This window comes from Telopea speciosissima, chromosome 3 (genome assembly GCF_018873765.1).
Source record: "Telopea speciosissima isolate NSW1024214 ecotype Mountain lineage chromosome 3, Tspe_v1, whole genome shotgun sequence".
NCBI lineage: Eukaryota > Viridiplantae > Streptophyta > Magnoliopsida > Proteales > Proteaceae > Telopea > Telopea speciosissima.
The window spans coordinates 10,299,898-10,444,076 of NC_057918.1; the positions used below are offsets into that span (position 1 = coordinate 10,299,898).

Consider the following 144,179-nt stretch of genomic DNA (forward strand, 5'->3'; position numbering starts at 1 on the left):
TGAGTTTAAGATCCAATGACTTAGAGCGCAGGCCTAGGCTAACCCAACCGGGCCTTTTTGTTTTTAATAGCCCAGCTTGAACCTGACCTGAGCAAAATTTCCCAGGTATGCTGTTAGGCTTCGGTTTCTCGTGTTTGGTTGAGGTGGGGGAGGGGGACGGGGGCGCAGATTAATGATCCTTCACCATGGTGAAAGAAACTTCTTCCTAAAACAAAGTTGGATTACAGATTTCTAGAAAAAAATTTCTTCCTCACTCTTTTATGTGGTTTTTACTCGGAAACATATGGAGCATTAAAACCTACAAGACTTTAATGGGGCTTCGCCTCTCGCCATAAATTGTCCTGTATAACAATTTGATTGAGGACCCCAATGCCATTAAGTCAGTCAAGTTTCAGGTTTGTAGGAGAGAGAGAGAGAGAGAGAATCACTTTAAAAGCGAGTTCAAGGTGAAGAAGTTGCATATATAGGTGTCACTAGGTTCCTTACATTGACATAACACATTTTTTTTTTAATAATTGGGTAAGAGTTCTCCGAGGGGGAGCGTAGCCCTGCACATGCATAGGGCCAATGAGAATATGCATGGCGGCATCAGTAGGATGGTCATTACCGTCTTTCATGGGTTGGAGCGATCATTTTGCCCCCCATATGTCGAGGGGCAGGGGTACATTCACCCACAGAAAACATTTATCCCTTATAATTTTATGGAAGAAAAATATTGTTGTAACCATACTTGATATTTTTAAAAAAAATCTCAACTTTACATTTTTTATTCGAAAAGCATGCAAGATAGCAAAAGTACTTAAGAGTGACATAATGGTAAGTCGTTTTTAAATTATTTTAGAATCTCTTCTCCAACTCATTGAGTTAAAGAAATTTTTAAAATAAAATAAAAACAATTAAAAAATAATATAATTTCTCAATTCAAAGAAGCACCCATGACACCAACCTGACCTACGTGTAATGTAAGGTTCTGGGATTAAGCTCATGCTTTTTGAGATAATGCCAGTAACCCAACATGAGAGTATGAGACCAACCTGAGAATCTGACTTCGGCTTTGATTTTAATGCCCCTTACTGACTCAAAAGTAGTTGAAACCTGAAAGTCCATCCAACTCGAGCAGATTAATTTATTCTCATGATTTAGCTCCGGGAGGTTCATATACAATATTAGTTAAATTACACCAGATGTATCTCCATCTCACGTTCATTGTACCTATGGTTATGGTTCCTAATGTATAAAAATTAATAGTTGATGCTTGACGACTCTAAACATTATTTTGACGCGAGTAATCTCAGGCGTAATTTACCTTTTTAAGGTTCAAGTTTTAAGATTTAAAAACGAGAGTTGTAGGCCCGTAGCTCTGATACATGATAAATTATGAGAAAATCATTTGAGCTGCCATGATCATGTTCAATAGAGGCCTTTGAATGATGCAGTGTAAAAGACTGATTTGATCCCAATTGAAAGAACTAAAGAGGCAAAGATAAACCTAAAATGAGCCACTGGTCAGCCTCAGACCAGTGGTGAGGAAAGACATGGATAATTTAAGATGTATATCAAATATGACTTTGAATAGAGTTGATTGGAGGGCAATGATCCATGTAATCAACCCCATTTAATTGGGTTAAGGTTGAGTTGTTATTGTTGTAGTTGTCGTGACTCCCGTGTGTGTCAGAGAAGAATTTTTGCTGCTACGTAGGTTGCATGGAGTTCAGTTCCTCTATACGTATGTTGCGTGTGAAAATCTCCGATGCTTGGTTCGCCCACGGATGAGCCTGCAAAGACCAAGTGATGAGCACCAGAGAGCCAGTGTGGCTCCGGCCTAGGACTCTCCGATGCTAAAGTTAGATCACCAATGCAACAGCGTAACTGTTAGTAAAAGTGAGATGATGAATGGTGCTCCATACCTGGGTATTTATAGAGTGAGGATGAGATGAGGCGGTTGGGAGAGTCCTAGTATGGTAGGAGTCCTTCTTTTGGAAGGCTCTCTCGCGTAGAGCGGTGTGGAGAGCTATTTTCGGGGTCGGACTCTTATTAAGGTAAGAGTCCATGTAAATTGTGATTTCGTATTGCGTTGGGATCGTGGCTCGATCCTTATCCCGTGATTCTCGGGATGTGCTGACGTGGCCCCGCGATCCCCGGTGGGGCCCTATGGTAGCCTCTGTGGAGGAGGGCTCGGCCTAGGAGGTCGGCCTGGGAGGTCGGTTTGAGAGGTCGGCCTGTTAGGTCGGTCTCGGCAGTCAGCTCGGCCTAGGATGTCCTGTGTATGCTCAGTCAGGAGTTTATGGCTGACTTGTGTGAGCTCGGCCTCAGCCCCGGCTGACTTGTGTGAGCTCGGCCTCAGCTTCGGCTTCAGTGCTTGGCCTCGGCTTTAGTGCTCGGTCTCGGCCTCGGCTTCAATGTTTGGCCTCGGCTTCAGTGTTCGGCCTCGGCCCCGGCTGACTTGTGCGAGCTCGACCTCGGCCTCGGCTTCAGTGCTCGGCCTCGACTTTAGTGCTCGGTCTCGGCCTAGGTTTCAATGCTCGGCCTCGGCTTCAGTGCTCGGCCTCATCTTCCGCTTCAGTGCTCGGCCTCCGCTTCGGTCTTGGCTTCAGTGCTCGGCCTCGACTTCGGTCTCAGTGCTCGGCCTCGGCCCCGGCTGACTTATGCGAGCTCGGCCTCGGCTTCAGTTCCAGTACGTTTACGTGGTAGCTTTTGGTTGATTGGGGGATTTTATGACACATCAACGTACCAATAGGTGAACGTACATGTGAGAGCCAATCACCTATCCTTTTTTTGTCATTTACAAGGGGAGGAGGGATTTTTATGAAAACAAAATAAAACTGTGATTAGCTCTAAGATGTACGTTTACCTGTTGGTATGTGCAGATGATCCATTCTCGGTTACATGAATGTTGTTATTACCTGAGTTTGCAGCCAAAGAAATGGAATAATTCACTTCACCTTGGGGTTCGCAAATATCCTCCTATGATTAAGTTTCCCTTCATCCATAGAGAAAGGTTCACCCACCATCATAGGGTTCACAAACCTCTCCTAGGGTTTTGGTATGTTCCAAAATATCCTCTCGATACCCTTTCCTGCCTTCTCCCCACACCATGATAAACGGGATCCTATTCACCATGGGTGGACAAAAACTTGATCCTTTTTAGATTCTATTTTTTTGGATGTGAACCAAGTAACAGTAACATTCCTACAACTCGGATAACAGCAAATTTTGTCGGTTTACTATGGAGGGGGAGAATCCAGACCACAAAAGGCTGGAATCCTCTCAGTAGTCGGTGCACCACAAAACGGCATCACAATTCACGTGATAGAAATGATGATAAGAAAATGAGTGAAGAGAGTTTGGTTGATGGTTACGTTATTACTTCGAGCCAAGGCTGCCAAGCCATCAAGGTGGAACGGGGGCAATGAGGGTGACGTGTACCAGATCACTTTTTAAGCTTGTAGACTTGTAGTCGGCACTCGGGGCGGCATAAAGAATTAAAAGATGTTCGTTTTTTCGGTACTCTGTTTCCTGGAAGCTCCCGTTGTTGCTTCAAAGTTCAAGCCGAGTTGTCCGAGTCCGACGCTTGACATGGTTAATTGCGATATCATTTCAACCATAAATAACGACCAATAATTATTATAAAGACATTCCTACTAATAACCCAAAAACACAAAAAAAAGGAAGGAAAATGATGGCCATGTTCTTGAGTTCCGATCACCAGCACATATGTGTACGTCTCACGCATGAATAGGATATGACCTTTTTTTCATGAAGTCTTAATGGTCGTACGTGAGATGTGCCATCATGTGATCATTAATTGGGTCTCCACATGGGGGGAAATTTTTCCTCTTTAATTCCTTAAATGTGGTAGTATGGCAGTGCGACAGCGTTAGGTGGACATGTTGATACTTGACAGTTGTTGCATCCAACGGTATGATCTCATTGATATGAACCGTTGGATGCAGCAACTGTCAGGTATCAACATCTTCACCTAACACTGCTGCACTACCACATTTTAAGGAATTGGGGGATAATAATCCCCACATGGGGACGTGTGGGTCAAGTCCGGACTCAGTGGCATCGGCAATTCAGCCATGTTGCCAATGTCAAATATCGTTTCACATTTTTTCCCTCATTCATGACATGTGGGCTAAAACAAAGTATTTGTTGAAAAAATTGAGAAATCTTTTTTTTCTTTTTTTATGATAAGAGAATCAATAAAACTTCTGAATAAAAAAGGGAGGTCGAATTCCAAACCTTTTCTCTTTGACTACATCCATTACCAAAAAGTGCACGTCACTTTGGAAGACATGCAGATACCTGCCCCGTTGTAGCTAAAATTAAGCCAAGAGAACTCAAACTCTTTTTTGGGTTTAGTACCATTGTAGAAAAAAAAGTCTTATAAACCATCCTACAAGGGAAGTCCTTGGGTCGAGTCTTTGTGAGTTCATCACAAAATCTTCATAGCATAATAGTATATGAATATTTTCATAAAAAAAAAAAATAACATATGAATATTCTGTGCTTGTTATCTCCTCATCTTCCTATTTATAAGCAACACCTCACTTTGACCTTTCTAATACGGTGTTATGTGCCTAATGGGGTCCACTCTATTGTATGGGCGCTAGATTAGACTAACTTAGTATAAGATAAGTTAAAAGACTTAATTTAACACGTTCTATCAGTTTCGGAGCTTTTGACGTATCGATTAAGTACTTAACATATGGGGTGATAAAAGAAAATTGAATTCTATATCAACAACTAACTCCAAAAACATGCTAGTACACCAAAACAAAGATCTTGTATACAAGCCATGCAACGCCTTCTCCCATGCTTCCATTCGTTTGATATGAAATCTAACAGTATAAGCAAGTGATCTGGCCTCCATGTGGTCAGAGTCAAATATCATTTTCGTTTCAACATTCATGACATTTTGGTCCTTCTATACACAAACCATGTGATGCCCTCTCCCATGCTCCTATTTGATTGATATGGATCCTGATGGTATGTGCAGGTGATCCAGTGCCTATGTTGCCAACCTTATGTATTCATTTACATTTTCTCTCTTTCCTGACATGAGTCGTCTTACATTCAAATCGTGTGACGCTCTCTCCTATTCATTTGATATGAAAGATTATATTTTACGCAACCCCTAAAATAAATATGGGAGGATATTCTCTGTGCCGCAATGCAGGCTATGCCTAGGCACATGGGTCTGCCACTCAGGGGGACAGGGTGGTCATTACGCCCACTCCATATGCCTAGGAGAAGTCTGCGCTACGGCATAGAAAACAATGCCCCAATAAATATATATAAAAAAGATATATCATGAGACATTTTTTTTTGGTAAACAAAATTTGGTGAGTTACTGCAACAGAATAAGAAAATTCAAACGACTTGGTCTTTACTAGCTTATTATTGGTGGAATATCTTTCATGCTCTGTAAAGCTACTGCTTCAAAAGTTTAGTTCATATAACGACGTTTACCCCCCAAAAACAATAATATAACGACAACCTAATTTCTTATCCGTCTTGGATTCCTTTGAAACTTTTGCATTGCCGTCTTTCTTTACTTCCTTTTTCTCTTTAAGGACCACCAAACTGCCCCTTATCTTTTTTTTTTTTATAATAATTTCTCAGGTGATTGGTTGGCCACTCACAATCCCTTTTTCAGTTTTTCATTTTAGTGGTCTTCCTTACGTAAAATATTGCTTTTACATTCTTTTGAATAATATATAGTGTAAGTGCTTTTCCTTTTATGATACTTTCGTTTCAACTCAACCCTTTCATAATGATACTTTCGTTTCAACTCAACCCTTTCATAATGTTGTTTGCTTTTCCAGACCTCATCACACAAACGGAATGCTGACCTCGCTTTATGTGACCTCACGAGCCTTATAGTCCACTCGCATATTGGATAAAAATTGTTAATTTTTTTTTCTTTCAAAAATTCCTATTTAATTTATGGGTTTTTTATACTCAAGATTCCATGAGACTTGTTTGGATAGGGCACTGAATTAATTATATGGTCATTTTTTGTTGTGATTTAGTAAAATCCTATCAAGTTATTTATTTATTTATTTTGATAAAGTAGGTACAAGGCCTGCATTTGGAATGAAACTCTTACAATCCAAACTAATGAGTTGGAAGAAGATACAATATAGTGGTTAGGTGTCAATTTGAGGGCCCTAATTCACATGTGGCTCACTTTTAATTTTACATTTTTTATTTTATCTTCTTACATTATTTTGACAATTGGCATTATTAAATTGAGCTTAAATTTGACATAAGTAGGGGAGAATTACTTTTTGTTAAAATAAATGCCCATCCTTCTTCATGCACCGGCTCATCCTTATCTTTTTTTTTGGTTGAGATAAACTAATAAAGTTTGGCTAACAGTTTAAATAGGGCTGTAAACGGATCGGATTCGATTCGGATAGTGTCATATCTGCATCTGATTAGCTATTGGATGAATTCGGATAGTGCTAAACGGATACGGATACGGATATGGATCGGATATTTTATTCGTTTACATGTAAATATAGTTTTTCGGATAGCCATAGTCTATCCGTATCCGCATCCGTTTAGCTTTCGGATGGATTCAGATAGTGCTAAACGAATACAGACACGGATACAGAAACAGATTTCGGTTATTCATTTACACCCCTAGTTTTAAAGTGTGGAATCGAGATCCGGATTGGGGCCGATTGATTATGATCCAATGAGAATTTGGACAAGTCGGGATCAATTAGAAATTAGTTGGTATAAGATGAAATATGCCCCTAACCCTAATTTTTTTGGAAGGGGATCCACTTTGACCAATTGGAATCTGAATCAACTGATTTGGCTAATCTCATCGGATTCTTGAATCCTTAATTAACATGGAGAAAAAAGCCAAAGAGGGGAAAAGGAAGCAAAATAATTTGTAGATGAGCTAGTCTAGAAAGTAACTTTGGGCAAACATATCATTCACCATCCATTCAACAAGCTGAGTTTTGTGAACATCCATTTCAACTTGGACAACATGACTCTATACATCAAATGTTTAAACAAACAATTTCCTTCATTTGGTATACACACAATTAAGGAGAAAGTTTTCATTCACCTTCACTACATCATCCTAGGATTCATAAACCCCTATAGGGTTTTAATATATTCCTCAAAATACCCTTTTGATACCCTCCCACGCATATCTGAAACGTCATGGTGAGAAGGAAAACTTGGTCCTACAATTAAAGTCCTTGTTTTGGGAGTAATTATATTCATTATAGAATCTAATGGCCACCTAGTTTTACCATTTGATAAGTTAGATGGAGTTAAAATTTTGTGAACAAGCAAAGCTCAAGGTACCCTGCTAGTATGCTGAGTTACAACTTACATATAATTGATAATTCCAACACAATTGAGAGGGTGCATGCAATTCTTGTAGTACCTAGACAATGTATGCCAATACATGAAGGATATATGACTGAATTTGAATATAAAATTTTAAATCATTCCCTAAATATCACTCTTTAATGTGGCACAACTAGTATAATTTTATACATGTTTTGTGTGTGGTACTCCATTGTGAACTTTGTCTTTGTCACTAGGTCATCATGTTCTCTTTCCATGTGACAGATAAGACAGAAGATCATGGGTCCATAAGATGGAGGTCCTTACCTACATCATGTGGGTGAGATTTCAGTTTGAAACAAACTTGAGAAATGGTTAAAAAGTGACTCTAAAGTGGACAACAATGGAATTTAATGAGATGGATTCTATTTTGTATTTTCTCACCTTAATTAGCCTGATTTTTTTTTAAGCCAGTTCCTACTTCCTAACATGTAAATGATTAAAATTTGACTGGTTACATGGGTCTACGGTCATCTCTTTCCATGGACACACCTATGTAGCAAATGTAACTTTTGATGGTCCAAAGTGATAAAGCCTATGAAAATGGGCAATGGAAAGGGGTAATTTTGTAATTCTCCACTAAAAAAAGATTAAGATTTTCCACACCTTATAATGGGTGGGAGAGAAACTATGTTATTAAATATTTAAATACAAGTTGGGTTCGTGAAAGACACTGTCGGGCTGAGAGCGTGCACGAAAATATCAACAATGATTAGATTTTTGTCTTTCATTAAGGGTGGAGCAATTAAATCGTCCCTTTCTATGTTTGGCACGGGACCAAAGGTTTCTTTTTATGAGTGCCGATTCTGTCTTTGTACAAATATTGTTCAAGGTCGTCCAGGGCACTCACATGGAATCCACAGGAGGAGTAGATTTCATATGAATTTTTATCACTTTCAATTCGCTGTTCGTTCTTATTCTCTCCAATTCCTCACATATGAGCAGAAATGACCACCCTACCCCATCTTGGGCAGTGTGTTCGGACAGGGAGTAAGGTGGTCATTTCCACTCCTATGTGAGGAATTGGAGGGAATTGGAGGTGATAATGATTCGATTCCATATATGTGCGTAGCCTTGAGGACCTTGGACGGTACTTGTACAAGGACAAGATCCGGTCTCTCTTTTTACCTTAAATAAAATAAGGGAAAATGAGCGCTACTTAGTCGCGTGCAGTCTGTGTCCATACAAAGCCCTTTGAAATGACCACCCCACCCTCACAAAATGGAAATCCCCCTAATCGATGCCCTTGTGTGTCCCCTTATTAGCCGCATGTAGGGTGTCAAAACCTAACTTGAACCGATGAAACTGAGTTGAACCAACCGAAACTGAATTGAATTGAAACCAATATTAGCTTTCGGATCATGATTCCCAAATTGACATTTTGTGACACTGAAACCAAACTAGACTACACAGAAGCTAATAACACACCGAATCGAACTTACAAATCGGACCAAATTATTAAAAACACATTTTTCTTCACACTTTTAAATATATGTACAATGTAAACCGAAACCAACCCGATATAAATCGATACGAAATTGAAACCAAACACCTTATCAGATCATGTTTTGATCTCACTCATTCTCACACCGAAGGTCTTAAATCAATCCAAACCGACCGATTGACACCGCTGGCCTTCGTCACCGGGAAGCGTTCTTCTTCTCAAAAATTAATTTTCAATTGTTCACGTGAATATAAAATGTTGAAAAATTCTTCACCAGTATCTTATTTGTACGTTTCGTATTATTTTGACTTTTTACCAACTAAATTGCATCATTTTCGGATTTGAGAGTGGAGTGGGTTTACACAGTGGGCCAAGATCCGATTTAGAATTTTCTTGATTGCGATGTCGGTGGAATCATCCTTAGTTTTCGAAGATACTAACGACTATCGCCAATATTATCAATATATCTATCACATCTATGCACTCCCTCTATAAAAACTGCTCCTTTGTTTATTATTTATTAGGCAAAAAGGTCGCGGTACATCCTTAAGAATTAGTTTGGGAAACGTTCTTCTCTCATTATCGTCGATTTCACCAAAAAAATCTGAACCCGTAAAAATGTTAGTTAGTGTTAGACTTGCTGTGACCCTGACAGCCGGTGGAAATCTCCCTCCCTGCAGTCCCTTGTCTGTGCGCTCTCTCTCTCTCTGTCTCCATCTGATCGGCGATGGTATTGCAGAGATATATCATTTCAATTCCTCTGTCTTCTCTCCTCTTCCGTAACCCTCTCAATCTCTCCCTCATTCTGCCAGATCCTCGATTGGAATTTGCATCACAAGGTGGAGTGCCACTCAATCTCTCTCTCATTCTGCCAGGTCCTCGATTGGAAGTTGCCTCACAAGGTGGAGCGCGACCCTTTCATTCTATTTTGGACATTCGATTTTGCATTAGCTAATTAGGAAAGGATGGAACATGGAAGGAATGAATTTTTAGGCCTTGTACTAGTAAAATCAAGCAGCAGCAGTAGATGAGCAGCCATGGCCTGTCCGTCAAAGTTTTTTTTTTTTTTTTTTTTTGATAAGTTTGTCCGTCAAAGTCCTTACCCTAGATTTATCTGGTTCATTCTTCAAAGTAGGAGGTGGTGAAGAACCACAGGCCCTCAACTTGTGGTGTCATCAGGTATTTTAATTCACTCATCTTCTGTGCTCTTCAGCTGTTCAATTCTGACTTATCCTAATATTAATATTGTCGTGTAGCTCGGTCAAAAAGTAAAATCATCATGTAAGAATGGCACTGTTGCTGTGTACGTAATATCAAAACTGAGAATTGATTGAAGTCCAATATTAACAACACCTTAGCATCCCAAATTATCTTGGATGATCTAATTATTTAGTATGGGTATCTCAAGAAATTTATTCTTGACAACCCAATGTTATGAATTTTTCTCTTTATGTTCATGCGGTGTCTAACATATGTAATGTAAACATTGCAATACTCAGCTTGATGATATTGCAATTTCACCGGCAGGGTTTGCAATCAAGGTTGAGAAAATAGGGAAGTTCCCTAATCCACCCAAGCAAAAATTCAATTTTAATTTCTTGAATTTTATTCTCACATTAACTCTTGCACACATAGCTCTAGTTATGGACCTTGAATCATGAAACCAGGCACCCTCTTTTACAAATCCCAGAAACCCAATGCAGTTGGAGAACTCTGTGTTGGTTGTGACAACGCTTAAACAGCAAAAGCAGACATACTTAAAGACTTCAACTTCTGATGCTCTTAACTGTTCTTGGAACTTATTTTCTTCCCTTTTTTTTTTTCCCTCTTCATCATCCTCACACGAACTTTCAAAATCATCAGAAAAAGAGAGCACTCCAGACAGATCTTGCTGCACTGTTCACATCAAAACTAGGTTTAATAAGCTATTGTGCATTCGTTTCAGACCACCATCCAATTTTAAATATTGATTAGTGAAAACTAGAGACTTCTCAATCCAATCAAAGCCAATTCTTACTGAGTTGGTGAAAGCCAAGATGAAACCAACAATAAAAGCGGAAGAGGAAGATGGATGGAAAAGCCCAGGGAGACAGGGTAAAAGCGGAAGAGGAAGATAGATGGGTACGCCCAAGAGAGAGAGAGAGATTTACCTTGTTCGTATAAGCAATAACAGATGCAGAGAGAAAGAAAGAGATCCCCAAAAGAAAGTTTTACCTGGTTTGTCATGCTCAAGTCTCCCACTCTCTCCCTTTGATTCCAGAAAAACATAGTCTTCGCGAGATTAATCCGTTGGGTTGGGATTGGGTTTTCAAACAATTACCGGCTGTCACGGTTTTGGGTGAACTGAGGGAGAAGCGGTTCAACGACTTAGATTCTACTTGGTGAAATCAATGGTTAGCAGAAAACAACGTTCTGTAAACAAATTCTCACGTACGTACCGCGACCATTCACCCTATTTATTATATTAAATGAAAAGAAAGAGAAACATTCTCGAGCAGCCAAGTGGACCCTGAAAACAAAAGCAGCCAAGAAGATTCATGTCCCCTACTTAATAATACAAAAAAAATATATATCTATTAAAGAAAACTGCAGTTATAAATTATAATAGCTGACGACTAACTTTGGAACACACCGACCATTAACTATAAGTCCTTTCTAATCATAAAACTAATTAAATCAGTAAATATAACATTAATAAAATGGGAGATGCAATTTTGTGGTCTAGTGTAGATGCACTTTTTAACACGGTCATAATTTTTGTCTCATTCTAGGTTAATTGGCGCCAAAAGTTCATAGACATGTTGTTAACATAAGTTTAGATTTTTGAAAACTATTAATTGATTGTAAAGGAAGGGTCCATTTTTTCTTCACTTGCGATGAAATCTATTCGTCTAATCCATGTAATCGTCTTATTAGATTGAAAATACGGTATTTTGGACCATGAACAATAGGGGGTGAGAGTTAATTATAATGCCATATTTGGTCAACCTTGGTGATTGATACTTTGAGCTGATTCGAAAACTAAGAAATACTAGGTTGGCCTTCTACATGATTTAAAAAAATGGGAAAAAGGAACGTTACCCAGTCCTGTGGTACTTGCATATTGACATAAGAATATATAAAATTATCGCTCGTTTTATGAAATAAAAAGAATCTATATATGTTGATGCCCTTTTACATGCTCTCTCATTGGCTCCAAGGTTGGGGTAGGGGTTATATGATTAGCCAGGGAGATGTCTTGCCCTTCAAATATATAGATTGTATAGAGTAGGCTCATCCCAATATTGTTCAAGGAAGCATTATTACATTATGATGACATAATGTAATTGATAACGGCGTACGAATGCTATAAATTGATAACATACATGAGCAAAAATGATGACATACATAAATTATATTAATACAATTTTCTCCTTCTTTCTCACACTGTTTCCGGTCTCATAGATTAATCCATTCTCTCTCTTTCAGTGACTGTCTTCCCACGCCACCATCAACCCAGAAATCACTCTCCCTATATACAATTAGAGGATATAGATTATAGAAAGATCTTGGTCGTGGTCGTGGCCACCGAGCCAGGTCCGTGAGTTTTTGGAATTCGGATACCTGGTTCAGGGTCAACCGTCAACCCGTCCCCACACATCAGGAAACCTACCTATCTCGATTTTTTTCCAACCTGAACCTGGTATCATTCCTGAATCAAGTGGTCCTGGTATCACTCCGAGTCAAGTGGTCCGTACCATCGTGAAAAGACTAAACAATCCTCCTTTAACAAACGAAAAGAAAGGCGCACTTTTGTAAAGCTGGTTTAACCTTTTCGGGATTTCAATTTTAAAGCGCATATTCACTTCGAATGGCAGAACTCCAAAAGTAGAACCTTTCCACGTCCGTCTCAGATGCTGGTATCCATAAATTCCATAAAAGGCAAATACTTTCTGTGTATATGCAACAAAAAAAAAAAAAAAAAAAACCCCCCAAAAAAAAAAACCCCACCCCCCCCCCCCCCCCCCCCCCCCCCCCCGCCCCCCCCCCCCCCCCCCCCCCCCCCCCCCCCCCCCCCCCCCCCCCCCCCCCCCCCCCCCCCCCCTCTAGAATTTTATATTTGTCCTCTAACAAAATATTATTATTATTTTAAAAAAGAAAATAAAAAAATCCCATAAAAATGAAAATGGACTAACATGTAACAACCAAATTTTAACTATTTTATCAATTCGCGGCTTCAGGGTTCAGTGCTTCACTTCGTTACCACTCTCTTTCTCTCTCTCTCTTCAGTCACACTCAATAGAAATTTATATATATCGTATCTGCAGACGAAATTTATAAACCAAGCCAAAAAAAATAGAAAAAAAAAAGGGACGAACGGATGTGTTTCATTCATCATCTTCTGATTACGATTTCCGCCGACTAAGATTCATCATTCATTTATCTTTATCTTTCGGTTCTTGTTTCTTCTCGGTTAAGAATCGAGAGTCTTAGAAGAGAAGAAGAGTTCTCAGTGGTCGTTCATGGCGGCGACCTTTTGATTTCGTTTTTTTTCTTCTTTTCTTTTCTTTTTATCGTATTTCTTTGACTCGAACAGAGAAGAAACTCTTGATAAGGACTGTTTTGATTCAGAATCTTTAGTGTCTTATAACATAGAAAAAAAATTAAAAAAATAAATAAAGAAACAGAGGAGGTTTGCAGCTAGAACATAGAAGGAGAGGAAATGGCGGATTCGGATGGAAATGTTGGTACAAAGATAAAGATTGGTGTCTGCGTCATGGAAAAGAAGGTGAAATGCGGGACGGAGGTTCTTTTCCTTTTTCCCAAACCTAGATATATACTTGCTTTATCGCATCGTTTCCTCTTCCTGTTCACCTTCGATATGGCGGCAGGGGAGGTGCTCTGTTTCATGTTGTTACAGAAAGTTTTGTTCATTTTAACTTATTCATTTTATTATATCAGGTATTCTCCGCTCCCATGGGACAGATCCTTGAGAGACTACAGTCATTTGGTGAATTTGAGGTATCCAATCGGTTGTGGAATTCAATGCCGTGGGAGTTTGTTGCTAATAGTCTTCCTCTGCTTTCAATTCTTTCTGGATGCTAATCTCTTGTGCTGCATGTTGCAGATCATATTTTTTGGAGACAAGGTTATTCTTGAGGATCCAATAGAGAGGTAAGCCTTCGTAGATTGTACAAACAATGGAGGCAAATATGTGCATTGTTTGCTGAATGTCTTTTGAAGTAAGAGACAATGGCTTTCATTCCAGACAGGCTTTTTACCGATTTCAAATAGATTATTATGATGTTTGCCACTTCAAATCCTGATTTTTGAATCCCTGATAGATGATTCCAACCGAGGAACAAATGTTGGACATCATATAGGCAGAAGACCAATATGTAATGTCAATTGATCCTGCCATTGAAGTTGTGATAACCAAATTCTAGGGGAAAGATGATTATTTGAATCTCATTGAGATCTTGGCATTGATCATATTCAGAGGCCTGAACTTCCAGATTCTATTCTATTTGTATGAAGTCTGTTGATAAGAACTTCCGATTTTTCTTATCTCTCTCTTAGGGCAGCTATTATCCTGGACAGTTTTCACCTATATTTTCCCATTGAGTGTGACTTCCTGTGCAACCTTTCCTTGTTCCTTTTTGTACTATGTTGATGTTTATGCGTCTCTATCAACCTATTTGTGTGAAGTCTGTTGATAAGAACTTCCGATTTATTGTCCTACACAATCCTTTGCTGTTACTGTTAAGTGCTATTTTTAATTTGATTATTATATCTTAACTCTCTGGGCATCATTATGTCAAGATAAATGCAACTTTGTTATTTAATCAGTTGGTAATTAATGAATGACCAGTTTGTTCATTGACTACTGCTTGTTTCAGCTGGCCAATTTGTGATTGCTTGATTGCCTTCTACTCCACTGGTTATCCCCTGGAAAAGGCAGAAGCGTATGCCGCTTTACGAAAGTGAGTTCTGTAGTGTATAGGTGTGTGTGTTTTCTTCTTTGATTAATTATAGTTGTTCAGAAAATTTATGCTTTTTATCACAATTTAAAAGACTTCATAATTTGTGATTGCTTGATTGCCTTCTACTCCACTGGTTATCCCCTGGAAAAGGCAGAAGCGTATGCCGCTTTACGAAAGTGAGTTCTGTAGTGTATAGGTGTGTGTGTTTTCTTCTTTGATTAATTATAGTTGTTCAGAAAATTTATGCTTTTTATCATAATTTAAAAGACTTCATAATTTGGAAGAAGTAGAGAGAAAAGATATGAATAGCCTCTGCTTGACAATTAACATGACTTAAATAGAGTTGAATGGCGAACAGAATTCATGTAACCGACCCCATTTGGTTGGGGAAAAAGCTTGATGAGTTGAGTTATTGTCTTTCTTGATTCATAATTCCCTTATTTTTTTATATGACTGTGTTGTATCCTTTTAGGTACATTATTTACTTCTTATAGTTTTAATGACCTCTGCAAGCTTTAATTTTCAGTTATATATTTAAGGGTTTTCTCCCCGTCACTATGCCTAGTGAAGTATACCTCTTCACTATTTGCCACTTGGCAGTACATTGGTTAGTCCATGTGATAGAGGGTCTCACATACATCTAAATTGCCAAATTTTAGTCCAAAGTAAGAAAGGAAAGTGGCTCATTCTCTGATTCAAAATTTTAGTAAAATTACCAAAATGCCAATAATTAGAGATGAATATAAAATACAAAATGGCATCTTTTGTAATTTTAGTTAATTCCTCTACTCATTTTAAGATGAAATTGTACCAATGAGATGTTTGCCTGGTTCTCTATCACATGGACTAACTCATATGGCCATCCACTTCCTCTACTCATTTTAAGCTGAAATTGTACCAATGAGATGCGTGCCTGGTCCTCTATCACATGGGCTAACTCATGTGGCCATGTAATGCCAAGTGGCAAATAGTGAAGCGTTATACTTCACTAGGCATTGTAACGCCTAGAAGGACCCATTTAATGTAATGGCCTTGTTAGTATAAAATTTAGTTCTTTCAGAGAGGGAAGAAGATTACAATGCATCTAGAGAAAAACAGCTAACCATATGGGGACCAATTTCAACACTAGCATTCCTACTTTCTACAAGATATTATATTATTTTCAGAGCAGCTCCACATACTGGTGGCAGACACATACGTTTTTTGGTATAGCTATTAGCTATTATAAATATTGAAAAGGAAGGTCTTGATGTTTGGTGCTACTCTGCTGTGCGCTGCATAATGCATTCTGTTGATGCATTTAGGCCCTTTCTGGTTAATGAGTTGGAACCACAGCATCTTCTTCATGACCGAAGGAAGGTATACGAGGTATGTGTTTAACCTTTTAGCTTATTACCCTTATCGGCAGCGTTTTGATTTGTATTCTATTGCATTTTCTTCCTGTAGACAGATTTTCTATTACATGATGTAGGAATATTTAAAACCTTGGTGGCATACTGGCATCAACTAGAACTAAAAGTGGAGGGAACAAACTGCAAGAGTAGAAACTATGTCAACAACAGAACTTCAATTCAGTAAAGCAACTAACAATTCAACCCCTGAGCTTTCACCCATTGCCTTTATTCAGGCTTCAATTCTTCTGTAAAAAGGAACACGTGTTAACTCTCCCTTTCAACAAGCTAGAAACCTTCTTGATCCTGTACATATAAACCAAAACTTAGACCACCACCTAATTTTTTGACCCATTACTCCAACTTACTAGTCACTAAAATTTTTAGAAATTACAAATAAAAACAACCATGGAATTTATTTTATCACAAAATGGAAAAATATTATTGTCCCAAGGGTAGTTACTTTTCCATAGCTAACAAGACACTTATTCTGCCACAAGATGATGTTTACATTCCGACAGTGGGATAGAGAGGACATGGTACAGATTAGACATTTCTCAAATTTCAGAGTCTAATTCAATCAAAGACTCCTTTTATTGGTATGCATTACATGTATGTCCATGATGCATGGACCATGCATGTGTACCAGAACTCTAGCCATTACTGTGCACTCTCCCAACACTGAGGAAAAAAAGACAGTTTAGATAGGAAAAACCATGAAAATGGATGGCTCTGATCTGTCTGTTTACTGTTGGAAACGTCACAAACAATTGTGATACCAATATCTAACTGTTGAGAGGGAGAATATCTCTCTCGGGATTAGCGTCAGAATTCTGGAGCTAATACCGAGAGGATCTCCTCTCTTTAATTAATACCTTTTTCCCTTTTTTCCCCTGTAATCCCTAACCCTCTTTATATGAAAAATATATCGCAGCCCTCTCTCTTTAACTAGAGAGCTGCTCTTTGGCCCTCTTCTCGTCTTCCTTCTTCATCTTTCTCTGTTTATTTACACTAACTGATGCAGATCCTAGCCTCCTCGAATTGAAGAAGCCACCCTAAACCTAGGGTTTTAGTAGAAGCCTTAGTTTAGTTTAGTTTATTTCCATACTTAGTTTTTATTTTGTGTTTTTAATTGAACCGGGTTAAATTGGTTCAATTGGTCTAATGTAAGTGAAGTGATCCTATTGGCTAAGAGGTTCTTATATCCTATTGGCTAGTAGGGAATCTTTTTTATTTTAAGTAGTTTAAGTTGTTTTTAAGTCATTAGGGGTAGATGAGTCTTTTATTTTAAGTTTTTAATTTGTTTTTAAATTGGTCCACCTCTTCACGATTTAAGTGAGAGATTTAAATTGTAATAGATTTAGGAATAGGCCTTTTGGCCTCTTATTTAATAAGAAAGGTGGGAGAGGCTCCCCCACCAGTTTTATGTTTAAAAAAATTTTCGTTTCCTGTTGTGAGCCTTTGCTGCTGCTGCTGCTGCTCTCTTCAGTGACTATCTTGTGTGTCATATCAAGACCCCTTGCGAGTCATATCAAGGGTTAGGGCTGGTGGACTCCGGCGACTCCTTGCATCTTGTAGATCGGGAGGTCCTTCTTCTTCTTCAATCAAGTTTCTCCAAGCTGCCATTGAAGAACCTGCAATTCAGTAAGTTAATTTACTGTTTATTATTTCCCCCCCTCCTCCTAACCTTCCAACCTAACCCTAATCGATCCACAATCCCTTCCTCCATTAAAACCCTAATCGATCCCATAAACCCTAGCTTCATCCATAATCACTACAGCCTTATTCCCTCATCAGTTTACACTCAAATTTCAACCACAGTTCCTGCTCAGTAACCCTCCCACTCGATCTCAGTTGCAGCCTCAACTGTCCATTAAAAACCCTAATTCCCTCCATCACCATTAAGACCTAAAACCCTAAAACCTGTCTAGACCTAACCAGCCATCAAAATCCAATCAAACTTCAGTCGAACCACCCTCTCACTGCCAGTAAAACTCGACCTGAAGTCCAGCCCTGAAATCCCATCCTAAACCCTAGTTTCAGCCTAGATTCCAAAACCTAAAACCCGAAACCCTAAACCTAAATTTCTGGAATTTTAAAACTTATTCAAACCTAATCAAATCTAGTTTATTAAGACCCTTAAAACCTGCATATTAAAACCCTATAAACACTATTACCATTAGTTAACCCTAACCCTAATTTTTGCCCTATTTAGCCTAAGCTGTCCCAACCAACAGCCTTGTTAAGTGATCTTAGTACCCTGGCTCCTAGTGGGACTATTCCTACCTAGGACTACATCACTAACCTTACAAAATCCCCTTAACAACAGGAGAATACCAAAATACCCTGCCTTCAAATGACCCAAATACCCTTGGTGCTGGTAACTTCAATATGGCTCTTCATTCTTCCATGGTGTAGATATGTTCCTCCTTTTGATAGAATTTCTATAACCATGTCAGAATTGTCTTCTAATTCTCGTAGGTCATAAGAAAATCGAGTATTGGTTGACCCAAATGCTCCCACGTTGTTCTACCAATACTGTCTGTCCTTCCATGAACAACATTGATAAGTCTCCTCAGCAATATAAAGTAAGTAGCTTGGTGATGAATTTACTCTTTCTCTCTCTCTTGGTGAATCAACCGCCTAACATTCCCTGGCCTGGAAAGGCTTCATGTTACTGCCACTGTGTCACTAAGAGATGTAAGTTATGGTAACTTGTAAATTTAGCACACAGTGTTCATGTTGGTGAAGGTTTGTCAAGTTGCATATGTGTAGCTGTTGGATTGCTAACTCGCTATGGCCTGGAAGGCTCTTTAGCCTCCATATCTTATATCAATATCAACAGATTTGTTTAGATCATCCATTTTTTTGTTGTATCATCTTAACCTGACAGTCCAAATACTGTTTGGTCTGTGTTGTGTGGGAGGGCCACTTACCAAACTGTTTTTTTTGGATTTGTTTTAGAAAAAAGGAAACAGAAATGGTTAAGTTTATCAATAAATAATTAGACCTTGATTGATGGAAGTCCTTATCATGACAGAATCTCAAAGGTTTAAAAAGCTACCTTAGAATGACTAGCAGTTTGAAAATTTGGAAATTTGAACCTTTTATTTGTAAACTAAGTGCACATTTAATAAGAAAGATTATTATTGACCGATTATATGTAATATCTTGTTGTATTACTTACCTAAAAGGAAAGATGAGTTCGAATTAGCTTCCCAATAATAACAAAATCTCATACCACCTATGCACTGACATCATTGAGCTGACCATTTTGATGGAACAATCAAACCAGGTTGGTTTGGCCCAGGACTCTTTCCAGTTTTTTTTTCTTTCTCTGGGTAAGGTCTGAAACCTTTTGAAGGTTCTCAATTCCTACCATAGTGCTAATGAGCCCATCCAGAAGGAACTTCAGTTTTATGTGTCAGATGTGCAAAACTTGGTTGCCATTGTAAATATATTCATATTATGTTTACAATCTTTACATGCATAAATAAAATGTAATCACGTTAAACTAATCCTTGCCACGCGATATGCTGCATGTAACTCCTTATGTGATTTTTTTAACCAATTTAATGTTGGAAATTAATAAACCAGGTTAAGAGAGTGTTTGTTACGCAACACTGGATTCTCAATCTTGGATCACAACATAGGGTTTAGTATGCAAGATGCAAATTGCATTTGGACACACTATGTGTTGGTTTAGTATTCAGGATCCAAATTGCATTTGGATCAATGTTAGTGGTTTGTAGAACAGTTAGCGAAAGAGAGATAAACTGGGAGGGGGAGGGGGAGAGGTGGATAAACCCAAATTGCACTCTGTCCCTGAATTCAGTGGTGTTAGTGGCTTTGTCTATCTCAAATGAAGTCCTCAAATGGCTGATATTAGAGGAGGTTTCCCTGTGCATGTTAACCCAATGAACCATTAGTTGAAAGTAATGCGAGGATTAAGGTGAGTGGAGAAGAGGAGACAAGAGGTGAGAAGAGGAGAGGAGAGGATGGGATGAAAAAGAGAGGAGAAGAAGAGAAAGAGTGCGTACAATGTCTTGGGGAGAATCGATTTCTCTCCCCCTATATTCGCTTACTTCTTATGTTATGAGGAATTATGTACATGCCCCACATGCTAACATAAGGTAGCCTAGGGAGGTAAAAGGGAAAGAAACACAATACATGATAATAACACAAAGTTCCCTTATTACATAAACTCTAACACCATTACAAGTGGTGTCTGAGTTGTGCAATTGGATTGGGGACTTAGGGTGCAAATGACTGATTGGTAGCGAGATAGATGAATAAGATTTTGGGGAGATACCAAAACCCCCTTTTCCGGTCTCTTATATCCTTCATCTGCAGTAGCGGGAGCCTCGTGCACTGGGACACTCTTTTTATTATTGAAATAACCTTCAAAATCTCCCCTAAATGCAAGTTTACTTAAGTGATTTAGGCACACTTTGACAGATACCAATCCAGCATTCTCAATCTAGTAGTCCAGGTTGAGCTAATAACCTCAATCCTAATCCAGGCCATTTTGCAATATCAATCCTTGATTCTCTATCATGGATTGCATACCAATCATGTCCTCCTGGATCTGGATTGCAATCCAAGTTAGGGTTGTTATCATGGATGCCGTACCAAATGCCCCCTAATTTAATTTGTTTTAGCAATTAGCAACCATCTGTTTTCAGGGTAATCATGTATCATTTTCCTTGAAAGAGAATGGATTTTAATGTGTATTTAATGATGATGTGGCATACGTATGTGATTGATTTCTTTCTATCATTTTAACAATTCAATATTGGAGACTAACACACATCTTTTTTGGACTCTAGTGTCTTGAAATGTATGCAATTCCTGTTCCAAGATATGCCCTAGTAAATAGGGAATACCCTTACCAAGAGCTGAATTATTTTATTGAACAAGATGATTATGTTGAGGTTCATGGAGAGCGCTTCTGGAAGCCCTTTGTGGAGAAACCTATTGATGGTGAGTTCTTTGCCTCTATCTTTATCTTTTTGTTTAGAGAAAGGTGTCAACTTTCTCATGATGAACTTTGTTTCTCTGGAGTCAAACAGTCATGTTTTAGTGAAAACCAAACCATGGTGGATTAGTGTTCTCAGTTGTTTGATATTACTGGGTAAAGAAAACCAATCTATGGTGCTTGTCTTGTTGCAGAAATGCTGTTTTTAGGTTGAATTACAAACATGTGGTGTTGATGGGTCAATTAGAGGATTTTTTTATGGTGAAAACGACTTTGTAGATATCTTTGTTCCTAATGGTTCAAATTTCAAATGATCATATATGCTACATTTTTTTATTTACATTCATTTGGCTTTTACTCTTTTAATATGCATATGCAATAATGGCTCACCAGCTGTGCTGTTGTGAAGGGGATGATCACCGTATAATGATATACTATCCCAGTTCAGCAGGTGGGGGTATGAAGGAGTTATTTCGAAAGGTGAATCATTTTCTTTACAATATGATTGTTTTTTACATTAAAATAGTCATATATTGTCTCAACACTTGCATTAGGATTGTTGAATAAGCCAGGCTACATGATAAAAGAGTTTGAAACATTAAAAGTATTTTCTGAACCCATTGAGGATCAGAATTACTGGATGGTTTATTTGAAGCTTACTTCTGTTGAGAGTTAATTTGAGCCATATGGTAATGCAGACCATTGATGGCCCATTGAATGTCATTTTGAAGTTTTGGGTCCTTTTGGGCATCATGTTAAAAAAAAGAGCGTCCGAGACTCCCAGTGCACGAGGCTCCCACTACTGCAGGGTCTGGGAGAGGCTGTTTTCATGTTTTGAACTTGCAACCTTTTGGGCATCATGCTAACTTTCCAAATTCCAACCTGATGTTTTTAACTCAACTCAACTAAGCCTGTTTGGCTGATTGGGTCTTGTTTGCCATTCAGTTCTATTTAAAGCTTTTCAAATTCCAACCTGATGTTTACTGTATGGAATCTGTATGTAGGCCCATTTCCTTCTTGGCATTGTGACAATGCTGATCTCTTCAATTAGCTTTTTGATGCATTTAATAATTAGAAGAATCTGTGGTCTATGTTATGAGGGGAGAAATGAATGGATTTCATTCATAGGCAATGTTCATGATTCAGTTTATTGTGGAGCTCTGTTGTTGGATTAGAAATCTTTCTTTCTTCATTAGTTAGAATAATTATATGCATTTATTGAATGATGTCATAGAAAGCTCTAAGTATTTTTATTTTAAACTTGGGATTTTTTTTAATCAAAATGTCATTTATGTTTTGGAGTGACTTTCATGCTCATGCTAATCATAGTGACACTTCCATGTTTATGACCATGGCATGCTGTGATTTTTGATTGCAGGTTGGTAACCGTTCAAGTGAATTTCATCAAGAGGTTCGACGAGTGAGACGTGAAGGCTCTTACATATACGAGGAGTTCATGCCAACAGGAGGAACGGATGTCAAGGTTATCTAATATAAGCCTTTGTTTTCTTTTGGTGAATGGATTTTTTAGCCTACTGGTATTGCAAGTACACAAATATATGGGGAAAAATGCGTTTCTCTTCATCGAAACCCTTAATTAATGTAGAAAGTCACAGATGTATCAGAGAGGACAGATGTATCAGAGAGGGGATAGGAGAAGGGCATTGGTGCAGGGGTGGTGAAGGGCAGGAGTCTCAAACCTTTGTCTCCTGGGACCCTGCATCCTGCAACTACCTGCAGGGATTCCAACCAACTGCTCTACCTGCTGCCTATGAGACACAGATATCACTTTTATATAATTTTCCCCAACTACACAGTATTGAAATTTTCATTTTTTGCTGGTAGAAAGGGAGTTGGGAAAGCTCTCCTTGTGGAACCTCCACACAAGAGCTGGATTGGAAAAAGTGCGCAGATGTAGGCTGGGCAATACAAGACGACTTCAATTTCTGCACATGAGTACATGACACTTCTTTTTAAAGGATCTTGGATATGCATCTTGAAGGGGCTGCATTAATTGGAAAAATGCCATTACATGAATATTCAGTTTAGGGAAATTCTTATTTGGTTTTCAGCATCTATTTCATTCTGTTGCTTTCAAGCTTGAAATTATAGAAAATTTTGTTTTGGCTATTCTAGAGGTCAGAATGCTGTTCCATATGGAATGTCTGGTGAATTAGAGCCCAGCTTCTACTGTTTTCGGGTAAAGATGTGTGCTTGGCCATAATCAGATTGGTGTTCTCAAATTACAAGTTAATCAAGAATTTAAGATGGTCTTAAATGTTGAAGAAGAATCTGACATACAAATGGGCTGAAAGTTCAAAAGTTAATTAAGATGCCTCTCTTTGCAAATGGATACATTCCCATTTATTAGGTATCTTATGTTCTTAGAGCTTCAATGGCTTCTGGCAGAGGAATATGTCATCCCTAATTTGACATTATTGGGTGGCCTTCTAGATTCACTATTCAAGAATTATATCATCCAATAATTAAGTCCTTAGGAAACTTTCCTCCTAAGTAGTCTGTTTGTAGGACAGGATAGCTGGTTTGGAGGTTGCAGTCCCTTCTATTTATGTACTTATGAAGGTGGTTCAAATATGAACTTTTACACTTGGCTGAGAGATTGTATGGAACTGCAGCTACTCCAGCTTATGTTGTTGTTGCTGTTAGCTGAAACTGTGTATATGGATCTTGTAATCTGTTTTTAACTACAACTATACCTTTCCCAAGTCATAGCTTTATGGCCTGTGTTGCTACTGCTGCATGAATATTCTGTGATGGTTGCATATCCACAAGGGGCATTGTTGTTGAGCATGCTAATTTCAAGTAGGTAGCTACCGTAAATGGTTTAACTTACTTAACATCTGTTTGGGAAGGTATCACTTTTGCTGTCACTGTAATCAGTTCATGCAGTCTCCTCATGTACCATATGGAATGTTATTATACACATCTAATATCTCAACAGGAAGTCCAGGCCAAGGAATCTTGTAGAGTTTAATGAACATCTAGCCATGGAAAGGTACATAGATACTAATTGGGATGATTTTCCTTTAGATATAATGTCTAACACAGCTAGTGTACCTTTGTTGGAGGAACCCTTGTTAATGGAACAGCAAGAGGCAACATGTAGTAGCAATCAATTGCAGGAGCAGAATACAGCGTCATGGCATTATGTTTTTGAGTTAATGTGATCAAATTGGCTTCTTAGAATAATTTAGTTCTAAAGTTGAAGCCACACTAGAGTTAATTTGTGATGATCAAGCAGTCATTCATATTGCAGAAAGCCCATTTTTTCATTACTGGTTGATGAAGTGGTTGACATGGAAGTAAGTATGTACCCATTTGTTTGTTCACTGCCGAATGGCATATTTTGAGGCACTAAACTTAAGTTGATTCTTGTGATTTCTATTCTCCATCTGAAGGGAAGATTCAAAGATGTTATTTGTTATATTTGATGCCTTCACTTTCATCACATGACTACTTCTAGGGTAATGGTTGTAGAAATTGAGGGCTTGTGTTCCTTAAAAACTTCATTATGGTTGACCATCACATTTTGAGGAAGAAACTATCAAAATGTGTCAGTAGCTGGTTAATATCAAAATTTTCAGGTTTTTCGTATTTTAAGTTTACTCTCTCTCTCTCTCATCTCTTGCATGTCAGGTTCCTGCTTGTTCTTATGATTAATATGTTACTTGCTTCTTGAGGGCATAGATAGATACCATTTATTCTGCTGTCTCTTCCAAAAATTGAGTCCCAATCAACTATATGTTGACAATCACACTAGAATGCTTAGTCTAGATTCCATAGAAACTTCTTATATTTCGGTGAAGGAAATTTTGTATTTTACACATTAATTTTTTCTCCTTTTGGTCAAGTAGAACTGTTTATGTACCCCTATTGAATCCTTTAGTTATATTCCTGAAAATTTATGGTCAGAACCGTGAAAATACTGTTCTTGTTTTTATCCATTTTGTTATATTCTGCAATATGTTATGTTTCCTTCATTTCTGATTTAATAAGTGTACACGAGCTTAGACTTGTTGTGATGCTATTACAGGTGTATACAGTTGGTCCAGAGTATGCACATGCTGAGGCAAGGAAGTCTCCTGTTGTTGATGGTGTAGTCATGAGGAATCATGATGGAAAAGAAGTAAGTAACATGTGTAACATCTTATTTTACATGCCAAACTGAGTGTTCTTCTTGCATTTTCAGTTTTTAGTATATATGGTTTCAGTATCTTACTTTGTTGTGTATGTTACATGTTATCCCTATGATTGTATCGAGCATTGTGGATTTGTTTTTAATGCATACTGTTACAAAGAACCATCACAGTCTATTCGAGTTTAGTACATTTTAGTCTCCTTCTAGTTCACATGGTAGAAATTAAAATTTTCCTGATGGATAAGAATTTTGTTTGAGCAAGTGAAGTGTGAACTGTACATGAGGGGAGCCATAAGACAATGAATATCGTACAAAGTAAAAGAGAAAATCAAGATTTGTATCAAACTTGAATACTGGGATCATTTTGGATGGTGGAAATCCAATAATAGTGGCTTCTACATACTCCCTGTTTGGTATGATAATGTGTCAGAAATTGGCTAGTATACGCCTTCAGCTGAAAATATTCCGAAAATATACTAATTGCCAGCGTTTTTGATGAAATGCTGTGTCTTCGTGAGATGGGATCATTAGAATTTAGACGAGAGGCATCCCATGAATACAGTGCATCTCCCTTCCACTATAACCTATCAAGGAGACTTTGCCAATTTCAAAGCAAAGAAAGCTGGTTTGTGTTCTGCCATTTCCAACGAAGTATTATAGGTTGAGTGTAGCTGTACCCTAGTCCCAAACATAGCTTCCAGTACCTGAAGGCCCTGGATCCCTGAGAGAACAACCTTGAAAATTATGAAATCTATAAGAGGGAACCATTGGTAGACCACTTAAAGGCATGAGACCCTGAGGATTGGTGGGTGGATAAAATGAAAATCTAGGGCTATGCCATTTGGGAAGAGATGGTGGGAAAAGGGGTGGATTTATTACATTTAGGGGTGTTTTAATTGGTGATGGCTGTGGTTTTTCAATCTAAGGTCTATTGGAGGTTAAGAAATAAAGTAGAAAATGGAAAAGGGCATAGGGTCTTGGGAAATTTATAGGTTAATAGAACCCCAGATCTAATAGAATCGGAGAATATAGATTAGAATTAAGAATTATAAAGAAAAAATAGTGAGGTTAAAGACCAAATTGATGAATAAAAATTAATAAATAATAACATAAGAGAGAATAAGAGTGCATAAGAGCCTCTTCGTTTAGGCTCTCTTGTTGACTCTCCTAGAAATGGGCACATTGCTTCATTTTGGAGCTTAGATGTTTCTATTATTCAGACTCCTAGCCCGGCCCTTTAGGGCTTGGGTCTTTGTATAGCTTCCCCCCCCCCCCCCTTCCTTTCTGTCCCATTTTTGGTAATGCATTTTTATTCACCAAAAAAAAATTAAAAAAAAAGAGATTTCACAAATGAGCATTGCTTGAAATAGAATTTGATTTATCTTTAATCATTTCTACTTTTGTGGCTGACATGTCGTCTGCTTGTTCTGTATATCAATTTCTAGTGGGATTGAAGCGTGGAATTTGTTTTATATCTTAAGGTTCTTAATCCCTTTTGCAGGTGAGATATCCTGTACTACTGACTCCAGCTGAGAAGCAAATGGCAAGAGATGTTTGCATTGCATTTAGGCAAGCGGTATGGTCATCATTATCTTCTCACATTTTACTGTTATAGTTTCTTATAAATGCTTTTCAGCATTAGTACACAAAAAAGAAAAAGCTTTTGTGCAATTCCTCCTTTTTCATTTAATTATAGTTTTTCTAACAAGTGCAATGGTTCAAGCGAACCTAATCTTGAAAATGGTCTTATTGTGTACTAGTGTTGCTTCATGTTTTATCAAATGACCACCTGTTTGGTCATTCATTAAAGAGATGCCTGGATCATTAAGGATGATCTGCCTCAGTAGTGTATTTTCTACTTACTACCTTCATGATTTTTGGGAATATAATTTTTTTTCGAGGAGCTGATTGTTTCTTCTATCATATGAACTCTTTGTGCATATTTTGCTATTTGCATTGCTGAGTATATTGTGTAAATGTTACTCACAGGTTTGTGGATTTGATCTCTTACGCTCTGAGGGAAGGTCATATGTTTGTGATGTTAATGGATGGAGTTTTGTGAAGAACTCTCACAAGTAGGTTTCTCATTTGATTGATTGTCACTTCAATCCACAATTTTTTTCCCACACCAGGCATCCCTACAGAAACAACCCCTACCCACAACCTACCAGTCCCAAAAGTATAACCAAGTGAGAACAGGAAATAAAAGAAAGATATTTGACGTAAATAGATACTGGGAAACAAAACAAAGATGCGAGAAATGGGAACTGGGAACCCTGCTTAAATCAGATTGCTAACATTGATAGGGAGCATCCACCCATTAAAAGGGGAAAATAAAAGGAAAGAAAAACAAATTGAAAGAGGAGGCACTATGAAATATTTTTCCTAGGAAAGGCCTGATGGATTTCCGTGTAACAGTGTTTGAACCCACTTAGTTGATTTGTTTGTATTGGTGCAATATGAATTGTTTCTTGATCTGAGACTCTAATTGATATCTTCATGTAAATGATTATTTGATGGTTTAAAGCCTGGTCAACTCTTTTGCCCTCTCTTGTCCCTTGTTTCCTCGTGCATCTTAGCCTTTTCTTATGAAGTTTTTAAAGAATTACTATTTATAATTTGTTGGCCTAAAGCTCTCTTCTTAAAAATGTTAATTGAAGGATATCCTAGTGCGTTTTTTTGCCACTTTGTCTACTCCATTTGGACTGAAACTTGACATTTGAGTAGAGGACCTTGGGGTCTACCTGTCCATAATATTTGGGCCATCCTAGCTGCCAAATGGTGAGCTGAAACTAATGATGTAGGGAAGGGAATTTTTGGGCCTATTAGATAAGTTTATCAGGTAGGATAATATGTAATTACAAGCATAGTTGTCACGGCGGTTAGGTGACCCAAGGTGTTGGAGAGGGTAAAAAACCAAGGCGACACCAAGTAGGCGACCAAGGCACCCAAGTCGACCACAACGCCTGGACGCCTAGGCGGCGCCTTGACAACTATGCGTAAATACAGTGTATCATACACCTTTTCCCTATTTAATTTAGTTTTTGATTAATGGTTCATTGTAACTGCGCTTAGATTTTGGATCTTAATTATTTGAGGTCTTTTATTGCTTAATGAAAGCCCGTACTGTTGTTTTTATTTAATTAAATGAAGCCTATCGCAAAGTAGAATTGGATTTATCATTGCTTGTTATCTAAATACATAGGAACCTAATTAAATGGATCGTTGAGATTGTTTTAGTTAGTAGGGTATCGTTGGTTTGTTTTGAATCTCTTTAATTGTCTTTAGAAACTTGGTTTTGTCGGTTTGATTTTATGAAATTTGAAGGAAGTTCTGCATTGTTGAAACCTTGGAGAGTTTCAATCTTTTCCAAGCTTAGAAGAGCTTTGAGACAAGCCTGGAAGAGCTTGTAATTGCACTTAGAAGAGCACATTTTTCTCGCCTTCTGTCATTCCTAGAAGTGTTCGATAATTGTTCGTGTTTTTCATTGCATCAATATCTATAAAAAATAGATCATATTACCATCTTATGGGTGCAATAAATGCAGTTATTTTAGTTCAGTTTGTAGATTGAAATAGCTAAGGATTCAAATTCGATCTTCATTGTGTAAACTTTTGCCTCTTTTATGCTATATATTAATTCTTAAAAATTGGTTGCATTTATGGGGAAACTTGAGTAATTATCCTTTTAAATATTTGCTTTCCTTTCAAATATTTGATTGATTGATATTCATGCAGATAGTATTATGTGCAAATCCTTCAAGATAACACTATACTAGCTGTTGAGATATGTAAACCTGATAAGGGTATTTTGGGTATTTTCTATATTTTCTTTCCTCTATTTCTCTCTCTAGCTATCATAGTCGGCTACAGAGGGTTATATTTGTAATTCTGCCCTATTAATGAAATCTATAAGTAAAGGGGCTGAGTGAAGACATAACTCACTCAAGCATTTCAGCTCTCAATCATTCTTTCTCATCTTCTAACATGGTATCAGAGCATGTCTGATCTAGGGTTAGAACCAGCCTTTAACCCCATCGTTTCTCTCCCTCTCTAACAGCCCTCTCTTCACCTTTGATCTTCTTTACCTTCCCCACCTTCTTCTTCTTCTTCTTCTTCTCCCTTTCTTCTTGGTCTGAAATCTGCACTAAGGGCAGCACATATGAGGTGATCGATTGATCTTGTGCTGTCCTCTACCTACCTCAATCAGATTATGTTTTAGAAGATTGTTCGCGGATTGATACTTGATAGCTGCTGCCACTTTCTGCGATTTTGGAGTCTTTATCTCTTGAAGATCGAATCTGCCCAACTATTGGAGATCGAGTCTTCCATCCTTGAAGATCCACCTCAGCACCCTTGGACAGCTTCTATCAATCTTCTTTTTGCACACATTGGCACCCTTCAACAGCAGCCTCAGCCCTTCAGCTATCGATTTCAGCATACAAGGGTGCTCACCAGGTGTTTGATGATTTGCCTCTTATAGTTCTCCTTCTCAGATTGGTGTGAAATTTTGAGGACTTCTTTCATCATCATTGAAGAGTACTTGATCAATTTTTCAGCCTATTTTATTGGAGATTTCTTGGGGATATTGCTGTTTCCATTTTCAGTAGTTACTTTTTTGTGTTGCTGTTGTTTGTTGGAGCATTTCTTTGAATCATCTTGATAGGTTCCGACTCCTCTTCTGCAACTTCTGGGCTTGATGGACAGTCCCTAACAGAGTTGCTTCCTCTTGCTGCTCCTATCAAGCTCGATGGGACAAATTACCTCAAATGGTCTCGGACTACTTACTTGACCATTGCTGGTCGTGGTCTTACAGGCGATATCCTTGGGACTAACACTATGCCGGCTGAACAAGGTTCTCCGCAAGAGAAGTGGATGTCACATGATGCTATGGTGATGTCTTACTTGCTCCACTCCATGCAACCAGATCTGTCTGAAAATTTCTTGCTTCTAGAGACAGCCCATCAGATCTGGAGTGCCGCCAAGGAGACTTCTGGACGTGTTGGAAATGCTGCTCAGGTTTATGAGATTTGCAAGAAGTCCCATGACCTCACTCAGAAGGAGTTGTCTGTCTCTGCATACTATAAAGGCCGTACCTAGTGCACAAGGCTCCCTTGTTTAGCTGGGTCTGTGGAAGGTCAAATGTACGCAGCCTTACCCCTGTTTCCAGAGAGGCTGTTTCCAGGACTTGAACCCGTGACCAAGCGTTCAGTAAGTGAGCACTTGACCAACGTGCCAAGCACGACCTTCAAAAGCTTATGGCAGCAATTGGATCATTACTCCACCTATCAGCCCTCTACACCTACTAATATTGCTGCCTACCATAAACACATTGATAGTATCCGTGTGTACGACTTCTTTGTAGGTCTGAATGTAGAGTATGACCCTATTAGAATGCAAGTGTTGAACCAGTCTCCCTTTCCTACACTATAGCAGTCCCTTGCCATGGTTCATACAGAGGAGACTCGTCGGGCCACGATGTTACATGCTCTTCTGTTGCTAGGTCTGCCCTACAGACTACTTCCAGCCTCACTCCCATTTCCATTACTGATTGTGATAATGCTGCCTCCAAGGAGCCTGTCAAGTGTGAACACTGCAACAAACCTTATCACACCAAGGCTCAGTATTAGAAGTGACATGGGAAGACTGCTGATTTTGAGGCGAAACGAGGGCGTGGGAAGCTCAAACCGAAGGCAAGTCTGACTAAAGCTGCTGCTCCTACTGCTACAGTCCCTTCTACTGATACTGGTTTTTCTCCGGATGAGCTACTAGCCCTTCGTTGCATGCTCCAGACACCTTCGGTTGCACCTTCTACGACGTCTGCACCTGCTGCCTCTTCTGGTTCTTACTTTACCTCAGGTCTTCCGGTCGGTAGTCATTGTGCATCAGCTGTATCCAGTCCTTGGATAATAGACTCCGGTGCCACTGACCACATGACTGGTTCCTCCCATGTCTTTCATCATTATTCTCCTTATTTTGGAAAAGATACTGTTTGAGCGGCTAATGGTTCCCTTTCTCCCATACATGGAATTGGTTCCATTCAATGTTCTCTTACCCTTGCACTAAATTCTATTTTGCATGTTCCTTCTTTTCCTACTAATCTTCTTTCCATTAGTAGTCTAACCAAAGATTTGAACTGCAAAATAACTTTCTTTCCCTCTTATTGTCTCATACAAGATCTGGTGAAGGGGCACATGATTGGGGGTGGTAAGGTACATGGTGGTCTCTACATACTCGACACGGGTCAGACTTGTTCACCATCAACTTCATCCTCAGCTCATCATTTACATTCAGTCACATCTCCAAATCTCCATCTGTGGCATTGTAGGTTTGGTCAGCATCCACTTCGAACTTTAGCTTTTTTATTTCCTCATCTTATCAAGGATTGTAGACCGGATGAGTTATTATACGAGGCTTGTGTTTTGGCTAAGCAGGCTCGTTCAACCTATTCTTTATTAAATAAAGGGAAAATATCATCCCCCTCCCCTCTAAGTGTCCATAATATCAACCCAGTACCCAAGTTTTGAATAATGATAATGCCCTCCCCTACTTTTGAAAGATTCTATCAACCGTACCCTAATGGTTAAAAAACGTCATTAAGTGATGATGTGGATATTTCCAATTTTTCTAAAACCCCAGATTACCCTTAAGTATTTTATTCTAATTTTGCCGTCTTCCCATCTTGTTCTTCTTCTTCTCCTGCAACCAATGACCTAACCCATCTGCCCACCATGAATCCGGCCGGTTTTGATCTCCATTACTCGCAGTTCAGCTTAGAAAGTAAGCAATCGGAAATCGGATCTCTTGTGTGCTTCAGATCTAAAATTTTTCTTCTTTCTTTGTTTTTGCTTTGAAGCAATGGCAATGGTTTCGCTCGTTGCAGAGAAGACCTCATCAAGTTGGATGAGAATTCTGATTTTAAGAAAAGAAATAACTTGATAGCTTAAAGAGGAGGTTTCCATGACCAAATGAATCAGAATCCTTTAATTGTAGCTTCCTTCACCTTCGAAACCGGAGATTTATCAGCCATGGAGAGGCCGTAATCGGCAATTTCCCTAAATTTGGTACACTTCTAAGGTGCACCTTCGTCCCATCTTTCTTTCAAAGTAATAACAATATCACTTCATTCTCCAATAAAACGTGGCACCACTTTAACATCCTTGATTACTTTGTAAGAAAAATCATTCCGGTCTTGGCCCATTAGACCTGAAATAATTGTGACTCTCAAATTGGTGAAGCTGTATCTCAGAAGAAAGCTCTTGAAACAGCCGCTAATGTTAGAGGCAACCAGAGAAGAGTGAAACCAGGAGGAGGTTAGCGACGAGATCTCCATAGTGAGCGTAGAACATGCTTCAAACTTAATCCCCTTCTTAAGAACCGATTTCGGTCGCCTTGAGATCGAGCTCGCCGAGGTCGAGATGCTTGGTTTGGCACCACTTTAACATCCTTGATCACTGGTTCTCTTCACATGACCATTCAAATTGCCGTTCTCATCGAAACCCTAACTGCTCTGGGTGCTGAGGTTTGCTGGTGCTCCTGCAACATTTTCTCTACATAGGACCATGCCGTTGCCGCCATCGTTTGTGACAGTGCTGTCGTTTTCGCGTGGAAGGGTGAGACCCTTCAGGAGTATTGATGGTGCACTGAGAGGGCTCTTGATTGAGGCCCTAATGGTGGTCCAGATCTCATCGTTTTCACTACTCAGGTCATTTGTTTTTACGATCCAGATCTAAGGTTTATCTAATCTATTTTGTCTTTCAGCGGTGGTGGTGCTAGCGGTGGAAGAGGATCGGCGGCGGCAGTGGTGGCGATGATGGTGGTGCTGGAGGAAGAAGAAGAGGAAGAAACGCAGAGAGGAAGAAGAGGAGATCTGTGTTGAAAGAAAAAAAAAAAAAGTTAAAAAACCAGACGAAGAAGAAGAAAAAAAAGTATGAGGTTAATATCATCATTTGAACTGCTGATTTAACACCGTTAGCCACTTAGGGTACGGTTGATAGAATCTTTCAAAAGTAGGGGAGGGCATTATCATTATTCAAAACTTGGGTACTGGGTTGATATTATGGATACTTAGAGGGGAGGGGGATGATATTTTCCCTTAAATAAAAGAAGTATTTCTCCATTTGCTTTAGTTCATACTGATGTGTGGGGCCTTGCCCATTGTGTCTCCATTTCTAGCCATCAGTAGTTTGTTTCCTTTATTGACTGCTTTACTCGGATCACTTGGGTTTACATGATGTAACACAAAAGTGAAGTCTTGCGCTGTTTTCAGCACTTTCATCGCATTATTCAGACCCAGTATGGTGCCACATTAAAAATTCTGAGTGATAATGGCAGAGAATACATGGAGGGACAATTCCAAATGTATTTGGCTGAAAATGGAATCATTAGTCAAACCAGTTGTGTTGACACTCCTGCCCAGAATGGTGTGGCTTAGAGAAAAAAAAGACAGCTTCTTGAAGTAGCACGGGCCATTATGTTTGCTCGTCTTGTTCCTCCCCAATATTGGAGCGATGACATCCTCTTGACTGCCTACCTCCTCAACAGAATGCCTACTCGTGTCCTTGACGGTCGTGCACCTATTGGCCTTCTCCAAGATTCTTTCTCTTTTGTGGTGCCTCCCAAAATTTTTGGTTGTGTCTGTTATGCTCGCAACCACCATCCTCATGGCAAGTTGGATCCTAGGAGCATTCGGTGTATATTTTTAGGTTACTCCGCCACCCAGAAAGGATACTAGTGTTATTACCCACCTACTCGGCATACCTTAGTTATTATGGATATAGTCTTCTATGAGTCCCTGACATATTATTCTCTGCTACCTCATAAGGGGGAGCATGATCTAGGCTTTGAAGACGTGTCTGCTATTCTTCCGGCTCCTATTTAGGAGGAGCCTTCCTCTCCAGAGCTTCCACCTTCTGCTCCTATTCAAGGGAAGCGTAGACCTGTGAGTCAGATTCCTGTTGAAAAAATCTATGCCCGGAAGCACAAAGAGCAAATTGAGACCACCACTACCGTACCTCTTCTTCAATGGTTAGATCCTAATCCAGATCCAGACTCTGCTTCATTACTTGGTAAGGATCCTTCTCTTGATTTACCTATTGCTGCCCGTAAAGGTATTAGGTCTTGCACCCAACATCCCATCTCCAATTTTGTTTCCTATAATGCTTTATCTCCTTTCTATTGTGGATTCATGTCCTCTCTTTCCTCTGTTTCTATTCCTCAGAAATGGCAGGAGGCGATTGCAGATTCAAAGGGGAAAGCAGCCATGATGGAAGAGATGAGTGCATTATCAAAAAATGAGACTTGGGAGCTAGTGGATCTTCCTTCAGGCTATAAACTAGTTGGCTGTAAGTGAGTATTTGTTATCAAGCAGAAGGTGGATGGATCAGTAGACAGGTACAAGGCCAGACTTGTGGCAAAGGGTTTAACCCAGATTTATGGGATTGACTATCAGGAGACATTGCCCCAGTTACAAAGTTAAAATTGTTCGGGTCCTATTATCATATGATGTCAATCTAGGCTGGGAATTGCAACAATTGGATGTAAAAAATGCATTCCTTTACAGAGAACTGGAAGAGGAGGTATATATGGAGGTCCCTCCTAGCTTTTCTTGTGACAAGACTCATGGGAAGGTTTGTAGGCTGAATAAGGCATTATATGGGCTAAAGCAATCTCCTCAGGCTTGGTTTAGCTGGTTTTATAAGGCAATGATTTCTGTAGGATACAAACAGAGCAATGCTGATCACACCTTGTTCATCAAGCGAAATGGAGATATGGTCACTCTTCTTATAGTCTGTGTTAATGATATAGTTGTGACTGGTAATGATGCAGATGAAGTCTCTCACTTGAAGAATTTCTTGGGATGAGAATTTGAGATAAAAGACCTAGGACAACTTAAAGACTTTCTTGGGATTGAAGTTGCCCATTCTACCAAAGACATTTTTCTCTCCCAAAGGAAGTATGTTCTAGACCTACTCACAGAAACTGGTTTGTTAGGGTGTCATCCATGTGACACTCTGTGAGACTCACCTCTAAAATCCGATCTCACTGAACTTGTATACTTTTAGGTTCAGGTTCAGCAATCATGTATGCCTCAATGTTGTGGGCTTTAGCGGTTACGGATTCGGACCAATCCTTCGATTCACCAATGGAGGATTCCGAAGAGCCAACCTAATTGGCCATTATTGAATCTGAGGAACCTGGCGGGACCCCGCACATAAGTTTTGCATGCGAGGTATGCTGGGTGGAGCATATGCAAAACCTGTCAATCTCTTAAGCCGGATCATAGGTAAGAATCCGTTAGTAATGTTGTATTAAGCTAAAGTCTTAATTGTGTAGTTTTGGCTGAAATGTAAATTTTCCCCGGTGGGACCCACATACCCCGTCTGGGTTGAGCTACTCACATACCATCACAGTCGGGCTCTCACTTATGTCACAGAACATTATTCTCGGGACTTAATTATAGGTCTTCCTTAAGTTAATTATCATTTAAGTAGTTTAGAGAATCTAATTCCTAAAACTAATTATATTTTGGCTCAAACCAAACAGACCCTAGTATGACTAACTATATAAACAAGACTGAGTTTTATTAATTCATTTCCTATCCAAATCAGAATCCATTTCTGCTCTGGAGAAAGGAAAGAAAGGAAAGAAGCGAAAGCTTGGAAGTTTTGGGTATTAGAGAGAGAAACTTTGGGGAAGGACTGATCGATTGGGTTGCTGCCAGCTCTTCCATTGTATATCTCAGGTAGGCTGTTTAACCCATTCTGATCTGCCCAATTCCTCTTCTTTCTTTGATTTCAGGTGAGCTCGTAAACTCATCTCAGCCCAAGCCTAGAAAATTTGGCAAAATGGTTTTAAGGCCTTAAACTGTATATGCATTTGGGTTGAATTCTTGATCTCCCTTAAAATAATTTATTATTTTGAAGCTGTGCATGGCAAGATCTATGAAAGAGCACCCCCAAACCCCTACACTGTAGCAGCCACCGGATGGAGGTACTGCCATCCAACTGGTCAACTGGTCCCTGGGTTGGCATGCATCCAGTCCCCCTCTGCTAACTCTGATTTTGCCTTAAATGGTTGGGGCTTTGCCTTGGGTTTATTCCATGATCTAATTCATGTTATGTACTATTAAAATAGGTTGTATTCTTCTATCTTGGGTGAGGTTTATCAAGAGTTGGATCTTCTTTTAGTTTGGATAGTCATTCAACTCAAGGTGAATGGGGTTTTACCTTAATTGGAGAATGCTTGTTGTTATTCTTTTATTTATGCTTGTTGCACCTATACATACTTCATATCAGAATTATGTTCATATAGATTATAGTTTTTCTTTTGCATTAGTTATATGCATGATATTAGGATAGATTTCATAATGCATTGCATATTCTTATTTGTGATTTATGAATGATGGGTTGAGATACAATGATGTATGGGGTTGAGAGATGATGATGGAACTGATTTGATATTCTATTTACTATGGAACTACATAACATACATATTAGAAAGTACATATGGTTGGGATAGCATAAACCCTATGCTACGGCTCTTGCCAACAGGGGGGAGGTGTTGGATAACCCGTGGTAGGTCCGAAGGGATGATTCCAAAATGCCATTTGCTGTCTCCTAGGTCCGATTTATGCTTCCGGAATGGGATGTACAATAGGGTTAACTTTAGGGGTTTGTTGGGGACCGATTGTTATTGCGGTATTGGCAGGTCTCCACCGTAGCAGAGTGATATTCTTGGGGTCCGATGTGTGATTCCGGAACTAGGAATATTATACCTGTTACAGTAGTATTTAACCTCATGAGACCTAGATCTGTTGTTAGTTGCATGCTTAGACTTGAGACATGCATCATGGACTATTTGCATTTATTTGCATGTTTTCCCTCATTGGGCACAGTGGAGCTCATTCCCGCGGATATTCCCCTTTTTCAAATGGTATGGCTGGTTGTGAGGAACCAGGGATGAGAGCTGTTGCTACTTTGGACTTCCACATTGATGAGGGCTACGTAGTGCAGGAGCTCAAAGTGCATAATGCTTCATATGTGTACGATTCGTGTGCGTTTCTGTGATGTGGCCTGATGGACTAGGCTATATTCCTTTTGTGTTTATATAATACTTTTGTTATAGATAGGAATATAGTGGTTTCTATATACTTTTGAGCTTGTATTTACTTTTGGGGAATTGTACAGTGTAAATGCAAGTTTTATCAATATAACATGTTTATCACTTAGACTCCTTCCTATTATTGTTATTATTATTAATTGTTCCTTTTCCGCTGCATGTGATTACTGTATTGTGATAAATTGTGAATGGGAGTACTGACACTGTACTTGCGATCCTGGTGGTTGTGTGGATGTCAGTTGGCATCCGGTCACACCATGCCCTTATTAACCGGGCTGGGGTGTGACACACTCTCTTGGACGCTACTTCTCGTTTGCAAGAGAAAGATGGCACTCCAGTTGATAAGGGTCGATACCGACTAGTGGGAAAATAAATGTATCTCTCCCATACCAGACCGGACATTGCATTTGCAGTAAGCTTGGTCAACCAGTTCATGCATGATCCCTACTCTACTCATATGACGGTTGTTCTTCGTATTCTCCATTACTTGAAGTCAGCTCCAGGAAAATGGATGCTTCTCTCTCCACATGATCATCTTTACGTTGAGGCTTACACAGATGCTGATTGGGGTGGGAATCCATACCGGAAATCCACTTCAGGTTATTGTACTTTTGTAGGAGGCAACCTTGTCACCTAGCGAAGTAAAAAGCAAAATGTGGTGGCAAGATCCAGTGTTGAAGCTGAGTTTCGTGCCATGGCCCAAGGCATATGTGAACTTTTGTGGCTTCAGAGTCAACTCTAAAATATTAGTGGTTCTGTTCATCTTCCAATGATGTTGAACTGTGACAACAAAGCAGCAATCAGCATTGCCCACAATCCAGTGCAACACGACCGTACCAAGCATGTAGAGATTGACAGACACTTCATCAAGGAGAAGTTAGAAAGTGGGCAGATTTGTATACCTTTTGTGAAGTCAGGGTGATCAACTTGCAGATGTTTTCACAAAAAGGTTAAGTGGAAAGTTGTTTCATTCTAGCTTAGTCAAGTTGGGCATGCATGATATATATGCACCAACTTGAGGGGGAGTGTTGAGTTATGTAAACCCGATAAGGGTATTTTGGGTATTTTCTATGTTTTTTTTTTTTTGGGTGAATAAGAATTTCAATACCAAAAGAAGAAGAGAAGAAATTACAAAAGGCCCTAAAGAGGAAGAGCCCAACCAGCCAGCCTAAGCATTAGCCAGAGCAACCAAGGAGACATTTGAGAGACCCCAGGACTGAACAATGGTCCTGTTCCTATGGGTGTCTTTACAAGTAGAAGGGGGAAGTAAAGATAGTTTTGCTTTAATTTCAAAAGAAATGGAATCCCAAATCTTTTGGAAAGGCCGAGAGATGGAAGTCCATTTTCTCAAATTACGCTCCATCCAAATATGGTTGAGAGTAGCACAGAAACCCATCTTCTCGACCGTGTCACAGGTAGAGGAGCCGCGAAAGTCATATCAATCCAAATCCATTCTCTAGCGAAGGGAAGAATACGCCTTGGACGAGGCCGGCATTTAAGGAGCACACCCTTCCATATTGCAGTGCGATAGGGACAATCAAAGAAGAGATGGTTGGTCTTCATCATTGTTCCAGACGCAAGCACGAGGAACCGAGATCCGCGGCTGCGAAGAAAGGCTTGAGTAGGGAGACAATTGTTGAAAACTCTCCGGTCAGTAAGCATGCCTAGGAATGTGATGCTGAACAAAGGAGCTGTGCGAGGACGAGGGCCTTTCAGCGAATAAAATTCAAGCACCTTGGAAGAGAAGGAGAAGAGCTGTTGGAGTTCATTGACACAATCACCTCTTGAGGCAACCCTTCAGTCGACCGGATGGAGGTCATTCCAGATAGGAGTGAGGATAGGACCAGAGATGGGGGGAGCCCAGCCATTGTGGTCTAAAATATTAGCAACCAATGAGAGCCTATGTAAGCCTGAGGAGTAGATTGATCTGGGGGTAACCCGATGAAGCAGAATTCCCTTAGGTTGCCAGTTGTCAAGCCAAAGGTAGGTAGACTGACCATCACCAATGGTAGAGCGAATGACTTGAAGAGCCAAATGACGGCTGACAATGATTTTCTTCCAAACCCAAGAAGCATCGGAACCCACAGAGGTAGTCCAAATGGAATAATGGCAAAGGCGGCCCGAGTAGATCCAATCAACCCAAATGCTCTTCTTTTTTGAGGCTATCTTCCAGGGGAGCTTGAAGATACCAGCTGAGTTCACTTCTTTGATACGCCGAATGCCTAGACCTCCTTCCTTCTTGGGAAGGCACACTGCAGCCCAACTCAAGGGATGAAGAAACCTGGAGGAGTCAGAGCCCTTCCAAAGGAATGAAGCCATAAGAGCTTCCATGGCCTTGATAGTAGATTGAGGGAGTCCATAGATACCCGACCAGAGATATACGAGGCTTCGGAATCGATCTAATGAGGGTTAGCTGCCAAAGATACGAAAGAAGCTTGCTTTTCCATAGTGAAGTCTCTTACGGATCATGTCCAACAAAGGGGTGCAGTGATGAGCAAAAAGTCTAGCAGTGATCAAAGGAATCCCCAAGTATTTGACAGGCAACTGACCTTCAGTGAAACCAGAGATGGCTAGGAAAGTTGCTTTGTCAGCCTCAGTAACTCCAGCAAAGAAGATGAGGGACTTGGATGGGTTGATGCGCAAACCTGAGAGCTCTTTGAATTGCTGGAGACAAAGTAAAATAGTCTCTAAGGAGGCAAGCGAAGCCTTGGAGAATATCATCAAGTCGTCTACAAAGGCCAGGTGGGTGAGCTTGAGCCCTTTACACTTGGGCATAGGAGAGATGAGCTGCTGGTCAGTGCAAAGCTGGATCTGCCTGGAGAGGATTTCCATGGCAATAGTAAACAAGTAGGGGGAAAGAGGGCATCCTTGCCGAATCCCCACATCAGCTCTAAAGTACCCTGCCGGACTACCATTAACTAAGACTGAGAACTTTGGGGAAGAGATGCAAGAGCTAATCCATTGAACAAAGGGAACAGGAAACCCCATCTGAGTCAACACTTGAGCAATGTAGTCCCATCTAAGAGAATCAAAAGCTTTGTGGATGTCGATCTTCAGGAGTAACGAAGGAGAGTGATTCTTCCTATTAAAGCCTTTGACAATATCATTACAAAGAAGAATGTTATCAGAGATGTTCCTGCCAAGGATGAAGGCTGTTTGATTATCACTCACCAAGATGTCCACCACACTCTTGAGCCTTATAGCAAGAATTTTAGCTATGAATAAAGCCAGGAGGCTAAAACGATTATGTCCGTCTGACCAGGGCTGCTGCAGCGACTGAGACAGTTCCGTGGTGCTTTCCGGCGGTTTCTTTTTCTTCCAACGATGGTTCAGTTGCCGGAATCTGGATCTTGAACGGCCTCGAGAGGCGGAACGAACATCCCTATTGAGAAGATTCAACGACTCAGCTCTAGCAGTGGCCAAACTCGCAGGCCTCTCCAGGGGAATACCAAGTACCAACAGATAAAGCAGGTCCAACTCCCCCCGAAGGAAAAGAATTGACGCGAAGATCAGAGGTTTCAGCAACCAAGGGCTGGGCAACAGGAGTGCAATGCTGGGAGCCGTGGCCGAAAGTTTTGCAAACCAGGCAATGAGGCGGCAACCAATCGTAGTGTATTTCCTGGTCGAAGGAATAGTTCTCGCCTTCGTTAACAGTGATGAACGAAGGGAGAGAGTCCGCAGCGGAAACTTTAACACAAATTCTCGCAAAAGCTAAACGATCCTTCCTGCGAGTGCGCACATCAGAGAACATAGGTTTTCCCAAGGCAGAGCCGATCAGCGAGACCATCAATACACCGGAAGTGAAGAGGCAGTCTGGCAAAGTGATCCACGAGAGGGATGGAGGAAAGGTCCAAGCGCCGAGTTGTAATTGGCGAGTCCACACGCAAGAAGATTGGCTTTTTACCCACCAGCCGAGGGCCACCTTCCAAGGCTCGAGCTTTGTCAAGAGAGGAGGAGAATTTGAAGATAAAAAACCCATTGTCAAGCATAAAGGTATCCAGAGTACCATGGGGACGCCATTGCTTAGAAAGGGAAAGCTTGACAATAGGAAAAGGAGGTCGAGGACCCAGAAAATTGCCCACAAGGCAATCTTCCCAAAGTTTTGCTTCATCCGAGAGCGAGTTCGGGAGGGCGCGAGACCACCTTGAAGGGCGATTGAAGCGAAGGAACAAAGTGCGGGGAAGTCCATCTGAGCTGGGAGAGGAACCTGCACCAAGGATGGAACTCCAAGAAAGAGGCTGGGAAACAGGGGGATGCAGAGTAGAAGCAGGGGAAGGAGAGTGGGAAGCAGGGGCAGAACTGGAGGAGGCCATTGATGACTTCACCAATTTACTTGGTATCCGAAACCTGTTGTTAGCCTACAAAAATTCATTATTACCTTGATTTTGGTCATTCAATTTCCAACTCTTGGTGGAACCGTATTTTCTATGTTTTATTTCCTTTATTTCCCTCTCTAGCTATCATAGTCGGCTATGGAGGGTTATATTTGTAATTTTGCCCTATTAATGAAATCTATAAGTAAAGGGGCTGAGTGAAGACATATCTCACTCAAGCATTTCAGCTCTCAATCATTCTTTCTCATCTTCTAACCCTAGCCAATTGTTGATATATTCCTATACATTGTTGTTGCCCTTACTTAACAGATTGAGCTTTTGGGATAAGCGATTGTAACATGGCAACAGAGTAGGGATGTCGAGTGTTTGATTCTTGGGAAGGGAAATGGGGTTCATCTCAACACATTCTCCCCTAGATGCCACGTGATGGTATTTCCGCGTGAGTCCGTGTCACGTGCCGGCCGTGTGTGTACAGGCCTGCACGTTGGGGGGGTGTTGATATGCATTGTTGTTGCCCTTAACAGCTTGAGCTTTTGGGATAATCAATTGTAACACATCAATACCAATATTTTAAACCATGAGTTCAGAAATAAACTGTACTTTTTTGTGGAGTATATAGTTTCTCAGTTCTCTCATTTTTGTTGTGAGTGCTTAGATTTTTCATTGTCTTTTCCAATGTAGGTATTATGATGATGCTGCTTGTGTATTGAGGAAAATGTTTTTAGATGCCAAGGCCCCTCATCTTTCTTCAACAATTCCACCAACTCTGCCCTGGAAAGTCAATGAACCAGTCCAACCTTCTGAGGGACTAACACGTCAAGGGAGTGGAATCATTGGAAACTTTGGGCAGGCAGAGGAGTTACGCTGTGTTATTGCTGTTATCCGACAGTAAGATCTGTTTGTCCCACACCTCTTATTCAAATAGCATATCGTTTTTTCGTCACTTCTTCTTCAGGTGTTACCTTGGCAGTGGTGATCGGACTCCCAAACAAAAGGTCAAATTGAAGGTTACAGAGGAAAAACTATTAAATTTAATGCTAAAATACAATGGTGGCCGGCCTAGGTCCGAGGTGCTTCTCTCTAAATCTTTTTTCTTTTCTTCTGCCTGGTTGAATTTTTCCAACTTTTTATGGTTTCGCCGCCCTGCATTAATGTGTTAATTATTCTGTTTGTGAAGACAAAACTCAAAAGTGCTGTTCAGTTGCAAGATTTGTTGGATGCAACACGGATGCTGGTACCTCGTGAAAGGTATGCATTAGGAATGCTGACATTTGTTTAACTATGATTGCATGCTGTGTTTCTGTACCATATTAAAAGTTGTTGTCTTTTTTTCTTATTATTATTGGGAGTATATATGGACCTTTAACGTGGGATGCACATTGTTTTTGTCTAGAGGTCTTTTGTTGTTTCTGGAGTGTTAGTGGTTGGGTCTGCATTGTCTTTGCTATCAGATATTATTTTATTGGCATTGTATTTTTTCATGGTGCAAACAGTTGGTTAACTGCCTAGTTTTGGCCTATCCGAATTTCTTTGATAGAAGGTTTCTTTGTACATAATGTTCCATTCCATGTTCTACCTGTTACTAACTTTGTTAACACTTCAACATGGTTATTCAAATAAGGGAACCTTCTGAGGGTACCATCAACAATTTGTGCTGCATACTGCTTTCTTATATGCAGAATATGATTTCTGTGTCTTGTCCCTTTAGTTGTGAGAAGAGTGCAAACCTTCACCTTGCACCCAAAAGTAACTCTTTGTATTATTCAACTGCCTCTGAAACTCCTTCTGGTCACCTTTTCATTTCAAAATTAACCATATGCTTATATTGAGTTTGCTATCTGTCAATTATGCATGTGATTCTGGTCAAGGTATGAACCTGGGTGACTAGAATTATTCATGATCTGAAGTTGGGTGTGTCAGATGGGCATTCTGGATGTGGGCTGACATATTCAGACAGATCTGAAGGTGTTATCATGTTTTAGTTTATCATTGATTTTCCTTTTATCTGACCATATTCAGTCTTACTGCATTTTACTTGGAATGTGAAAGTGGAGATCTCGTATGTTATTTTCTCATGATGTTTTAATTGATGAGACCAAATAAGGTTGAATGACAAATGAGAACCATAAGAGGTTGTTTAGAAGCAAAAGGTTTAGAAGATACGCTAAAATAGAATATGTGGAGTGTAGTTTTTGAGGAAGTAGAAATAAGGAAGTGCTTTTGAAGGCCAAAAAATTATCCTAGAGCATCCATTTATTTCACTTGATTCGATCGTGTCCAAAAGGTAGGAGAGTTTGTAACAATTGATGTCTAGAGAACTAAAACAAGGTGAATAACGTCAGGGACATGCTTCTAAGGTGTTTGTAATTGATCCATACTGTAAATATCATAGGAGAAATTTCTAATATGAGTGTATGACTATATGAGCAGGCATTGTTTGTGGCGCAGAACGCTAAACAATCAGAAAACAGTATATACATAGAATGAATGTAGCTGCGATTAATATGTTGAGATGGATAAGCAGAAAAGACGGGGATGGAATGGAAAAATGACAACATTTGTGCAAAGCTAGCGTGACGCTGGTGGGGTGACATAATGTGTCCTATCATGTCTGAAGTATTCTACTTAAAGTGGAAATGCACTCATGTTTTCTCCTATTTTTTATTACTCGTTAACAATGTGAATTGAACTTTTATATACAATGCACATATGTTATATCATAATAATATTTTGATTCATTCTGATTATATATATTCCCATCCTAATTAGGTCTGGTCGAGAAAGCGACAGTGATGCAGAAGACATTGAGCATGCTGAAAAACTTCGACAAGTGAAAGCAGTGCTTGAGGAGGTTCTCTTATTTACTTACCATTACATTTTGCATCCTCTAATTTGTCTAGTCAATATTGTTATTTAGGACACTAAACTTATTTTTGTACTTCTTTCTTTTTCAGTGCACCTAATGTGTTCGACTGCTTGCTCTCGTGTGTTGCATTTTTCACTTGACAGATTTCAAGTCTAGCACATAGAAAGGCTAGCCTTGGATCCTTGATTCCATCAAAGATGATTATTATATATCTCCAACATGAAAATTTTGCCAAATATGTTGAATTTTTAGAAAATTATTTGATTACTACAATGTATAGAAGTAGGTTTTCTTGGATATGACTATTGATTAAAAAGAATAAACATCTTACAAATGTCAAATTGTTATTCAGATACTGTAAAATATCATAAACATTGAAAACCATGTGAAATTTTTTGAAATGTTCATTAACTTTTAGCAAATCATGAAAGAATAATGAAAACTTTTTTTAATTTATTTTATTCCTATAATATGTATTAGTGCAGTAGTCACTATTAAGTTTCAGAAATTATTTATCTAGTGTTTATTTTAATGTAAGATGAAACTGGTTAAGAGTCTGCGATGGCTTTAAATATGAAATTGCTACTGAATTTTTTTAGTACTTTTGTGGAAACCTAGGAGATGGGACTTGACACCATGGCTATTAATTATGCTTATGCTCAAAATTTAGAATTTGACAAAATAAATAATCATAAATAATTCTTAAATCCAGAGGCTAAAAGAAAAGGTTTGAAATATGGAGAAATAGGTATAAAGAAGCATTACATACTTTGGCATCAGATTGTTGTTTTCTGAGTGGTCTTCCTATGCATGTTGGCCTTAACATTTGTGGCAACTGGAAACAATTAGTGGAATTGAGCTGGATTGTACGTAAACATTTGGAAATTTGTTAACGAAGTAAAAGCAGTATTCAAATTAGCAAACAATAGAAGAAACATAAAACCACTCTATCCAATATGCCCCCCAAGGAGAGAGAACTTATTTGCTTGAAATTTATTCCTTGGTCAATCCCCAACACTTGGGATTAGTGCTGTTCTGCTAGTTGTGCTATTTTTGTTTGGGAAGTCATGTCTACAAGGAAAGGATTTTAGCTGCTACTTCATATGCTTTTAAATAATTGAAGAGCCTTAGGTTTCAAATTCAACAAGTAATTTTTAAACTTTTAAGATATGCAAATGTGAAATTATTACCTTGATATTATTTAATTTTCTATGAGTAATGTTAGTATTATGCTATCCAGGGCGGACACTTTTCAGGCATTTACAGGAAAGTCCAGTTAAAGCCACTAAAGTGGGTCAAGATTCCAAAAACTAATGGTGAAGGTGAAGAAGAACGTCCTGTTGAAGCTCTAATGGTTCTCAAGTATGGTGGAGTTCTTACACATGCTGGAAGAAAGCAGGTTAAATAGTTCATCGACATTTTCCTGTACTTTGTAAATTATAGTCGGGAGTCTGGATAAATAGAAATTAGAGTTGTAACAGTTATAACTAAAAATATAGTCTGTGACATTGGATAACTAATAGTAGTCTGTGAGTTCGGATAATTAGAAATTAGAGTTACAGCTTAAAAATATTCTGCTGTGCTTAGTAAATCATTGTTTCTCTCATGCCTTCTGGTCTATTGTATTGTTTACTTTTCTTATTTTTGGATACTAATTGAGCTCATATGTGGTTCCTTTTCTTTGGGCTTTTCTGTTTCTTTTTGCAGGCAGAAGAACTAGGGAGATACTTTCGGAACAATATGTATCCAGGTTAGATCACATGTATATTCGTTATTTCTTGGAAGACAATTTTTGTGCCCTTTGAAGAATCACAGGATTTATGTGCATAATTACGTATATATATGTATTAGATTATCTCTTTTGTATGCTTGTAGTCACCTAGGGTTTTTTTTTTTCTTTTCTTTTCTTTTTATTTTATGTTGATAGGCACAGGAAGAAATTTTATTTTATAGAGAGAAGAATTTACAGTTGCAGCCGTATGTTTGTAATTTGTAATGAAATATACTGTACATAGCTGCTGAAGGGAAGAACTTATCTCTCTCAGTAGATTATGCTTGAATCTTTTGGAGCCACTGAAATCCCTTTGGAAAACCTTCCACATCCCCAAATTCAAACCCCCAAGAGATGCCATAAAGTAATCGATTTCCACTAGATAAGAGTTTTGGTTTGATTTCCAAGATAGAGCAACTAATGAAGATCATCACAAGTTCCAGGGGAATAATTAATGAACTCCAAAAATACCATCAAAGTACTTCCAAATACGAAACAGATTCGCAATGGGGAAGAGGTGATCTGTTCTCATTGCATAAATGTAAAACACATATGCTGTCCACCTTAAATCCACTTGACTGCAGAATTATTGAGAGCGAGAGAGAGAACCCATGCAAGAACAATGACCCAAGGGGTGGGGTTGGGGGGGGGGGGGGGCTTAGATTTCCAAATAAGTGCTCCATCTCAATTATCAGAATTAGCAATGTATAAGAGTCAAATAAGCTCGAGCTGAAAACCGTCTCCTTACTCGATTCTTCCATATTTTCTGGTCAGCTGAAGAACTGCACAGAAGTTGAAGAAGTTCATTCCGTCACATCATCTATCTCGAGTCTTGCAGATTCCTTATAAAGAGCAATTCACAGTTCCACTACATTTTCCCCTTATGTTGCTGAACCACATTGTTTTTGTATAGTGCCAGATTGTATAAATTTGGAGAACTGCAAGAGGTAGCTCACCCACCCATAGATCTTCCCAGAACCTCGCCCTCGAGTCATCTACCACCTTGTATTTGATAATAGAAATAAATTGATAAAAAAATGTTGATAATTTCATTTATACACTGATGTCATGAGATGTCGTGATTTTCCTTTAATCCCACCCATTGTTTTGAGAACCATATTAACAAAGCGTCCTAGTGCATGAGGATCCCACCACTGCAGGGTTGGGAGGGGCAAATGTATGCAGCCTTAACCGTCTTTTCATGGAGAGCTGTTTCCATGTTTTGAACACTCAACCTGACAGTTGCAATAGCGCAACTTAACCGTTGTGCTAAGGGACAGTTCTTCAAAACTACATCTAGATGAAATAGGTTTTTGTTGCTTCTCTCTCTCTCTCTCTCCCTCCTTTCCTTTTTTTGAGTCAATTGCAACCATATCAACGTGCATAAAGGGGCGTACCCAGTGCATGAGGCTCCTGCCACTGCGGGGTCTGGGGAGTGTCATAATGTACTCAGCCTTATCCCTTTGCAGAGAGGCCGTTTCCAGAGTCGAACCTATGACCACTTGGTCACAATGTAGCAACCTTTACCGTTGCACCAAGGCCTGCCCTCGCAACCATATCAACATGCATATCTATGATAGTCTGCCGTGTTAGAGCTCCTCTTGGGTTCAAGTCTGGAAACAGCCTCTCTGCGAAAGCAGCAGCGGTAAGGCTGGGTACATTATGATCCTCCCCAGACCCCGCGGTGGCGGGAGCCTCATGCACTGGGTACGCCCTTTATTTTTTTAATCTTTTAATTTGATGTAGATCATAGCATGAAGAAGGCCGGGGGGGAAAAAAAGTTACTGTCCATGTGAACAGTGATTTGGAGTTTGATAATGACTGCTGGCTTAGAGGAGTTGATTTTGGGTGTTATTTTTATTATTAGACACTTATTTTGTTTCCTATTTGAGTTGTAATCCTAAGTGGGAATCCTAGTTCTGTCAGGAATCCTAGTTAGAGTCTAGTTTCTATTTTATAGGTTTTATTAATTAGTTTTTTACTTAGATTAGGATTGGGTGTTGTTTTATTATACATATATGTATGTGGCTGAACAGAAAAGAGACAGAGATTGAAGAAAAAGAGCTATTGACGAAGCTGTGAGATGCGGCAATAGTGAAAAGCCCTTGGTGAGAGGATGATGGGTTGAGATAGCTGATCCTATTCCCCCCTTCTATATCCCTTTCTTCTTCTTTTTTCTTATCCTTTTATATTCTCCTTCTTATGTAAACAGAAAATAGCAATAAAAGAGTTCTAGTTATTTAATTTTTATTTTTTTATTGTATTTGTTGAATTATTTATCCACCTGTGTCCCCCTTCGGATAGTCTGCCGTGTTAGAGCTCCTGTATAATATACATATTGTTTCCTCCCTTTCCTACAAGGTCGGTCTTTTAGAGGAAGTGGTTCCAGCATGGTATCAGAGCAGGTACGGGTCACGGTATGGAGTCCCCCTAGGAGCGGGCATGTGTTGAATTATTTATCCACCCGTGTCCCCCTTTGGATAGTCCGCCGTGTTAGAGCTCCTGTATGATATACATATTGTTTCCTTCCTTTCCTACAAGGTCGGCCTTTTAGAGGAAGTAGTTCCAATAGGATTGATGCCAATCGCGACAAATCAATCTCCCAATGGTTTCTACTTGCGTTCGAGGTCGATTTTGCATTATAATTTCTTTTGCTTTATATCTTCCAAAAATCCAATTTTTTTATAAGTGTAATAAATATGGGCTTAGTTATATAGAGAGCATCCCAATGCTTGATGAGTGGTTTGCGATACACTATATAGTAATAGACAGTCGGCTGACATAAGTTCTTTGGTGAATTGGGAACAGGATATTGGGTAATTTCCATAACTTTTCTTTGGGGATGCTTTTGGATGGTCAAACTTTCCTATTTTTACATGATATTGGTGACTTTTGGAGAGGATTCTGAGGAATTTCTCTTCTTAATTTCCTCCTTCCCTCTTCTCCCTTCTCTTCTCTTCCCCCTATAAATACCCCTTGCCCTTTGGGTTGTAAGAAGTTAGTTAGTTTTTAGTTCAGTTTTTAGTTAGTTTCTAGTTCAATTTTAATTCAGTTTTTAGTGTAATTTTACTTCATTCACTTAGTCAAATTTTCTCTTCTTTTCCTATTTTTGCTTAAGTTCTTAGTTTTGATTTCATAAGTCTAGTTTAATGGTTGTAATAGTTATAGTTTAAAGCTTCCTAGTCTAAGTTCCTATGTTGATGACAAGACATGGAGATTTAGAAGAGGAAGCCATGGTGAGTTTATTCAAGTATTCAAACACATCGAGGTATCTCATTCTCTAAACCCTTAATCTCATTCTCCCTTTCCTCTATCTCTCTCTATCTTCTTCTTCTTCTCCCTCTATTTCTTTTTTTTTTTATATGGTTGTGGTTTGTGGATGCACTTTTATTCCCTTATTCCTTTTTATGTGGTTATTATGTGTGGCTGTTTTTTATTCCTTTCAATTTGCGTTAGTCGACAGGTTAGATGCTTTCGTGTGTTAGGGCGCCAATTTAATCCCTTAATTTTGTTAGATGCTTATGAGTTAGGATGCATTAATTTTTATTAATTTAATTAGTTTAATTTAACACTTTAATTTGGTTCACTGCATTCTTTTAAGTTATTAGTTAAATAGAGTGGCGTATATCTCCTCGTGTTCGACCCGTAGCTACGATTGACCAAAACGCTTGCGGTATTATTTTAACTCAAGCAGTAAGTTACCCAATGAGACCATGATCTTGCAATTCCAAGTTATAGTAGGGGGGCATGAATAATTAAGAGGTTGACCACTCATTGGAGTTGCTATATTGTAATTAGATTCATATAAGGAGTTTTTATCATTGACAGTTTCCTAGTTGTTTTAGGAATCAAAGTCAAAAACTCGTTTTTAGGATGGATAGTCTATATAAAGGGCATCATTGGGTATTGCTTAATGTATGGAGTAAGAATCATGGGGATTTCTCCTTCCTTATTGCTGTATTCCTAGGGTGGTGGCCTGGTGACTTGGCATTCTTACTGGTTTGATTTTTGAGCTTAATGTTTATTTCCACAACTAGTATCTTTCATTTATTCTTTTCTTTTCTTTTCTTCGTTTATTACATCTCGTTGAAATACATAAGAAGAGGAATCTAAATTCTAAATTCTAGTTATTGTGTAGAATAAGATATCTGAAAAATAGTTGGAAATCTATTTGCCTTCCCAAAGCTGAAGGAGGCCTGGGCATTCGCCGCATCCGCGACTCCAATACCGCGGGTATCCTTAAGCTCATTTGGAAAATTTCCTCCAAGCATGACTCCATCTGGGTTAACTGGGTTTACTTCCATCTTCTCAAAAAGGACTCATTTTGGACTGTCCCCATCCCCTCTGACTTGTCTTGGATCTGGCCCAAGATTCTCCTCCTTCGCCCCGTCGCCCTTAGAGCCATCTCCTCCTCCATTGCCAACGGATCTTCCATCTCCCTTTGGCTTGATCCCTAGTATCCTCTCGGAGTCCTTTACAATGTCTTTGGGCCGAGGTCGATCTACTCCTCTGGCATCCCAAAGTCTGCCCCTCTTTCAGTCATTATTTCTCAGGGCTCTTGGTCCCCTCCCTTCTCCCTCCCCACCATCCTTTCTCAGATCTGGCCGTCCCTCCCCCCCTCTCCCCCTCCCCCTGCTCACGCAGATAAGGTTATTTGGCTTTCCTCCTCCAACGGCCTCTTTAGCTCCAGTTCGGCTTGGAACTTTTTTAGGAACCCTGGCCCCTCTGTCCCTTAGCACAAGCTAGTCTGGTTCAAAGGCCATATACCTCGCCATAGCTTCACTGTTTGGAGATCCCTTAGCCTTTGCCTCCCAACCCAAGCCTTCCTCCTCTACCGTCACATCCCTGTCTCCCCCTCTTGCATCTTTTGTTGGAATGGCTCCAAGGACATAGCCCATCTCTTCTTTGCTTGCCCATTTACCTCCACCATCTGGAAAAAAGCCCTTACAACCATTTGGCCGCACTGTAGGAAACCCTCGCCTTTGATAGGGAATGGCTCTAGTTGGACATGACCTTTACTAGAGACACTATATGTGACCTTGTGGGAAAGCTTGTTTTTGGCTCTGCTATCTACCACATTTGGATGGAAAGGAATCTTAGGAGATGGACTTCCAACTCTAGATCTTTTGATATGATTTGGAAAGTCATCTCCTTCAATGTCTCCTCCAAGCTCAGTTTTATCCCTCATAGATCCATTATTGATACCCCACGGAATAGGAATATTGTTGTATCCTGGGGTCTTGATACTTCTCTTTTGCTGGCCCCCACCTCTGCGTAGGTTGGCTCTCGGCTGCCCCTCCCCCCCCCCTCTCTCTCCCCCTTTCCTCTTTGTATATCCCCTTCCCTCCTTTTTTCCCTGCCTGGGGTTTGGTAATAGATTCTATTCACCAAAAAAAAAACGATATCTGAAATAGATTAATTAACTTAGTAGATTGTCTCACACATATACCTTTAAAAATGCATCATAAATTCCTGCAGGTGTAATAGGGTTTGCATCACATAGGTTTTAGCTTGAATATAGTGATTGGTGGATAAACACTCGCAGCCAATGCAAGTAGCCAACCCAAGTAACTGAATGTGCCACCTGGTTCAGCTGATGAAGTCTGTCTCTTCTTGTTGCCAAGAACTAGGACCAAGTACTGCCTTAACCTTGCATGAAGTTTTCCACCTTAGCATGTCTCCTCCCTCTCCTCTCCTTTGTAACCCGTTCTAGGCCACGGGACACTGGTATGATATATCCAGTAGTTGTTTAGGATTCACCGACCCCTCCTCCCAAGACCACTGGTATAGGGCTTGGTTGAGTTGACTTAGGTATGCTTGACCTCCCTCCAACCCTCTAATGCCTCGCTTTTGCTTATTGTCAATTTTCATATGTAAAATTGCACGTCACGGAATCAACATTTGGGTGTGAATCTTTTTTATGCAAACAAAACTTCTATGCTGCAGTAGTTTCCAGTTGACTGAAGAGATCTTCAATTTATCAGTCGTCAGGACAAACTGATTTGTTGACTCCCTAAATCTTCTACTTCTTGATTATAGGTGAAGGTACAGGGTTGCTACGCTTGCATAGTACTTATCGTCATGATCTGAAAATATACAGCTCAGATGAGGGTCGTGTTCAGGTATAAACTTCACTTGCATAATACGAATCGCCTTGTTTTGAAAATATACAACTCAGATGAGGGTCACATTACTAATGCACTCGAGAAGTCTAATACTATTATGATTTGTTCAAAACATGTCCATTCTGGTGTTCCCTTGACGTGCTCTTTGATAGGGTGATTATCTGTTTCCGTCTATTGATTGGCTGCCAGATCTTTAAGATCATTAGCACAGTCTTTTGCATTGTTTTAACTGACATGCTCACATGCATATGTTTTTGTTTCTTGCAGATGTCTGCAGCTGCGTTTGCTAAGGGCCTTCTGGACTTGGAGGGGCAATTGACTCCAATACTGGTTTGTATTCCCTTTCCACTAAAGTATTTTATCACTGATGCTTGATTGGTATGAATTATTTGGGTTCTTCTTTTAAGGTTTCACTTGTGAGCAAAGACTCCTCTATGTTGGATGGACTTGACAATGCCAGCATTGAGATGGATGAAGCAAAGGTTGGTATTTCTCCTGTTACGGAAAATGCTATAATGTTTCTTGTGTATTTTATGTCAATCAAGTTGGTTAAATGCTTTCTACATTTTAAAAAAAAATCATAATGCAAAGCATTGCTACACAAAGTTAGTAAATAGCAGATTTTTCATTTGATTCATTGACAGTCCCTCAATGGATACTGTTTCTATTATTGTTCCTGGGTTTGGTACATATGGCTTTTAAAACTTTGCTACAGTAATTTGGTGACATCTTTACTGGCACATGTCATTTGTTTGTAGTTGAACTGATGTAGATAAGTCACTTAGAGAGCTTATTTTAGTGGAAATAAGCCTTGGGATGGGTTATGTATGCATATGACCTTTGATGCTATGTATTTATTTTTGTAATTGACCAATTTAATATGCCTAAAATAGGGGTAGAAAGTAGGAAAATGGTATTTGCTTCATTAGTTTAGTTAGAGTCATATTTTGAGTCTATTTTCTTTATTATTTCACTTTTCTAGTCAATTTAGGATACCTTATTAGTTAAGGATTGGGTTAGGCCTTTCGTTTTTAGTGTCTTAAGTCTATTTTTGAGTCTTCTATATAAGTTGTAAGGAAGGCCAGCATTGTACACGATTTGAATGACAGAAAAAAGAGTTGTTTTTACAACCATGTAGCTGTGAGATGCTGTGGCGGTGAGATGCAGTAACAGTGAGAGGCCGTGTGTGAGAAACCCAAGGGAGAGACTGAGAAGGCCTCAATCCAAACTATCCTTCTTCTATCCTCTCTTCTATTTTTCCTTTTTATTTTTATTTTTATTGTGTGATCTGCTACAAGTTCGTCAATTGTTGCCCTGTTTTGAAGACCAAATCAGCATTAAAATTTTTGCTTTGATTCTATAAGCAACATCGTCTTTGTTCTGTCCTTATTTATGGTTAAAACAAGGTAAAGAAACGTTAACTCTAGATTATTTCTTAATCATTGATTCTAACCACTTCATCTGTTCTAGTGATTTACTGAAGATGCTGGATGCATTCCTTCTTGTCATGCTAGAAGGTGTGTGTTTATGTTTGTATGTCAATGTTGTTTTATCTAATACCCATATCCTTGTTGAAACGCTAGATTCCATGTCCACATATCAAAACCAGCTTGTTGATATGTTTAATGTGTTAAAAAAAATTTGAAAATACTTGTGCACATTTTTTGCCTATCTGTAACCTTGCGTGGTTTGCATTTTTCATGCATCTACATAAATTGGTAAAATAAGATTTACCTTGCAAATAAAGAAAGATGAGCTCTGAGGTGCATCTCGGATTTTTTTCACCCTCGGGTAGCTGATGCATAAGGTATACAACAGCTTGTCTGTTACTGCTTGGTTCAGTTTCATCTCTGAGGAAATAAAGTTCGGAGACCCAATTTTAGGGCCTTCATTTGATGTTTCAATGGTATTGCGAATATGGATGTGAACACAGTAGTCTGATTAGTTCAGTTCAGCTCCTTAAATTTCGATTTGTGGTTTTTTTTTTTGGGGGTGGGGGGGGGGGGGGGCTTCATATTCTTGGTGAGCCTATGATCTGATAATGCAGTGAGAATATCAACCAATTGATTTATTAGCTCAGTCCAATAACTAGAGCACTGTGGGTGCAGAAATAGGAAGAATTCATTTTCTTGCTTTGTTCTAGATATCAGTATTATTCAAGACCTTAGCATGACTGCGTGAGTTAACTCTTTTGTCATTCTAACTGTGGAAGTATCTTTGCTACAGGCTAGGTTGAATGAGATCATAACATCAGACGCTAAAACAGTGTACTGCAATGGATCTGCCGAATTTCCTTGGATGGTTGATGGTGCTGGACTACCCCCTATTGCTTCTCAACTTCTACCAAAATTGGTAAGACAACGGTGGGGTTATCCCTTTCCTTTTAACTATAAATTTGTTTCTTCTAGCTGCTTCATTTCTCATAGCATGGGGTTTTCTTAGCAGTTTTCTTCAATTTAACAGTTAATTTAGGAGAAATGGCATGGAGAGTAGGAAGAATATCCTATTTTTTCCCAGCATCAACAAAAATTTATCAAATCAGAGAGGGAAGAAGATTATAATGCATAAGGAAGAGCAAACTAGAGAAAAACAGCTAACCATTACAACCCTCTAGCCTACCCCTCTTTTGGGAGTGGTTAAGGGAGAGTGAATGATAGGGATAGACTCACTATAAAACATCCAATGTAGAGTGCTATGGCTGATACATGGTTCTGGGAGAAAGTAATTAAATCCAACCCACAAGTAGGGTTTATAGGTTATAATTTCCAGCAACAAAAGGGAGCTAATGGCTTAAGAACCAAGGCTCATATGGTTTGAAACCAAAGGTTGCAAGAGAACAAGCCACCATCTTCCTCTCTTCTTCTTTTTCTTCTTCTTCCTTCTACAAGAAAAAGGTGGGAGAGAATAGGCTTCTCTCCCCTATATTGATTCACTTAGCCAATTACAAGAGAAATTACATACCTACCCTCATAATAACATAAGGTAGCTAAGGGATGTAAAAAGGTAAAAAAGTAAAAGTACAATACAACATAATATCCTAATAACCAAAGTACCCTTATTACATGAACTTTAACACTCCCCCTCAAGCTGGAGAATAAATTCCATACATTCCCTGATTGCACAGAAGGGTACTGAACTGATGAGAGATGAGCCCTTTGGTGAAGATATCAGCAATTGGTCGCCATAAATAAAAATTTCTACACAATGTGGTTGAATAGGGACCACTGATGTCAGTGTGAATGACCTCTAACAGGTCAGAACTACGGACTGCGGTTTTCTTCTTTATCTTGGTCATCTTTCCCTTACAACAGTCTACACAAGTTTCTAGATCACTTTTGAGAGTAGGTAGGATGCCAGACTTTATCAGCCTTTCTACTCTTGCCTTAGAAATATTACCTAGCCTCTTGTGCCACAATGTGAAAGATCGTTCTTTAGGTAAGGGTCTTTTGGAAACAATGTTTTCAACATTATAGAAGACGTAGATGTCATTGGGAGCTAAACCCAATCTATACAATCCATTGGATATAATGCAGGAACCAACTTTACTTGAATTAAAAAACAAATTAACCATACTGTTCTTTATTTCAAAATGGTAACCACTAATGTCCAAAATTGAAACCGAAATTAAATTCCGCTTGAAGGACGGTACATATAAAGTGTTCTTTAAAGTCAATTTAAAACCAGAATCTAATAATAAAATGACATCTCCCACGAACTCTACGTCAGAATGTCCATCGTTTCCTACAACCAGCCTTGATTCGTCCTTGTTTGGCCTCCTCCGGTTTATGAACCCCTGTATGGTAAAAGCAACATGATTAGTTGCACCGCTATCTAGCTACCAAGAACTGGATGGGGCTTCTGATAGATTGGATTCACAAATAAAAGCCAAAGAATCATTACCTGATGGCTTCTTGGGCTTGGTTAACCAAGCCTTGTATTTGTCGCAGTCCTTCTTTATGTGACCCTTCTTCTTGCAAAAGAAGCAGCGATCACTCTCTTTCTTTTAAGAGTCTTTCTTGGTTCCCAAATTGTTAGTCTGATCGGACTGTTTATTGGTAGACTTATGAGTATGCTTTTTAGACTTTTTACTCTTACGGGTTTTGGAAGTAAAAAGGGCAGCATGAGATTTGTCTTTCTTCAGTTTCTCTACCTCAGACACAACCCTAGAAATTAGGTCATGAATATTCCAAACACCATCTTGGGAAATGTAGTTGGTTTTGATGATACCAAATTCAAAAGGTAGGGTATTAAGGGCTTGATGGACAATTAGGGCATCAGGAAGATGAATGTTCAAGGCTTTGAGTTTAGTTTAGTAATCAACCATCCTAATAATGCAATCCCTAACACCCCAAGAACCATCATATTCCATATTAAATAGCCCTTGCAGAAGTGTCCCAATCTCAGCATTCGATGAAACTTTGTATCTCTTAGAAATTGCATCTAACAATTCCTTGGCAGTACATTGGTCAGGCATACCACTTTTTAGGTGTTCCGGTATTGACCTCTTTATGGACAGTATACTGAGTCAATTACTCTTTTGCCATACAGTATGCACGGATTTTTCGTCCTCAGTACTATCAACAGTTAGATCCATTGGTTTATCCATAACAAGGGACGTGTGCACATCTACCATCTCTATGGCAAACATAATGTCCTTTTTCCACTTCTTAAAGTTTGACCTAGTAAGAATTTCAATAGTGACCATGTTATTGTTGACAGAAAATTTAAACAATAAACAATATAATAATTAGCATGATGCAAGTATAGCTTAAAACCTTATAAGCAAATGAGAATTTTACACACATCATTATGAAAACACCTTTGGGCTGAATTCCCAACATGCAATTGTAAAAATCCCTACATACCAATGGCCATGGGAATACAACTCAACTTTCACAATCTACTACATATGAGTGTGCAGAATTCTAGGGTCGGCCTATTCACATGCATACTATATATGAACCCCTTCAAGTACCAATGCATGAGCACCACCTTTGGGTGTATGACCACACATCAGAGTTGAAGGACATCCCACAACTGTATGAGACCGGTGTTTCACAAATCCCACAAGGAAGGTCGCTTTGGCGGTTGCATCTTGTTGAACCCATGAAACCCTCTCTTGGAATTTTCCAAAAATTATTTACATCCTTAAACAAGTTATGTTATTTTATAATTTATGACAAGGGGCTTAAATGTCTCAAAGTTAACACAAAATGCCAATAATTTTGTTCATCAAGGTAGGCATTCCAGCAAGTCAAAAAATCAGTTCTGTTCCCAATGGACCGAATCGACAAATCGCAAGAAGTGTGCATGATAAGAATACAAAAAAAAACATTGAAATATGCACATTTAGTCATAACAGAAGGTACCATAGTGTAGATCTCAAAAAAACAGACCCAACGCAAAAAACCACAGGTCAAACGGACACTCCATGCGCCGGTCAAACTTTTCAGGCCAAACTAGCAAGCGGCCGACACGCGCCCTGGCCAGGCCACACGCACCCACCCGCTGGGTCTAGGCCAAGCCTAAATGGGCTAGTCTGGGTGCATATGTTGCCAACATCAATGTTTTCTTTAATGAATGTCGGTCCACCTCAATATGCCTTGTCCGGTCATGTTGCACAGAATTGTGGGCTATATTTATAACAGCTTTGTTATCACAATAGAACCTCAGCATCAAATCCCAACTCCTGGACCAACCTTCTCAACTATAAGAGTTCACATACTCCATGAGCCATAGACCTAAGTTCTGCTTCTGTACTCGATCGAGCCACAACAGATTGTTTTTTGCTTACCACCCACAAATTTGCTATAGCTTGATGTAAACCATTTATCAAAAACTGAACCAACCCAATCAACATCAGTGTACCCTTCAATTCTCAAATGGTTGTGCCTAACATATAATAGCCCTTTTCTTGGTCCGGACTTCAAGTACCTGAGGATGCGATATACAACATCTAAGTTCCCAGTCTTGGGAGTATGCATAAATTGACTCACTACCAAAACTGCATAGGTGATATCTGGGCGAGTCAGAGAGAGATAGATCAGCTTCCCCACTAGTCTTTGGTACTTCCCTACATCAATAAGGGATGAGCCACAATTTTCTCCCAAATTGTGGTTTTGCTCAATAGGAGAGTTTGTTAGTTTACAACCCTACATTTTTTACTCTTTTAGCAAATCAAACACAAACTTCCTTTGACAGATATTTATTCCCTTTTGTGACCGTGACACTTCAATCCCCAAGAAGTATTTCAAGGGTCTAAGGTCCTTGATTTCAATCTCTTGAGCTAAGTAGGACTTTAGTCTGTTTATCTCAACCCTATCATTTCCAATCACCATAATATCATCCACATAGAGAATTAGGGCTGTGATAATACCTTTACCTCTTCGGGTAAATAGGATATCGTCAACTTGACTTGGGTGGATCGGACTTCAGAATAGCCTGTCTAAACTTCTCAAACCAAGCCTTCGGGGATTGTTTGCGGCCATATAGTGTCTTTTTAAGAAGACACTTTCCCTTCAGCTGAGGGAAACTTGAAGTCTGGTGGAGTTGGCATATACACTTCCTCTTCTAAGTCACCATGGAGGAAAACATTCTTCACATCCAGCCGATACAAGGGCCAATCTCTATTGGCCACCAATGATAAGAGAACTCTTATCGAATTGTGTTTAGCCATAGGAGCAAATGTATCATGATAATCTTTGGCGTACCACTTCTTTTAGCTCCTTAAATATGCAATCTGTCACTCTACAAATGCATACTTAATGGCCTTCATTGTACATGCCACTACAACCTCAAACAACTCTTTTCAACTAGTTATAGTTGAAACCATGGAATGAGGTCTCGTCGAGATCTTTGAGAAGGTCCGAGACTAGACAGAGGACAAGTTAAGGAAACATGTTTGACTCTAGATCTCGGTATTATCTTGGCGAGATCTTGGTATTTTACATTAATTGTAATTATTGTATGCTTTCTACTAATAAATTATGTGTAGAATAGGGCCTATTAGTACGTCATAGCCTACCAATCTAGGGTCCGAAGTAAAATTTCTATTGGGACTTTGATATTTCAAAATATGGTAGTGCCATTGTGTTTAAATGGCCCCAAATAGGCTGTATAGCAAGTTTCATGACCTAATTAGGTCAAAAACCCATCAAAACCTGGTTTCAAGTTCCAAAAAAAAAAAATGCACCAGCTCGCTGAGATTTCCCCAACTCGGTTTTTTGCCAGGCTGAAACCAGGTCTGAAACCAAGATCTTGAATCTTGGTTGAAACTTAAAGTAGTTGAAGAAGATAAGAGTAGAAGGAAGAAGATGAGTATCACGCCCCACTCCCTACACCTAGGGACATGTGATTGGAATACCCCCGGTATTCCACACTAACCCCAATGATCTATACTTTGCAGTATCAAGATCACTGATCCCACGATCGAATCATAAATTCAGAGTTGCAGCGGAAGATAAATAATGTAGAAATGATAACAATAATTAATGGGCTTCGAAGCTAAAGTGATGTCATATATGCAAGTGTCATTTATTCCAATGGTAACATTGCTTCCCAACTATAAAGCAGATAAGCATAAGTATAAAGATTAAATCTTGCCTTTAACTACATTGTTCCCAAATGACATTCTCAAATAAACATAAAGTAAAGTTCATGTCCACTGGGCATATGACCCGCACTACTGTGCTCCGTAGGCACATGCCTCACAAACACATCCTGCACCGTGTTCCTCCTCGCCAGGAACTCTTTAGGCTTTATACACCTTGCTGCCTCGGTATTCCTGGTCAACCCCAATTGGTTCAACTACACCTGCATCTACATCTCAAAGAGCGATCCCTCGAGGGATGAGCTTCCAACTAAGCCAAGTGAGAAATTAAACCATACAAGCAAGCGCAAACAATCATGTAATGACGTAGACCACAAATGATAGACGAATCCCGCAGCGTTCCGTACCACCAGGACAATTCGTGCATCAAATCCAGTTTACAGTCATGCAAAGAATGTATAATAAATTCATTTTATTATTATCCACCTAATAAACAGAATGCCTAAGTCTTGGGGGTAAAGTGCTACTGCAACGTCCCTTAGGTGGCATCCCCGGCCTCCAGAACTCACATAGATACTATCCGATGATGACACTCGAGTTGTGGTTGGAAACCTACGAGACTGGACCCCCTCATTGGGTTGTCCGTAAGCCCCCGATATAACCCTAGCTCTCACCCAAATACCGGTGGTCTGTTGAGAATGGCACCTAGTCCGTCGGAAGCTACCATCGGTTACCCAACACCTTTCCCCCTGTTGGTAAGGGGTGTAGCACAAGGGAGTATAATCCTAACCATATGCGCCTAAATGTATAAAGATACATGCATATGTATAGGCCAGAGGTCGAGTCCATAGTGCCGAAATACCGGTCGGCCCACCTATCCTCTCGCCCCCTCTAGCTTACACGTACACATACAAGTAGATTGAGTGTGATACCGAAAATGCGGTCGGCCGGTCAAATCCCAATCCAAATCCACGACACCATCACATATCACCAATCACATTCTCACATATCATTCACAATACACCATTCTCACTTACCATTCACATTTCCAACTCATGGTGATCCCAATTCCGGCATCACTCACGACACTTGGATCCCATCAATAACAGTTTCCACGCGTTCACATATTTGTCACATTCGCCATTTCACATAACACCAATGACACCATATTCCAATTCATAACATTCATAATATTCTCATATTCAATAACATGTCCTAGTTTTCTAGCATTCAACATGATACGCATAACCCCACATTTCTGTCATACTATCTCATCCTCATAATATAAAGAATTAAACATCACACGCCCCCCCTGCGCATATTCATAGCATATCATAGTTAACATTGCACATGCATGAATGGCATTCAACGCAGGTCATCACAAAAATAATCCACAAATTAAAGTCAAGTGTCTAATCTACTCATCCAAGTCGAAGCGTAGGTAATCTTAGCTTCTGTGTAATGCATGCCCCTTCTACGCGTACATTAGCCTTATATGTCATTATACAGGTGTACAATAGGTGAGAGAGTGTTTGGTTGAAGGCCCGGAGTTGAAACCCTAAAACAACACTGAAATTGCCTAGGCGGACGATGCCATCATCCTCGTAACCTAGGCGGATTCAATTAGGATCCAGCGCAAGGCAAGGATTTGGCTCCATCGGGGTTTGATTCATTAGGACCAAAATCCCAAAAATGGAAGTCTACAATGAGGTTTCATGGCAGTTTGGTCATGGGTTGGGGAATCAGTATATTAGGGTCACAAATTGACATTAATAACACCTAATAAAAGGTCTAACTAAAGTAAAGCAAGAAACCCTATGGTTTGTTTAAAGATTGGATAGATTCCAACATAAAGAATTCTTAAATTGGAGGTTCTTCAAGAGGGTTTAATGGTATTTGGGTCATGGAACTGAGAATCCATTGATTGAGGCCATTGATGGGTGTCATTAACACCCAATAAAAGGTCTAAATACAGTAGGGCAAGAAGCCCTAAAGTTTGGTTGAGGTTTAGATAGGATTTCAATCAATTCTTAAAGGAAATTACTTAGAATTCACATAGGTTAGCTTAGGACAGCAAGGGGGAAAGCTTCTAGGCTGGAATTGGGCTGTGAATCCCCTTCTCCACGAGCTCCTAGCTCTAAGCTTGGATCTCCAACTGGTTGGGAGGTGGTTTGCACTCAAGAGGGGCTCCAATGGAGGTTGGAGCTCCTCCCTTCTCTTCCTTCTTCCCCCTTCCTTAGTCTCCCACGTTTTCTCTCCTCTCTAGGGTTAGGAAATGGAAAAAATGAGGAGAGGCTGTGTTCTTTCCTTGTTTAGCTAAGGATCCTAGGCCTTGTTTGGTTGGGAGTTAGCCTAAGGTCCAAAATGGGCTTTAAAACTTGTTAATGTCCAAATGAGTCTTAGGTTAGAGGTCTTAGGGTTTAGTTAGGCCACATGGGCCACAAATGGTCTAAAATAACCAAGGGTCAAGTCCTAGGTCAAGGCAAGATAAAACCAAACCAATATTACCTTCATAGAGAAGGATTTTACACTGGGCGGATGATGCGGGCAGATCATGCATCGTCCGCCTGCTGTATCATCCACCGGGGCAAAATACAGCAGACCTCCGCCCACTGTTTTGGCCATAACTCAATCAATACATAACGAAATGACGCGATTCAAAATGCGTTGTAAACTAGACTTAAAGGGCTACATTTTTCATGAAAAAACCTTTGACCAAATCAGAAGGCAAGGCCCTTGAAATTGGGTTAGAAGCTGGCTGTGATGCAATGACAGCAAACTAGAATCGAATTGATCCCGATGATCTCGCCTACTTCGAGAATGTTTAGGTATGGGTTGAGAGGGGTTCTAATTGGGGTTGTAGTACATGAAAGGAGGACATGCAAAAGTATCATTAATACACAAAGAAGCCAAGGCAATGGTCAAGAACCAATCATGCAAGATGGGCAAACAACAAGGTACAAAGTCCAAGTCTAAAGCTCACCTAGTCAAGGTCTTCCTTCGAGACTTCGAAGGGCTGTCCAAGCTACACTACAACACACACACTAGTATCATAAGTACAAATTGGGTCACAGGTATAACAATGAGAGTGAGAGGTAGAAGGAGAAGAAGAAGTGGAGAGGGTTGGCGATAATAACTTGGGGAGGGAAAATGATCCATCTCACCTATATTCATTCACTTGCTAATATTGTATGGGAAATTACATATATACTCTCATGCTAACATATGGTGGCCTAGGGAGGTAAATGGGACAAAGCACAATACAAGAAAATAAGGAAATAACAAAATACCTAAAGTACCCTTATTACATACACTCTTAACAGTTATGTATTGGGAAACTCCTAAGGCACCGGTAATGTGCTTATTTTTTGTTTTATCTCTTCTAGTTGCACCACTCAGCCACCTCAACATCGTCATCTCAGCTACACATTTTATTATATCTTGAAATCCATTTTTTTTTCTTCTTAATGAAATGAAAAAAAAAAAAAAAAAAAAGTAGAAAATAATAACTAAACATACATCTCTCACAAAAAAATTGAGAGGAGACCCACAATTACAGCAGGATTGCTATAAGGAGAGCACAAACAAACATACAACATAAACAAAAACAACAGACAGAAAGAGAAGCAAATCAGAGAGGGATACCATCCAGCATTAAGTATTGATACAGGGCTAATACATATTGAAAAACCACCTTACCGGTATGGTGCACATGGAAACAAATACAAAAATAAATAACCAAACGTTTTGGGGTGTAACGACCATATTCAACCCAAGACATCTGAGACGTCTTGGCAAAACCTACCGAGAGCTGTGTTTCTGCAGACAGTGAAACAGAGGTCTTGCTGATAGTTCCTTTATTGCATTTTACTTCCATTTTTTGCTTGATTTGAGATTGAGTGAATGATTTGAACTTGAATACAAAGCAGCCGCAGTTGTTGCCACCAACAATTAGAGGAGAAGAAGACCATTAAAACAGTGAAGAAGAAGATAATAGCAGCAAGCCAGCGGCAAAGGCTGCTGCTCGCCGAAGAAGATTGCAGCAGCTGCAGTAGCCAGCCGCCGCTGGCAAAAGAAGAGGAAGAAAAAGGGGGAAGGTGACATACCTGCTTTTGGTCTTCTGTACTCCTTCGCACTCTTCTTCTTCCGTTCGACATCTGTGTGAGGCTTGAGTTGGGGAGGGAGGGGAATCTTCACATATGTGAAGTGATTAAAGCACTTCAATTACACTGTTTGCATGATATATGTCATGGGATGTGGGTTCCACTATTAATTTGTTAATTTTAAATTCATCCTTTTAACACATGTCATGTAAAGGGCGTATGTGAAGTGAAAAATCACTTCACGTATGTGAAGATTCCCCGGACTCCAAGTAGGGAACCAAAAAGAAAAGGTGGGTGGAGATCTCAAAGAAAGATTTGGGGAGGGGGGAACTGGGAAGTGAAGGGAATAGAGAAAAAATATGATAAAATGAGTGAAGGAACATGGTTGTCATCATAGACCCTAACTACTATCCATCCATATAGAATCATTTTGACGCAAGGCCCTCTCTGAAGTCAAAATTTCTTTATTTATACATTAGTCCTTTCATATTATGAGTAGAAAGACCCAGACTTTTTGTTTTACCCTCTTTGAAATTAAATTAAGGGAAAAAACTCTTAGTATTTTACACCTAAGTCCCCTTTCTTTATGCAAGTTACACTTAACCCCCCTCCCCGGTATTTATATGTGACGCCTTAGCAACCCAGGTCCCGAGGCGACAAGGCATCAATCCACCACTGGGCTCGCCTTGTTGCCATGACAATTTCCAATTGTGATCTGCTGATTGATACCATTACTTTGACCAATACCGTTACTCGATAGCTGTGAAGTGCATATTTTAAAACCACCCTCCCGATACACTGACCTATACCGTTACTCAATACCTCCACAACAGATTCTTGGTCTATCACACCTGTTTAACCCATTCTTCTGTCATGTCATTGGCTGACCTAGGCATCCCTTGGATTGGACTGAGAAATCCAATATGTTGACCATTTAATAAATTGCCTGATGATATGTCAAAATATCCAGGGGCCCTCCAATTGTCACCCCGTCCATTAATCACTGTAACAGAATCCGCTTCAATATGGGTGACCATAACCTAAATTGTGTTTCTATACTCCTTGTTTGTGGTTTTCCTTTTTCCCCATTTTTCTTCCTCCTTCCTGCCATTGTCATTTTATTTCTTGCTGTTTCTTTAATAATTCACTTATTTTTCAGTTAACTTTTTACGAAGGGCAAGAGAATAAGAAACTGATTGAATGTGTATTTGAGTGAACTTTTTTTGATCAACGTGCTTCTCATGGATAGGTTAAATTGACCAAAAAGGTCACAGCACAAGTGAGACTACTTGTTAAAGATGAAGATGAGAAACTTGCAATGACTAGCACATATGCAGTTCTTCGTCCATATGACCAAGCAAAGGCCCTTGGAAAGAGTAATATTGATGTTGGTCGCATTGCTTCTGGATTACCTTGTGGTAGCGAAGGCTTCCTTTTGATGTATGCGCGTTGGAAAAAGCTTGAAAGAGACTTATATAATGAACGCAAGGAGTAAGCTCTCGTCACTAGCTGATAAAATGGCTTTTTGTAGGGGGTGATTTCCTTCTTTGAGATGTCATTAGCCAGTAATACCGCTGACATAGTGATTTTCATGCAGGCGGTTTGATATAACTCAAATTCCAGATGTTTATGATTCTTGCAAGTAAGGCATATAGTTATTTTGTGTTGGATGCATTTTCTTTGATAACAACATGATTCTTATGATACATTACATGCATGATTATGTACCGGAGCCTTTCAATTCTGAATTTGAATCATACAGGTAGTAAAGTGTTCACATTTCAATAGATCCTTAGACATGTTGACGTTTATCAATGCGAATGATCTTCCTGAATGCAGTGGCAAGTGCTTTCTTTTGTCATCCTTTGTGTCTCGATCAGTCAGTATACGGTATACCTAATAGAAATTCAACATTATGGAAAAGATTTTTTTTCTTCTAATAACTGAGTTTATTAACTGGCACATACAGCACCATGGCTTCTTTAGTATGTCAGATATGAAAGAGAAATATAAATAGAAAGCACAACGAAGTAATACTCTGTATTTAAGTGAATTACTACAACTATAATTGTTCAAAGTTATGTCTGGCAACAATTACCTACCATCAAGTCTTCCAGAAAAATTGGCTCATTTATTGAACTTATGAATGCTCAATGAATATTCAATTATTCATGATGTAGGAAGTGGTGGCTATTGTCCTTCTCAAAACCCAGTCAAACTAAGAGTGGCAGTAACTCTTCTGTTCCTCATCCCTTCCTTCGTGTTTACCACCGGCGTGACACTAGTTCCCCTCCTTATTCTAAGAAGTGGCCCTACATAGACTATTCCTTGCCCAGCAGTGAGAAGATTTTGCCTCTAAGCATGGATATCAGAGGTCATGCCCTCTGCCGTGGCATTTCTGGGTAGCGCACGTTGGTCGAGGTTGGGTCTGGTTGCCTTGTTATGGTCCGGATTTTCCCCTTGTTAGTATGTTGTGGTTGGTTGGGGCTCTTCCCCTTCTCTTTTGCAGGCCCTTGCCTTCCCCGCTGTAATGCCTGGGCCTTGTAATTGGTTTGTGCTTGTATGTTCTCTCCCCCCCCCCTTTTCCTTTCCTCTGGCAATGAATTTTTTTATTCATCAAAAAAATAAATAAATAAAAAATAGAGTGGCAGTAACACCTCAGGTATATGTGCGATGCAGAATGTATAAACCACAACCTAGAAGAGGGTGGGCTTAAAACGGTCAACCTTATTTACTGTAGATCTCCAGATGCTTAGGGTTTTAAAGGAGGGAGTGGGTGTGAGAAGAAATCACCAAAATTCACTAGATGAATCAAAAATAGAAACTATGGAAGTGCAATCAAATGAAATCTAAGAAAAAAAAATCACAAGGGCACAATGATATGATAGGTTGTAAGTTTTGTTGGGAGAAATCACAACTTCAGAAAATGAAAATCCAAATCAAGCTAAAATTGAAAATGAACAGAAGAAGAAATTTCAAGTGAGTCACTTGTGAGAATGGGTTCCTTAATTAAAGCAAATTGATATCTTTCAAGCCCCTTAATTAGGTTTCAAAAGAATATGATCTGCAGAAGGGGCGTACATGTGGAACTGGAACCGTGTGTATGGCTGGGGGGCCAGGAGCCCGAAGATGCTATCCAGAAAACCTTAACTGGTGTGTGACTGACCCTCATACTTAGGGACAGAGAGTAATGATGATGAAGAGCCAACCTGCCCAAACTGACCATACCCAGTATAGTGACTATAGTCGGAACTGGTGCTCCCCGTGCCGTATGGCTCATATCCATATGGTGATGCACATCACTGCTCCCCATACCACCCTCCAAACTCATACCTCCGAGACTATAATACATTTTTCATTATTTATCATGCAAATACAAAATATATCTCCAAAATCTACGGGCTATTTGCTTATTATGTGAATATGTGTGTATATTTGCTTTTGACATGTCTTTAAATTATGCGTAAGACAGGAATCTTCATGTTAAATAAGTTGTGTTTATTTTGGTTGTTGGATGTATTTTTTTCTACCCCAACTATGTTTTGCCACAATTAACACTGCTGCACATTTCACGTGATAGATATGATCTCTTGCACAATTCACATCTTAATTTGGAAGGATTGGATGAGCTCTTCAAAGTTGCTCAGGTATAAACAGAAATAACTCCTGAAACTTTCTTGCAGTGTGACTTGTTGAAAGACAATATATTTTCAATAAACTTTTGAACAATGTGACATAGCCGTCGCAAGTGCTTCCTGATACGGTTCATATGATCGTGATATTCCTTAGGGTTCATGTTCATGTAGTCAACCTATGCCTTGGATGGATAGTAAAAGTCATGTCTTTGCATTTTGGCATTCTAGTATGTCAGTCTATATAAAAGTAGCCTTACCCCTGCATTTCATTATTTCAGTTACTGGCAGACGGTGTTATCCCAAATGAATATGGTATAAATCCAAAGCAGAAGCTCAAAATTGGTTCTAAGGTACAAATTCGATTATGATTTTCTTTCCCAATCTCATATCTCTAACCTTAGCATTTCAGTGTATGCCTGTAAGGAGTTGAGGCCAATGAACAAGGAAAAAGGTCAGTTAAGATAATGACAAATGTAAACAATACGAGGATATCTTATACCATATCTAAGTGTGTGTGTGTGTGTGTGTATATATGTATATGTTGAATTATGTACACCAGAATACCCCCACCAGAATACCGTGGGGGTATTCTGATCTTTTGGGTGTTTTATTTATGTACTTTTGAGCAAGGGTAGAATTGTAATTAGGGCTTTGACACTGTTCACGTGAACAGTGTCGTGAATAGTGTTTCCCTTTGTAATCTCTTTCATTATTATAAGTAGAGAGCTTGATTGATCTTATTGATCATTCAAGCATTCCATTCTAATTTGTTCTGTTAACAATATATATATAAACAAATAATAAAATATAATTTCATATTTGACAATATTGTTAAATGTTTCTTCTGAAGAACAACTATCCCCATAATAGGGAGACTTTGTCCTACTTAATTTAAACAAAGGATCTCAGGGACTGATTTTTGCAACAATCAAGCATCTAAACAAATCAGAAAGCAGTGTTGCTTAGGTGTGTTATGTGTTCCACTAACCTGATCGGACAGACTCAAGGAACTAACCCACAGGACAGGATAGCAGTGAATAATAAATTAGGACAAAATAGGGCAGAATAGATATAACTCGGAATCTAAGGGTCTAAACGGTAAAAACTTGGATTGAGTAGACCGTGGTTGCCTTGCTGCCTTGATAAATATGGCCTCTCATAGGTGGTATAATCCCTCCAAAGATCAAGCTGATCCAATGGTTGGATCTGCGGAAACAATCAGTAACAGAAAATAGAAAGTTAAGAAGACCATAATTTAGAAATGACTTAGATCACCAAGAACTCTCAATCCGCAGGTCAGATGATTTCCCAATTCCATTAGAAAATGTATCAGAAGAGAATAAAATATCGAAACTTCAGTCTGTTGGGGTGGAGTTGCAGGTCCAGAATGGCCACCAGAATAGACTCTTGTTTAATGTCGCAGGGTCTGAAACTGATGATAGAACTGGGCAGAACAAATATGAGAAACAGCTGAAGAGACAATGGGAAAAAAGAAATGCTTAAGAGTAGAATCAAAAATTCAAACCCCAGAAAACAGAACTTCAGAATGCCCAAAACTCCCACAAAAGTACTGGTCCTGCTGCTGGAACTTGAGAAACTAGAGAGAAAAAAAGAAAGAAAGAAGATAAGATATTACCAGCGCGCTTCACCGTCACTGGTCTGACGCAGGCTTCACTACCCACCAACCTAGGTTTCACCACCTAGGGTTTGCAACTGATTCACCACAGCAGAAAGTCTCACAAGAGAACAGAATTCCAATCACCAAAATCGTGGGCCATATCCTTCTTTCTGGTACTGAACTGCATCAGTGTGATTGGTCTTGAACTTGAATTAATCACAAAGTCCGACTAGTTGACTACTTCAGAGGTTTAGATTTGGGCTCTTGACTTTGTTATTTTGTCTAGGGTTTTTTTTTATTTTTTTTATTTTGTTTCCGGACAGTTAGTTACCAATACATGGTTGTAATTGTTTAGTTTTGGTCCCACAATGATGGTCCTGTTTGATGTTTTTCACTGTCTCAAAATGTTCATCCGTTTTAAAAACCAAGATATAAAACTTGTTACGTGTACTGTTGCTGAGACTGATATCAGTGTCTGGTTTGGTTGTAATTAAGATCCTTCTCAGGGGGAAAAAATGTACATAGTGACTAAGACTTGACTGACGATGAGTTCTCTCCTTCAGCTCCAGCCAAACCTGCTGCTGTTTTGATCTCCATCCCTTCCTCTCTCATGCCGTCTTCTTCTTCCATGCCATCTCCCCCTCCATCTGCTTCTCCCTTGCCACCGCAGCCTGCTTCATGGAGTTCTCTGGTTGCTCCGGTGGCTGGTTCTAAGCCCAATGGTCTCCCTCTACATTTCGTTGCTCCTGCCTCTGTTGGCTCCTCTAAGGTTGCTCTCTGCTGGCCTGATCTTCTCGCCTCAGAAGCAAAGCTCTGGGAGAACTGTCTGGTTGGTCACTTCCTTGGTTCCAGACCTCCATTTCACACTGTGAAGTTGTCCCTCTCCAAGCAATGGAGGCCGCAGGGTTCCATGGATTCCTTTCTTTTGGATAACGGCTTCTTCATCTTCAAATTCTCTCTTGACTGTGATAAGACCTGTGCCCTTGAGGGTGGGCCTTGGCTTGTAGGTAAGAAACCTATCTTCTTGCGCCAGTGGCATCGCCAGCTCCATCTCCGGTGAGTTGATCCTACCTCCATCCCTCTCTGGGTAACTCTGCCGGGACTTCCCCTGCATTACTGGTGCACTGATGGTCTCAGTTTGGTTGGTTCTGTCTTGGGCACTCCTCTCTTCTCGGATGTGAGAACTCGACGCAAAGACAGACTTGCCTACGCTCAAATTTGTGTAGAAGTTTCGGCTTCTGAACCCCTCCCTTCCTGTATCACGGTTAAGGAGGGAGAGGATTTCTCCTTTGAACAAGAACTCCATTATGAATGGAAGCCTCAACATTGCGAGGTCTATAAGACTTTTGGCCACAGCTCTCATCTCTGCACTCCAGCTCCTACTGCTGTCGAAGGCGAGCCGACTGACCCTGTTGCTGTCGTAGACGAGCCGTCTGGTCCTTCTCCTTCTGCCGTTGCTGGAGGGCCTTTAAACCAGTCTCCCCCTGCTACCGTCGGTGTGGTGCCAGGTGCTCAACCGGCTATAAGGACTTTCCGCTCGCCATCCTGGGGAAGAACTAGAAACAGGATCCGTCATTGGAATTTTCGTCGAAAAGAGGCCGGCCAGTTGATTCAACCGAGCCAGTAGGCTTTCTCCACTGACTTGAACAGATTCAGTGTCCTTGCCACTGACAATGATGCAGATGATTCTGTCCCTGACTCGTGCCCCGAAAAGCTCTCCTTTGATGTTATCTCCAGAAGCAGATCGAGGATGTCGCAAGATTCTACCTATGAACCTTCCTTTCCTGGCTCTCCTGGCGCTTTTGCTTCTGCAGTTGCTCCGATGTCATCAACCTTGGCGATTTGCTCTGCAACCGCGACTGGCCCCCTGCCTTCGCTTTCGTCTCAAGGTACCCATGCAGCAGCTTTGCCTCTGGTGACGAAGACTGCTTTATGCATTCCCTCTATGGGCCCCTCCTCTTTTGGCTCCTGTGACACTCACGTGCTCCCCCCTGGTCAAATCCTCCCTACGGGCTTGAACCCTTCTGCCTCTTGGCTCAGCCCCTTCTCTTTAAGTGACCCATCCACTTCTCTCTCGTGTTCGCGGGTCTCAAACCAACCCGCAACTCCCAACCCACTTGGTACTTCGTTTCCTACACCCGACAACTTCACCCTCCTCTCTCCACTTCCTCCAAGCTCTCTTTTGCTGTTAAACATTCCTGCTTCCCCCCTCCATTGCTCCTACCGCCAGCCCCACCGCAGTGAAACCCGTTCAAGGTCGGTCTTGTCCAGGCTCTGTGAGCCATTGCTGCCCCTTCCCTCCCTTTCCAAATGATCCAAGGATTCATTTGGAACACTAGGGGCTTGAACTCCCCTTTTAAGCAAGCTACTATTCGCTCCAAGCTGCACCAGTCTCGGGCCAACTTCTGTTGTCTCTTAGAAACTCATATCAAAGAGGCCAACCATGCCGAAATTCTGCTTTCTCTTGCTCCTGGATGGTCTTTCCTCTCTAATTACACCCACCACCCATATTGTAGAATCTGGATTCTTTGGGACCCTACAAAAATCTCTTTATCTCTCCTGTCTTCTTCCTCCCAATTTGTCCATCTCTCTTGCTCTGACTGCCTAGGCCACTTCTCCTTCTTCTTCACTGTGGTCTTTGCCCACAATAGCCATTCTTTGCGAATGCCTCTGTGGTCTGATCTTCTTTCCATTGCTAGACAGCTTGGGTGGGACTTGGGAGGAGATTTCAATGTGATTAGATTCAGTCATAAAAAGTTGGGAGGTGATCAGTTGGATTTGGAAGCAATTAACTCTTTTAATGAGTGTATTGAAGACATGGGTGTAAATGATCTTAGATGGACTGGGTTCCCTCTAACTTGGTGCAACAAAAGAGCAGGTTCAAATTGGATCTCTTGTAAACTGGACAGGGTATGGTCAATGAGGAATGGCTTTCAGCCTTCCCTTTTTCTCATGCAAATTTTGACAACCCGGACATTTCAGACCACTCCCCCATCTCTCTAGCTATTCAGCCCTTCCCTTCCTTTGGCCCCAAACCAAATACTCGACATGTGGGCCTCTCACCCATCCTTTTTAACCACAGTTATTCAAGCTTGGGAAAAACCTGTCACTGCTTTCTCTTCCCCTCTCATTACTTTCTCCAGAAAGCTTAAAAATGTCAAGGCAACTCTCAAGGATTGGAATTCCACTACTTTTGGTCACATATCTCAGCAGGTTTTGGACTGCAAGGACAGAGTTGGCTCTATTCAGATTCGGCTGCAATCGGATCATTGCAATGGTGCTTTAGCAGATGAAGAAAAAGTTACTTCTCTTGAGCTCTCTTCCTTACTAGCTCGAGAAGAGAGCTTTCTGAAACAGAAATCTAGAATCAAGTGGTTAGAGCTGGGGGACTCAAACTCTGCTTGTTTTCGCAGATCTCTGAAGGCCAAAGTAAATGCAAACTCCATTGTTCACCTTACAGCCCAGGATGGTTCTATTGTCTCCATAGTTAAAGATATCAAAGACTTGGTTGTTCAGCATTTCAAGGGTATCTTCACCAGCTCTCAGTTGTCCTCTCCTCCCATCCCGAATGGCTTGCTCAACAAATTCATTCCCTCGGCTCTCCTTGACTCTTTGAGCTCCATTCCAAATGAAGATAAGATTGTGGCTGCCATCCACTCTCTGAAGGTGTCGGGAGCTCCTGGCCCGGATGGTTTCAGTATGGGTTTCTTTTTAGCTGCCTGGTACATCATCAAGTTGGACCTTATTGCTGCCATTGTCAGCTTCTTCTACAACCCTTATCAGGTCAAAGGTATCAATCACACTTTCCTCTGCCTCATCCCCAAAAAGGATGGTGCATCTGCTATGAATGATTTCAGGCTCATTGCTCTCTGCAACCTCCTGTACAACTTTATTGCCAAGATCCTTGCTAAGCGGCTCAAAAGTGTTGTGGATATTCTTGTCAGTGACAACCAATCGGCTTTCATCCCTGGAAGACACATCTCGGACAACATCCTTATTTGTCATGACATTGTCAGAGGGTTTGAGAGGAAAAATCATTCCCCTGCTGTTCTCCTGAAAATTGACATCCACAAAGCCTTTGATTCTTTAAGGTGGGACATCTTGGTCATCACACCAAGATGGGATTTTCCTTTATCTTTGTCAACTGGATTCAGGCTTGCATCTCTTCCCCAAAGTTTTCTGTGCTAGTTAACGGCAGCCCGGCTGGTTACTTTGATGCCTCTGTGGGAATTAGACAAGGCTGCCCTCTCTCCCCTTATTTGTTCACTTTGGCTTTGGAAGCTCTCTCCAGGGAAATCCAAATTTGCACTGATCAATAGCTTATTACGCCTATGCCTAAGTGTAAAATTCTCAACTTATCTCACTTGGCCTTTACGGATGACCTGATGATCTTCTCAAAGGCTTCCATCGCCTCTCTGGAGTCTATTATGCTTTGCTTGCAGTACTTCCATGAGCTATCAGGCCTTCGCATCAACCCTTCAATGTCTCTCTTATTCTTTGCGGGGGGTTCTGAGCTGGATAAGGCTCCTTTGCTTGAGAGATCTGGATTCCAAGAAGGTCACCTGCCTGTTAAGTATTTGGGGCTTCCTTTGATCCCTACCAGGCTTTCGACTCACCATTGCACCCCAATGCTTGATCTCATTCGGAAAAGGCTTCAGTTATGGAAAGGCAAGCTTCTCTCTTATGCTGGCAGGTGGGTTCTTATCAGATCAGTCTTGGAATCTTCTTATATCTACTGGTCTGGCATCTACGAGCTGCCACAAGCCACTATAAAGTCCTTAGAATCTCTTTTGGCTTCTTTCCTTTGGAAGGGTAATGATACTTCCAGATTCCTTCATCCTCTTCCCTAGGCTGCTGTGTGTTTGCCGAAGAATGAAGGAGGCTTGGGCATCAGAAGAATCAAAGATATGAACTCGGCTGGTATCTTCAAGTTAATCTGGAAGATTGCTTCAAAGCAAAAGAGCATCTAGGTAGACTGGATCTACTCAGGGCCCCTTCGGCATGATTCCATTTGGACGGCTTCCCTGTCGGCTGTTTCTTCTTGGGTTTGGCGTAAAATCTTAGGCTCCCGTCACTTGGTCATCCATGTCATCAAATCTCAGATTGGGGATGGTCTCTCTTCCTATCTTTGGCTGGATCACTGGCACCCAAAGGAGATCCTCCTCCCTCTGATTACCCCTCGGATCATTTATGCTTCGGGCCTCCACAGGCTCTCTTTGGTGGCTAACATTCTAGATCAGTCTGGCTAGGCCCCCCCTCCTACTTCCTCTCCGGACCTTGCTATCATTTGGAATGACCTCTCCTCCATCATCAGAAGGCCTTTGGGCAGTCAGGACTGTGTTAACTGGTTGGCAAACTATCCTTCTCTCTTCTCCTCAAAATCTGTCTGGGATATCATTCGGCACAAGGGACCTCTAGCCAGTTGGAGAAAGCTTCTTTGGTTCAAGCACCACATCCCTAGGCACAGCTTTACAGTTTGGAGGATCTTCAAAAATTGCCTTCCAACTCAAGCCTTTCTTCTGCATCGCCACATCCCTGTCTCCCCCTCTTGCTGCCTTTGCTGGAACAATGTGGAAGACACTGATCACCTTTTCTTTGAGTACCCTACTGCAGCAGCGATCTGGAAAGGCATCTTGCTAAAATGTTGGCCAGCCCCTAGAAGAATTCTTCCTTTCTCTCGGGAATGGATTTGGATCGACATGACTTTTGCTGGCCGCTCTTTATGCGATACTGTTGGAAAGCTTGCTTTTTGTGCTACCCTTGAACCACATTTGGATGGAGCGCAATATCAGGAAATGGACCTCCAATTCTAGATCTTACCAGCAGATTTGGGATTCCATTTCCTTTGATATTAAGGCGAAGTTATCGTCAGCCCCTCCATCTTTTTGCACTGACACCCCAAGGAACAAGTCTCTCCTCTGTCTCCCTTGTTTCCCCTAGCCCTCAAAGCTGAGGCTTGGGTTCCTTATTTTTTGTTTTGTTGCTCCCCTTTGAGGGCCCTGTAATTCTTTTTTCATCTTGGTAATGAATTTCTTATTCACCCAAAAAAAAAAAAGATATTAAACTTTTGTTGGATTTCCCATAATGTCCCTACTTAATCATCCATATATTTATTGTATTCACTTGTCATAATTGTTCCCTCTATTACATAGGCCAAACTAATAGGGATAATGTTGGAAACAAGGTTTAAATTAGTGGGTAATTAATGCATTAATAACAACCTCCTTAGAATGTGGGTTTTTTTTTTCAAACTTGACAGTCTTTGGGACAGAGGGAGTACTTTTTCTTTTGGCATTCTTCATTTCGTGTACTAATATAATGTTGCTCTTTTTGTGATAGTGTTTAATGTCTTATATCATTTGTTTTATTGTGTAATTGGGGGGGGGTCTTCATTGCTATCACATCTTTTTTTTTTATTGACTAGAAATCACCTAAGATTGAAGTAATCAATGCTTCACCTCCAGGGGCACAAATGCCTAGGCATCAATCCTCCATTTTGACGAACTTGCTGAGATAACCTTCCTTATTTTTCTTGTTTCTTTTTTCTGTCTTGATTTTTTGAAGAGAATATTGAAGAGCTTTCAGAATTCACCACTTACCTTCAAACTGGATTCAAAGAAATTCTAAATTCTGGATCTGTAGATTTATTGTGATCACTTCATCATTGGTCACAATTTGTCGTACACTTGATGATGTCAGTTTCTGTTCTTGCTCTTTCTTGAATCTCAGTCTGTTTTTTTAAGGTACCTTAGATCAGTTTATGATCTGTGCCAAGTGAAAATTTTTCTTTTGCTTAAGTTTAAGGGTCAGTGAAAGAGAAAGAAGAACAAGAATAAATCAGGGAGCTAGTGGATACTTTACCAGCCCATTTATATGAAATACCTAGATGGGTTCAGTTTGTGTGGTATAGCATTGGTTCATAATGAGTTCTATGTTTGAAAAATTGTTATTTATTTGCCTTTGTTTGATGCAGTATAACATACATGATGTCACTATGTAAGCTATTGTCCTACTTTCTTGAGTCAGGAGGTCTATTGCCTCATGGTTTTGATGCCCTTGGGAAGAGGAATCATAAATAATATACCATGCTTCCAAACACTTTTTTTGCCTCAATTAGCCTACTTCAACTATCTCAGTAACTCTTTGCATTGCTGTTCTCTAGATCTGTGTGAGCTAACCACATTTAGACCTCACAAGGAACGTAGGCCAATATACATGCCCAAACTTAATGGAGAAGTTGTTTAATTGATTCATTTAGTTTCTTGTTGTGTGATGACTCAGATTGCCCGCCGTTTGTTGGGAAAGATTATGATTGATCTACGGAACACTCGTGAAGAAGCGATTAGTGTTGCTGAATTAAAAAATAACCAAGACCAAGGTTTAACATCCACCATGGCAGGAAAGAAAACTACGGATTTGCAATCAAAACCTCCAGTCAAGAATGAAGACACAAGACGATCTAGTTCTACAAGTGAAATATCATTGGACCAAGATGATGATGATGACAAGGAAACAAAATACCGTTTGGATCCAAAGTTGCCATCCAACCTTTCTGATGTCTTTCTTTTTTCACCCTATCATATTTTCAATCATTTTCTTTATTTTTTCTCAGGTATGCCAATGTCAAGACACCTGAACGACATGTACGGACACGCCTTTATTTCACATCAGTAAGTATAGTATCTTGTTAATTTGTCTTTTCCTTTCATATTTTTGCCATATATCCGAAGGTAGATATAAAGTTCAAATATATTACCATGTACGTTTGTTGTCTAGGTAAATATACATTTACTGTTGGTTTATACTTTATAAAGGTCAAAATTTAAAACATAAGAGGGTCAAATGATATTGTAGATATCTATAAGGGTACAAATGTGAAATCCTTATGATCTATAACATGTGGAGGGCCTAAGAATGGGGTTTTAGGCCTGGGTGCCGTGATAAGATACGTGGCTGGTTGCCTTGAGCCTGAAGGTTTGCTTGCCGCATAGGCAATTCATTACCAATTTATATTAGTTACATATGCCTTTATATATGAACAATTTGATCTATTCCATTATGCTTACAGAATTATATATATATATATATATAAATCTATGATATTAAATAAAATTTTAATGTTGAAAATAGATATGCTCTATAATCTTTTTTTCGGTGAATAAATATATTACCTACCCCAGGAGGGGGCAGGGAGAAAAAAAGGTGGGGGGAATATACAAGAGAAGGGGGGGAAAGGGGGGAAAAGGGGGGGGGGGAACAACAGCAAACAACCCAACCTACGCAGAGGCGGAAGTCTGTAAAAGAGACAAATCAAGACCCCAGGAGACAACAATATGCCTGTTCCTTGGGGTATCCGAAAGGTGATAGTAGCGAGTGAAACTGAGCTTAGAAGAGACGTCAAAGGAGATGGCTTTCCAAATCAGATCAAAAGATCGAGAGTTGGAAGTCCATCTCCTGAGGTTCCGCTCCATCCAAATATGATAAATAGCGGCGCCAAAAACCAGTTTTCCAATAGTGTCACAGATAGAGGTCCCAGAAAAGGTCATGTCCAACCAAAGCCATTCTCGATCAAAGGCCAGGGGTATCCTACGGCAGGGCCAGATTGTGGAGAGGGCTTTTGTCCAAATGGTGGAGGTAAAATGGAAAGCAAAGAAGAGGTGGGGTATGTCTTCATGGCCATTCCAACAAAGAACGCAGGATGGGGAGACCTGGATATTGCGATGGAGAAGGAAGGCTTGGGTAGGCAAGCAAAGTCTAAGGGTTCTCCAGACAATGAAGCTGTGGCGAGGGATATGACTTTTGAACCAGATTAATTTGTGCCAGGAGACGATGGGGCAAGGGTTTCGAACAAAATTCCAAGCAGAGATGGGGCTAAAAAGGTCGTTGGGAGAAGGGAGCCAAAGAACCTTATCCGCATGAGGAGGGGGGGAGGGTCGGCCAAATGTGGGAGAGGATAGGGAATGAGGGATTAAGATAGGGGTGGGGGGGTCCAAGAGTCAAGGGATATGAGGGAGGAGAGAGAGGTATCTTAGGGAAGGCCAGAAGAATATATCGTCTTGGGCCCAAAGACATTGAAAAGGACCCCAAGCGGATGCCAAGGATCAAGCCAAAGGTAAGTGGAGGAGCCATCAACAATGAAGGTTGAGGTAGCATGGAGGGCAAGGGGACGGAGAAGGAGGATCTTGCGCCAAATCCAGAAGGCGTCAGAGGGAACAGGGGCAGTCCAAATGGTGTCCTTTTTGAGAAGGTGGGAGTAGACCCAATTGACCCAGATGGAATCCTAACGGGAGGAGATTTTCCAAATGAGCTTGAGGATGCTCTATAATCTTTGAGTCCAGCTGCCCAGGAATTCTGTTTTTGGGCCTTTGTCATATCCACTTATCCAGGACTTCATGTCCAGCCAGTTTCTGACTGCCACACCTCATCTGTGTAATGTAGATGCTTGGGTGGTCACAGGAGAAATAAAGCAATAAGGAGGTATGCATCCCCTCCATAGAGTTCTGAATAAAGAGAAAATATTTTCCAGTAGTTATTAGCTTTTCAATTCTTTGAAACTAGGGTACCAAACTCATAGTTATAGGGGTAGAACTGAAACTCTTTTTGGATAGACATGGTAGCTCGAATGTCAAAGTACTTAAAGCTTCAAGCTTCAGTTGATCAAATTCCAAGTTTAAGCTGCCTAACTGGAACTACAATATCAACTCTGGCTAATCACCATCCTCAAAAGTGAAAATGCCAGAGTGGGACTGGTGTGTTCCAGGAACTTTTAGAAGTTGACAACTAAATCTTAACAAAGACTTCGGAGAACTTACTTTACACATTAACCTGTATGATCACTTAGACCCTACAGTCGAGGAAATTAGCTCCATCAAAGGAACTCCTTATTTAAAAAAAAAAAAAATACTTTATACTGTTCTGTTCTGATTTCTATATTGGCCTACATAGTTTTGGCATCAGGTTCCATGGGAGACACCATGTCCTTGTTTAAGTCAGATGCTGTAGATAAATGACTTGCTAAGTTTGTTAAGGGTGTAAAATAGGGGAATCTTTTTGTTTAATCTCCAGCCAAGTAAAAGATTTTTTTTTTCCTATATGAATTGAATTCTAGCAAAGATTTATTTAGCGGTCCAGCCTAAACTTCCAAACTCTTATTCTCTAATAGGTTCTCCATCTTTGAAGAAATGACTCAGGGAGAACCTATTCAAAATTCACCACCCTAAGGTTATAATAAAAAAAGGGGTAATGGAATATAGGAAAGCTTTTCTTTTAAGTTTACCTTTCAGATATGTGTTATTGATCTTGTGTTGTGAATCTTTGTTTCAGTCAATGGAGGGTATCTTTTTTTCTTTTCCGGTTCCCCCCCCAAAGTCGAGGGCTTTGGTTGTAGTGTGTGCAGGTCATGGTTTAAAGTATCGGTCCGTATTGTATCCATAGTTGTCATGGCGTCGCCATGGCGCCGCCATGGCGTCCTGGCGTTGGGAGAGGGGGCATATCGAGCTACGCCATGGTGGATGTCAATATATCATTCGATATGGCTTCCATGGCGACGCCATGGCGTCGCCATGGACGCCATACCACGATATGTTGGCATATCGGTCGATATTTGTACATATAAAAGTTAGATTAAAATTTTTTTTTTTAAACCATTTAATAGCTTAGATGCTTTGCTCCAAATCACATACACTAAAGAAAGACTATTGCTATCAAGCTTCAGAAGCAGTTAGCCTATCATTTGATTTTTACTATTGCTTTCAATTATTTGATAGGTTAATCTATATTTTCAATTTTTCATACTTTCATATACACTAATGGATATTAGTTACACTTTCATGAATTAAACCATAGTGGCATAGTATATTAGTAGTAGTGTAGTACACTTTCATGTTGATTTTTGATGTTATAGGACATATATTATAGCATACTAAATGACATTAAAAATACAGAAAATAAAAAATTAAACATGGTCGACATGCTCGCCATGCAACACCATGGCGGGCCATGTCGATATATCGACGTGACACCCTTCCACCACTTGGATCGCCGTGAGCGCGACAACTATGATTGTATCGTATCAACCGATATGATCGTATCGGTCGAGACGGATACGATACATTCGATACATATCTTTTTTTGTAGAAAATGGTGTCCTGGTAGGGGTGTCAACCAGTCAGGCTCGATCGAGTTCGGTCGGGCCTAAATTGGCTTTACCAAAATCCCCTACACCATGACCGCCCATTTAACTAATCAGGCTTACATTGTGCAGGCATGTTACTGTTTATAATTGGTCGGTTGGTTTCCGAGCTTTAATTGGGCTAAACATGCCTTGGACGGGCTAGTGAATAGTTTAACTCTAAACGGGCTCAAAACAGGCCATGACAAAATCTCTTTTTAAAATTGTTTTTATGATTGCAAGGGTCAACCAATGTTTAATTCATTGGCCCATTTCATTGAAAATCATTGGCTTAATGAGCCATGAGGAAGTTTAGGGCTTTTAGTCGATTTTGATTTTGGGTGCTAAGGGAAATGGAGCCATGGAGGGGGGGTGTTAGAATAGATATTTCTATTCTACGGGCCTAAAGGGTTTGGCTTAGTTGGGCTAAAGGGGTCTGGCTTAAGCGGGCTCGTAATCAGTGGGCGACCGACAGGTAAGGTCCTCGCACCGGGAAAGACCGATTATAATCGGCTCGGGCTTGAGCCCGACATGTTTATTAAATGGGCTGGATTGGTTAGGGCTTTAATCGGTCGGTCTCGGTCGGGTCTGCCAGTGCAGGCCTGAAATTGATACTTATCGGTATGTATCAGCCGATACGGTTCGATACATACCGATACGGTTCGATACATACCGATACGGTCGATACCAACCGATACCTGTTGATACGACCATTAAAGGCCCATGTGATTATCAGGCAATGATTTTGTTTTTGAGATCAGAGATTGAAGGAGATTTTACAGCAAAAGGTAGGTTTCATAAAAACTTGATCTTTGTGTTTGAATCATGGTTTTTAATCCTATTTTTTGCTATAAATTGATAGATTTAGGTAAAACTAAGTTAGTTGATGCATCAAACTAGATCATTTGCAAGGATTTGTACTCAATCAATGAAAGTTTCTTGTCTCATTATACGTTTTAACGTTTATGCATGATACATGTTATATATTGTTTATTTATATTGTTTTTTGCTCCAAAAGTGTATTTCCATGTGAATCTTGACCATTTCCATGCTTATCTGTAGTGTAGGATACATATCTCCGATAAGATGCAGGTTTTATTTTGCAGTTCTTCCCCTTTTGGTGGAGGCATTTGGCTGTGAGGGATAATCTAGGATATCTGGTTGCTGGCTTTTTCTTTGAGCTTGGTTGATTTAGATTATTTTTCATTTGCAGCTTATCCATCACTTTTAGGTTGGCAGTTTTAAGTAATCCATACATGTCCAGGTTATACCAATCCGTGTGTATCTATACAACCCTAGATGGGTCAATACAACTCCCTACATTACCAGTGGTTAGTGACAACCTGCAAAATGAAGAGAAAAAAAAAAAGGAGGCATTAAAGAAAACCTTTTTTTGTCTAGGTTAGCTTTTTTTCTTTCTTTTTTACATTAAATACAGAAAGCCATCGCTGCTGGGGGAGGGGGAGGAAGGAGGAGGAAGGAGGTGGCAGAGGAATAGGAGGAGAAGATTATTATGGAGAAGAAGAAAGAGGAGGAAGAAGGTTGAAGCATACCTGGTTTGGGATTTTGTGTCTCCAAGCTCTGTCCATAGATCGCCTGCCACTGTAGCACCCTCCATAGATCTAATATGATTTACTCAGAAATATAACCAAAGATATGGACCCTATCTACAACATGTTGGTGAGGCCAAAGTTAAAGAGGCCCTACAGAAGATGAAGGTAGGCAAAACACCAAGACCGGATGAGATCCCAATTGAAGTGTGGAAGAGCTTAAAAGGACAGGGAGTATCTTGGCTAACCAAACTATTTAACAAGATTCTGAGTACAAAGAAAATACCAGATGATTGGAGGAGAAGCATTGTAGTCCCGATTTATAAGAACAAAGGTGATATCCAGAACTACAATAACTACAGAGGCATTAAACTAATGAGTCATACCATGAAACTTTGGGAGAAAATCATTGAAGTCCACCTAAGAAGAGAAACTGATATATCGGAGAACCAATTTGGTTTTATGCCAGGGGGATCAACGACAGAAGCTATTTACCTTCTTAGGAGGCTTATGGAAATCTTTAGAGCTTACAAAAGGAATCTATATATGGTCTTCATCGACCTAGAAAAGGCCTATGATAGAGTTCCTAGAGAGCTCATTTGCCATGTCTTAGGGAAGAAACGGAGCTTAAGTATCTATGTGGATATAATTAAGAACATGTATGAGGGCGTGGTGACAAGTGTCAAAACTGCAAAGGGAAAAAGTAATGAATTCCCAGTACAATTGGGTTACACCAAGGGTCAGCTCTCAACCCATATTTGTTTGCACTCATCATGGATGATTTAACCAGTCATATTCAGGATGAGGTCCCTTGGTGTATGCTTTTCGCTGATGATATTGTTTTGATAGATGAGACAGTGGAAGGGATTAATGCGAAGCTGGAGTTATGAAGATCAAACTTGGAATCAAGAGGTTTTAAGTTAAGCACAAAGACACAATATATGATGTGTAACTTCAGTCAAATCAGGAGAGGTGATGAAGTGGCGAAACTTGAGGAGCGAGAGCTACCACAAAATGAATGTTTTAGATACCAAGGGTCAACCATTAACAAAGATTGATATAGAGGATGATGTTTCCCACAAAATTAAAGTAGGATGGATGAAGTGGAGAGGAGCATCCAGTGTTTTATGTGACAAACGCATGCCTATTAAGCTGAAGGGGAATTCTATAGGACAGTAATAAGACCAGCGATGACATATGGAGTGGAATGTTGGGCAATTAAGAAGAGTAATATAGATAAGATGAGTGTAGCGGAGATGAGGATGTTGAGGAGGATGTGCGCCAAGACCAAGAGAGATAGGATAAGGAATGTTTGTATTAGAACTGAAGTGGGAGTTGCACTAATCCAGGACAAGCTTCGTGAGAGCCGCTTGAGGTCGTTTGGTCATGTCCAAAGGAGACCCATGGATGCACCAGTAAGGAAGAGTGACCAGATTCAATTTGAAGGAGCTAAAAGAGGTAGGGGCAGGCCTAAAATGACTATCAGAGAAGTGGTGAGAAAAGATATGCATATGGTAGGGCTCGATCCTAGTATGACCGTGGATAGAGTTGTTTGGAGGACAAGGACCCGTGTAGCCGACCCCTCATAGGTGGATGTTCCTGGGATGTTGCTTTGACTACTGCTTAGACTTTTTTCCTTTAGTAATTTTATTTTATTTTATTTTATTTACTTATTTATTTATTTTTAATACCTTATTACCTTTTCTTCCTTCTACTGCTCTTATGTCTATTACTGTCATAATCTTTTCGGATCCATGTATCCGACCCCATTTAGTTGGGATAAGGTTATGATTGTTGTTGTTGTTATGGACCCTATCTAATAACCTTTATTTTAACCTAGGCCTACTAGACCTAAGGTCCACCTATAGATGTATATTACTCTAAATAGGAGCCCCTATTTTAAAATATCCTTGTATGTAAATGTAAATTGATAAATATGTTACATTTGGACCTCTTAGTATTAGTTATAAAATTATATATCCCCCCTGAATCTTCAAATCTTAATGTTTCAGATTTGCCGAGTTCGACACCCGTGTTCAAGTTGGATTAAAAGAATGTATAAATGTTTGATATGTTAGCAGTAGTATTGTTAGTAGTATATTTACATGTTTAGTATGTTAATAGCTACATATGGCTTATATGTTTAAACACTCTTGAAAGGAACTTGATCCTCCTGATTCAAAACAACATGCTTTAGTGATAGATATCATTATTTATTGCTTATTTTATGCTTAAAAACACTAGCTTTGCATGTATCCATGTGTATCCAACATCTTTTGGCATCTCTCTAATATGTCTCCGAGACGTCTCTTAAAATCACCTTTCTGATATGCTGCTCGATATTGATACTTTAAACCTTGTAAACTTGTGCTCATTTAACTCCTATTCTTAAGAAAACTGCAGAATTACTTCCCACAAAATCTTCATTTTGCTGTGATGCTTGTAAATTCTGGCATTTTCATAGCTATCATCTCTTCTCTTGTTCCATTTGCTAGTCTCATCATTCATTTAATATTCTTTGTAACTGACAGGAATCACATATACATTCTTTAATGAATGTGCTTCGCTACTGTAACTTGGATGAATCTCTGCAAGGAGAGGAAAGCCCTGTCTATCATAGTGCTTTGGAGCGTTTGTTCAAAACAAAGGAACTTGACTACATGAGTTATATCGTATTCAGAATGTTCGAGAATACTGAGGTAGTCTTTTTTTATTAATTTTTTTCCCTCCATTCAGTCGAGGTACAGGCACCCTCTTCCAGTAATATTTCACAGATTAGTAATAATAATAATTTTATAATTCTAATTATTAATTCTGCAATATCTCCCTTGGATGAGATTTGGATCTTTCTCCATATGTTTCATTTCAGTCTTAGAAAATTTTCAGATGTGTAAAAGATGAGGAAGAGATCAATAGGGTCCAATATAAACAGGGAAAATCATGTGTTTGTTGATTCTCATTGCATATGCAATTATTGAATCTAACCCATCTATTTTTTATATGACTAATTGTCCTTTAGTAAAGGTAGAAAATTATAAGAGAGTTAAGGAATTGACTATGTACCTTATTTAGAATAACACGTATCAGAGTATTGATGCAGAATGGGCCTACATATATGGAACTGAAGAACTTGGCTTTTGTTGGTAGAAGGCCAGAAGCCTAAAGGTTATTGTGGACCATCCTGGGGTTTTTAAGGTTATGAAAAGTCGTAAGGTCAGTGTTGGAAGGGTTCTTCTAGTTTCTAAATGGATGAAAACTGCATGTTGGATACATTCAACACTGTATATAGAAAGCCCCTTGGAGCTTAGATAAAGTCAAAAAGGGATAATCCATTATCATGGTTCAGAGTATTCTAGAGGTCAACCGGCGAGGATTTTTAAGGTTGGTTTAGGAGAGAAGTTTAATTGAAGGTTGAAAAAGGGAGCATGACTAAACTAAAGGCTAGTTTAAGAAATGACGATTAAGATCTTTATGGAGGCTGCTGCAGGTCTCGTATCTCTGTGACTCTGTGGTTCTCACTTGCCTTCTGGGGGGGGGGGGAATCTTATATTTGATTCCCAGAAGTGAGCAAGGACTTAAAGAACCCTGAAACTAGAACTTTATGGTCAAATGAGAAATTTCAAATAGAGAATAATTCATAACTTCTGCTCCTTTTATTTGTACGTAATGTGATTTGGGAAAATTATCTGCTTTTTATTTTTAAGGTGAATAAATAATCCATTACCAAAAGCCCAAAACGGGGGGGAAAAGGGGGGGGGGAGGGAGGAATACATAGGAGAAAGGATAGAGCGAGAAAAAGGGGGGGGGGGCTATGCAAAACCTTGAGCCCTAGTCAGGAGGCTGAAAAAGAGATACAGTTAGTCCCCAGGAGACAACAATACGCCTGTTCCATGGGGAATCAACAGATCTATGGGTAACATGTGCAGGCCTGGAGTTAACATTGAAGAAGATGGCTTTCCAAATTATGTCAAGAGAGTGAGAGTTGGAAGTCCATCTTCGAAGGTTCTGCTCCATCCAAATGTGAGATAATGGCACCGAACACAAGCTTACCTGCAATATCACAAATAGCGCTACCGGAGAAGGACATATCCATCCAAAGCCACTCCCTAGATAAGGGTAAAGATTTAGTGTTTAAGCATGGATCGATACAAGTATTATGGCAGATTTACAGCAAGGGAAGAAGAAGAAGAAGAGAAGAGAAGGGTTTGGAGAGAATCGTAAGTTAGAGAGGAAACTCTCCTAACTCCTATATTTACTTCACTAATAACTTCTTAGGAATTACATAGGACTCCCTAAGGAGTTTAAAGATAAAAAGAGAATAAAATGTAAAATTACAACTCTATGGCTTATAATAGAAATAGAGACAAATATACCCTTAACACATAAACTCAAACACTCCCCCTCAAGCTGGAGAATAAATGTCATACATTCCAAGCTTGCATAGAAGAGTATTGAACTGGTTAGGGATAAGGCCCTTAGTGAAGATGTCTGCCAGTTGATCACCGGTCTGCACAAATGGAGTACAGATGCAACCTGAATCCAGCTTCTCTTTGATGAAGTGCATATCAACTTTAATGTGCTTTGTTCGATCATGTTGAACAAGGTTATGAGCAATACTTATAGCAGCCTTGTTATCACAGTAGAGCCGCATAGGTCCCTCACAACCAAATCCCAATTCTTCAACCAATCGCCTCAGCCATATAAGTTCACACACCCCATGAGCCATGCCTCTAAATTCAGCCTCTGCACTAGATCTAGCTACAACTGGTTGTTTCTTACTCCTCCATGTAACAAGGTTACCACCCACAAGGATACAATAACCGGAAGTAGATCGTCTATCAGAAATAGAACTAGCCCAATCTACATCAGTGTAGCCCTCTATCCTCAAATGTCTATGTCTAGCATGTAAAAGGCCTTTTCCTGGAGAGGATTTTAGGTACCGGATGATGCGATAGACAACATCAAGGTGTCCCACTTTTGGGAGCATGCATGAACTGACTCACTACTCCAACTGCATAACTGATGTCTGGCTGAGTCAAGGAGAGGTAGATCAATTTCCCAACTAACCTCTGGTATTTCCTTGCATCTACAAGAGGAGAACCACAGTCTTCACTAAGTTTGTGAGTCTGATCAATGGGGGAGTTGGCTGGTTTACATCCCAACATTCCTTTCTCTTTCAATAGGTCCAGAACAAACTTCCGTTGGCAAATATTGATGCCCTTCCTTGATCTTGATACTTCAATCCCCAAAAAATATTTCAAAAGTCCAAGATCCTTGATTTCAAACTATTCATCCAGGTAAGATTTTAACCTCTTCATCTCATCTTTGTCATTCCCAATCGCAACAATATCATCAACGTAAACAGTAAGAGCAGTAACTGTACCATTACCTCCGCGGATAAACAAGGTGTGATCAGTCTGACTCTGGGAATATCCATTCCTTAGAATGGCCTATCGAAACCTCTCAAACCAAGCTTTGGATGACTGTTTGAGACCATAATGTGCCTTCATGAGGAGACACACTTTCCCTTCTGCTGAAGGAGACTTGAAACTAGGAGGAGGTTGCCTATACACCTCCTCTTCTAGATCACCATGAAGAAAAGCATTCTTCACATCTAACTGATACAATGGCCATTCTTTGTTGTCTGCCACTGATAGAAGGACTCTGATTGAGTTGTGCTTGGCTACTGGAGCAAAAGTCTCTTGGTAATCGATACCATAAACTTGACTGCACCCCTTGGCTACCAACCGAGCCTTGTATCTGTCCACTGTACCATCTAATCGGTACTTGATTGTATATACCCACCTGCATCCAACTGGAACTCTCACCCTGGGGAGATCAACAAGAGTCTATGTACCATTCTTCTCAAGAGCACTCATTTCTTCAGACATAGCCTTCTTCCATTTTGGGTCAGATATAGCCTCAGTGAGATTCTTGGGAATAGTTGCAGAGGAGACAGCAGTGGTAAAAGCAAGACCTGTGGGGGAGATAGCATCATAGGAAACGAACTGGGCAATAGGATTAGTGCAAGCTCTTTTGCCCTTTCTAGTGGCAATTGGGAGATCTAAATCAGAGGGAGGATCACCTGACTGAGGAGGATGAAGCTCAGGATCCAGATTCAAAGAGGGCTCTTAACAGGTCTTCTTTCCTTTACTCTTCAAGCATTCACCTTTTTGGTAATGAAGGTGGTAATCCTTCTCATGACTAGAACCACTTGCAACAACAGCCCCTTGATCACAAGTATCAACAGCAGCCCCTTCTGTAGATTTACCAATGTCAAACAGAAATGGGGAAGTAGACACAGGTGGGAGGAAAGGGACATCAACATCCTCTTCATTCCCTCTATTCTCCCCCTGAAGAGGATGCGGATGAGGAGTGAAGAAGGGTATGGACTCAAAGAAAGTGACATCTTTGGAGAGGAAGCGCTTTCGGGAAGCGGGATGATAGCATTTTGGTAGAAGAGGAATAACCAAGGAAGAGGCACTTGAGGGCCTTGGGATCAAGCTTCGTCCTAGCCGATTTATTGACATGGACATAGCAGACACACCCAAATACCTTGGGAGGAAGAGGAAAAGCAAATGTCTAAGGAAGCAGAGTTCCCAAAGGGGATTTGGAGCCAAGTAGCAGAGTTGGCATCCGATTGATGAGAAAGGCAACAATAAGGAGTGCATCAGCCCAAAAAGTCTTGGGAATATGCATATTAAAAAGAAATCTTCTAGTGACCTCCAACAGATGGCGGTTTTTCTTTTCAGCCACTCCATTCTGTTGAGGTATATCAACACAAGCAATTTGGTGATAATTACCATGATCAACAAAGAACTGTTGGAGCCCCCCATACATGTACTCCCCTCCTTTATCGGAGCAGACTATTTTGATTCGGGTACCAAATTGAGTAAAAATTAACTGATAGAAATTCTTGAAAGCATCATAAACATCACTCCTTTGTTTCATTAAAAAGGTCCAAGTGGTTCGGGAGTAGTCATTAACAAATGAAACAAAATAACGATATCCAAACATCAGAATACACAATATGAAAAAGGAACGATGGATCTATTAGCATGATAGGGATAAGAAGTGCGATAGTACTTAGCAAAAATACATGTACTCCCCTCCTTTATCGGAGCAGACTATTTTGATTCGGGTACCAAATTGAGTAAAAATTAACTGATAGAAATTCTTGAAAGCATCATAAACATCACTCCTTTGTTTCATTAAAAAGGTCCAAGTGGTTCGGGAGTAGTCATTAACAAATGAAACAAAATAACGATATCCAAACATCAGAATACACAATATGAAAAAGGAACGATGGATCTATTAGCATGATAGGGATAAGAAGTGCGATAGTACTTAGCAAAAATACATGGTTCACACTGAAAAACATGAGAAGAAGAAAAAAAAGTAAACAAGTGAGGCAACTGTTTCCTCATGACAACAAAAGATGGGTAGCCTAAACGTTGATGCTAAAGCATCACAGAATCCACAGTACTCCTATCAGTCTGGCCACAAACATAGGATTGGGCAGCAGGTAAAACAGATGGTTGGGGCTCATCAAGTCCACTGCCAATAACCCTCTTCGTCACCAAATCATGAAAGACGCAATGACAAGGAAAGAAAGTAACACAACAATTCAAAGACTTGGTTAAATGACTGACAGACAACAGGTTAGTAGCAAAATTGGGCACATGAAGTACAAAAACAAGAGAAAGGGAAGAAGTAACTCGAACATTGCCCCTTACCAGAGATAGAGAAAAGAGAACCATCGGCAACTCTAACCTTATCTTTACCAGAGCAAATAGAATAAGAGTCATAACACTGAGACATACCAGTCATATGATCTGTGGCACCAGAGTCAACTACCTAAGTGGGGGCAGTGGAGGGGGCAGATGTAGAGGCCTGCAAAGCTAAGGCTGAGTCTAACGCTACAGGAGCAGTAGAAGAATGGCCGAGTCAGGACATCATCCGACGTAGAGCTGCAATATCCTCTCTGGAAAGAGAATCAGGATCAGTCTGTGGTCCAGGTAACTCAGTATCAGCTGTCACACAATGGGCTCTAGCTCCCCCAGTCCTACCTCCTCGGGTACCAGGTGATCCACCACGTCCACTAGGGGGCTGCCCATGAAGAGCCCAACACCTGTTCTTAGTGTGCCCCAACTTTCCACAATGATCGCATTTGAATCTGTCTCGACCTCTCCTTCCACCTTTCTGGTCGCGGTGGGAACTAGAAACGAGAGCAGCTCTCTCCATTGAGGGTGCAGTGTCCATGGATCCTCTTCTAGTCTCCTCACTCTGCAAGTGGCTACACACTTCATCCAGTGATGGGAGAGGAGACCTCCCTAAGATCTGCAAACGAAGTGGCTCAAACTCTGGGTTAAGACCACTAAGTAGAATAAGAATCCTTTCCTTTTCTTCTTTCCTGTGAACCTTGGCCTCATCCTCAAAATTGGATAGTTGGAGAAAACAGTAGTGATCATATTCCTCCCACAAGCTAATAATAATGTTATAGTAGTTAGATATGCTCCGATCACCCTGTTTTATATGGATGATTTTTTGCAGAATTTGATACACCTTGGCTGAATCACCAACTCTATCATAAACTCTGGAAGCACTGTCCCAAATATCCTTCGCAGTTTCCTTACTCATAAACCTCCTGCCGATCTCAGGTTTCATGGAGAATATCAGCCAGGTCATAACAGTGGAGTTCTCAATCTCCCACTTTAGATAATCTGAATCAGTAGGAGCAGGTGCCTTGATGGACCCAGTAATATACCCCAACTTTCCCCTACTGCGCAGGGACAACTTCACCGACCGAGACCAATCCAAGTAATTGGTACTGTCGAGTTTCACAATAGAAAGTTGGGTGTTGGGGTTATCAAAGACAGCAATGGTGGGGAGAGTTCCACTTGAGCTGTCACTAGTAGCTCCCAACGGCCCACTAACTTTAGAGTCATTTCCAGTCATGGTGGAAGAAAATGCAGAAAAACAAACTCAATATAGTCTTGCACAAGTGGGGAGCAACCTCAACCAACCACAAGAAAACAATGCAGCAAACAAACAATGGGGAGTAAAAAACTCTACCCAATCACAAGAAAGCAGTCAAGTAAACAGTCCAGCCAACAACCGAAAGTGAATCCTTGAAGAAAAAACTCATAATCAACAATCACAAAGCATTTCGGTTCCACTCCATAATAGTCAAGTGCACTTAAATAGGTGATACTACCAAGCAATAGGAACCATTCCTCCCATTGCAGTCGAGAAAAGACTCAATAAGCAAAATACCAGATTCTGCCAATACTTGGGAAGCACCAAAAGATCAAGCTATGCTCCTCGATCGAAGAGATTCGTCAATAAGGCTGTTGGGGGTCTGAAGTAGGACCATTAGGCGATCCAAATGGTTCAGGTCTCATTCCAAGTGGTGGAGAGGTGAGAGAGAGATGGGCCGAATGCTCTACAGGTGGTGGAAAGGCTCTGTTCTGCTGCTAGCTTCAAATACACTCCACGAGCTAGATATCTCCCTCCATTGCTGTTGGGTTGAAAGAAATCACTTCAAAGAATGTAGCATATTTGCTGTTTCACATAATACAGCCTCTAATGAAACCCTCTACCTTACTAGGGTTCCAAAAAGAGGTGAAGAAGAACAATCTAGCCTTAGTCGACTCTCAAACCAATGAAGGATAGGCTCTGATACCAAGTTAGTGTTTAAGCATGGATCGATACAAGTATTATGGCAGATTTACAGCAAGAGGAGAAGAAGAGAAGAGCAGGGTTTGGAGAGAATCATGAGTTAGAGAGGAAACTCTCCTAACTCCTATATTTACTTCACTAATAACTTCTTAGGAATTACATAGGACTCCCTAAGGAGTTTAAAGATAAAAAGAGAATAAAATGTAAAATTACAACTAATGCAGATCCTAGCCTCCTCGAATTGAAGAAGCTACCCTAAACCTAGGGTTTTAGTAGGAGCCTTAGTTTAGTTTAGTTTATTTCCATACTTAGTTTTTATTTTGTGTTTTAATTGAACGGGGTTAAATTGGTTGCATTCAATTGGTTCAATTGGTCTAATTTAAGTGAAGTGATCCTATTGGCTAAGAGGTCCTTATATCTTGTTGGCTACTAGGGAATCTTCCTTTATTTTAAGTGAAGTGATCCTATTGGCTAAGAGGTCCTTATATCTTGTTGGCTACTAGGGAATCTTCCTTTATTTTAAGTGAAGTGATCCTATTGGCTAAGAGGTCCTTATATCTTGTTGGCTACTAGGGAATCTTCCTTTATTTTAAGTGAAGTGATCCTATTGGCTAAGAGGTTCTTATATCCTATTGGCTACTAGGGAATCTTCTTTATTTTAAGTAGTTTAAGTTGCTTTTAAGTCATTAGGGGTAGAAGAGTCTTTTCCTTTAAGTTTTTTATTTGTTTTAAAAGTGGTCCACCTCTCCACGATTTATGTTGGAGATTTAAATTGTAATAGATTTAGGAATAGGCCTTTTGGCCTCTTATTTAATGAGAATCGTGGGAGAGGCTCCCCCACCAAGTTTAAAGTTTTAAAAAAATTGTTTCCTGCTGTTAGCCATTGCTGCTGCTGTTTTCTCTCTTCAGAGAACTGTCTTGTGTGCCATATCAAGACCCCTTGTGAGTCATAACAAGGGTTAGGGCTGGTGGACTCCGGCGACTCCTTGCATCTTGTAGATCGGGAGGTCCTTCTTCTTCTTCAATCAAGCTCTTCAAGGTTGCTGCCATTGAAGTTCTTCCATTACAAGTAAGTTATTACAGAATTCTGCAAATAACCCTCCTTCTTATCCTCTAACCCAGCCCTACATTCCCAATCGATTTCCCCAAACCCTGGCTTCTCTAATTACATTCCAGCATTCATCCTTCATCCATATTCATTACAAATTAGACCATAACCTCTCCATACCAGTACCTCCACTCGATCTCAGTTGCAGCATCAGCTATCCATAAAAACCCTAAATCCCTCCATCACCATTAAAACCCCAAAACCCTAAAACTTGTCTAGACCTAACCAGCTATCAAAACCCAACCAAATTTCAGTCGAACCATCCTCTCACTGCCAGTAAAACTCGACCTGAAGTCCAGCCCTGAACTCCCATCCTAAACCCTAGTTTCAGCCTAGATTCTAAGACCTAAAATCCGAAACCCTAAACCTAAATTTCTGGAATTTTAATTTCTTACTTAAACCTAGCTAAACCTATACCATTAGGTTCCTAAAAACCTGCATATCATTACTACATAAAACCCTAACTCAAACTCCTAGTCTTAACCCTAATTTCTGCCCTATTTAGCCTAAGCTGTCCCAAACCAGCAGCCTTTGTGTGTGGCCCTATTACCCTGGCTCCTAGTGGGATTACTCCTACCTAGGACTACATTAACAACTCTATGGCTTATAATAGAAATAGAGACAAATATACCCCTAACACACAAACTCTAACATAAAGGTCTCCTACTACGGGGCCAACAAGAATCCAAGGCTTTTTTTCCAAACAGAAGAGGCAAAGGGGCAAAAGAAGAAAAGGTGATCGATGTCCTCAATACCATTCCAACATAGGATACAGGAGGGGGAAACATGGAACTAGCGGTGAAGGAGAAAAGATTGGGTGGGGTGGCATTGGTTAAAGACTCTCCAAACAGTGAAACTATGGCGGGGAATGTGACCTTTGAACTACACAAGGTCATGCCAAGGGATGGAAGGGGGCGTGGATTCTAACAAAGTTCCAAGCGGATCGGGAGCTGAAAAGGCCATTAGGGGAGGGGAGCCAAAGGATCTTGTCAAATGAGGAGGATTGTGGGGAGGGGGGAGAGTAATAGCTGAATACATCTTATCACCTCTTGAAGGATAAGTATTTAATTGATGTTCTTTTTATAAGTAGGATTTTATCATTATTATTATTATTCACGTACTTTTGTTTTTGCTTGGCTTTGATCTCGATCTCAAGAAGAGGTAGATAGGCAGAAAACCCCTTTGATCAATAGGATTGAATAGATTGTCAATTCTGGTTCCCTTACAACACAGAATAGAATCTCTGTGAGCTCTCCTTCGTAGCATCATCTTAGGGTGGTCTCGCTCCCATTTGCTTCCTTCCGTAGTTGCAGTATTGTTGTTCTCAGGATCCTGCAACTTCAACTTATTCCACGAGGAGCGGTTCGAACCCGTTTATAGAGAATGACATACATAAATCTAAGTAGTATGTCATCTTTGGTGTGAAACTAGTTACCAAATTCTTCTTTCTTCTTCTTATGTTTATCTTATCATGCAAGTGATAGGGTGTATCAAGTTGATATTAATGGATCATTTTCCCAAAGAGACTTACAAACAACGTATACATTTCATTCAAAGCCTACAATTGAGACCAACATGTATCCTCCACCTCTATATTTCTGGACTGCAAGATGAATTTCCTTATTCCTGGCTACTTTTAACTTGCAACTACCATAGGTACTTCTAATTAAATTAGAGCCTCAAAACACAAAATCTTTTAGTTATCACATAGAAAAGTGGGAAAATTTTCCCCACGACGCCAGCATACTATCAACCTCACATGGGATTTTTTTTTATTGTTTTCTATCTCCTACCACCAATCTGGCTTCGTGTTGAACCCTTCCCCAAAAAATTACTCCCAAAAGTATTCAAGACTTTATCTTAAACTGCTGTGTAAAAATTCAAGCAGTTTGGTTCCTAAATAACCTGGAAGCTGTGTTGAACTAACATATAGGCTGTTCAGGTGACTCCATGGATATGCTTGATGGTCCACTTTGGAGCCAAATAGAGGTCGTGTCTTCCCCCTGCTTAGTCCAGAGGGGCTGACCTTATTAAGCACCAGCATAGATGTCATTATTGTTTGCTTTCCGGATATTGTGTAACCTATTCTCTGCTTCTTTTGTGAAAACGTTGGCAAAATGATCTTTACATTTGACCAATGGAGTTACTGTTCTCTTTTGAGATATCTTGGAAAGGAGCATCTTATCATGTGGCATAAAGTCCCTAATGCAATGATGTGTGATGATAGGTATGAACTAATATTTACATCTGAATACCCATGCTGAGGCATACTTGATCCCTACTAGACCTTGTGAAACCTTTGTAGGCTGCTGTTTGTACTTTTTCCTTGGGATTTTCTGATCGTAGTAACACTCCCCTTCCCCAAACAAGCAGTGACATTAACTATCAAAAAGAATAGGATTAGTATAAATAAGATGCCGGCCACTTGAGAACCTCCAAAAAACCCTAAAGCTTTTTTTCTTGCTGAAAACCTTTGGCCGCCGCTTTGGAGCAGCCTGGCCATATGGCTAGGCTGCTCCCCACCTCCCTTCTCCCTTCTCCCTTCCCCTTCTCTGTTCCTTTCTCTCTTCTTCGTCCTCCTCCTCTCCCTTTCTCCACTTTTTCTTCTTACGTTCGGCGCCAACAACGCAGATTGAAGCCTCTCGAACAGTAGTCTTGGGTTGCTCGCTTTGTATGGTCACCACCTGGCAGGTCACCTCTTCTGCTAGGCCTGCCGTTCCCTTGGATGTCAGCCTTCTTGGTTGTCACCCCGTCGGATCTCAGGCTCATTTTGGTTGCACCCGCTCAGTAGCCGCTTCACTGGCAAGCTTCTCCGGCAACTGCTTGTTTGGGCCGGCTTCTCTCTCGTTCATCACACCTCCCCTGTCGTCGTCTACATCGCTGGTGGTCGCAACCTCCTGCCGGTTCCGCTTGGCTCGCTCGGCCTTCGACCGTTTCGCTGCCAGCTGCAAGGTCACAGCCTGCAAGGCTGCATTCTTTGCTCGGCCGGCAGCCCCTTCGCCGTCGTCCTCCGTAAGGCCGGCGCCCTCCGTCATGGCGGTCTCCTTCGCTAGGCCAGCTTCTCGTTTTGGCCGTGGCCCTCCGCAAGGCCAGTGCCCTCCACCTTGGTTGCCTCTGGCCGGTGGTTCCCTAACTTCGTCGTGGCAGCTAGGAAGATGATGTGTTGAGATATGTTGTCTAGGGATTTGGGGGACCCTACCTGGAATTGTCTTTGTTGCCCTTCTTCTTTCCTTGGGCTTCATTGCTCTTGTTTTAGTCCTTGTGGGCTTTTGTGTTGCATTGGACATGCCCATGTGGGCTTTTGTCACCTTGTTCTTGCTGGCCTTATGGGCTTGTCTTGTAGTCCTAAATGGACTTTTTCTTCCCTTTTGGGGGCTTTAATACATTTTATAATCACCCAAAAAAAAAAAGATGCCGGCCACTCATTCAGAACCCAACAAGAAGTTTTTTTTTTCTACGTGGAATATGAATGATAAAAGACCAGAGAAAGAAAAGCTTCATGCTTTAAAATTAAACTGATATTATTATGTTCGGCAAAGCTTGAAACTAGCACTTTTTTCTGTTTTCTTTTTTATTTTAGAAACATCTGCATATGTTTGTTAATAGAATAAAGAAACTGTTATTTGAAAAACAGAAACAGTTTTCTATTCACTTTTTCCATGTTGTTTTTTGTTTCTTCCATTTTGTCTTCTGTAGAAGTGCAGTGCATGCAAGGCATCCTCATTTGAGAGTCATGTGAGGAGGAAACTTCCCTTTTAAAAAATTGCAAATGCAAAATGATGTAATTTCAAGAATACTCTTCCATGTGGCACCATGTGAGGTTGAGACTGTTTTCTGCTGAGATGTAGTTTTTCACTATAACAGCTGCAACAAACACGACCATTGTTCAATAGTCCCAATTGCTAAACAATCTTGTCTAGCCTGTAGTCCTTTGTTAATGTTGATACCATCAATTTGCACTTTTAATCGGACATGGTATGATATATTTTGCTGTCACGATTAGGGGAAAAGTAAGGAAAAAAATAAATACATTGTCATGATTGTTTATCCTCTTTCCATAAATTAGAATTTGTAGAGGATTTTCTTACGCAGATTTCTGTAATTGAACCACAGGTGGCTCTGGAAGACCCAAAAAGGTTCCGCTTAGAGATGACATTCAGCCGTGGTGCAGATTTAAGCCCACTGGAGGTAATGCTTTTTTTTTTTTTTTTTTTAAAGGATAACAATAGAGAACTTCTTACTTTTCATTAATAAAGAAAATTTTATGGACACATGAATCTGAAAGAAATAAGTACCAGATAATACAGGATCAATCGCACAAAAACTGATCTCTACCAAAGTTGATACAAAATACTCCACTAAATTCTCTCCCTCGACTGCCAAGTTGGACGAGCTCCTCGAAGAACTTGCCTTTCTTATAAAAAGAGAAACAACCAAATGGACCTGAATACCTGGAGACAACATTTATAGGATTTCTCATCCTTCAATCTTTGCCAAAATTATGCTCAGGGACCCACTTGATTGAAGGCAGCTCTTGGATTAGGTTAAGTCTAGACATTTTTTTTATTATTTTTTTATTTTATTTTTTTTTTTTTTTAATCTGAAAGTATTTTTTAGCTAAAAAGCAAATGACCAAAGAAAATGAAATTAATGGCGAGGGAAGAAAATTTTGATAATGGGAATATTAGGTGTTTCCAGACTGATTAAAAGGATGTGCACACACAAGGTGACAAACCAGTTTGGGTGATTGGAGTGTGATGCATGTGGCAACACTCTTTTTGAGTTTGATTGACCTCTACATTTCAGAATCAGTAAATATGGCTGGACAGAGTAGTGGACTTAAGAATGACAAATGAGTGATGCTTTTGTAGTTTCATTTTGTTTAGCATTTTGCTTTGCCAGGAGAATGATGGTGAGGCTGCTTCCTTGCATCAAGAGCACACACTGCCAATAATGGGCCCAGAAAGGCTGCAAGAAGTAGGGTCATATCTTACACTAGAGAAGATGGAAAAGATGATCCGCCCATTTGCAATGCCTGCTGAGGATTTCCCACCCCCATCAACACCCCAGGGCTTCTCGGGTTACTTCTCCAAAAGTGCGGGAATGCTTGAACGCCTGGTGAATTTGTGGCCTTTCCACAAGCATGCTAATGCCAATGGGAAGTGATTGTGACTATGCATTACTTTTGTTCCCCCTTGAAAGTCATGCAATTAACAGTAGCTTTACTAACCATATCAATTTTGCCGGATCCTATCGCTGAAATTAGGAAAAATAACATAGTTTTACAACCAAAAAAATGTTATTGGAAGTGAAGAGTTTGTAAGTAGCTTCTGTTGCTTTCACAGTCTTTTCATTGTTCTCCCCCTCCCCCACCTGACCCCCCCCCCCCCAACCCCACAAAAGAAAGGGGGGAAATTTCTCTTGTACCATGTACAAAATTGTGGTAATGGAGCTTCCACGTCAATTTTGAGTTTCTTTAGATCTTGTTATAACTAAGCTCTTCAGTGTTCCCTTCCATTAGTTGCTCTTTTATTTTCCCCCTCCCTTTGGTGTAACAGAATCATTTGGAGATAATTTCAGAGCCTTGCTCTGAAGTAATAGGTCTGTTAAGTGTTATATGTTTCTGCAGCATATAATTGTAAACATAGGTACAGTTCAGGATTAGCAACTAGCTGTACAGATCATGGCAGTACATATATGGATGTACACAGACAACCGGATGAAGAATTCCTTGTAATAATAAACTTCATCTGATGGAAGCAAGGAACAGATCAGATCTTGCATTTATTTTATCTATTTTTTTCTTTTCTCTTGAAATGGGATTTGTGCTATGCTATATTAATGGATCATTTAAACTCCAAAGCCCAATGAGGATAAGCAATTGAGATGCCCGTCTTTTTCTTCCCCCTACTTGATTTCCATTTGGATGAACAGATGACCTTCCACTTACCTTTCTTTGCTTGTTAAGCCTTGTCGTCAGGGGAGGAGTGTGGTCATAGCAGGCAACAGCTATCAGGGAGACCATAATGCCACCAGCAGCAATCTGTGAGGGTCACGGCAATTCAGTCCATCTTGCATTCAGACTTCTACAGTTATAATCTTCCAATTATCTCAACATGGGTAAGATTGTAAGAACGACGTCCCCCCTCCTCCCCCCAGAAGGCCTTTCAGTTACGTCTGATTTCTCTTTAATGCAATTTATTCTTTTGTTTTTTATTATTATTATTTTTAGTTGGGGGAGGAGTTTGATTATATTTTTAAGGGAAAAAGATCTCTACTCTGTGGTGTTTTCTATGCCCTCTCACATGGCACCATAAAATGATGCCTCTGCCGTCCTCCCCCATTGGCCTAGACGCTTGTGTAGAGACCATGCGACCAAGTAGAGATCTCTTGCCCTATTTTTAATTATGGGAATAAGAATGCTTCCTATGCCCAGACACAGGAGCATGTGAAATTACTACTCCATCCCTTATGAAATAAAAAATCGCATCCATGTTGATGCCCCTACATATGCTCTCACTGACCCTCATCCTAATGCAAGGGTGTGACGTGACCAGGCAACGATCTCTTGCCCTATCTATATTTTGGAGAAAATGATTTGATTAAATATATGTAAGGAGAAAAGTTTCCTGCTTGGGACACAAGGGCCACACCTAAACACATTGGGTTGGGGTGAGGTGGGGCAGAAGGGGTGGGGCAGAAATGATTGCCCCACCCCATGAATGATAGAATTTTTATCCCCCAATGTGCCGGTGTGTGTTCTCATTGGCTACCGTGCGAGTGTGACCCTTGCGTTTTCCCCATAAAGTAATTGGGTTTTACCCCTAATTGAAAGAAGTATATTATAGTAAGTGGGCAAAAAAATAAGATTACAAATGGTTAAGCTATCAATAAGAAAATCACTTTATATTATATCAGTCCCCTGTTTTTTTTTTGTCCTCCATTATTTTATTATCTTTATCGAAAATTGACCAGTCAAACATGGTTGATTCTGTACCGATAGACAAGAGGGTAAAAATGTGACATTATGTCAAAATTTCAAAGGATGCAGAGATAAATTTGTCTAAACAAATTAATACGGATGGAGCTGAATCAATATCGTATTGGTATCAAAGCCGATACCTATTACCAAAATCCTGAGAACGATAGACACAAGGAAACGCCAGTGCACAATACAGTCCGACATCATTCTTTTTCCGTAATAATATGGGAAGTAGTTTGCTGTGGCCAGAAGGGTACAGACATGAGACATTGGACAAACGCAACAGCTTGGAAAAGACATGGCAAGTGGACCTTGCCCTATATTTTTCGGTCTTCACCAATCCATCTTTTAAGGGCGTCTTTGGTATAGTTTTTATTTTTGATTTTTATCTTTAAAATCGTTTTTGGTTGCGTTTGGTATCGTTTATGAAACTTGATTCTATTTAAAAAAGATTGAAAAAAAATCAAAAACCAAAAAACAGATGGAAAGCCGTTTATGGTTTTTTGTTGAAAACTGTTTACCGCTATTTGTGCGGACACTTTAATAAGTGTGTGCTCATAAACCCCAAAATTGAAGGGTAAAATAGTAAATTACTTCTGTTTTTTAAAAAGGCAAGCCTCTGACCCATTGTCCTCCTTCTTCATCGATCAAGAGAGAGAATGGGGAGACCACAGTGAAACAAAACCCTGAAACAATGAAAAATGGGGCTACGACGGCTAATGCCGCCACAACCAGTTCTGCTTCAATGATGAAAACGCCAACAATTCCAATACGTAGAATCTCTTCAATGCCTTCAAAAGAATTGAATGAAATATTGAGTGAAGAGTTTTGGGTCATAGTTGTGACCGTGGCGTGGATGCGATCGTTGGCTTTTTCTCCATTCTTTCATTTTTATGTTTTTTGCAAGAAACCTTAATATTTCCTCTTCTATTTGAAATCCTAGAACCCAAATCCATGAAACCCCCTTTTATTTTTATGTTTCCAACTCAAATAGAAACAAGAACAGAGTATACCCATCTCCAACTTAAAACCAAATCATGGAATACAATTCACTCTCAATCCATATCTCTGCCTTGTGCAACCTAGACCTTCCTGCCCCTAGCGGATACAATTCACTCTCAATCCATATCTCTTAGATCATGATTTTATTTCTCATATTCTAGAACCTGTTGAATCTTCAAAAACCCTCAAGATCACTATTTACTTAACATTTTATTATTAAGTATTTGAATTTTTTTTTTGAACAGATTTTTATTGGAGTATGCGGATTTTTTTTTCTGATATCTCTAAACGAATACGGATGTCCCTAAACAGATACGAATGCGGATCGAATTTGGATTTTTGGATATAATTTGAGAACCCTTACGTACCCTTATAATATAATGGAAAAGTATTTTGTAATCACTAGGGGAGGATATGCTAGCATGCTCTCTACTCTTCACATGAATAATATAACACTTTTCCTAGCCATACAAAATCTTGACCAAGATTTGACCCATTAACTTACAAAAATTGGTTCTGCCAAAAAAAAAATTACAAAAATTGGAGAACCAACAAACATGGCAAGGGTGGATTTTTTGGGGTCATTCAAGGATTCTTTCATAAATATATGAGAGACAAAAGTCTTCTTTCTATTATTGTGATCAAATTTATATGGATGGTCGGTCTTATCTGATAAAGAGGAAAGGTAGGAATGGTGGTGCAGTTGATGAATGTGTCCATTATTATTCCTTACTAGTTTTTGGCAAATAGGTACTGTATGACGATATGCCAATCTAGACCGTCCATTCCATATGGTAGGAGATCATTAGGGTTCTTTGTTATTCTTTTACAGCTTTTCGGTGAGGGATGGTGACAACACCTTTATTTTCAGCAAAGTTGTAGTGGAGACTGAGTGGAGAGATTAGAGAGTCGTCTGTGACGGCTGGGTGGAGCAGCAGCCGCTGAAGGGCTAAAAGGGGGAAGGATGGAAAGGATGGAGCTTAGCTATAAGAAGTCTAATATTTATGAAGTAAAATTTCTTCTTAGCTTATCAGTCATCAGTTCATTGGCTCATATCATCATCATGCATAATCGACTAAATAAGAAAGATAATTGGAGGGACCATCTTATGGATTTGAATTTTTTTTCACCGTAGACATGATATATCAAGAATAATTTGGACTATGGATGCTAGACACATGGCACGGATAAGGCAAAACAGGATATTTATAATCTTTCTCTCATTATCCCCGAGTTAATCTCATCATTACGGGACTATCATCCTAAGTATCTCAAGCCTATACCTATAGAAGAGTAGATACATGATCGACGACATGCACATTTATGGCAAGTGACTTGGGAGCTAAGCCACACCGTTCGTGTCTCAAAAACGTCTCGTCTCTTTGAAAGTATGACTGAATTATACGACTCGATATGATGACATAAGGCGCAGGTTCACCTATGACCTGTTTTGTACCTGCTGAAAGTCGTAGACACCTAACTGTCGTGCCATATCAGACATTGATTACGGAGATCCTTTCTGTCGGATCAGCTTAAGCATGTAATACTGATTCGACAGGCTATATATTCCTATACTGAGATATTCTAGCACTATTACTGTCATACCAAGTTACATTTTTTCTCCAATCCTACTATAAATACATGACAAGTATTTAAGGTAAAGAATTGGATTATATTCGATAATCCATATCCCTATCCTTTCTTAGTTTCCTTTTTCTCTTACCTACGACTGATTACTTTAATGACTTACTTTAGCGTCGGAGGATCCCAAAGTTTTCTTCAACTCCTTCTTAAACCTTTTTTGGTGTGTATACAAGTACATTAATCTGACGCTTTAACATCTTCCTACAGTTTTCACCCATTTCAAGACCTAAAAAAGTGAAGAAATGCTTCCACCAAGAGACTTTATTTATTAAAGAACGAAAAAGAAAGACTTCCAGCTATGTTGATCATCACGTAATTAGAGATTCAATAATTGAAACTTCTCCGCGGCATGCATCTGTCCAAATATTCTCTCTTATTTTCTGTCCTTATCTATCAATGGTCAATAGAGGATAGAGATGTGCTAGCGGATTTAGAAGAAGAAGAAGATGATGATGATCAAAGAAATCAAACCTCGTGTATGGTGACTTTGGAGTTTGAAATTTCACGGGAGAAGCCGCCGTCGTATGGGGTTGGTTTGGGGGCCTTGGTGGGAGTGGGACTCAATGGGTCACGAGGTGGTGACTGGTGACATCACATCAACCAACCATCCAACATGGGTTGAAGTAATTGCAGTACCTATCCCAACATACCATCAACAAACAAACGTGGTATCTCTCTCTCTCTCTCTCTTTTTCTAATAGGGCTGAAATAATAATTTGGATCTTCTATTGTCAAGTTGCCCGACAGGATTCTACTACCAAGATACAATAAGATGGAGAATGATCGCTTTACCCATGTTCGAGTGTCTTGTCCAAATGAGGGTAAGGCAGTCATTTATCGTCTTTCTATATTTTGGCAGTAGAGTCCTGCCAGGCAGCTCGCCAATAAAGGATCAGAATCCCTGAAATAATTGCTCCATTAATTTGAACGTGAACCTTTTCTTTTTGGGTACTCTGTTCTTTTGAAGTTTGAAGAGTTGAACTCATGGAGATTGGAGAGGCTGACCTGCAATTTTTATACATACTTCATCAAACAAAAGCCATTAATTCTACCACTGTGGTGGAGGGCAGGGGGGGGGTGACAAGATGACTAGCCACTGACGAGGAGAATTAATTAAGTTTCTAACTTTTTGGTGAATTGGCTTGAGTGGCGCTTTGGGTCTGCATGCGCCTCCCCTGGATTATTACAAAAAGTAGCTAGCAACATTACAAAGACCCAGCCATTCCAATTATCTGAGTTGGCGATGGTGTCGTCCTGTCCCCCTGTGTCAAGGCTGTAGAGATATTTGTGTGTGTGTTGTGAACTTGAGAAGGGCCTACATATGTCTTTGTCATCATTTTTTGGTACTCATTAAAAAGGGGCCTAATATGTTTCGGACAATGTTTTCCTCCACATATAGACGTCGGTTCACCCATCATTCTAGTGTTTTTGTATATTCCAAAATATCTTTCTGATATCATTCTCGTTTTCTCCCATCCCTCAGTGTGGATAAAGGTAAACTCGGCCATAGCCTATGTTCAGCATTTTGCTTTGAAATGAGATTTCTATGTCAAGTACCGTAACTCTACACATGACTTACATGACTTTAATTTGATATTCCTCTTGTGGTTGTTTCAATTTGATAGGAATCCTCCAACTTGGTTGAAGGTTTGAAGCATTATATAACTCAGAGAGATCCAAGCAAATAATTAATGGTGGATATCTTTCCAGGCTTCAGATTGGAAAGGAATATTTCTCTTTTTTGCTCTGTCATCTTTTGCAATTGAGAATCTACAAACAGAAGAAATTTTCTTTCAAATGTGGAAATGATTAGTAAGAGCATAATTAAGTAGATGGTGTGGATTCATGATGGAACTTACAATATTATCCATTTTCTTTAGATCACACTCCTAGTCCTTGATTTCTTATCAAAACTATTTAAAGCCTTGCTACCTGCATCTATTCTAAACCACCACTAACCCTTTGCTTTTCAAACAAAAAAAAAAACCATCAATCTCATTGAAATTGGACCAAGTTTTTCTAAAGTCACAGTGAATGAGAATACATTCAGTGTGGGGTTTTAGATGCAATCGAAAGTGTATCAGGGAGGGTATTTTGGGAAAAGGTTTGTGAACCCTAGAATGGTGTGGTGAACTTTCACCACGTGGTGAGAGAAAACTTCTCATTGTCTTAATGGGTACTTTCATATTTTAGAGTCAAATTTTTACCAGACTAGTAAACTAGTCTGTAAAACTTTTGTCTTTATTGGCCATATAGATTGCAATCCTAGACTTGGGTTTACGACACTAGCCCTTAAACATTGTCCTTCTAAGATTTTTGCAAGCTTAGAGTCAAGGTTCACCACACCATTCTAGGGTTCACAAACGTTTATAGGTTTTAGTATGTTCCCGAAAATACCTTCCTGGTACCTTTTCGTACGTATCTGAAGCACCATGGTGAATGAATTCCAATTCACCGTGGCGGAAGGAAAACTCGATCCTTAAATGAAACTTAAACAAGTAGCACTAAATTAATCTAGGCTTTTATTCAAAAATAAAAAGAATATATCTTAATTGTGAAGAACTTTTTCAATATTTACTTTCTTTTTTGTTTTGGCAAACTTTTCAATATTACTTGAAGGTGCTAAAATGTGCAGTAATAATGTGAAAATTTTAGTATTTGTTTACTTCTCATTTTACACCTGATAAAAGAAATCAATAAATGCACAATAATTACTAGAAATGCGATATATACACACTTTATATAGTTACGGAACCCACAACTCCAATTGGATATGCTTGAATTTCTCACATACAAGTTTAGTTAAATAATATCCCAAGAAGGAAATGGCATTTCCTGACTTCATCAGTTTGGAATCACCATGTTACCTTTCAAATTTCATGGGACAATAATAAGCAAAACATTCAACAAGTCACTTTCTCCCCGATATATATGTTTTTGTGTTTTCATTTATGATGTTTATAATTTTTTAATTGAGTAGGTATTTACTCTATCCTATTCTAAGAGGAAAATGAAAGATGAGAACCAAGAGACACGAATCCAAGGCCTCCAAATAGGGTAAGCTTTTACACTCAACATTCTACCAATCGTTCTACGGAATTGTTCTCTTCATTTACGATATTTATAGCCTTATAGTTTAAAATTAATACAACTTAAACAAAACAAGCGATAAAGAAACCATACATAGACACTACATTGGACAAATATTACAAAATCTAATATCTCATAACAGATGATGTTACTATATATAGACTTAACATTCAATACTTGAGAGCAAAATCAAAATTGGATCTGACTTACTCAATTTTAGGGGGGAAAAAAAGAGTCAGTAGACTAACTTATAGATTAGCATTTCACCCATTTGACGCAAAAAGAAATAGGTTGTGGAGACAAATGTAAATAACAAATGTTTTAGCTAATCAAATAATTTTAGCTAAAGTGAAAATCTAGTTGTTACCAAAGTTGGTGAAAAAACAAAAAATCACTTAGAAAATAATGTTAACTAAAAGATCACCTCTTCTCTTGCAAATTGCAATCTCCTAAAGAAGAAAGAAAAATTGTTGCAACCTTGGTTACGGTAAACTCTTAGTCCAAAGAAAGGTGGGGTACACATCTTATTGACTTGGCATTATTAATGGAATATCGTATACTATTTGACTAAAAATGAAACAAAATGATCTTATTTTTGTTCTTCGGTATAAAATTGAAAACTTAACACATGGCAAATTTAAAGGGTACCATTCAATGGATACGTTTGAATTTTACATGTAATCCATCCACCCAAATTTTAATACAAAAGATGTTCTTCAAATAAAGGAAGGTTTTTTTAATGATAATATAAATAGTCAATTTTGAGGACAACTGACCAGCGCAATTGATGTAGTGTGGTGTGATAAAAGCCCATGCTCACTGGGAACAGAAGAAAATTTTCTACATCATTATACCCAAAGACTATTAAGAAACCCTTCCTTTTCCTTCAAGAAAGAGCAAAAGCTTTATTTATTGTTTTGAAGTTAGATTTGTGTCAATCAATAAATTTTAAGGTTAAACATGAGAAACCAAATACCAAAAATTGGAATCTTTTGCATGTAAGGAGCTTTAAGATACCCATTTTGTTGAAACCATGAGGATGATGAAAAGAAGGTTAGCCCCTTTAACTGAAAAATCTGAAATTTCCACCAAATTGCTGGTGCTAAAGTCATCACCACGAGGTTTGTCCCTCCAATATCCCTTAACCTCACATGTGGCCCATGTGAGAATCGCACACAATTCACTAATCAAAACTAGTTTTTGCTATTTTTCTTGTATTTTACAATCAACAACAACTTTAATATGCATTTGCTATTAAGGAAGAGTTTTCTATCTGAGAGCGTGGTTTTTTCATGAGCACAGGTCAATGGAAGCACCCACAGAAGCACCAATAAGGGCGAGATTTTCGCCTTTAATGGAAGACGGAGTCTATCTGAATAAAATTTTCTTCCATCAAGAAAAATCCCCATTTTCTTTCATGGGTGATTTAAAATTAGGAGAACGATCTTTGAGACAGAATGCAAAGACCACACACGTGCGACAGCCAATGAGAACACTCTGGCATATAGGGCGAGATTTCTAGGGGTGTCAATGGGTCGGGTTGGGCCGGGCCTACCAAAACCCTGACCCTGACCCTAGAGGTCTAAACCCTGACCCTGACCCCGACCCAACACTGGCGGGCCAAGAAACCCTCAACCTCGACCCGACCCCGCTGGGTTTTCGCCGGCCCGACCCGACGACCCCGATAGGGTCGGGCAGGTCGGGTCGGCCCCGATTGACCCTGTCTTGACCCTGTTTGAACCCTGTCTTGACCTGATTGATATATATCAAAGAATATATCTAAAAAAACCAAAAAATTCAGTAAATAATAAGAATAAGATGGGAAGGAGAGAGAGGGAGAGAGGGACTTGTAAATTTAAATAAAAATAATTCACAAACATCTATAAAAATCCATAAATAAAAATATTGCCATAAACATCCATAAATAAAAATACTCTCACAAACATCCATAAATAAAATACTTCCACAAACATCATAAAAATACTACCACAATCATCCATAATAATCTACCACAAATATCCATATAAATACGCCACAAACATCCATAAAAATACTACTCGCTACAATCATCCATGAATAAAAATACTACCACAATCAACCATCAATCACAAGACATCCATGATCCATCTCCATGATATGCTTGAATCTGGGATTCCTGGAAAAAAATGCCCAAAATGAGGGAAAAACTCTATTAATACAAACAGATGTCAAATAAAATATTAGCTAATAAGAACTATTGTTTGGATACAAGTCCTTACTAGTTCACGCCAAATAAGTATGCATTATCATCCATCAAGTCAAAGTTATAGTTGCATCACCACAATCATTGTTAGTAGTAAAAAAACACATTTAACAAATGAACAAATCAATAAACTTAATCATCATTCATAATGTTATTATTATTATTGTAATTAAATGATATAAGGGAATTTAAAAGGTTGTTACCCGATTCGATCTTCTCAAGGTCAATTAAGTTCTCTTCAACATCAATTGAAACGGTGTCCGTCGTAGCCAATCTTGTGTACATACCAATGCCTCTACCATCGTAGGTGTCAAAGAGCTACGAATCGGTCTAAAATCCTACCACCAGGTGCTAAAAGCACACTCGAAGCAACACTTGAGACAGAATCGCCAAAACATCCCTTGCCAGCTTATTTAGAACCACAAATCGTGTACTATTGACCTTCCACCAATTCAAGATGTCAAAAGAATTGAGTTCATCCTCCTTCTCAATACCTTCCAACAAATATTTGTCTAAGTCGGATGTCACATGGAAACGCTCCTCCTCTTCTAATGCATTATGAAAACCCCTTTCGAAAATTCACTGTCATCATCATCTATTGATGAACCATCAAAAGAGGTTGTAGATGAATCAACTCTCACTGTACTACTTGTCGACCCCGCATTTGGTAATGTCTCAAGAGACGATCCATGACATTTTTAATCCTCTCAATTTTCTCTTCCACCTCATGTTGAGAATATAATTTTGAATAGCAATATTTCACATATCTCAACTTAAATCGTGGATCAAGAACACGAGCAACAACCAACATAATATTCATTTTGTCGTGCCACTACCACCCCAATATTTGTCAAATTTTTCTTTCATTGCCAATGACATATCCCGAATCATGTCATCTTCACTTCTTGACCACTTGTTCAACCGTGATTCAATCACACTAATCTCTTTGAAGTAAAGATTTGAAGTAGTAAAAGAGACCTGCACAATCTTGTAGTTGCATTGTAAAAAACTCCAACATCTTGCATAAAACTTTAGCTCTCTCCCAATCTTGAGTAGTTGGGACCCCATCCTTGCACTCCATAGTAAAGTTTGGGTCTCTATCTTCTACACATTCAAAAGCTTTTTGAAACTCCAAAGCAGTTTGCAACATAAGATATGTAGAGTTCCAACGAGTAGAAACATCTAAACTCAAAGCTTTCTTACACTCAATCTTTTCTTGCTTATAACACAATCTAAACTGTTGTGACCTTGATGGTGAACTCCTTACATACTTCACTACTGAACGAACTCTACTTACAACATCTCCACAATCCTCAAGACCTTTCTTGACAATCAAATTCAAAATATGGGCAGCACATCTCATATGAAAAACTCACCACCCAACAATAACCCATTTTTCTTATTAAATCTTCTCTTTAAATTTCGAATTGCAACATCATTATCGCTTGCATTGTCCCAGAATACTACACGTTTATCCAACCCCCAATCAATCAAACACCTCAAGGGCATTACTAATTGCTTCACCAAGATGTGGTGATGGGACTACGCAAAAGTTAATGATTTTCTTTTGCAATTTTCAATTTTGGTCAATGTAATGTGCTGTGAGGCACAAATAACCAAGATTTTGGATAGAAGTCCACATATCCGTGGTGAGGACACCGTGAGCGTTCTCTTAAACAAATCTTGCAACTTCTTTTTCTCCCCGATACAATTGCAAGCAATCTTGTGCCACAAGATACGGGTCAAAGTATTAAACCTAGGCGTAAAGCCTTACAAAAATCTCTAAACCCGTCCCGCTCTACAAATATAAATGGTAATTCATCCATAATAATCATGCGAGCAAGCGCCTTTCTACACAATTCATAATCAAATTTCCAAGCTAAGATACTAGTGATTGTACTCTTACCATCACTTGTGTCAACTTTAAAATCCAAAAGTTTTTGCTTCTTATTTTTTCACTACTTGGACACAGAAGACATCTATCCAAATGTCGTTTTAGTAAACTAGTACCATGTTCACTTGCACAACCAAATTCCTTGTGGCAATACTTGCATGTACACTTAGTAGCTTTTGAACCACTAGGAGGTATAACTTTAGTGAAGTGATTCCAAACACTAGATGACCCTATAGTGAGGGGATTAGAAGATACCTCGACGCATTAGAGTTTGGTTGTGCCTTTGTAGAGCTTGTCACAGATCCTTAGAGCTTGATTCAACGGATTTGAATTTGGATGATTTGAACTTGAGTTTGGCTGCCTTGGATTTGAGTTTTCCTCCATTGAGATCTGTACAAATTCAAAAATCCAGACATGTGTAAGATCTTTGAAACAATAAATTGAAGAAAATAATGAAGAAGAAGGAGACTTGCTCTATATGATTGATACATGGTGTGAGTGATGAGCTCCCACTCAGATTGATACATTAATGAAGAAGAAGGAGACTTGCTCCCACTCAGATTGATACATCAAAGGGAAGAACGTGTAATTAAGACAAAGTACAGGGGAGGGGATGTAATTTTCCCTAAGTTAAATTAATTTACTAGTGTAAATTTACTACTAAACACTAGAAAGTGGTGCCAAAATCTGATACTTTGACTCTATATCTGTCATCTAAGAGTATAACAAAACAAATCCTTTAAAAAAAATTAAAAGTGATCTCATCATAGTTTCTTGTAAATCTAACCTACCCTTTTATGATTATTGGTGATTTTAATGAAGTCCTAAGCCAAGATGATAAATTCGGGGTACCCCTTTCATTCTAACTTCTCCTTTTGTCTGCTTCCCTTAACTCCATCATTTATGATTTCGTTTAGAAGAAATCTATCCTACAGACCTGGTTTACTTGAAGAAATTGGAGGAAACCACCTAATCGTGTACTTGAACACTTGGATTATTTACAGATCAAGCACGGGATACTTGTTTCAAATAATATAATAGACAAGTTTATTAATTCAATTCACATTGTATATACATATATACGTTATGCAATGAAACACCTTTTATTTTATTTATTTATTGTTAATTTTCGAGACAACATATTCCAGTAACAGAGGTTATGGGAGTGGGGGTCCATGGCCTCACCAACTATTAAACAAGAAGAAAAACCAATTATCAGATTGCTTACATTCAATGTATAGATTTTCAACTATTAAATTTAAAAAATAAATAAAAGAAACTATCATTTATTTTAATATATTTCCCCATTTCATTACAAGTCAAGATATGATAATCATAGGGTATAAATATGAATTCCATATTGGCTCATCTTACTTCCCAGAGGAGTTCCAAAGCATCTTCTAACCTCTTTAATTACCCCTAAAACAAAAGTTTCAATCCTATCAATTACCCATACAACAACAGATTAAACAATCATGTTGGCCCTTTCTTCTTCTACTTCTTCTTTGTATCCAACTACCTATGGCTACGGCCTTTGGAAGAAAAAAAGATGAGCCAAGAAGGCCAAGCAGAATTCATGGACAGCCAAAGACCCTTTATTGAATTGCATTCTGAAGAAACTGAAGCTTTAGATTCACCACCATCTTTACAATTCCCTTCATTGCAACCCCATTTGGATTCTTTTCCTTCCAAAGGCCATTACCAATATTGATCCATCCTTAATCAAGAAGTTGAATCATAATGCCAGTGAACGTGATCGCCGCAAGAAATTAAACACTCTCTATGCTTCTCTTAGATCAATACTTCCAGGGCTGATCAAACGGTACTTTAAAAAAATTAAAACTTTTCTTAATCTAATTGCCTTTGGTTATGCTTTAGTTCCCAAAGTTCTAATGGTATATTTTTCAATTGGGTAAAATTGCAGAGGAAACTAAGCATTCGCGACGATTTCTCGGGTTTTAAAATACATACCGAGCCGCAAAAACAAGTTGAGAAGTGAACAGAGAAAACAGACATCCTATCAAGTATTCACAAGAAAGGAGATCAAATCCACATCGATACTAATCAAAGTAATGGGATTGTTCAAGATCATTACCAAGTGTTTCGGTGAGTCAAATTGAAGAAAGAGAAGTAATGATTCAGATATGTGGGAGTCGAACATGAGAAGTTCACTGCCGAGGTTTTGCTTAATTTGGAAGAAGAGGGCCTTGAAGTGTCTAATGTTTCACCTCTGCTTCATCAGGGTGAGTAGTTTTACAATCTACATCTTCGAGTCTACTTTCTTTCTCAATCATGATTCATTGAAGACAATAAATTGATTTTGAGTAGTTCTTTAAATAGAATTCCTCATTATTAGTATGGAATCTAATTAGAACTCATATTTGATTGAACAGATAAGAGAAAATCAACAAGGGTTGAATTGTCGATGTTGAGTCGAAACTTGTCAATGTGTGAGAGCAAGGAAGAGTTGTTTTTCCGATGCAAATGCTTAATTTTGGCCAAACAAACTAACAACACAACCTTAGGTTTTGCAAGAAGAGATCAGAGGAGGAGGAGAACAGAGGACTATGCAGGCATGACTATGATGATGATGATGCTGATGATGATTCATGGAACCTCTCATTTCTTGTACTAGTACTACTACTACTACTACTACTACAAATACCAAAGTCTTTATTCCCTCACCATGTATACTCCGATTAACTTAAATTAACTTTTGTAAATTAAATTAGCTTCTATTCTACAGTCATAGATTTCTTTCAGATTATAATTTCTATCTCTTTTCTATCCACAAATACCTCTACAGTGCCTTTCATTTTTAAGTCTAAACTTAACCACACAATGAGTAGTTACAACATTACTCTGTGTCAAAGGGCAGAACCAAGTACCATCTTATAAAGATACATCGATTGGAACTTTAAGAATAGCATGCATAATATTTGAAGGAAATAAAGAAGATAGCAAATTGTACTTCTTAACATTCCTAGAAATGAGATCTTTAAGGACATGGTGAGGAATCCACGCATACTAGCAAGACTGTATTGCAGGATGGGGAAAGACCCAAATAAGAATGAAGTGCTGAATATTAGAACATACCTTGAGTCCTTGATGCGAATTTGGGAAGGAGGAACCGAGGAAGAAGAACAAGAAGGTGCTAGTCGTCGGCGGCGCTTTCTCACTTCTCGTGGATGAAGAAGAAGAATGGGAAGACTGAAAATGTGAAAAGTGAAAACAAAAGGGAATATGGCCATATGGGATTAGGGTTATTTATCACTCTTAGGGGTATTTTGGTATTTTCAGCCATATAAAGGCTTATAAAGAATTCAGGGTCGGGTCAGGGCCGGGCCGGGCTAGGCCCGCCATGTTGAGCCCGACCAGACCCGACCCTGCCAGGGTCAGCCAAAATCTCAACCCTGACCCGCCCTTCGGGCTAGCAGATCAGGGTCGGGTTCGGGCCGGGCTCAGGGCGGGTTCGGGCCAGCCGGGTATTATTGACACCCCTAGAGATTTCTACCTTTCATGTTTCATGGATGGCGGGCCTGCTCCTAGATATTTTCTCATATATATATAATACCCTCCATATAATATACAAGTAGAGAAAGATGGAGTGATGGTTTTTACTTGGGAATGTAGGCATTTGTACTACCTAGTAACACTAGTTACGTATTGTGCCGTACCTTGGGAAAAGAAAGGGAGCAGATTTGAGGGAGAGGGTATTTATGTCCATGCATATGTCAATCTAGCGGTGTATTTCTCGATATCACCATGAAACTGCTATCATTGAATCATTACCTAAGAAAATGTCACCAGAGACAAGAGGCCAGAAAAGAATACAAGAAAAGTCACGAGACAACAACGGAATTCCCGTGCACTGAGATTCCATTTTTTTTAAAACTTTTTACTACACATTATGACGTGGAATTAATGGGAGGCACTTTGGTGTATTAGTGTCCCAGGAACACATATGGGTAAGAGGTCTCGTAATTCGACACCTGGCAGATATAGGATGAGATGGTCCCTGGTCCCACTCAAAAAAGGAAATCTTACGACTTACCTTAATAAATTGTGGGCCCGACTTTCTTACTATAAGACACCTGGTGCAATTAAACTCGTGATGCAATGTAACGATACTGTCGCCGAAGACTGAAGACTGAAGAGGTCATAAGTCATAACCACCGAACTAAAGAAGAGAAAAAGTTGGAAAGAAAAGGAAAAGAAAGGAAAAGAAAATAAAAAAAGGGATAGGGTAGGGAAAGTCTGAGATTCTGGAGAGGATTTCAATGACGCCGTGCTGTACCCGCCAAGTACATGCCCCACTTTCCGCTGTTTATCCGAGGAAGGACCATCGTGCCCTAAGTAAGTAAGTAAAGTCTGAGGCCTAAAAATAAATTGCAGAGTTACCGAGGGAGAGAGAGAGAGAGAGCTTCAGTGTGTTTTGACTGTTAATGCCGTTACCCTTTGGTACTAAATACTAATACTGCCCTCTTTGTTATTGTTGTTGCCGCCTCTATCCACTTTTGCTTCTTCCTCTTCTTCTTCCGATGTGGTTTGCCGACGAATCCTCTTTGAACTTGAGATAGGAACATCGGTGACTGGTGAATTATTTGATCTTGTTAGGGGAAATTTTGATGTTTTTCTTTCGGTTTCGGTTCTGAGTTCGTCTTTTTCTTAAGTGTGCTTTGTTTGTTTTTCTGAAGAGTGAAGGAGGAGAGAGTGACACACACACACACACACAACGCACTCAGAAGTAGAGATGGCTGATAAAGTAGAAGTTTTGGAAGCTGTGTTGAAGGAGGCTGTGGATTTGGTACTTGTTCTGAACTGTAGATCTCTTGGATCTTTTTCTTATGACGGTTGAAGGTTGTGTTTGAATGATATAGTGATGGATTTGTACTTCTTGACTGCAGGAAAACATACCGTTGGAAGAGGTTTTTCAGAATTTGAGATGTAGCAGGGATGGTCTCACCACTGAGGCTGCTCAGGAGAGATTAGCCATTTTCGGACACAATAAGCTTGAGGAGAAAAAGGTCCCGTTCTGTACCTTTTTTTTTTCTTCTTCATGTCCTTGTGCTGCTTTTGTTTCTAACCAAAATTTTTTTTTTCTGGATTTGTGATTTTATTATGCTTCTCTTTTCCCTGTACGAAATTTTGTTTTTGTTTTTGTTTTTCAGGAGAGTAAGTTCTTGAAGTTCTTAGGGTTTATGTGGAACCCTTTGTCATGGGTTATGGAAGCGGCTGCGATTATGGCCATTGCCCTTGCTAATGGAGGAGTTAGTACTGATTTCCCTTTTTGTGCTCTTTATGGTTTGGGTTTTATAGGGGTTGGGGTTTTGATGGTTTACTTCGTTAAGTTGTTGGAATTGAGTGCTTTTGTTTTTTCTTTTGGGACTCGGCAGGGAAAACCTCCTGACTGGCAGGACTTTGTTGGTATCATCTGTCTGCTTTTTATAAATTCGACTATCAGTTTTTGGGAGGAGAACAATGCTGGTAACGCTGCTGCTGCTCTCATGGCACGGCTCGCTCCCAAGGCTAAGGTAGTAAATTGAAGTGACTTGTTTCTTTGCTAGTAGTTCCACTCGGATCTCATTCTGTTCTGTGCTGTTGGTTGTGTAGGGTTTCCAGTTTCCTGATTTCAATTTTGAGCTGGAACACACGTCTTGACCCTAAGTTGCTTTACTCTTTATGTAAAATACAGGTCCTACGAGATGGAAAGTGGAGCGAGGAGGATGCTGCTGTTCTTGTCCCGGGCGACATAATCAGTATTAAGCTTGGGGATATAGTTCCCGCAGATGCTCGTCTCCTTGAAGGAGATCCACTAAAAATTGATCAGGTGACTAGAAGTAGAACCGTTGTTTCCTTGTCTTCAGTGTCATTAACAATTGGATCAAATCAGTCTTCTTTACAAATCTTGTCCTGTTTCATTTGCAGTCTGCGCTGACAGGGGAATCCCTACCCGTGACTAAAGGTCCAGGTGATGGTGTTTATTCTGGTTCAACATGCAAGCAGGGAGAGATTGAAGCCGTGGTCATTGCCACTGGTGTGCATACTTTCTTTGGAAAGGCTGCTCACCTCGTGGACAGTACAAACCAAATTGGCCATTTCCAAAAGGTAAGCATATGTTAGCATGCGACTCCCACCTACTCAATGTACCTATCTATTGCTGGGGTTTATTGGTTCATGTATTTATTTTTTAGGTTTTGACTGCAATTGGAAACTTCTGCATTTGTTCAATTGCTGTTGGAATGCTAGTGGAGATTATTGTTATGTATCCCATTCAGCACCGAAAGTATCGTCCAGGAATTGACAATCTACTAGTGCTACTGATTGGAGGGATTCCCATCGCCATGCCTACCGTTCTGTCAGTAACAATGGCAATTGGTTCCCATCGCTTATCTCAGCAGGTAAGATGGGGCAGACATTCCAGGGATGTTATTGTTCATAACCCATTGTGGGTTGCACTGTCCTGGATAGATGAGGCATTCTGTTATTAATCAATGCAGGGAGCCATCACAAAAAGAATGACTGCCATAGAAGAAATGGCGGGCATGGACGTGCTTTGCAGTGATAAGACTGGAACTTTGACACTGAACAAGCTCTCAGTTGACAAGAATCTTATTGAGGTTAGTTGACGGTGCTACTTTCTGTAGATGCAGTTTTGACTGACAATTTAAAATTATTCTAACCCATAGTAGTCATGGCACAAAGGGCAAGCCTTGGAGCAATGGTAAGGTTGCTCCATTGCGACCTAGTGGTAGCAGGTTCAAGTCGGGAAACGGCCTCTCTGTGAAGCGGGGATAAGATTGCATACATTATGACCTGACTTTCTACCCCTCCCAGTGTTGGGAGCCTTGTGCAGTCGGTACACTCTTTAGTAGTCATGACACTCAAGGCAGGCCAAGGCGATTGCTAGTCAGTAGTCACCTAGGCGGGGTCCTAATGGTAGGAATAGAATCCAGCCAGCAATCAAGAGAAATTCAATAAATAAACAAATACATGTTTGATTGGCCAGAAAATCTGGTCGAGTGTCTTCACAGTTGAGGAGAACAGTTCAGTAAAATTCGATTAAATACTGACAGTCAGATTTTCAGGGACTGAAAAGTCATATTGAGAGTTGGATTCTTGAAACCCAGAAAAACAGAGAAAATTTGATAGCAGGAAACTTGGAGGTCAAAACAGAAAGCAAATATTGAACTGTTTGAATGATCAACAGTAGTGTAAACCCATTAACAGCAAGAGACAGTGATGGGTTCTCTGCCCCTGCGGGGAGAAGCAAAAGGAGGAATCCGCCCAAGGAGGGGCTCTTTTACTACAGGTAGGATACTAAATTTGATTGGAAAATTGAGAGCAAAAAAGAATCTGAATTCAGCAAAGAAAGTAAATTGACATCAAGCTCCAACAGAAATTTGCTAAGGGTGGTTAATCCAACAATTGAACTAGAGTTTAAGCAGAACCTAAAAAAAGAAAGTAACAAGAATAGATATTTCAGGTAATGAAATTGGAGTTTGATCTGACCTGATCGATTGGATATAGAAGAACATTCAGGAATCCAGCAGATCCTTGCCGAAACAGCAGCAGAACACTCTTGAGTCCATAATAATAGTCAACAGTCAGAATCCACTGAGCCAGCCTGAAGTCCACAGATCATAGTTGCGGCAACAATGTTTTTATTAACAAATTGTGGGGGAGGTTAAGCCTCTTACTATATTTATAGAACTCCAAATCAGAATTCAAATAAGACTCAAAACTGGAAAAGACAAAGAGCAAACAGACTAACCAGGACTCTCTTGCCGCAGGCTATGTTTGGAGAGTCCCAACTGACTCAAAGACTTATTTAATAGAAGAAATAAAGACCAAATGAAAAAAGGAAACTTCTCCCTATCGCAGACTCAAAAGGGAGGAATCCTAAACTGAATAAATAATAGAGATAGACTTCAAAACAAATCTGGAATTTATAAGAGGTATTCCAGTCTGTCTAAACAACTTCAACAATAAAATAAAGGAAATAAACTCCTAAACACTAGCCCATGATTTGAAGTCCCCTAGGTGAACCAGAACTGAACCACGGGGTTTGTTCTGAACCAGAAAACAGGTTCAAGGTTGGACCAGACCAACTGCAAGTTCTTCTCTTCTTTCTTCTGCTGGAATTCTTCAATAAGGCAAGTACTGTATTTTACGTCCAGACCATAATGGTAGTTGGTTATCAATTTGATATTTATTTAGCTATATATTAAATGGTTCTTCATATTTCGTAGTCATTTAGTTCAGTAGCTTATAGTTCTTCTTTTCCTGTGTTTAGGCACCTTGATACTCAAGGGACCAGAGGCCTTGAGCACCAAGGAGTCCATTGTAGTAGCCACATAGGCGATGCCTTGACAACAATGGTCTAAACCTGAATTACATTTACTCAGGTCTTCACGAAGGGAATTGATGCAGATACTGTTGTTCTGATGGCGGCCCGAGCCTCCAGGGTGGAAAACCAGGATGCAATAGATGCTGCTATAGTTGGGATGCTTGCTGACCCCAAGGAGGTAAATTATTTAACATAGTGATTTTCTTTGGATATCAATGTTGATCAGTTCTGCTTGGTATTAATTTCTTTTTGTTTTTACCATCAATAGGCACGGGCTGGCATTCAAGAGATCCACTTTCTTCCATTTAATCCCACAGATAAGAGAACAGCGTTGACATATATCGACAATGAAGGTAAAATGCATCGGGTCAGCAAAGGTGCACCAGAGCAGGTAACAACTTTCCCGACTCTTGAGAATTCTGTCCTAGTTTATTGGATGTTTATCTTCATTCCTGTGAGTGATATGGTTCCCAGATTCTGAATCTTGTACACAATAAGCCGGATATTGAACGAAGAGTTCATGCTGTGATTGATAAGTTTGCTGAGCGTGGATTACGATCACTTGCATTAGCATACCAGGTCATAATCTGCTCTATTGTCTCTCCTGCTGCTTATTTTATATGTATTCTACCTCAATTATTGGTTTCATGCTGTATGGTCTCTGTTTTCCTTTGATGTACAGGAAGTTCCGGAGGGAAGGAAAGAAAGCCCCGGAGGTCCATGGCAGTTCATTGGTCTCATGCCTCTCTTTGACCCACCTCGACATGACAGTGCGGAGACCATAAGAAGGGCTCTAAACCTTGGAGTAAATGTTAAAATGATCACAGGTGTGTTGAAGTCTTATGAAATGTTATCCCTTAACCTTTACATCCGGGGCTACCATGTGAAGTAGAAAAATGATGTATCATCTAATTGAATTATGTGGGTAAATTGAGACTCATGGTGCCATTTAAATCGAGTAAGGTTACTGGCTTCAGGTGAACTGGTGCGCTGCTGTTCATACCCATATTTCTCCACATAAAAAACTCCCTCCACATAATCTAAGAACTACTGAATGATGCATTTTTTATTCTTAAGTCACACATATCAGTTAGAAGGTTTAACTTATGAATTATTAAAAACTGATGTCTTGTATTGTGTGGTTGTTTCACAAAATCTTAATTTTTAATACAGATAACAATATTTCTGGCAGAAGCTATGAAACATGAGTAGATCAACTTAATAGTGTAGAAGGAATTTGCAGACATGGAATTAATATATTATGTAATATTAATCTTCTAGTTGGAGGTCTTGCCTTCTTTCATATGGTTGACCTAAATATTTTTTTAGTTCTGCCAAATATTTGAGCATATTTTAAAATGTTGGCATATTTCTGCAGGAATCAAATGTTGTGGTTTTCATGATTATTGAAAATAAATACATGTGAAATAAATGGAGGAGAAGAGATTTCCCTTTGAACAAGATGAGGAGTTTTAACTGAAATGTTGTGAGTGTTTCTGACATTCTGTCGGGGCAAAATATTATGTCGACAGTAAGGCAGTGGTTGGGGAGTTGCTGAAAATACATCTCTAGAATCTTTTTGTTCATGCAAAAACAAGGAGTTCTACACAAAAATTACCAAACTATTTGCTTCCTTTGGAATCAAAGTCTATATTGGGCATATGTTGATTGAAGACCAATCCTTCCATCCCAAAAAAAGAGAGATTCGTTTTGAGAGTGATCCATTCTCTCAACTCAACTCATCCTTATCCCAACTAAATGGGCTTGGCTACATGGATTTAGGCACACTTTTTAGCTCCTTCAGCACCTTCAATTTGAAATAAATCACTTCTCCATACTGGAGCATTCAAAAGCCTCTGTTGCACATGTCCATGCCACCTCAGACATGTTTCTAGCAACTTATCATGAATATGGGCAACTCCCAGGTTTGCTTTAATTTGTTCATTCTTTATTTTATCTTTTTTAGTTTTACCAATCATGCACCACAACACCCTCATTTTTTTTTGGTTGAGACAACACCCTCATTTTAGCCATACTAAATTCTGTTTAAATGTTTTTTCTTTATTGCCCAACATTTAGCCCCATACATCATTTTTGGTCGTATAACTGTTTTATAAAATTTTCCTTTGAGTTTTAAAGGGATACGTTGATCGCACAACACTCCGGATGCACTCTTCCATTTCATCGACCCTATTCTATTTCTTTGTATAACATTATCATCTATTTCTCCTTCTTTATTTATGATTAAACCTTGGTATCTGAAGTTATAACTTTGTGGTAACTCCCTATCATCAATTTTCACCACCCCACTCTTAACCTATTGTTACTAAAGTTACACAACACAACCTACACTCTACTTTTATTACTTATCTTAAAACCTTTTGATTCCAAGGTTGATCTCCTTAAAATCCTACTTTGCATTTATCCCAACATTTGTTTCATCCACCAAAACAATATCATCTGCAAAAAGCATACATCAAGAGATCTGATCTTGAATGTCTCTAGTCAACTCATCTATGATTAGTGCATACAAATACGGGCTTAGAGCTGAACCCTGTTGTACTCCAACTGTTATTGGGAATTCATTACCCTGTCCCCTCATAGTTTTTACGCTAGTCACTAGTCACTAAATCAGTACATCATTATACTATCTTAATTTATGTCCAAGTTTTTACTCGAAACATTTTTCTTCTCTAATACTTTACAAATTAACTCTCTAGAAATTCTTTCATAAGCTTTTTCTAAATCAATAAAGACCATATGAAGGTCTTTCTTATTTGCTCTAAATTATTCCATTTGTCTCCTAAGCACATAAATAGCTTCCGTGGTAGATCTCCTTGGCATAAAACCAACTTGGTTATCTGAAATGTTAGTTTCTTGTCTCAAGCGTACTTCAATTACTTTCTCCTATAATTTCATAGACTGGCTCATGAGTTAATTTCCTCTATTGCAACGTTGAATATCACCTTTATTTTTAGAAATCGGCACCACAATGCTTCTTCTTCGTTCATCTGGCATTTTCCTTGTGCTCAAAGTCTTAATAAATAGCCAAGTTTACCATGACAATCACAAATTCCTACACTCTTCCAAACCTCTATTGGGATACCATTTGGACCTACTACTTTACCTAATTTCATCTTTTTTTTTTAAGGCTTCACTTCAGCTGCCATGATTCTCCGTATATATCTAGGATGCGTAGCTTCTTGATGATTATTATAACCTTCTAAGATGCCATTACTTTTATTATTTTCATTTAGTAAACTGTAGAAATAGTTATTCCAGCTCTCTTTAATATCTTCATCCTTTATTAAAATATTATCATCCTTATTTTTTAATACATCAAAAATGGTTGAAATCTCTACTCTTCCTTTCCCTCAGTTTGTTGGCTAGTTTATAGATACTTTGCTCCTCTTCCTTTGTACCTAACTTGTTACAGAGATCCTCATATTTCGTAGCCCTTGCTTTCCTATAGAAAATAAATGTAGTAGGGAATCGATCAAAGAGGCCCTTTTTCCCTATGGGTATAGAACCCCAGAGGAGGATCATAAGGACTATTTCTGTCCATAGACGAAAAAAGAGAGGCCATTGACAAATCAATCAAACGATACTAACAAAGAAAGTAAGTGCATCCTGCCCCAGGGCAGTAGGTCGGATTGCCTAAAAGCAGTTTCCCTACGCCTCCTCGTAAGAAGGGCCGGGTGGATTACCTTTGGGAGCTAAGTCGAAGATCTCGGTGGTCTTGTCAGTGGTTGATAAACTGCGATTGCAGTTTTCTTTAGGAAGTCCTATTATCTTCAGAACTTTGTTTCTATAGAATTTATACCTTTTGAAATCCTCTTCATTATGTCCTTTGCCAAGTTTTAAAACTGGATTTTTTCACCTTAATTTCCATTCGAACTTCCTCACCCCACCACCAGGTCTCTCTAGATGAGTGTTGTATTCCTTTAGATTCACGTAGAACATCTTTAGCTGTATTTCTAATTCAAGCAGCCATCTCATTCCACATTATATTAGGGTCATCATCTAAATCCTTCCCTCCATGAGATACTAATTTATCAGTAAATGCCTTCAAGTTTAAAGTGATCCATGCTCTACTTAGAAATAATTGTCATGTGTATCTATATGGAAATTGGGGAAAACCCTTTCCTGGAAAATCTCGTATCAGATACTGAATTTAGAACTTAGGGGCTAGTGCATGTTAGATATTGTAATACTTGTTTTTATAGATTGAAATCTAACTTTCTTTCCTTGGAAAGAATTCTTTTACATTTTATTGAACATATTAGGAATATGAAAATATCACCAAGGGACAGGAGAGATAAACAATGTGATTTGCTCTTTGTGGCATTAATAGGCCGAGTCTATACAAGGGCAGTTTTCTGGCATTTTCCCCCCTAATGTATACTCTTTTTTTAATTGTGTTAAAATGTGTAAAAGATCAACTATGATGCATAGATTAGAGAACACTTTCTGGGTTGTATTACATGTAACGACTGTCCTTGAGATGACATATTTATCATGAATTGCCACTCATGGATGAGTCCATGAAAGTGGGGACAACTCTTTCATATCACATGTTAAGTTCAGCTCAAAATTAATAAAGGAAGTATCTTAAAGTGTAATGCCATAAGATTCCATTACAGTGAAATGGCATTCTTGTAATTAATGATATTTTTCAGCGACTTCCAACCCTTGTTTCAAGTTGAAATTTGGCAATTGATGTTGGTGTGGGGAGTCCATTATCGCATGACGCACCCATGCTATCCAAGTCTGCGACGTGGCAAGCAAAGTGCGGCCTTGTGACATATTAGACCTCATTAAATGTATAATGCTGCCACCACCCCCCCCCCCCCCCTTTTTTTGGGGGGGGGGGGGGTGGGGGTGGGGGGAGGGATATGGGGATATTTATGGATACCCATTTGGAAATTGAGAATTTGTGAACTAATTTTCTATATCATGGTGGTTAAAAGTTCAAACTTATACATAAGATGTCTGAGCTCATAAGAGAAATTATCAGGTGAATTGGACATTGGACTTTTGGCTACCAAGCCTTGGGTATATGTCCCAAACCTCTGATGGGAGGCCTTGAAAACCATTCAATGATCAACTAATCATCCTGTACAGACGATCAGACTGTTTATATCATTCTGACTGGAGGTTTGACTGGTGGACAGCTGCTGGTTATCAAACTGTTTTTCATTGAGAGAGGATTTAAGCTAACAACTGCCTGCTTGGATGCCGCTGTGCCAGCTAATATCTGATAAATTTTGGAACACATTTAGCTTGATCCCATTGAACTAGCAGATGCCAGGCAAGTCCGTTTTCAAAGACGCTGAGCAAAACCGTGCTTAGTCCTGGTTCTGCCTGGATAACTGCCTGTTTATACCTTGCCTAGGCTGGTATGGACTTGACATCTTGGGGCTGCTTGATTGCCTTGGCTGACAACGCTTCGAGCTATTATTGATATCATTGAACATTAGCATTATGGCCACATGGCTGGTTGATATTCACAATACATGTGATAGATAGTCATCTCTCTTATCTTTCTGCATTTCCTTGTGTTTCTTATACTTGCCACATAATTGAATTAGTGGATTTTTTTGTAGTCAGTTCTCCATGCCTATTGCTTGACTCTTTTTTTTTTGTTTTGGGGGGGGGGGGGTTCCCATCAGGTGATCAACTGGCAATAGGAAAGGAAACAGGACGACGTTTGGGAATGGGAACCAACATGTACCCCTCATCTGCTTTGCTAGGTCAGAACAAGGATGAGTCAATTGCTGCTTTGCCCGTTGATGAATTGATAGAGAAAGCTGATGGTTTTGCTGGGGTATTCCCTGGTAATGTTTTTGTTGTTTTCCTTATTGTGGATTATTATATTTCCATCTTGCAATGATACTCGTATTTGTTATTCTTGAGTGTTTAAAGCACGTTTATTTCTGTCTCCTTGTTTCATTTGACCTCATTACTTCTGATTGTTTAGAGCACAAATATGAGATTGTAAAACGCTTGCAAGCTAGGAAACATATATGTGGAATGACTGGTGATGGAGTCAATGATGCACCTGCTCTTAAGAAGGCTGACATTGGGATAGCAGTTGCTGATGCAACTGATGCGGCTCGTAGTGCTTCCGACATTGTACTGACAGAACCTGGTCTTAGTGTTATCATCAGTGCGGTATTGACTAGTAGGGCAATCTTCCAGAGAATGAAAAATTACACAGTAAACTTCATCCCTAGTCATATCTCAACCAATTTTGCTTGTGTGTCAATGTCATAATTATAATATTTCCTTACTACAAAATATATAGCTGGGGTTTAACATGTGGGCTGTTCTTAATAGTTATGGTTTTTCCCTTATCTTTCTGCAGATTTATGCGGTTTCTATCACAATACGTATTGTGGTAAGTTTCTTGCAGTTGTTTAAGATTTATTTAATTGACTTTGTACAACTTCTATTCCCGCACATCTGGAGTATAAGTTTTGTAAGCTAACGGCTGGGTTCTTCTGGAATATGATCCTTTTTTCCCCCTGATCCTAACAGCTTGGTTTCATGCTGCTGGCACTTATATGGGAATTCGACTTTCCACCCTTCATGGTGCTGATCATTGCCATCCTCAACGACGGTTAGTTTATCTTCCCCAGTACTCTTCCTCCACAGGGAATCTCCATTATTTTTATTTTTCTAGCTTAGCAGATACCCTTAGTTGTCATATACTGTTCCACCTCCACAAAATTTCATTGCCAGAAGCATCTTCTTGTACTAGACGGTGTTTTTTTTTTTTTTGGTCATTTTCATGCGAACGACTTGCTTTCTATGATTTATTAGGTACCATAATGACAATTTCTAAAGATAGGGTGAAGCCTTCTCCTCTGCCAGATAGCTGGAAGCTGTCTGAAATATTTGCAACTGGTATAATTCTTGGTAGCTACTTGGCGATGATGACGGTTATCTTCTTTTGGGCAGCATATAAGACGGATTTCTTTCCGGTATGATGAGTTCTCTGCAGAAAACATAACTGTTTTCTTGAGTTTGTAAACATGAGATGCACATTTGATTGTGTAGAAAATGGATGGAATCTATGTTTTCTGAGCACTTTGGAGGCTTCCTGTTTTGTTTTACTTTTACTTTTACTTTTTTTGGGGGTGGGGTGAGGGGAGCAGTGGGTTTCTTTTTAATGGATACAATTGGAAAACTTAATCGCAACTTATGCCCTTTGCATCGAAAGTGATGCTGTGAAAGCCTACACATGGCATTATTATAATGTTGTGTATACATCAGTCAAGGGTGGCTTGATCTTATAAAAATTCTTAAGAAAATGTATATCACTGTGGGCTTGCTAATGTTCCCCTTCCCTTTAAAGTTTGTTATTTATCCATATTTTACTGTCATTTTAGTTTACTGCAAGAAACTTATGAGGATGTACCCATTAATCAGTTTCTTGAGTGATAGTGACTTTCTTTTTTGTAAATTTCCAGAGAACATTTGGAGTTTCTAGCCTCCAGAAAGAAACTCGAGATGATTCCAGAAAACTCGCCTCAGCCATATATCTTCAAGTGAGTACCATCAGTCAGGCCCTCATATTTGTGACACGAGCTCGGAGTTGGTCTTTTGTGGAGCGCCCTGGCTTATTGCTTGTAGTGGCTTTCGTGGTTGCCCAACTGGTAGCAATCTTCCTTTGTGTGCAAGCTCCTGATTTACCTTCATCGTGGGGAGAAAAAAAGGAAAGAATTAAAACCTAAAACTTCATTTGTTCTTTGACAGGTAGCTACACTTATTGCAGTCTATGCAAACTGGGGATTTGCAGCAATTGAGGGGATTGGATGGGGTTGGGCTGGTGTTATTTGGCTTTATAATATCATCACTTACTTCCCTCTTGATTTCTTAAAGTTCACCATACGATATGCTCTGAGTGGAAGAGCTTGGGATCTTGTTATTGAGCAGAGGGTAGGACTCCTGTTTTCTATTACTTGTTAGTGTAACTAAACCCAAAAGGATTTCTTGTTGCTGATTTTCTGCTCTGGATTCGTCATTGCAGATTGCCTTTACAAGGCAGAAGGATTTCGGGAAGGAAGCTCGTGAGCTGAAGTGGGCACATGCTCAGAGGACCCTTCATGGTCTGCACCCACCTGACACCAAAATGTTCAATGACCACTCTAGTTTCGCAGATCTTAATCACATAGCTGAAGAAGCCAGAAGACGAGCTGAAATTGCAAGGTATGAAAAATGATTATCTGCATCATAAATAGAAATGGAAAGGTGGAAAAGAAAAGAGACCTAATTTTCTTTTCCAGGGCCTGGGGATCAGAATACCAACTATTTAGTGGGGTTTATCATTTTGTGTTAAAATGTTAAAATTGGCACATTGAGTAGCTGGTTGGGCAATGCGTGTTAATTATATATTTTCTATTTATCTCATTGTCCAATAGGCAAATTCTACTAAAACTGAAATCCTAGCTAAAACTGCATGGATCTCTCATTCCTGGAATCACCTTTACTTGGTCCTTAGCTAACTGTTACGCAGCCAATTCATTGGATGACTAGAGTAGCATTATTGTTCTCTTGATCATTTCTTTTAATTATAGTTTTTCTTCTATTGGGGTGGTTGGGTTGGGGTTGGAGGGGACGATGTGACATGGTGAATCAGAAAATGTGTCTCAGCTATTCATGATTGTGGTCTTGGTGGATCCCCATTCCCCAATTCCTTCTGAGTGGTATCGCTTTTGGAGTGTGTTGCAAAAGCCTTGGTACACTTAGACAATTGAAATGAGGGACAGAAGAGGATAAGGGGGAAAAAGAGAGAGGGGGGAGGAAGGGGGGGGAGTTGAATGTGTTATCTGAAGATCATTAGTTTGGTCAGGGTGGTCCTCCAGCCAGTGTATGCTGATTGGGTAGAAGTTTGCAATTTATACATATACTGCCACTAGTATCCATTGTATCTTCATAGACTTTAAATCGTTTGAGCTTTTGGAGACTCCATATTTCTGACCAAAGGCACACTAACTTTGGTTATCATGGCATGATGCAGGTTACGGGAACTCACCACATTGAAAGGACATGTTGAATCAGTGGTGAGATTGAAGGGCCTAGACATAGACACAATTCAGCAATCATACACTGTGTAACCTCAGCCATCTATGTGATTCAGTAGGATATAATTATACATTTGTAGGTGGTAAAGTTGAAGATGTAATCCAATTCATCACCTGAATGCCCTTTTCTTACTATTGGGCATGTGCGCCATCCCCCTAGTGGCCTAGTTTCAACTTTCAAGTCTTATGCCCTCTACTCCTTTTCTGTGTTCTGTTCTAAGTCAGTTGATATAACTTCATGCTCCACACCAGAAAAAGAAGTGATGGTAAGAGGGGTTGGGATGTGTTGGCATTATATGTCTATAGTGAAATTTTCCCTATGTTCGCTCTTCTCTTACAAACTTTTATGTGAAGGTGGTGAGCCATCTCCTTGGGCATAATTTATGTTTTCGGATCAAGGACGATGGTTTCTTGGTGTTCCTTGATACTATTGCGGGTAATGTCATATATTTGGATGAAATTTTTTTTTTTTATGAGAAAAAGAAAATTATATTACTCTTGAGGGCAAATTTACATTGAGATTAAAGATAAAAGAGGTTTTAGTGTTTAGGGCTTTATCAGCCTAGAAAATTAGGAGGTTTGTTAGATTAGTATTGCTACAATAACAAAAAGACACTTTCTTTGAAATGTCTGCCACCTGTACTATTAAGTTTAAAATTTCCAGAGTTCACGGAGATTGGGATGGAGATGGAAGAAACCAGTTCAGGTCTTGTGATAGCATCAAGCTTCATTCATCTTCAAATCCAGCTTTGCAGCATGTTCAAAACCTTTGTGAAGACCAGAAGTTCTGGTTCCAAAAACTGGCTTGGAAATAAGATCCCTGTTGCGATGGAAATAAATTGATACTGCCAGGTTGCGGGATGATTTCGGTTGAATCAGATTGATTTTCTTAGCATAATAGGAATTAAATGCTCTGATCTCTCAAATCCCGACTCCTTATAGGAATTAAGAAGTTCTTCACTTGGGCGTTTCTGTGTCGGTTTAGGCAGGTTTGGCCGCATTGTGCGGTGGCTGCATAGGCCATGTGCACTATGTGGCGCCCACTGTGCCACATGGCCTATGCAGCACAGCACGATGCAGCATTGCACTGTGCAGTAACATGAGACGATAAAAATTCGTAGGTAAGAGCCCTAGGTGAAACGGCTCTGCTTTTGCAAACAGAATTATCAGTTACCAGTAGAGTAAGCTTGCCAGGTTCTAGCAAATGGTGATGCACACCACGGTGAGGGTTGAATCAAGATTTTGGTTGGTTATTGTTTTTTTGCCGCTATTTTTAGAGTGTTTGAGCTTTACCAAAAAAAATATTTAGTGTTTGGGATCCTCCTAATAACAACAGGGAGACTCGGGTTCATGGTGATGCCATTTTTTAAAAGGAGCAAGTGCCATTGATGGCCAATCTAATTGTTTCATCGTTGGTGAAAAAAAAGTCGACCTTTCTTATAATTTTATGAGAGTTCTTGTATTCTTTGCTGAGAATTTCTTTTGGGTGTGCCTTGTGCCACTGCAACCAGCTTAGATGTGGGTTTATTTTCCGTTACAGTATAACTTTAGTTGACGTGTTGGTCATATTTATTTTATAGCAAATTACATGCCCCCTGTTGTTTGAAACAATAACAGACCACTTCCCGGAGTTTCACTATTTATAAATAACCCCTAATGGTTTTCGATATTAGTAAACGGTTAATTTTGAGAGTAAAAAGACTGGTTTACCTTTTTTACGTCAGTTACTTAATTTAAAGTCAGTTTTACCCTTATTCATCTTCTCCAATCTATCTTCAACAGCAGTTTAGCTTTTTTCCAGGGTGTTCAGCACGTCTAGGGTGCATCCAGCCATTGGGCTCTACTGCACACATCCCTACAGGTAACATCCAGCCATTAACAACATCCTTTAAACGGTTAGTTGAAGTTAAATTACATGCCCCTGGAGACGATCCTGATTCAGGTAACATTCCATTTCTCGTTAGATCGATAACTCTTCACCTCTTGAATCCACGAAATGTTTCTTAGATCGGTTCTCAAAAGCTTAACGATCAATCCAGGACAAGCTGGATGGTTATCGTTTCGTTTCAGACCCGGAATCCATGGCTCCTCTGAAATCGGATCTGGAGAAGGTATCCATGTCCATTGCCGAGGATGAGCGAGTCAGCCTTGTAAATATATTGGGGACTTATAATGCAGCAGCTTCAATTTCCTCTCTTCAATTGCAGCAGCAGCAGTACCGGCGAATTTATAGCAGCACCGATGATGATAAAGTTACTTTGTCGGAGACGAAAGTGATAGGGGGAGATGGGTTTGGACTATGGTTATGTTCTACAAGGTATAATGGTCCATGACCAAAATAGAAGGGTAATATAGTCATTTTAAAAAGTTTAAGTCCAGCTAACGGTTTAAATTTAACGGTACAGACTTATTTGTAAGCCTCCCAATCATCCAGGTGATGCACGAAAAATGTGAAACTAAGGGCGGTGATTTGTTATTGTTTCAAACACTACGGGTGCATGTAATTTATTTATTTGTTTTTTTGATAAAGAGTCATTTACGGGTGCATGTAATTTGCTCTTTATTTGATAATATTTTATACGGTGCTCTACCAATTTGGCATGTGTTTAAACTACAGGATTTTGTCACCACTAGCATGTGAGCACATGCCTTGTATTCATTCCAGATGTCAAAAACTTCAACTTTAACCAAGCATACAAATTGGTCAAAATGTGTTTAGAGTTCAATTTTTATTTATTTATTTATTTTTTTGGTAGAAATTAGAGTTCAAAAATTACAAAATGGCATTAAGCACTTTCCCTATTTGTTTGGGGTTGAAACTTCACTGATGAGGTGGCATTGAAGTAGGCTGCAAAGAGGGTCAGGTTGGGCAAGAGTTTTTTAAAACCATAGCCCAAGTTCTGAGTTCCCTTAGTTGGGCCTAGGCTCAGGCCCATCCTGGCCCTGACCAAGGGTCTCAAAAATCCAACCCTGAGCCACCTTTAGAGTCAGGCTAGAGCCAAGCTGACCCTTATTGGCCCTGACCATGGGGAGAGGGAAGGGAGATACATGGGTTGGGCTGAGCCAGGCCTGGGAGAAGAAAGAAGAAGATAGGAACAGGCTAGATTCAAGGATTCATTCTTGGCCCGACCTGACTCATGGATAGAAATTCCCAGCCCTAACTCGCCCTTATGACCAAGGTTTCTTAGTCCAGGCCCTATTCAGGCTCAGGGCGGGTCAGGCTGACAGGGCCAAACTTGCATCCCTAGTTTGGGGTCTTCAAACATAGACCTACCCACGCTTGGTAAATGATGAGCGACACTTTTCTCTATCACCTACAACTTGTTGTGACAAGCAACAAGACTAGAAAACCATAGACTCTAGGGGTTAGGGGTTTAGTGTGGGTTGTGATTTGGGAGTGCTGGTGGGAGGGTAGGCTCAAGACCAACCCAGCGTCTCAGAGGATAAGCCCAAGTTGAACCAATGGAACCTCTGGTTCTAGATTGTCCAATCCAAGCAAAACCATTTAGGGTCCATAATAGGCATAGTTTTCCTTAGGTTGGCTCAGCCTTGGGTGGGTTTGTCAATTTTGATGAACACATTATGGACCATAACCTCCAAAAAAATAAATAAAGTGGAAAAGAATGCTACCTAGTTGCGTGCGGTGCGCGGTTTCTGCACCTAGATACAGGGCTATGCAAAATGATTATCGCACCTTTGGAGATTTCTTCATTTTCATGGGGGCACAGTGGTCATTTCGTGTGGTCCCATGTCTAGGCGCAAGAGTCGCGCGCTACACACGACTAGGTAAAGTTCTCTTTCCCATAAATAAAATAGAGGGGCCCATTGATATGGACATTGCAGCCCAGGCCCAATTATGAATCTAAATATAAAAAGCCTACTAACCAAATCAAAGAAGGCACATTCTTAATGACACCTTCTTCTAAATGCCCCTTGTCTTATTTTCAAAACTTCTTAAGGATAGAAAAAAGTTTCAAATATAATTTGAAAGTGATACCTTTGTCGCTACCAAAATATGTCATTGTCATACATATATTTGGAGTGAGGCAAAGACAAGATTTTCCTCTCTCTCTCTCTCTCTTAAATCATGGATACTTATTACAGACCTTGCCTCTAATATTCGTCCAACACTGCAAATCATAGAGGCTTAACAATTTATTACTGGAGAAGGAATTGTGTTCTATTGGTGTCGAGTGAAGTTGGATATTCGGTGTGCTCTCCTTTCAGTTACTACTATTAAACATTGCAGAGGTTTTCACTGTGAAATGCATGTTGTTTATCAATGTGTACCCATCTTTTATTATTTTTATGGCATTATTGGACACAAATAAAAAAAATTGCATCTTGTTCTTTGATCGATGCAATAGTTGCTCATCGCACTAAACAAGGTTGTTCTTAAGTGGAAGAATGTCAAGACTAGTGCTTTGGTTTGGACCTTCTTTCTCGTGTTTTACTCCTACTTAGAGATAACTCGAATTTGCCGCCGACTATTAGGAGCAACTACAAAATTAGTTGAACGACGATCAGATCATGGTGTCGTAGCTGGTGAAGAAGTTGGTTACAATGGTTGCAATGTTAGTTTTGTTGATCACACACGTATCCATCATTCCACAATACCAAGAGCAACCGTCCAACTCCTACTCGCTTGCACCCCAAAGATTAGACTTATATTGTAGGATATCATGTTCTTATCTTCATCTTTTGTTTCTTGTATTTTCCAATTTGTTCCAAGGGAGATTAATAGCATTGTTGACTCCCTAGCTAGGAGGGTTCTATCAGTGATTTGTACGATGGTTTCGCCTAATTCCATTCCATGGATGCAGGAGATGTGTTATTCTCTCTCCATGAATTTTACATGTTGACAATGAATAAAACGTTTTTCTAACCCCCCCAAAAAAAAAAAAACATATATTTGAAGTACATTAAAAAATATATGTAATATTAAAGATGTAAGATTACAAATTATTTGACACTATGAGAAGACACAATAAGAAAATCTCATTAAAGAATCAGCAGCACTGATGCTATCATGTTGTGTGCAATGCGGGACATTTTGTTGAGGATATGCTCTCATCTCTTAATTGTGATTGAAACACTCAGATTTTGCATAGCTCCTTCATCCCAAAACCTTTCATGGGCTAACTGAGGATTATGATTTGTAATCTCAGGTCGAATCAGTCAATATTGGCCTGATTGGATCGGTATCAGCCAAGATCGATACGGATCCGAGACACTAATCTGATCGAGATTACGAACAATGCTGAGGATTGTATATTGCTTGTTGTTCAGTTGCAAGTTATATGCATGGTTCTAGGTATCAATGGATATCGCCGCCAAATCTACTACCGATATGATATTAATATGACAATTGAATTGTTACGCCTGATACCGGTGTGATCCAACCCGATTATTGATATCGTATCAATACCGATACCGATATAGACACCTAAGGATATATGACAAATGATACCACAAAAGTGTTACATATCACCATGTAAAATAGGTCCTAATTAAGGTAAAGTAGGCCCAGAAGAACCACCCAAACATTAAACTGTAATTTCTTTTTTCTGGGTAGAACTAAACTGTAGTTTCTTAAGTCTCCATATGATCTATTTTTTTGGGTAAATAGTCTCCATCATGGAAACAAAACTCGGTCGAAACCTATCGAAACCGCCGAGTTGTCTCGATTTCGACAGATTCCGAGACAAGTTAAGCATAAACTTTGAAAAATCCCCGGTTTCACACGATTTTGACGGTTTCGATCAAAACGAAACCTTGTCGAAACCAAGCTGTCATTTACATTTTGAATGGTTTTTAAATGGTTTTTTAATGGGTTTTCAATGGCATGTGAAAAGTCAGTACACATACATGCTTTTGAAGAATAATAGTACATACACATATTTCATAAAAAAAAAGAGGGGCAAATTTCACGAACACCCCCTATAACTATTCGAAATGGCAAGTACACCCTAAATTTTGCAAAAATGTCAACCTTCCCCCTGATGTTAAGCAAGGTTACCCTCAAAAGATAAAATGATAATTTTACCCTCTTAGTAAGAGTTACCATCCAAAGTGACAATGTCGATTTTACCCTTTTAGTAAATTTTCCTAAAAATTACTACGAAATCTATCATCTTCCACATTTCTCTTCCCACTGGAGCGCGTGGAGGCACCGTAGGAGAGCACAACCACCGTGGGCTGCCATCACTGCTCCAGCTCCAACTGTCGACAATTAACTCCAGCGATTTCTTCTCCGGCGACGATTACTTGCGTCAACTCATCCACAAAATAACTTATGAGCTACCAAATCAGCTTCCATTTTGTTGTTGCAGCGGATCTTACTTCGTTTTGGATCCAAAAATCTAGGGGGTGGAAGTAAGGGAAAGTGAGAACAGAGGAAATAAATAACGGAGAAAGAAGAAGAACAGAGAACTCCATGGTGGCATATTATCCCCACTGGTCTCCATCGGAATATCTTCATAGGCATCAAAGTGAATGCCACCGTAGCCAGGCCGTCCCAGATCAGACCTTGGACCTCCCCAATGATTTCCACCTAAAGCAGCATCAAACTTGGTCGATCATTACTGACGGAAGAGCCATTGAATACGGTGGAGGTGTGGAGGAACATAAGACGCTTTTGCAGGACGTGAAGTGCTACCAACTTCTTCTTCTTTCTCCTTTTGCATGTGTTTCCCTAATCCCCCTCTCCTGTCTTTCTTTTCTTTGCCTCACTGCTTCTTAAGCCTCTGCAACTTTCGACCAAAAAAAAAAAAAAAGCCTCTGCAACTTTGCATCATCAAGCAAGCAAGCATTATTCTCTCTCTTTGTGTCTCACTATTCATCTTAGACTCAGAGCTTGCGTTTCATACAAGGTTAAAAGAGCAGGGTGGGGTGGAGTTGCAAGAGGAAAAAAAAGAAGAAGAAGAAGCCCCATGGCCCTCTTCCCTGTTCTTGCTTCTTCTGCCGTCAATCAAAGAGAAAATGAAAAGGGTTTCAAATGTTGGAATACCTTCAGGCATTCCAGTGGGTAAAGCAGATTCAACTGTATCCAGAATTATTTGACACTCTTTTGCAGCCTCTGAGAGAAGATGGGGCTAAATATGTCAAAACTTTTCCTTTTGGAACATATGATTGAATTCAGAAAGTTAATAGAAAACTAATGTACTCAATAGAAAAACTATAATTCACGGGTCCAACCAGGATACGTTGACTGCAAGAACAAACTAGACTAGATAAGATATCTAAGCCATCTGATATATCAATGCCTACGAGATCAGCTAAGTGTTGAGAGTAAAGTTTAGATCACCCAACCAAGTTGATCTTCAGCCAACGAAATCGTGTGGAAACAAAATATCCATGAGCAACATCTCCCTGTATTTAAAGTAATCATACTGTCTATATTCAGGGGCTACCATATCAGTATGGTACTCCAAGATGTCCTTCTTCCCCTTGAGTTTGGTTGAGTGGGAGAGATAAAGAAATAAAAGAGGTTTAAATGGGGTGTTAGAGAAGAAAATGGGACCGGTGATGGTATTTTGCATTTAAGGAAATAGAAAAAAAAATAGACAAAATGGAAGAGAAAGTGGGTCAGTGGGTTCAGTAGTGTGGAGAAGAAATAAAAGGGGTAAGAGAAGATGAAGAAGATGCAGCGACAGCAGCAACGACAGCGGCAGTGGTCAGTGGCAACGGCAACGGTTAGTGGCAACGACAGTGGCAGCAGTCAGCGGCAACGGCAACGGCAACGGCAAGACGATGAAGAGATTGATTTGTATTTGAGGTTTTAATCTTAAGGGTATTATGGGAAGTTCATCATGTGGTAAGGGTACTTTTGTCATTATAAAAGAGTTAACAATGACTTAACTGTGCAGGCCGTTAGAAGTGGATTAAGTTGAAAAAAAATCATAAAGTAAGGGATATTTGTGATATTTTTACAAAATTTAGGGTGTACTTACCATTTCAAATAGTTATAGGGGCTGTCCGTGAAATTTGCCCCAAAAAAAAAAATAGTACATAGACATGTCTCTTCTACTTTTTAGTTTTCAAACTACACGTCTTTTGCTTTTTTTTTGCTTTCAAACTCTCTGTGTTTTCTTTTTATTGGCTTTCAAACTCTGGTTTTTCGTTTTTTTGGCTTTTGAAATTCAAACCAACTATTGTATCACACCCAATATAGATTCGGGTTCAGGGGTTTAGACCGCTGCCGATCCGATCCTGTGCCATATACGTTGGGCTTTTGGGGGTCTATATTTTGTACCGTAGGATTTAAGTTTTTTGTTTTTGTTAGAACCGTAGGATTTAAATTGGTTTAGAAAACGAAAAACCCTAATCTCCTTAAGTCCTAACATTTCGTTTCCTCTCACACCCAGGTGTCTGGATTAGCCACATCTATCGTTCTCGTTTGGACTTTGGAGGAGAAGTCGTTTGGGCTTTTGGAGGAGAAGGTGACGAGGAGAACTGCAAGGCGAGTTTGGACCAATTAGGTATGTCCGATTGTTCTTCTTCTTCCGTATCTCTCTTGGTTCTGTCTGTCGCTCTCTTCTCTTTGCTCTTTCTCGTGTTTTTTCTTTTCACTGGTCGAACCCTAGAAGGGATTGATCGAAGTTTCAGAGGGAAAAAAAGGGGTGGTGGGCGTTTTCGCTGAGAATCGACAGTGGGTTTTTTTAAAGTTAAATGGGTGGGGCGATTTTCAGTGAAAATTGAAGAAGTTATCTGGTTTGGGGTCAAGGAATTGGGTGGGAATGACAGTTGGACGGATGAGTGTTTTGCTGTGAACGTCTAGGGTTTTTGTTTGTTTGTTTGTTCGCTGTTACAGGCTTACAGCAGGTGGTAATGAAAGGAGAATAGATTGTTACTGTTGGAGTCGAGAGGGGGGGTTGGGGAGATGGGGCTGCTGTAGATGATTTCTTTTTACAGCTCTAGGTGGCAGATGGCAAAGTCATGGACGACAAAACTGGGTGTAGAATGTAAAACAGAAATCTCTTGAACTTTTGAATTAATAGATGGAAACGGATAGATACCCAAATCCATGTCTTTTCTTAGATATTTTTTTTTTCTTAAATTTATCTTGGATTATTGAATATTTTTTGTGTGGCTTTTAGCAACCCGGCCTTTGGGTTAGTGTGATGGTATGTACATGTTTGATTTCTTTACTGAGGACTTGTAATACTGCAGTTATTTTTCTTCATGTGAAATTTTAGGTGATTTTGTTGAAGTTTGTTCAATCCGATCGTCTTCTTCTCTTGTCATTGGTTTAGGTTCTTCTTCTGTATCTGGCTTGAGCTCCTCTTGAACATCATCCCTTTCTTGAACCGTCGTCCATTTCTTTTCTTCCATGGAAAAGAAAAAGAAATCCAAAACCTGCGATCTTTCTTTATTTCTCTTTGGAAAAGAAAAAGAAATCCCTAAAAATAAATAGCCCCTCCCCTGCGTTCTTTCATTATTTCTCTCTGAAAACCCCTGCCTGAAATTTCCAAAAAAAACTCTGTTGAAACTGGAAAATCCAAAACCCAAGAAAAGCAACGAAGAAGAAAACCCAGCCAAACTTTCTGATTCTCTCTTTCTCTCTGCATAAAAAATAGAAGATCGCAGGGTTGTAGGGGAACCCTAAAAACCCACGATTCCTTGCAATGTCATATGATTTCTTGCAATTTTTTTTCTAACTTGAACTTATGGGATTTGATTTTGCAGGAAAAACTAGAGAGAAAGTTGGATCAGCAGTGAACCAAGTTTAGTTCATACCTGCAATCTCCAAAAAGTGAGTCCATTTTGGTGTTTACCTTTGTGCATTTTTTTCGTATCTTCTTTCATGTTGCTTGGTTTCCATTCGAACTTCATAGTTAAAATATAGGTAATGTGACCTATCTTCTCTGTTTTCTAGTTGTTGAGTGGGTTGTTACATTCCTACTGAACTTGAACATAGTTAGGTTCACCCAACACAGTACCTACAGAAATCAGCTGCCTTGGTTACCAGGGGGTCTTTCTTGTCGTAGGTTGATTTGCTAACAAAGGTATAACGAACTTAACCTTAAGATGTGGCTAAATTTGAGGGGTTAAAGTTTGAGGTTATTATTTGTAAAAGGAAGACTTCATGCATCAGAAGTTTATGTTTAGCTTGCTTTCTATGTGATTGTTTAGGGAGTTTCCATTTATGCATCATATGGTGCAATGGTTTGCTGGGCCTTTATGTATGTTTTAGTTTAACTTCAGTCATCAAATTCCCATTTAGTTATTGCTTTCTTTTTTATGCCACATATCTGACAACACTGCATCAGCTGATGGGCAGCTTATGAAAAAAGAGTTTATATAATTTCCTATTTTATAAGCAAAATAGTTAGCTCCAATGATTTTTAGGAATGACATGTGGGGACTGGTGTGGCTGATTCAAAATAGTAGAGATATGGTTTAGTTGAATTAAGTTAACCATATCGGGGGATGTAGTTTGACATGGGGCTGGGGTGAACATGGACAGCTAGGCTTGGGGAACACTCTTGATTAAACCAGCCCTCAGCTAGTAAACCTAGGTGGTCCTCCAAATGGCAACAGCGGATTCCATGTTTATTGTGGAAGTGGCTTTACATTTGCCACAAGAATAATTCACATACCTTCTCAAACATTGTGTTATTATTGTGAAGGTCAGTTTTTGTTTTTGGTTGGTTATTTATGTACCGTAGTTTTTCAGTTAATTTAGCATCCCAACAAGGTGGTTGTACTCTATGTAGAAAGTACTGTGCTGCAGTTCTTTGGTACCCATCTGACATCTCATTCTATGCATTGGGTAAGTGAGCTATGGAATTAACCTGTCCCTCTAAGAAAAAAATAACTAAGAAAAAAATAAGTAATTCTGTTCTAAAAAGTTTTCGTAGCAGCCTACGAAGAGATGTATCTCTTGACTAAGAAAAAAATAAGTACTTCTATTGTGCGACATAGGAGGTGATGTAGATATATCAGGCATTGGATATCGAGGGAATGGTCTGGATTAGTCGGTGTCAAATTTGAGATTCAAATTCTGTCAAATACCATCTCATTTATGTTCATGCATCTTTTATTTTTTTTCATCTGGCCGTGTATTGGCATGCACTCTCATGGTAGTCCGAGATTTTTCAATGCTTTGTTTGCTACTTGACAAATTGGATGGGTCTGAAATTTGAGCAGGGGTCTTTGGAGTTGTTGTTGTGTTTTTAAAGTGAATTTGAAGGCAATACTTTCAGCAACCTTATCGTCTGTTGTCTAGTATGTATTGACTTCAAAATGTAACCATTCCGTTTTTTATTATTTCAATAAATATTTTTGGTCATCATTGTTTAATCTTCCTAAGGATTGCTACTCTTCTATTGAGTATTGAATCGATATGCCCCATAAAGAGAGGTTGTTAAGTGTATGTACATGTGCATGTAAAACTGTCATTTTAATGTCTTAAATAATTTCATTTTGATTATTTTGAAACTTGACATCCAATTTTTGTGCTAAATTTGAAGGTATCCTATTTCCAAGTTTTTAGAATCTTTTCGGGCTATTTGAATCAAGTGACCATTTATTTTTATTTTATACATTATTTGCAGCTGCTGACATTGTTCCCATGGAGGATGTGCTTAGGGCTGTAAACGGATCGGATTCGGCTCGCATAGTGCTATATCCGCATCCACATCCGATTAGCTATCGGACGGATTCGGATAGTACTAAACGGGTACGGATCGGATATTTTATCCGTTTACATGTAAATATAGCTTTTCGGATAGCTATAGCCTCTCCGTATCCGCATCCGTTTAGCTTTCGGACGGATTCGGATAGTGCTAAACGGATACGGACACGGATATGGAAACGGATTGGGTATTCATTTACACCCCTAGATGTGCTGTTCACAAGAGGAGAGGATGCAAATGATACAAGTTATGTATCAAAAGAACAGATTTCTAAGGTAGTTGTTCTAATTCATTTAAATGCTGTGAATTTTCTTTTATATTTATGTTAGCTCCAATTCGCTATTCAAATATTTGTTTACATTTGTTTCTAGCTTGGCTTATAGATGATGTTAATCATGTTCAAATCTTTCTGGAGATTCCTGTTAGTCATGTTCAAATCTTTCCGGAGATACGTATGTTCCAATGAGTTTTGTCAACCTGTCCTTGTTTCTACCTGGAAGCAGCTAATAGAACATGTACAAGAGAAAAAGAAGTCTTTTGATTGGTAGATTAAATATCTATTTTATTTTCTACTGTCGATCTCAGAACATTCTGAGCCTGACATTCATAGTGGATAGATGCTCCCCCTATCCTTGAGACTCTTTTTTTTGGTAACAATTTATTAATGCTGGAACAAAGTTCCAGTCCTGTCAAAGTTCAACGGGAGAGAGATACCATCAGGGGGAGAAGAAGTCCAGGACAGGTCTAATTGAGTAGTGGATCCAAGAGTTGCCAAGCAGTCGATGGAGGGTGTGCTGGAAGGAAATAGTAGAAAAATATTATGCTAAGAGAGAGAATCCTCAATAGTTGATTCTATGCGCCAAGGAGGAACAGTTGTAGGATTGTGGTGCATTTGCTCAACAATCCTTGAGACTGTTCGTCTCATTCGGTTTATACGTTTAATATATCAATTTATTTTATTTATTCCTCTTGTACCTGTGATAGTTATATGCATTAGGTGCAAGACAGTGTGGCCAAACTCCACGCCTTGGCTTAAGGAATCTTATATTTCTTCGGCCTTAAGCCTAATACTTGCTCCTTTTACCAAAAAAAAAACCTTAATTACTACGTTACTTCTCCTTCTCAACTCTATTGGGGGTTGTATCTTTTGATGAAGGAGAGTAACGAACTCTGGTGTGGGCTAATATAGTTCTGGGCACCCTCACTTTTAAAAGTGTAGTGGAATGCTACGATCCTGCTGACCCACCTGAGAGTATCAAAGAGTAATGAACTCATTTGGTTTGTATGTCTAATATATCAATTTATTTTATTTATTCCTCCTGTGTGGCCAAACTCCTCGCCTTGGCTTAAGGAATCTTGTATTTCTTCGACCTTGAGCCTAATACTTGCTCCTTTTACCAAAAAAAAAACCTTAATTACTACGTTACTTCTCCTTCTCAACTCTATTGGGGGTTGTATCTTTTGATGAAGGAGAGTAACGAACTCTGGTGTGGGCTAATATAGTTCTGGGCACCCTCACTTTTAAAAGTGTAGTGGAATGCTACGATCCCGCTGACCCACCTGAGAGTATCAAAGAGTAATGAACTCTATTCGGTTTGTACGTCTAATATATCAATTTATTTTATTTATTCCTCCTGTGTGGCCAAACTCTACTCTTTGGCTTAAGGAATCTTGTATTTCTTCGGCCTTGATCCTAACACTTGCTTATGAATACGATCTCTTTTTACCACAAAAAAAAAAAAAAAAAAACTTGCCCTCTTCTTATCTGTCGCATACTTCATTACTCAGGTTGGACTTTATTACTACGTTTCTTTTCCTTCTTAACTCTATTGTGGGTTGTATCTTTTGACGAAGGAGAGTAATGAGCTCTGGTGTGGATTAATATAGTTTTGGGCACCCTCACCTTCAAAGTGTGGTGGAATGCTGCGATCCTGTTGTCCCACCCGATAGTATCGAAGAGTAATGAACTCTACTGTAGGCTAATATAGTGTTGGACATCCTCACCTACCGAACGAGTTTTGTGGGCTGAGATCTAGGATCGTATCCTTTAGGAATAAGGATCGAATGGGTATCCAGTATCCGCATCAGAGAGTAATGAACTGTAGTGTGGGCTAATATAATTGTGGGTTGAGATCAAGGATAGTGTCATTGAGGAATAAGGATTGAATTGGTGGAAACGATTGATTCATTTTGTTTTGGTAAGTAAGTTTGTTAGGAACTTGGGTTTTATCCTCAAAAGCTAACCATTAAGGAGAGGGTGCTTATGTAACTATTAACCCCCCTACATTCTCGTTTAATATTTGATTTGTTGAGAATTTTCATGCCCCAACTTTGATACCACTTGTAGGAACTTGGGTCTCATCCTTAAAAGCTAGTCGTTAAGGAGAGGGTGCCCAAGTACCTATTAACCCTCCCCTTTTATATTTGATTTGGGATTATTCTTTGTCTTATGTGTATTTATCCCAACAAAGTTTTTGTAAATTTATGGTACACATGAAAAAGGGCCAATATTTGGATAGTGCACGGTATCAGTTGGATGGACGAAATTTTGCTGCTGCACTAGTAGCAGGAATGTTCTTTCTGCAAGGCTGGCAGCCAAGGAAATGAGATCTTACAGGGTATTTTTGAAAATACTGTAACCTATTTTTTTTTTGGTAGAGAAAATACTATTACCCAAGAGGGTATTTATGAACCCAAAGGGGAAGTGAATTAGTCTATTTCCTTGGCTCCCTTGTAGCAGGAATATTTCTGCTGCTACACTACTGCTACAAGTGTAGCAGCAAAACTTTTTCCCAGTTGGACTTTGTTTCTCTCCCCTCTCCTATGAAATGGCATGTCTGCCCCTTACAATGAGAGGAGAGAAATAAACATAGGAGGCACAACTGATTATATACCAATAACTAATCCGTCGATTAATAGTTGGTCTCGTCCTGGCTTTGATAACCAATTTATCTACTTGGTTGATTTCAATCCTTACCTTTGCTTGATCAAAGTTTATGCAATTAATCGGATTGGCTGAGGCGGATTCCGAGTGTGGCTGATCCAGAGTCGCTGATCTGTATTGCTTTTTTAGGGTTAAAGAGTAATCTGGCAAATTTCTAATCCACTCTTTAATAGGGTTATTGCTTTTTTTTGCTCACACAGTCACACGGCTTCATTAACTTCTCTTTCGCCCTCGAATGGACTCTGTTATTATTCATCTATTCGCAGAACTAATCTCGGCCTAAATCATTTCTGCTGGTTATGGGGGCCAGCGTGAGCTTGTTTCTCTCTTGCTTAACTTGCTACTCAATTCGCACCCCGTTTAATTTTCAGAAATAATGACCAATGAAAATGTTCCTTCCGAAAAATTTGAGAGGTGGGAAACTAGCCTCTGATGAACTGCTTTGTTGCCGCTGGAAAGCTTCTTGATGACGTGTGCTACCTGAAGGGGGGAGATGACACAGAAGAGACTCGGGGAGGACTCCCCGATGCTTAAGTCAGTCCCGCGCACAGATGAGTAATCAGAAAGGGGTACGGATAGGGATGTAAACAGATTGGATTCGGCTCGGATAGTGCTATATATATCCGCATCCGCATCCAATTAGCTATCGGAGGGATTCGGATAGTGCTAAACGGATACAGACACGGATACGGATCGGATATTTTATCTGTTTACATGTAAATATAGCTTTTCGGATAGCAATAGCCTATCCGTATCCGCATCCGTTTAGCTTTCGGACGGATTTGGATAGTGCTAAACGGATACAGATACAAATTCGGAAACGGATTTCGGCTATTCATTTACACTCCTAGGTACGGAGAGCTGCTTTGTAAGAAGGAATGCTACCTATTCTATTGCTGCTTTGGACGTGAAAGAAGACCTTTTTGGCAAACGTGTGCCTTGTCCTTTTTAGATGAGGCTATTGAGTGTCTCTTGTTTTTTATTAGAAGTATTTGGTTGGAATTTCATATGCTTTATGTGTTATTAAATCTAAGTTCATTTCTGCTGAAAATAACCAAAATGTTTTACTCTGTATATCCTCTAAAACGGACTTTGCATTAGAATTATATATTCAAGCAAACTGTGGGAATATTTCATAACTTCTCAGCCATTTACATCAATATCAAATAGCAAGTAAGCTGTATGATTCGGTTTAAATTAGTAAATTATACCTAAGGGCCCTTATGTTTGAAAACAGACTTTGCTTTCAATTGAATAGCACCTGAATGTACCCAAGTTTCCCTTTGCTCTTAAGGGAAAGCTTTACAGAGTGTGAGCAGTCCCAAGTAATTAGTGCCATCAAACTTCACAAAGGAAATCTGTGTAGGTGTGCTCTCATAAACCAATTGGGGGGCTGTTGGAGTGGGCTGGCTGTGAATCAGCCGAACCAAGCCCAGAAACCTCTGAATCAACCATCTTGTAGGAAAAATGGCACTTGACCTTAAACTAGGATACCAATCCAAGTGGGGAGTACACACTCAACCCAAAAAGAACCCAACACAAGAGGAAAAAACAGGAACAACCTTGATAACACTTCACTCTTAACACTTTCCAAAGGGTAACATCAACTTTAAACCAGTTCAAAAGTTTTACAAAATCTGTCCATAAGCGTTACTCAACAAAGGAGGCAGCATATTGCAGTCCAAATGCAAGAAAAAAATAGGAATCAGGCATTCTCGGCTTTACCTGGGTAGAAAATAGGATTCCACGAAAAAAACTTGAGCTCTTATAGAGTCTTGAAGCAGCAAGAGGAAGCACATGGGCCATAACCAACACCCTTGGGCTATTCTAGTGACCCATTCCAAACCTCAAACCCATGCCGAGAGAGGGAGATACAAGGACTGCAATGTAGAGCTGGCGGTAACTCTAGCAGTGGCTAGAAGAACTTCAAATCATCAATGGAGCTTCATCCAAGCTCAAACAGTAGTTGTAAACACAAGAATAGGTTATATTGAACCTATTCATGCTCCTTTCCCTAGATTTCTTACATAGGGAGCTTTTCCTTAAAATACTTTGTACCCTAGGATTTCAAAGAGAAGGAAAAAAGGGATGAGAAGCTAAATGTGACTCTCAAACCTAAAGCTCTGATACCAAGTTAGATTTTAGGTTAAGAAAGCAAGTAAGAGAGGAGGAAGAAGAAGAGAAAGGAGAAAGAAGGAGACAAGAGAGAAGAGAGGGAAATATTTTGGTTGAATATCTTGTGTGAGAGGATACTCACCACACCTATATTACTTCACTAATAGAGCTTAGAATATGTTAACAAAACCAGGAACTTGGGAATGCTTGAATGATCAATTGTGATCAGCCAAGCCTATTA

The 144,179-nt window shown here is 39.6% G+C and overlaps 2 protein-coding genes across 6 annotated transcripts; both read left to right on the plus strand.

The window, feature by feature from the left end:
- The first annotated feature begins 13,073 nt into the window (after positions 1 to 13,073).
- On the plus strand, positions 13,074 to 98,337 carry LOC122654834 (inositol hexakisphosphate and diphosphoinositol-pentakisphosphate kinase VIP2-like). Of its 5 annotated transcripts, none has more exons than XM_043849099.1 (31): positions 13,074 to 13,171; positions 13,504 to 13,613; positions 13,769 to 13,828; positions 13,935 to 13,981; positions 14,707 to 14,790; positions 16,095 to 16,158; positions 21,011 to 21,164; positions 21,569 to 21,639; positions 22,538 to 22,642; positions 25,214 to 25,306; positions 26,820 to 26,894; positions 27,308 to 27,393; positions 42,453 to 42,659; positions 42,742 to 42,841; positions 42,949 to 43,019; positions 44,541 to 44,622; positions 45,878 to 46,036; positions 46,345 to 46,387; positions 52,448 to 52,530; positions 52,801 to 52,863; positions 52,941 to 53,015; positions 54,760 to 54,885; positions 65,435 to 65,676; positions 65,783 to 65,827; positions 67,766 to 67,832; positions 68,099 to 68,170; positions 76,720 to 76,973; positions 77,051 to 77,108; positions 84,690 to 84,857; positions 97,061 to 97,135; positions 97,850 to 98,337. In XM_043849099.1, exons 2-31 carry the CDS (start codon positions 13,530 to 13,532, stop codon positions 98,111 to 98,113), a joined length of 3,177 nt encoding a protein of 1,058 aa, XP_043705034.1. In that variant the 5' UTR covers positions 13,074 to 13,171; positions 13,504 to 13,529; the 3' UTR covers positions 98,114 to 98,337. The 5 variants fall into 5 exon arrangements, with proteins under 5 accessions (XP_043705034.1, XP_043705037.1, XP_043705035.1 ...); XM_043849102.1 differs by having other exon boundaries at positions 13,504 to 13,595; XM_043849100.1 differs by lacking the exon at positions 13,074 to 13,171 and having other exon boundaries at positions 13,187 to 13,595.
- A 15,866-nt stretch (positions 98,338 to 114,203) lies between these two features.
- On the plus strand, positions 114,204 to 127,525 carry LOC122654616 (plasma membrane ATPase 1-like). Its single transcript, XM_043848782.1, has 22 exons — positions 114,204 to 114,262; positions 114,499 to 114,608; positions 114,709 to 114,828; positions 114,973 to 115,071; positions 115,198 to 115,335; positions 115,497 to 115,631; positions 115,730 to 115,909; positions 115,996 to 116,202; positions 116,302 to 116,421; positions 118,210 to 118,329; positions 118,420 to 118,542; positions 118,626 to 118,730; positions 118,834 to 118,978; positions 123,824 to 123,988; positions 124,132 to 124,370; positions 124,519 to 124,551; positions 124,692 to 124,773; positions 124,977 to 125,137; positions 125,627 to 125,812; positions 125,913 to 126,095; positions 126,187 to 126,365; positions 127,177 to 127,525. Exons 2-22 carry the CDS (start codon positions 114,555 to 114,557, stop codon positions 127,271 to 127,273), a joined length of 2,871 nt encoding a protein of 956 aa, XP_043704717.1. The 5' UTR covers positions 114,204 to 114,262; positions 114,499 to 114,554; the 3' UTR covers positions 127,274 to 127,525.
- The last annotated feature ends 16,654 nt before the right edge of the window (positions 127,526 to 144,179 follow it).

Excerpts from the sequence above, each read along its gene's own strand:
- LOC122654834 (XM_043849099.1), top strand. The coding sequence starts at position 13,530 with ATGGCGGATTCGGATGGAAATGTTGGTACAAAGATAAAGATTGGTGTC. Across the intron at positions 14,791-16,094 it reads GCGTATGCCGCTTTACGAAA|GCCCTTTCTGGTTAATGAGT; the intron begins GTGAGTTCTGTA and ends TGATGCATTTAG. Across the intron at positions 42,660-42,741 it reads GTTATTGCTGTTATCCGACA|TGGTGATCGGACTCCCAAAC; the intron begins GTAAGATCTGTT and ends TTACCTTGGCAG.
- LOC122654616 (XM_043848782.1), top strand. The coding sequence starts at position 114,555 with ATGGCTGATAAAGTAGAAGTTTTGGAAGCTGTGTTGAAGGAGGCTGTG. Across the intron at positions 114,609-114,708 it reads TGAAGGAGGCTGTGGATTTG|GAAAACATACCGTTGGAAGA; the intron begins GTACTTGTTCTG and ends TCTTGACTGCAG. Across the intron at positions 124,552-124,691 it reads CTATCACAATACGTATTGTG|CTTGGTTTCATGCTGCTGGC; the intron begins GTAAGTTTCTTG and ends TGATCCTAACAG.